This window comes from Leopardus geoffroyi, chromosome E1 (genome assembly GCF_018350155.1).
Source record: "Leopardus geoffroyi isolate Oge1 chromosome E1, O.geoffroyi_Oge1_pat1.0, whole genome shotgun sequence".
NCBI classification, from domain to species: domain Eukaryota; kingdom Metazoa; phylum Chordata; class Mammalia; order Carnivora; family Felidae; genus Leopardus; species Leopardus geoffroyi.
In genome coordinates, this window is record NC_059330.1 from 12,912,123 (window position 1) to 13,056,301 (window position 144,179).

General features: G+C 41.0%; 1 non-coding gene and 1 pseudogene across 1 annotated transcript; one reads left to right on the plus strand and one right to left on the minus strand.

The window, feature by feature from the left end:
* Nucleotides 1-657: 657 nt before the first annotated feature.
* On the plus strand, nt 658-810 carry LOC123604718. The gene has a single exon (XR_006715453.1). It is a non-coding gene; the product is annotated as a 5.8S ribosomal RNA (ribosomal RNA).
* Nucleotides 811-2,656: 1,846 nt separating this feature from the next.
* LOC123604226 lies at nt 2,657-76,075 on the minus strand (annotated as a pseudogene).
* Between the last annotated feature and the right edge of the window lie 68,104 nt (nt 76,076-144,179).

Genomic DNA, 144,179 nt, shown 5'->3' on the forward strand with positions numbered 1-144,179 from the left:
GGGCCGGCAGCGTCGGGGCTCTCGGTTGCCCTTTGTGGATCCGGCCGCGGCCCCGGGGGGGTCGGCGTCGAGGTGGGTTGGCGGTGTTGCGGGCTCCCTCGTCCCCCACCCACCTCGCCCGCCTCCACCCTGTCCAGGTACCTAGCGCGTCCCGGCGCGGAGGTTTAAAGACCCTTGGGGGGTCGCCCGTCCGCCTCGGGTCGGGGGCGGTCGGGCCCGTGGGGAGCCGTGGAGGCTGGTCTTCCCGTGTCTCCCCCAGACTCCGCTGCCCGCCCCCCGCCGCCCCAGGCCGGGGTGCCGCCGCGCTTGCGCCCACGCCACGGCCCTCCCCGGTTGCCGGGAGGGGGCTTGCCCGGCGGGTGCCGGGCGGTGCGTGTGCGTGCGCCCCGTGTCCCTTGGGTGTGTGTGGGGGGAGGGGACAGGCGGGAACCCCCTGGGCGCCTGTGGGGTTGTTCCGAGCTCGCCCCGCGCGTCCGCGTGGCGGACGGCGGGCTGCCGGACTTGCCCTGTCTTTTCCAACCCTTCCGACCTCTCGGAGTCTGGTGTCTGTCGTCTCTCGCTGGCCGGCCGGAGGCACCCTTCGGGGATGTGCTGTGCCAGGTTGGGGGGGCGCCCCTTTTCGGGGTTGGCCCTCCCGGCGATCACAAAAACTCGTACGACTCTTAGCGGTGGATCACTCGGCTCGTGCGTCGATGAAGAACGCAGCTAGCTGCGAGAATTAATGTGAATTGCAGGACACATTGATCATCGACACTTCGAACGCACTTGCGGCCCCGGGTTCCTCCCGGGGCTACGCCTGTCTGAGCGTCGCTTGCCGATCAATCGCCTCCCCCGGGTTGGGTGTCTCTCCCGGGGGTAAGGCGCGGCTGGGGGTTCCCTCGCAGGGCCCGCCCCGCCGGCGCCCGCCCCGCCCGGGGGCGCCCCGCCACGCCCGCCTGCGCGGCGGTACGGTGTGCGGGGTCGTCCGCGGGCCGGGGAGAGGGTCGTCCTGGCCGCGGGGCCCTCCGTCCCCCTAAGTGCAGACGACGGTGGCTGCCGCCCTCCCTCCCTCCTTCCTTCCTTCCTTCCTCCTCCTCCCCGCCCCCTCCCCGGCCCCGTGTGTCCGGTCCCCGCCGCCTCCCTCAGCCCCCCCCCCCCCGCCCCCGCCTTGCCCCGCCGGGTCCGCTCGGCGGTGGCGTGTGTGTGGGACGTGGGAGGGTGTGGGATGGGGGGGGCTTGGGGGCCGGCGCCCGTGGGGCGGTGGCGGGGGGTGGTTGGGGGGGGGAAAGGTAGTGGGGAGGGGGGAGGAGAGGCCGCGGCCGGTCGCCGCCCGCGAGAAAAGGGAAGGGCGAGGAGAGCTCGCGCCTGAGGGCCGCGGCTGCCGCCGCGGTTCCCTCTGGGGGAGATCCCTCGTGCCGCACGCGGTCTTTGGGATCGCCGCCCGGGTCTCGGGAGGGTTTTCGCGGTGCCCCGTGCCGCGCGGTCCCGTTGGGCCGTCGTGGGGGGTTGGAGGCGCGGATCCGGAGCGCCGTCGTCGGTCTCGCCGCCTTGCCCCGGGCGGCGACCGCGGCGGTCCGGCCGCGGCCCCCTCCTCTCCCGGTCCGCGGCTGTGCGTCCGGGGCCCGAGCCGCGGCCCCGCCCCCGCTCCCCGCTGGCGATCCCGGCCCCCCTTTGCCCTGTCGGGGCGGCTCGCGCCGAGGCCGAGTCGCGCGCGGGGCTGCGCCCCGGGGATGCGTGCCCCGGCGGCGGCCCGCGGGACGCCGCGGCGTCGCCCGCCGCTGCGCGCTTCCCCCCGGGTTGCGGCCGCGCCGCACCGCGTGCCCCGAGCCCGCGTTGTCGCGGGGGGGGGGTGTGGTTCTCCGCGGGGGTTTCCGTGGTTGGAGGCGTGCCGCGCCGTCCGCCGGGCCCGGCCCGGGGCCGCGGCGGGAGCGCGGTGCACGTGGGGACGTGTTGGGGGGGGGAAGGCCGGGTGTGTCGCGTCGGGGGGAAAAGGGCCGGCGGTCGGGGGCGACCGCCGCGCTCGGACCCCCCCCCGCGCCCGCGCCCGCCTCCCCCCCCTCGCTCCCCCGACCCCGCGCTGCTCGCCGCGTTTCCCCCTCCGGGGTCGTCGCGAGGCGGCGCGTCCCGCGCCTCGGCCCTGCCCAACCCCCCGTTCCTCCGCCCCCTCCGCCTTCCAACCCCGGCAGGGCTCCCGCCTGTGCCGCCGGCCCGTGCTCCCGCCTGCCCGCCCGCCGTTCCGCCGGTCCGTCCCGCGTGCGCACCCTTACCTTCCCCGTCCCCCCTCCCCACCCGGCTCTCTCCCCTCCCCGCGCGCTCTCGCTCCCTCTCTCCCTCCCTCCCTCCCTCGCGGAGGGTTTGGAGGGGAGGGGGTTGTTTGGGTGCGTTGGGGGTGGTGGGGGGGTCGTCGGTTGGGGGGGGCGGCTCGGGCGTTGCGTTTGGGGTTTTGCGTCGCTGGGTGTCGGCCGGAGAACCGGGCGGGTTGCGGAGCGCGGCCTCTTCCCGGGGCCGGCGTTCCGGTCCTCTCGTCGCCCCTCCGCCCCTGGCCTCGCGGGGCTCCTCCTGGCGTGCGTGCGCGCGCGCGCGCGTCCCTCCGAGACGCGACCTCAGATCAGACGTGGCGACCCGCTGAATTTAAGCATATTAGTCAGCGGAGGAAAAGAAACTAACGAGGATTCCCTCAGTAACGGCGAGTGAACAGGGAAGAGCCCAGCGCCGAATCCCCGCCCCGCGGTGGGGCGCGGGAAATGTGGCGTACGGAAGACCCACTCCCCGGCGCCGCTCGTGGGGGGCCCAAGTCCTTCTGATCGAGGCCCAGCCCGTGGACGGTGTGAGGCCGGTAGCGGCCCCCGGCGCGCCGGGCCCGGGTCTTCCCGGAGTCGGGTTGCTTGGGAATGCAGCCCAAAGCGGGTGGTAAACTCCATCTAAGGCTAAATACCGGCACGAGACCGATAGTCAACAAGTACCGTAAGGGACAGTTGAAAGAAACTTGAAGTTGTATCGCTTTCCTAAATAAAATCGATTCTCCTAGTTTCGAAGGTGGGTAACAACAGTTCAAGACAAGTGTTTATTATGTGTACATTCGTTCAAAACTGGTGTGTGTGGGAATAAAGATGAATATAAAATTCACATTTATTAGAGAAAAGGAGGGAAACATCAAATATGGAAACTTAACTCACTGGCTACCTTTTTTTCCACAACTAAAACAAGTGATCAACTGCTCTAGGGAAGAAGGGGAAGGAATGGTTCTTGGCCATTGCTGTATGCATTAAGATGACTCACACTCGAAGTCTAAAAAAGTGAAGCTTACAATATAGAAGTTGTAGCTGTGATTTTTAAAATGTTATTCCTTATGTCTACAAAATTTGAAGTAGATACTCTAATTCCAGTCTTGTATAAGAAACTCAATTTCTATGACATGAAATGTAAAGTGAGTTTAAGTAATTACAGGTACAATAATGTTCATAGGAACACTTTCTCATAGTTAAGAATTAGGAAAGAACAGATGTTGATCAATAGAGGAACAGGTGTGAGTAAATGTTAGAATATAGTGTAGACATTGAATGGAATGTTGCAATAGATGAACCTAAGCTTATCATGAATCGCTCTTTATGAAAGTTTTAAAAATAAAAATGTTAGAAATTTTTTCATATAATGAGATGTCACTCATGCAAATAAAAATATAAAATTCTAATTCTGGATATTTTGGAGAACGTTAATGTATAAAACAGTGAACTTTGAAATATACCAATTTCCTGGTGGTGTCTGTCGCAATCAATGAAAGGGAGTAAAAATTCCAAAGGAAAAGTTTAGTAAGTAATATCTGAGGTAAATATATTAAAGTATTAAACTAGTGGTGGGTCATGAGTATTCCTTTTAATTTTTACTACTCCAAAATATTTGTAAAAGTTCAGCAGTTTCGCAAAATGTGTTTGGAATGCATAAGTCAGAAATTATTTCAGTTCCTCATAATACGCAAATAATTCACACTCTCCATGTTTATGATAATCATATAGTCTTACTAAAAATAATGTGAATATAAACCTCTCCGAAGATTTCTAGATAACCAGACAGTAGGGAACATTCTACAGGAAGAAAACTGGAAATTTCAAGCTCTCAGGAGGTGAACTTCGTTTTATTTTTGCAAGTTTCATTTGCTCTAAAAATTGCAATTTTGCCTCCTTGTAGGGAATGTTGTTGAGAACGCAATCCTGGTGTTTTCACTTTCAGTGTCCTGGGAAAGGAAAGGCGCACACTCCACACTTGTGGGTTCATAAATCACGTGGTAGGTATCTCATCTCTGCAGATTAGCACAGGCTAAAGCAACTGATCCACAATCTGAAAACCCAGTCTACTGAGATCATTGCCAGGACCTCAGGTGCATTGTCTTTAATGGTATCCAGATTTATATGGATGTCAAAGGTCACTAAGTCCAACTGTTCTTCTGAAGCTTGGGAAGACAAGTTGAAATAGCAAAAGGTTAGGAGCTGCAGTATAGCTAAGCTGTGCTGCCATCAATGAAATTGTGGGTAAGATTACCTGCTTTCAATCAATGGAGTTGCTGCCCCTATGCACCACCTAATCTATTCTCCTTTCCCACCATCATCGTGATTTTTAAAGCATATATCTGGTCAAGTCACTCCTCTGCTTAAAAGTCTTCAATATCTTCCTCACATTTAGGATTAGGCTGAAACCTCTTAACATGATGTAACAGCTTTGTGTTAGTCCACTCCTCCTCTTGCTCTAATAAGGGTCTCTTCACCTCACCACTAGTCTGTTTAAATTACTTTGTTTTCCTCAGGTACATTTATCATTTAGTCTCTGGTCTTGTCCCTCAGGGCAGAGATGATATTTATGCTATTTATCCTTGTAATGTTAGTGCCTGGAATTTAGGAGTTTCTCAACAAATGGTTGTTGAAAGAAAAGGAGGGGGGGGGAAAGAGAAAGTAAAGTTTTTTTTTTGGTAAAATGTAAAAATATTTTGTATAAAGTATTAGTAGAAATGACAGTATTTGGGCCCAATCAGAAAAAGTATCTTTTAGAATCTATCCATATTGGCAGCTCAATGTGTCTGACCATGGCTCCATTGGTTTTCTTTGAGAGGGATGGAGACAGATAATAAAATAAAATGTTTTAGTTGAAATGGTTCAAGCCTGAAGGCCTTATTATTAACCACCAAGGACCGTCACAAACTCCAATGTGAAAAGATTATGATAGAAACAGCATTGAAATACACAGATCCTATATGGCTTGCAAGGTTTCCGTTATTGTTTATGTGTAAGTAAAGCCAGATACATGTATCCAGTCTCAGTTCAGGGCATCAACTCCACAGTTAATTCTTTACATGTCATTTTTTTAACATGGAAAATCGTAAAATAAAGAATTGTGTTAGAAAAAAAAAATGGAAGAAATTTGAAAGAGGTTAAACCCTTATATAAGTACCCCTTAAATGACAGGGAGTTCTTATGCAACTTTCCCTTGAGTTTATATTTGAAATTTGTTTCCTTTCTTACCACCTCAGAAATCTGTGTGTGTGTATCTATCTTATATCTCTATATATATCTTTCATCTAAAAGACTAAGTTCTCTCTCTACAGATGTATCAAAAGGCTGAAAATGTCACCATTTTGTTTACTATCCTCTACATTCACATTTTCTGTCTCAGGTGTTTGCTTTTAGATATAATTTTACAAATCAAGGGAAATTCAGAGAAGATGGCAAAGCAAGAGGATCCTGAGTTCATCTCAGCCCAAAGACGACACACTAAGATAATGGCTACATCTCTATAACTGACTCAGAAAATGACCAGGGAAGGAGGGGCGGAGCTGCAGTTGGGAACGAAACTTCCATTGAGACTAACTATAAATGGAAGGTATGGTATGTCAGAAGCATAGAGGGCAGTTAGAAACTCAGAATATCTGTACTCTGAGAGAACACAGAAACAGCAGTTTAAAAGAGTTTTGAGATATATGTGAATGAGATTTACTACTCTTGGAATGTGTTCTGGAGGGGCAGAGATCTTGAGGAGATTTCTCAAGGAAGAAAAAAGTGCTTGTTGAGTATCATTTTTCTTCCTCTCCCAGACTCAGGTAGGTGGAAACTTGCAGGAACCAATGATAACACTCTCCATCTACTTTGCTACTGTACACTCAGCTTCCACATTCCTTTCTGGCTACGGGTATTCAACCCATTCAATTTAGCAGGCACCCTGTAAGGAGCTCCAGCAGGGACAAGTACCACTCCAAAGTGACTCCTACCCTGGGGAGAGGGGATGAGATAGCTGCACACCACAGTGCCCTCAGTTCCACCATCCTGGTGGCTTAGTGTCTGCAGAGGCTGTAAGCCCCATTCAGCGTTCCAACAGCTGTGGCAGATATGCTAAATGTAGGCCACTAGCCCCATACACCAATAAGAATCTATGAGACTTGCAGGGAGAAAGCCCTTCCCTTTGATGTCAGTTGTTGCAGAAATCTCAATTGAAGACAGTCAGCTGTACTTCTAACCTTGCCCACTAAATGAGCTCAACAGTGAGAACACTAACCCCCCTACCCCCCTACGCCGGAGTACACAACAGCAACCAAAGCTAGTCATTGCAACAGGCTGGGATAGAGACAATCATGGTGCAGCCCACAGAGGGGACATCCCTGGAGCACCTGGTTGTAGTGACCAGGGGGACTACTATAGGACACCACATGCCCTCTTCTACACAAGGCCACTACTTTAAACACCAGGAGATACACCTTACCTAATACATAAAGAGTTAGGCAAAATGAGACACAGGAATGAAAGAACAAGATACAATCACTAAAATAAGCTAGATGAAACAGAGATAAGCAATATCCCTGATAAAGATATTCGCTGGACTTGCGAAGAGTGGATGAAATAAGTGAGAATTTCAACAATAGGAAAATAGAAAAAATAACCTCACAGATAAGGAATCAGTAGCAGATAAGAGGATGCAGAAGAATGGATCAGCAAAAAGAAAAAAAATAACATTAAATGAGGAAAGGTTAAGGGAACTCAACAACATCAAGTGTAATAACATTCACACATAACGAGTCTCCGAAGGGGAAAAACGTAGAAGAAAAATAGCTGAAAGCTTTCTGAATCTGGGGAAGAAAACACACATACATCCAGGTTCAGGAACCACAAAGATACCAGGAGGCCTACAAAATGACAAATAACGATTAAATAGTAGTAATAATAAAGAGAAAATGTTAGCAGATGCAATACAAAAAGAGGTCATACAAGTGAAATTCCCATAAGGCCATCAGCTGCCTTGTCAGCAGAAACTTTGCAGGCCACAAGGGAGTGGCATACTCAGAGTGCTAAAAGAAAAAAAACAAAACACTAAGAATACTGGATCCAGCAAGGCTATCAGAACAGAAAGAGACATAGTTTCCCAAACAGAAGTTAAAGGATTCATCATCTTTAAACCAGCCTTCTACAAAATATTAGAGAATTCCTTAAATGTAAAGGAAAGGACATAATTAGGAATATGACATTCATGAAATGGAAAAATTTCACAGGTAAAGCAAATATATATGGTAAAAATAGATTAATCACTTAAAAAATTTTTTTTAACGCTTATTTATTTTTGAGAGAGAGAAAACAGAGCATGAACGGGGGAGGGGCAGAGAGAGAGGGAGACACAGAATCGGAAGCAGGGGCAGAAGAGAGAGAGGGAGACACAGAATCGGAAGCAGGCTCCAGGCTCTGAGCCATCAGCCCAGAGCCCGACGTGGGGCTCAAACTCACGGACCTCGAGATTGTGGACTGAGCCACCCAGGAGCCCCTAGATTGATTAACCACTTTTAAAGCCAGTATGGAGGTTAAAGCATGAAAGTGATTAAAAATCAATTGTATCTACAAATATTAGTCCAAGAATACACAAATAAAAAGACGTAAAATGTGACATCACATACAAAAAACATGGAGGGTGAGTAAAAATTTAGTGCTATGTGTTTGAACTTAATAGACTGCTAGACACTTCAGAAGTTATTATGAACACAGCAGTGCCTGGGTGGCTCAGGTCATGATCTCATAGTTCATGGGTTAGAGCCTGGAGCCTGCCTTGGATTCTGTGTCTCTCTTTCTCTGAAAAATAAACATAAAAGAACATTGAAAAAAGTTATATATGACAACAATGGTAACCACAGATCAAAAACCTATAATAGTTACACAAAAAAATAGTCAAGTATAACACTAAGCAAAGCCATCTAACCAGAAAAAGTCAAGAGAAGAAACGAACAGAAAACTATGAAAACAAGGAAACAATTAGGGTGTATACCTACTAATCATTACTTTAAATGTAAATGGTCTAAATGCTCCAATCAAAACATTATAGGATGGTTTAATGGATTAAAAAAAAATGTAATACCCATCATATGCTGCCTACAACTGTCTCACTTCAAACCTATAAACATACAGACTAAAGGTGAAGGGATCAAACACACACACCAGGCAAATGAAAGTGCACAAAGGGCCAGTGTAGCAATTCTCATATCAGACAAGATAGGTTTTAAAAAGAAAGATGTAGCAAGAGACAATGAAAGGCACTATATGATGACGATGAATAGAACAATACATCAAGAGGATATAAAAATTACAAATACCTATGCACATAATGTAGGAACATTAAAGTACATAAAACAAATATTAACAGATATAAATAGAAATTGACAGTAATACGATAATAGAAGGGGGTTTTAACACCCCACTTACACATCAGTGAATAAATCATCCACATAGAATATCAACAAGGAAAGAGTGGCTTTGAAACACACATTATATCAGATGAACTTGACAAATGCACAGAACATTCCATCCCCTGACAGTAGAGTACATATTCTTTTTAGGTGCACATGGAACACTTTTGAGGATAAATTACATGATAGGCCATAAAGTAAGTCTCAGTAAATATAAGAATATTTAGTGCATATGAAAAATGTTTTCCAACCACCACAATATGATACTAGAAGTCAATTATAAGAAACAAATCTGGAAGATGCCCACAAATACGTGGTGGAGGTGAAACAACATACTACTCAAAAATGAATGAGTTAACCAAGAAATCAAAGGAGAAATCAACAAACAACATGGAGACAAATGAAAATGAACACACAGCAGTCCAAAATCTTTGGCATGCAGTAAGAGGGAGTTTTATAGCAATCAGGCCTACTTTAAGAAATAAGAAAATTCTCAAAGAACCTAGTTTTACACCTAAGAAAAAGAAAAAAAAAAAAAAAGAACAAACCCAAGGTTAGAAGAAGAAATCATAAACACTAGAGCAGAAATGAGCAAAATAGGGACTGAAAAAACAGACTTGATAACACTTTAGCCAAATTCATTAAGAAAAAAGAAAGAGGTTGAAATAAAATCATAAATGAAGGAGGAGAAATAGCAAGGACTATAAGAGCATATTATGAAAAATTATGTGCCCAAATAGTGGACAATTTAGTCAAATATATAATCTTCCAAAACTGAATCAGGAAGAAAATAGAAAATGTGAATTGAGCAATTAGTAGCATTCGGATTAAATCAGTAGTCAACCAACTTCCTAATCCATCCTACACGGCCAGCATTACTGCAAATAGCAAGAGTGGACCGAAGACATAACAGCAACAAGAAAAATGCAAAACAAACAAACAAGTAACTAGAGGCGAACATAGATGTAAAAATCCTCAAAAGATCGACAAACCCATTTCAGCAATATATTCAAATAATAATTGATCATGACCAAGTGGGTTTTATTCTAGGGATGTAAAGGTATTTTCAGTATGTGCAAGTCAATCAGTGTGATACATGACATTAACAAGAGAAAGGATAAACACCATATGGTCATGTAAAGATATGCAGATGTAGCGTTTGATATTTTCAACATCCTTTTCTGATAAAAACTCTCAGTGAAGTGGGTTTAGAGCAACATATCTCAACATAATAAAGGCCGTACACAGCAAATCCAATGGTGAAAAATTAGGAGCCTTTCCTCTAACATCAGGAACAAAATAAGAGTTCCACTCTTGCCACTTTTATTCAGTGGAGTCCTGGAAGCCACAGAAAAAGAAATGAAAAGCATCCAAATTGCTAAGGAAGCAGTAAAACCAGCACTCTTTGTAGATGACATGTTGCTATATATAAAAAACCCTAAAGGCACTGCAAACATCCATTACAACTGATAAGTGAATTCAGTCAAGTTACAGGATACAAAATCAATACAAAGAATGTGTTGCATTTTTATACAGAAATTCAAAAGTAGCAGAAAGAAAATTCAAGGAAGCAATCCAATTTACAGTTGTACCAAAAGGATATAATACCTAGGAATAAAGTTAATGAAGGAGGTGAAAGACCTAAACGTATAGCATGCGCATGGTTGTGAAGAATTAGTATTGTTAAAATGTCCATATTACCCAAAGCAATATATAGATTAGATGCAATCTCTTTCAAAATACTAACAGCATTTATCACAGAACTAGTAGAACTAGTAAGATTTGTAAAGAACCACAAAGGCTCTCAAACAGCCAATGCCATCTTGAGAAAGAACAAAACCTACAGGTATCACAATCTCAGATTTCAAGACATACTACCGACCTATACCAATAAACACAGGATGGTACTGGCACCAAAAAAAACACATAGGTCAATGGAAGAGGATAGAGAGCCCAGAAATAAACCTATACACATATGGTTGATTAGTCTATAACAGAAGAGTAAGAATATATAATGGGAAAAGACAGTATTTTCAAAAAATGTTTTTGAGGAATCTGGACAGGTACATAAAAATAATGAAACTGGACAATTTTGTACACCATATTCAAAAATAATCTTAAAATGGATTAAAGGACTACATAGGAGACCTGAAACCATAAAACTCCTAGAAGAAAACAGGCAGTAATCTGACATCAGCCTTGGCAATATTTTTCTAGGTATGTCTACTGAAGCAAGGGAAACCAAAGTGAAACTAAACTTCAGAGTACACCAAAATAAAAAGCTTGTGCATAGCAAAGGAAACAGTGAAATGGCAAAATGAAAACAAAGGCAATTTACAGAATAGATGAAAATATTTGCAAATGATCTGATAAAGGGTTAATATCCAAAATATATAAATAACTTATATACAAAAAAACAATCTGATTAAAAATGGGCAGAGGACCTGAATATACATGTACATGGCCAACAGATATATGGAAAGATGCTCAACATTACTGATCATCAAGGAAATGCCAAAAAAAAAAAAAAAACAACAAACCAACCTCAACCCTCCAAAACAACAAAACAAATAATAAGACATCACACCAGTCAGAATTGCTAGTATCAAAAGGACAAGGAAAAAACACATGTTGGAGAAGATGTGGAGAAAAGGAAATCCTGTGCACTGTTGGTGGGTATGTAAAAATGGTGCAGCCACTGTGGAAGAGTGTGGAGTTTCCTAAAAATACTAAAAACAGAAATACCCTAAGATCCAGTAATTCTACTACTGGGTGTTTACCCAAAGCAAAAGAAAAGAGTAATTCAAAACGACATATGCACCCCTATGTTTACTGCAGCATTATTTACAATACCTAATATATGGAAGCAACCTAAAGTGTCCATCAAGAGATGTATGGATAAATACGCTGTGTGTGTGTGTACACACACACCCACAATGGAATTATTCATCCATTAAAAACCAATGTGCTTTTGCCATCTGCAACAACATTAATGGACCTAGAAAGTAGAACACTAAGTGAAATAAGTCAGACAGGGAAGGACAAATACCAGAGGATTTCACTTCTATGTGGAATCTAACAAGCAAACAAAGAAAAAAGACAAACTGATGTCTAAATACAGAGAACAAACTGGTGGTTGCCAGAGGGGAGGTGGGAGGGGGAATAGGTAAAGTAGATAAAGAGAATTAAGAAGGATTAAACTTCCAATATAAAATAAATGACTCACAGAGATGAAAATTTCAGCATAGGGAATATAGCCAAATACTATAAAAACATATTCTGATGACTTATATTGACTACAAATAGAATTTGAAGTTTTACTATGTACCCAGTATGTATTTATCTTTAGAGTTATTATTTATCTTAATTATTCCAAAGAATAAAAGCAGACAAAATGTCTTTTCTATCTCATTCCTTTGACTTTTATAAATGTGGAGGAACATTTTGAAAATGTGAAGACTTCTGTGACGCAGCCCCTTATCATTCACTTCTCAGAAGGACAATGACTGTGGGAAATGACAAAGCTGTTTACCAAGTCAGGCTCTTCATGCACTCGCTCAGGGTGCAAATAAACATTTACGTCACAATTGCTATCTTTCAGACTGGGTGGATCTATTCATATTACCTCAGAGAGTGAAAGGATAAAAAAAACCCCACAGGGTCTCACAAATGACAAATGTCAGCTCAAGGCACTATCAAAGACAGGAGAGGGTGGAGGTCAGAGAACACTTACTGGTAAGTGGTAGGGCTGACGTTGATGCGCTGAGGATGACCTCCTGATTCGAATTTGCTTGCCAGAGCGACATTACTTCCAAACAGGCAATATCACGGCATTCTTACCCTAACAATTCCAGCGAGCACAGAACCCGAGTGCCTATCTTCATCTAAAAGAAAAAGAAAGAAAAATGAAAAGGATATATTTTTGGTGTTTTTTTTTTTTTTTTTTTTTTTTTTTTTTTTTTTGGTATGCAATTCTTTTAATGAGAGGTACTGGTAACTATGTAAACCACTGAATTAGGATCTCCTCAAAGACAGGAAGTTGGTCATTTTTGTGAGCCTGATATCTGGGCCATTATAGTGGCAATGAACATGAATACTGTGGAATAAGTAAATAAATCATAGGAAAAAATTGTATTTAATTTGCTACATAAATCTGGTTATACTACAGGTCAAATCGTTTTTCATTTGAACACGTTCTAATACATAAAAAATTTATTATTCTCCCTCCATTTACTCTCATATACAACCCTATTTTTTCCTTCAAAACATTAAGCACTATTATACATTAAATATTTATATTTTTGTTTATTTTGTTTAAATGTTGGATTGTCCTATAAGAGAAGGATCCATATCTATTTTCTTTTTTTTTTTTTTAACATTTATTTATTTTTGAGAGAGAGAGAGCGCGCGCACATGAGCAGGGGAGGGGCAGAGAGAGAGGGAGTAACTGAACCTGAAGCAGGCTCCAGGCTCCAAGCTATCAGCACTGAGCCTGATGCAGGGCTCGAACTCACAAACTGCAAGATCATGACCTGCCTGAGCTGAAGTCGGACCCTTAACCGACTGAGCCACCCAGGCATCCCTATTTAAATAATTTTTAATTAATTACTTTTTGAGAGAAAGCATGCAAGTGAGTGAGGGGCAGAGAGAAAGAATCCCACAACATGCAGAATGAGAGAGAGAGGGAGAGAGAGTGCAGAGCCCAAGCTCACCTGATGTGGGACTCAAAGTCACAAACTGTGAGATCAGGACCTGAGCCAAAGTCGGATGCTTAACCAACTGAGCCACTCAGGCAACCCTCTTCTGCATTTCTTTTGACAACTTACTGAGATTTCCCAAGAATTGGGAAGGGTAGCAAGAATTGTTTGCCTATGTAAGGAAGTGAATGACTGCATCACTCAGAATATGTCAGGAACATTGAGCAGTTAGACAAAATAGATACATTCAACTCAATGAGGAAATGTAGATTCCTTTCAGTAAGATTTACTGTCATTTAAATAATGTAACCACTCAGAAATATTGGCATCTGTCTGCCCTGTACGTCCTCACTACAGAAGGTCGCTTTGCACTAAACCAGTGGCTGTTAACTAGGGACATTTGTGCCCTTCGGTGAACATCTGGCAATGTCTTGAGACACTTTTTATTTTCACAACTGGGATGGGGAGCTGCTTCTGGCATCTATTCAGTTGAGCTAGAGATGCCCAGGACAGGCTCCCTACAACAGAGAATTTTCCAGTCCAAAGTATCATTGGTGCAGAATGAGAAACTCTGGCCTACACAGGCTTCTGGCACCCTATAGATACTTAGTAGACCAGCACACACACGAAATTATAACTGCTTGAATCAGAGCAAAGCTTTGATGTGTAACACTAGATTTACAGAACTTTTATGAAAAAAATAAGTATTCATCCTAGGGATTTATTGGAAAACACAGTAGCTTTTGGATCTATCCTGAGGTTAGGATACCTGTTACCAAATCTCTTCTATCTATCTGAAATGTGTGAAATACTACAAAGCTCTGGGAAGCATCAGCATCCCCACTTATAAAATGATGTAGTTATTCTCCTAACACTCAACTGATTATTCATGTGCTAAGGCACATAAACAAGCACATTTTAAGATAACATTTCTCCCACGGTGCCTAAAAATAGAAGGCTTATAGGGTTAGACCTCAGCCAAAACTCTCCCTGGTTTCATCAAGAAGGAATCTTTGGGTTGGGAGAGCAGCACGGTTTCATTACTTGAGCTCCCCATTTTATAATAAATAAACGCAAGTCCAGAGGAGCACATTGAAAAGAGCAATTAGCCCACAGGGGGCATTCATGGAAATATGAGTTCCCTTCCCATACCTCATGGCACCCATTGTGCAGCTTCTGTGTCAAGGACAATGCTACTGAACTTTATAAAAGTTCAGTAAATACATAGACTCCCAAATATCTGAATCAAACTGAAACCATGATTAACAGGAGTTAGGAGCTAGCAAGTCATTAAAACCAAACACCAATTTGTGTTGAAATAGTCCTGCTGGAGCCAGACAGAATTTCCAAAATAAAATAGAAGGTCTATAGTACAGAAAAAAAGAAAGACTTCTGTGGAAAGAGCTAGTTATCTATGTACTCGTGTTTACATTTAAATATCATTCTTAGATTAATGTAGTTAAGATTTTAAGCTTTTAAAAATAGTTAATTGGGGCCCCTGGGTGGCTCAGTTGGTTAAGTATCTGACTTTGGCTCAGGTCATCTCGGGTTCATGAGCTGGAGCCCTGCGTCAGGTTCAGTGCTGAAAGCTGACAGTTCAGAGTCTGGAGCCTCCTTTGGATTCTGTGTCTCCCTCTCTCTGTGTTCCTCCCTTGCTTGTGCTCACTCTCTCTCAAAAATAAACATTAAAAAATTATTTAAAAAATAGCTAATCAGCTAATTTTGTTTTTTGTTTTTTTGTTTTTTTTTTTGGTGCTAATTAACTTTTAATAGCCAGGAGACTGAAATCATTACTTTGTTAGGAAACAGGGAAGAAAACAAGTGCTGTATTCTTCTACCACTATTAACATGCATTATAAGTTTCTCATAAAATATTTCTTTCACTAATAAAAGGAAGTAAATGAAATTGATTTTCACATTTTGGTCTTATTTTATTAATGACCAATATTTCCCTTACAAGAAAATATCACTTAATGTTTTAAATTCTAATTTTCAAAGCTCACGATTCTTAGGCATAATACAATCAACGCATATAACCTCTGTAGTTTTTTTTTTTTTAATTTCTCCTTATTTTCCCCAGGGGCAGGAAAACAGGGAGAAATCATCTTTAAATAGGTGGCATTTTTCCTTCTGTCAGGGGACTCAGCCTCCAACTGATGGTGTCAAAATGTCATAGTCTCAAGTAATATGCTTGGACAAATAGCACTTTGGGCAAAATGTCTCCCTGTGTTTACTGTGAACTCCACAGAAGTACCACTCATAGATAAATTTCAATTTACAGAAAATACTTGACAAAAAAATGGTTCTCATAACTGGTATGGTAACATAATTTCGGAGACAAGATACATGGTGACTTTTATAAAATAAAATGGTGACATTTTAAATACTTGGTAGTTTAGAGTTAGGGGAGAAAGTGAGTTTGTAATCTTGTTTATGGTGTTTTTGGTGGGGAAAGGATAGGACCTTAAAAAGATGATTAGGGGGTCGGAGGGAAGATGGCGGTGTAGGAGGACGCTGGGCTCACCGCGCGTCCTGGTGATCACTTAGATTCCACCTACATACACCTGCCTAAATAACCCAGAAAACCGCCAGAGGATTAGCAGAATGGAGTCTCCGGAGCCAAGCGCAGACGAGAGGCCCACGGAAGAGGGTAGGAAGGGCAGCGAGGCAGTGTGCGCTCCACGGACTGGCGGGAGGGAGCTGGGGCGGAGGGGCAGCTCGAGGGGCAGCTCGCCAGCCAAGCAGAGCCCCAGAGTCTGGCTGGCAAAAGTGGAGGGGCCTGACGGACTGTGTTCCGACAGCAAGCACGACTTTGCGTCTGGGAGGTCATAAGTTAACAGCTCTGCTCGGAAAGCGGGAAGGCTGGAGGACAAAGGGAGGGAGAGCTCAGTTTGGTGGGGAACAAAGGCGCATGCCAGCGCCATCTCCCCCGCCCATCCCCCAGCCAAAATCCCAAAGGGAACCAGTTCCTGCCAGGGAACTTGCTCGCTCCGCGCAAACACCCAATTCTGTGCTTCTGCGGAGCCAAACTTCCGGCAGCGGATCTGACTCCCTCCTGCTGCCACAGGGCCCCTCCTGAAGTGGATCACCTAAGGAGAAGCGAGCTAAGCCTGCCCCTCCTGCCCCCATGCACCTTGCCTACCCACCCCAGCTAATACGCCAGATCCCCAGCATCACAAGCCTGGCAGTGTGCAAGTAGCCCAGACGGGCCACGCCACCCCACAGTGAATCCCGCCCCTAGGAGAGGGGAAGAGAAGGCACACACCAGTCTGACTGTGGCCCCAGCGGTGGACCGGGGCAGACATCAGGTCTGACTGCGACTCCACCCACCAACTCCAGTTATACACCACAGCACAGGGGAAGTGCCCTGCAGGTCCTCACCACTCCAGGGACTATCCAAAATGACCAAGCGGAAGAATTCCCCTCAGAAGAATCTCCAGGAAATAACAACAGCTAATGAACTGATCAAAAAGGATTTAAATAATATAACAGAAAGTGAATTTAGAATAATAGTCATAAAATTAATCGCTGGGCTTGAAAACAGTATAGAGGACAGCAGAGAATCTCTTGCTACAGAGATCAAGGGACTCAGGAACAGTCATGAGGAGCTGAAAAGCGCTTTAAACGAAATGCAAAACAAAATGGAAATGACAACAGCTCGGATTGAAGAGGCAGAGGAGAGAATAGGTGAACTAGAAGATAAAGTTATGGAAAAAGAGGTAGCTGAGAGAAAGAGAGATAAAAAAAATCCAGGAGTATGAGGGGAAAATTAGAGAACTAAGTGATACACTAAAAAGAAATAATATACGCATAATTGGTATCCCAGAGGAGGAAGAGAGAGGGAAAGGTGCTGAAGGGGTACTTGAAGAAATTATAGCTGAGAACTTCCCAGAACTGGGGAAGGAAAAAGGCATTGAAATCCAAGAGGCACAGAGAACTCCCTTCAGACGTAACTTGAATCGATCTTCTGCACGACATATCATAGTGAAACTGGCAAAATACAAGGATAAAGAGAAAATTCTGAAAGCAGCAAGGGGTAAACGTGCCCTCACATATAAAGGGAGACCTATAAGACTCGTGACTGATCTCTCTTTTGAAACTTGGCAGGCCAGAAAGAATTGGCACGAGATTTTCAGTGTGCTAGACAGAAAAAATATGCAGCCGAGAATCCTTTATCCAGCAAGTCTGTCATTTAGAATAGAAGGAGAGATAAAGGTCTTCCCAAACAAACAAAAACTGAAGGAATTTGTCACCACTAAACCAGCCCTACAAGAGATCCTAAGGGGGACCCTGTGAGACAAAGTACCAGAGACAACACTACAAGCATAAAACATACAGACATCACAATGACTCTAAACCCGTATCTTTCTATAATAACACTGAATGTAAATGGATTAAATGCGCCAACCAAAAGACATAGGGTATCAGAATGGATAAAAAAACAAGACCCATCTATTTGCTGTCTACAAGAGACTCATTTTAGATCCGAGGACACCTTTAGATTGAGAGTGAGGGGATGGAGAACTATTTATCATGCTACTGGAAGCCACAAGAAAGCTGGAGTAGCCATACTTATATCAGACAAACTAGACTTTAAATTAAAGGCTGTAACAAGAGATGAAGAAGGGCATTATATAATAATTACAGGGTCTATCCATCAGGAAGAGCTAACAATTATAAATGTCTATGTGCCGAATACCGGAGCCCCCAAATATATAAAACAATTACTCATAAACATAAGCAACCTTAATGATAAGAATGTGGTAATTGCAGGGGACTTTAACACCCCACTTACAGAAATGGATAGATCATCTAGACACACGGTCAATAAAGAAACAACGGCTCTGAATGATACATTGGATCAGATGGACTTGACAGATATATTTACAACTCTGCCTCCCAAAGCAACAGAATATACTTTCTTCTCGAGTGCACATGGAACATTCTCCAAGATAGATCATATACTGGGTCACAAAACAGCCCTTCATAAGTTTACAAGAATTGAAATTATACCATGCATACTATCAGACCACAATGCAATGAAGCTTGAAATCAACCACAGGAAAAAGTCTGGAAAACCGCCAAAAGCATGGAGGTTAAAGAACACCCTACTAACTAACGAATGAGTGGGTCAACCAGGCAATTAGAGAAGAAATTAAAAAATATATGGGAACAAACGAAAATGAAAATACAACAATCCAAACGCTTTGGGACGCAGCAAAGGCAGTCCTGAGAGGAAAATACATTGCAATCCAGGCCTATCTCAAGAAACAAGAAAAATCCCAAATACGAAATCTGACAGCACACCTAAAGGAAATAGAAACAGAACAGCAAAGGCAGCCTAAACCCAGCAGAAGAAGAGAAATAATAAAGATCAGAGCAGAAATAAACAATATAGAATCTAAAAAAACTGTAGAGCAGATCAACGAAACCAAGAGTTGGTTTTTTGAAAAAATAAACAAAATTGACAAACCTCTAGCCAGGCTTCTCAAAAAGAAAAGGGAGATGACCCAAATAGATAAAATCATGAATGAAAATGGAATTATTACAACCAATCCCTCAGGGATACAATTATCAGGGAATACTATGAAAAATTATATGCCAACAAATTGGACAACCTGGAAGAAATGGACAAATTCCTAAACACCCACACACTTCCAAAACTCAATCAGGAGGAAACAGAAAGCTTGAACAGACCCATAACCAGCGAAGAAATTGAATCGGTTATCAAAAATCTCCCAACAAATAAGAGTCCAGGACCAGATGGCTTCCCAGGGGAGTTCTTCCAGACGTTTAAAGCAGAGATAATACCTATCCTTCTCAAGCTATTCCAAGAAATAGAAAGGGAAGGAAAACTTCCAGACTCATTCTATGAAGCCAGTATTACTTGGATTCCTAAACCAGACAGAGACCCAGTTAAAAAAAAAAAAGAGAGAGAACTACAGGCCAATATCCCTGATGAATATGGATGCAAAAATTCTCAATAAGATACTAGCAAATCAAATTCAACGGCATATAAAAAGAATTATTCACCATGATCAAGTGGGATTCATTCCTGGGATGCAGGGCTGGTTCAACATTCGCAAATCAATCAATGTGATACATCACATTAACAACAAAAAAAGAGAAGAACCATATGATCCTGTCCATCAATGCAGAAAAGGCCTTTGACAAAATCCAGCACCCTTTCTTAATAAAAACCCTTGAGAAAGTCGGGATAGGAGGAACATACTTAAAGATCATAAAAGCCATTTATGAAAAGCCCACAGCTGACATCATCCTCAAGGGGGAAAAACTGAGAGCTTTTTTCCCTGAGAGCAGGAACATGACAGGGATGCCCACTCTGACCGCTGTTGTTTAACATAGTGCTAGAAGTTCTAGCATCAGCAATCAGACAACAAAAGGAAATCAAAGGCATCAAAATTGGCAAAGATGAAGTCAAGCTTTCGCTTTTTGCAGATGACATGATATTATACATGGAAAATCCGATAGACTCCACCAAAAGTCTGCTAGAACTGATACATAAATTCAGCAAAGTCGCAGGATACAAAATCAATGTACAGAAATCAGTTGCATTCTTATACACTAACAATGGAGCAACAGAAAGACAAATAAAGAAACTGATCCCATTCGCAATTGCACCAAGAAGCATAAAACACCTAGGAATAAATCTAACCAAAGATGTAAAAGATCTGTATGCTGAAAACTATAGAAAGCTTATGAAGGTAATTGAAGAAGATTTAAGGAAATGGAAAGACATTCCCTGCTCATGGATTGGAAGAATAAATACTGTCAAAATGTCAATACTACCCAAAGCTATCTACACATTCAATGCAATCCCAATCAAAATTGCACCAGCATTCTTCTCGAAACTAGAACAAGCAATCCTAAAATTCATATGGAACCACAAAAGGCCCCGAATAGCCAAAGTAATTTTGAAGAAGAAGACCAAAGCGGGAGGCATCACAATCCCAGACTTTAGCCTCTACTACAAAGCTGTAATCATCAAGACAGCATGGTATTGGCACAAAAACAGACACACAGACCAATGGAATAGAATAGAAACCTCAGAACTAGACCCACAAACGTATGGCCAACTCATCTTTGACAAAGCAGGAAAGAACATCCAATGGAAAAAAGACAGTCTCTTTAACAAATGGTGCTGGGAGAACGGGACAACAACATGCAGAAGGTTGAAACTAGACCACTGTCTCACACCATTCACAAAAATAAACTCAAAATGGATAAAGGACCTGAATGTGAGACAGGAAACCATCAAAATCTTAGAGGAGAAAGCAGGACAAAACTTCTCTGACCTCAGCCGTAGCAATCTCTTACTCGACCCGTCCCCAAAGGCAAGGGAATTAAAAGCAAAAGTGAATTACTGGGACCTTATGAAGATAAAAAGCTTCTGCACAGCAAAGGAAACAACCAACAAAACTAAAAGGCAGCCAACGGAATGGGAAAAGATATTTGCAAATGACATATCGGACAAAGGGCTAGTATCCAAAATCTATAAAGAGCTCACCAAACTCCACACCCGAAAAACAAATAACCCCAGTGAAGAAATGGGCAGAAAACATGAATAGACACTTCTCTAAAGAAGACATCCAGATGGCCAACAGGCGCATGAAAAGATGTTCAACGTCGCTCCTCATCAGGGAAATACAAATCAAAACCACACTCAGATATCAACTCACACCAGTCAGAGTGGCCAAAATGAACAAATCGGGAGACTATAGATGCTGGAGAGGATGTGGAGAAACGGGAACCCTCTTGCACTGTTGGTGGGAATGCAAATTGGTGCAGCCGCTCTGGAAAGCAGTGTGGAGGTTCCTCAGAAAATTAAAAATAGACCTACCCTATGACCCAGCAATAGCACTGCTAGGAATGTACCCAAGGGATACAGGAGTGCTGATGCATAGGGGCACTTGTACCCCAATGTTTATAGCAGCACTGTCAACAATAGCCAAATGATGGAAAGAGCCTAAATGTCCATCAACTGATGAATGGATAAAGACATTGTGGTTTATGTACACAATGGAATACTACGTGGCAATGAGAAAGAATGAAATATGGCCTTTTGTAGCAACGTGGATGGAACTGGAGAGTGTGATGCTAAGTGAAAATAAGCCATACAGAGAAAGACAGATACCATATGGTTTCACTCTTATGTGGATCCTAAGAAACTGAACAGAAACCCATGGGGGAAGGGAAGGGAAGGAAAAAAAAAAAGAGGTTCGAGTGGGAGAGAGCCAAAACATAAGAGACTGTTAAAAACTGAGAACAAACCGAGGGTTGATGGGGGGGTGGGAGGGAGGGGAGGGTGGGTGATGGGTATTGAGGAGGGCACCTTTTGGGATGAGCACTGGGTGTTGTATGGAAACCAATTTGACAATAAATTTTATATATTTAAAAAAAAAAGATGATTAGGAAGGCATGCCTGGAATCCTACAAAGGATACCACGGAAATATTGTCAGAGACTGCAAGGGGTTGGGGAGGGTACAGCACTATGGTTCACCTACACCTGCACCTTCTCACAGGGCACTGATAACCATGTACATGATTATTTGAATACATTCAATAGCTAATAAAAGATTTAAATATGACTGAACTCGTAGGATTGTTATTACTAAGGCCTTTAAGTGGAATGTGAAGTTTACCTTTCTCAGAAAAAAACGTGTTAAGAATTGGTTTTGAAAGGAAGAAACTGATTTAAAGCAGTTGATCTACTTGAGTTAAATATGCGTATATTTAGGAATAACCAGCATATATTTTAGCAGTTGAAAAACACAGCATTTTGTGCCAGAAATACGGACATTGATAAATCATTAACATGGTGCTATACTTTAAACACATACAGAACTGCTCATTATAATAAAAATTAATAGTGGAATTAAAAGATTAGAATGTTTTTTAAATTTAAGAAGGTGATTGATACCATTTCCTAAAAGCATTTGAAAATGGCATATATTAAAATGATGTCCATGCTTACCGCTGTTAACTGAATTTCTTCAGGGAAAATTTGGTTCATTTCCCGTCTCAAAAGTTCTATATCTCAGAAAACAATGCACTTGATAGATGTGTAAGCAAAAAAAATTAATGAGTTCAATTATTAAACATTAATAATCACCCTCTTTTATAAGCCATTATCTTTTTTTTTTCTTTGTAAGAATTGTTGGGAAAGTAAAGTAACAAAATTAAATTCTTGAGTTACGATGGAGAACTCTTGGCCACACATCAGAATCAACTAGGGAGATTTAAAATTGGTGTTTTGGTTCTCTCTTCCAGGGATTTTGATTTAATGAGTCTGGAATGAGATGTGGGGCTTTTAACTCTCCCTAGAGTTTCTAATGTGCATCCAAAGGTGAGAACCACCAAGTATAGAACATCATTTTAGTTTCATGGATATATTAACAAAGTATCAATACTGCAGGAGCAAAGTAGTTTAAATAGCCCAACCCTTTCCCAGCAAATGGTTTTAGCCAGCATTGTGTAAATACTTTCATATGCATTCACACATACATAACACCTTTCATTTTTGAGAAGGAAGCACACATATTCCCTCTAGCTCCCAGAAGACAATATTCCTGCACGTCTCTTGAAGACTTTTGAAAACAATGATATATGTTTAATTAAAATACTAGCAAATCGTGTAGAACTGTGAATATTCCTCAGACTTCATGCATTTCACTTGGTTAGAGACAAAGTTTTCTTTGAGACCTCAGCACATCTGTGTTGGGGTGGGTGGCAACCCAGGCTCATATAGCGCTTTATAGAGTCTATATGGCTGGGCCAATAGGACTGTCAAGAGAAACAACCTCATCTGGGAGTGTTTGTCATTAGAGCAACCCTAGGACAAACATGGTGGCTGGGATGGAGGGCGCTGTAGGCTTGTGGATGCTGAAAGGAGTGTTGTCTCTTTGGAAGTTGTCATAGACTAGAATCTGACGCATCACATACTTGCTCAATGATCCTGAGCAAATTACTTCTCTACATCTTGTCATCTATAATCCAGGGATACTGTACCAGCTTAGGTGATACATAATAAGTGTTGGCTAGTATCCAACATGAAACATTAGGGCTATTAACTTGTACTGGGAAAATATTTTTTAATATTCTCATAGTGCAAGGGTTGGGGAATTTTCAGGTTGACAGACCTTATTCCACAGATACAGAAACCTAAACAAAAGGGTAAAATGGCCTGCTAAAGAATGCAGCTAGTAAGGATGAGAGTCCAAATGGAAACATAATTCTTATGGTTTCTACCACATTGGTCCTTGCCTCCTAACGACTTGGTATTTCTCTTTCTTAATTCTTTTTTTCATGACTACAGAGGAAAATGCACAATTATAATTTATATTTCTACAAACCTCCATAAAATCTGCTTTGTTATACAGCATTATCAAGGGAATAAACCAAGGGAAATTGTTTTCTGATAATTCTGCAAACTAACACCTACAATAAAGTTCAAACACAACAACCATCATCATAACTAAGCCTAAGGAGACATGACTATTAAACGCAATGTGCTATCCTTGATGATATCTTGGGGGAAAGGACAGTAGGGGGAAATTAAGGAAATCTGAATAAATTATAGATTTTAGTTAATAATAATGTATCCATGTGGATTTATTAATTATAACAATAGTGCCACACTACTGTTTGGGGAAAAGTTGATGTAGACTATTTGGAAACTCCTTGTACCACTTTGCAACTATTCTGAAAATCGAAAACTATTATAAAATAAAAAGTACATTTTAAAATGTAAGTCATATGATCCTACACCAATAAAAGGACACATTTTCCAAGGTTTTAAAATCTTTACAAGTGTTACATATCGTAGTCATGTTGTGTTATTATTATTGTTTACTAACATTTATTCCATTTGGGCATTAGATGGTGCTCATGTTCATTTTAATGAGCAGGTTGGCTTCGTAATATCACCAATAGATGTCTCAACTGGAGATGTTTCTGGAAGATTTGGTCCAGTATTAATTTCAAAGGTAAATTGTTTGAAAACAAAGTTAACCCCATAACAAAGTTTAAATAAACCTTAGGTAGGGAGGCAAAATTCAAACAATGAAGAAAACTAGAAATTAAGAAATCATTAAGTAGGATTCCCAAATTTCAAGGCCTCCAAAGGCAGATTTCAAGGCATCTACAGATCTCCTGAAGATGTCTGTATATGTTGGATCCATCATATTTATCATATTTTCAAAGGAGCCATGGATACCCCAATATTTGAGAACCATTATTTTAATATACCTTTCAGTTTCAAATCATGTCGCTATCTTCAACATCCACCACTAAATTTTGCATTTAGTACACAATCTTAAAAAGTTTGTTGATTGAATAAATGAACTGATCAGAAAAATGAACAAAAGGAAATTCTATGCTGAGCACAAATGTCACCCCTTCCCTTCCTCTAAATATTTACAGCATTATACATATTTTTACCTCTCAAGTCACTGGATACTTATTTATCTATGTATCTTTCATCAATATTTGCAAACTAAGATTGAAAAGGACCTTTTAAACAAGGGATCTTGAATTGGTGTTTTTATACCCAATCCTGCTTGTCATATTAGCCCAGTAATTGATGAAGGAACATCATCCCAGAACTTTATAAAATTGTAGCTTTAGATCATCCCAAGTCTGGCTAAAAATTAGAAGAAGCTAGTTAATGGCTGCAAAAAGAAAATAAAACGCTTACCAACTGGGTCTAAAATTACAACCAAATCTCAAAATTGTTCTTTTAGTGCTGCTTCAGTCCAGCTGTGATGTTTTTATTTTTTGATGGTATTCTCCAGCACTAAATAAAAGGATAATGGATTCCCAGGAAACAATGAGTCAATGGAATAGAAGAAGTCATCTGATTGAACTAGGGCTCTGTTTTTAACATGGGCTTTGAGAGAAAGCTCTGAAGTTTGAAATGAAAGGCTTTGTACTATTTATTTCTAATTAACACGACACTTGATGATGCCATCCAAGCAAGCAAAAACAAAACAAAACAAAAGCAGGAAACCTTTTTCTTCAAACAGGTAACATGATAAATGAAGAACTTATACAGAGCAGTCATCAAAGACCAATTCTGTGTGTGTGTGTGTGTGTGTGTGTGTGCGTGTGTGTGTGTGTGTGTTGCATACACAATGCTAATTTTAAGGAATCTCTTCACACAGAGAACTCCTAGAAGAGTTAATGTGTACGGATTTGTTTTGACCCCATTTTCTGAGCACTTGAAATGTGGCATAAGAACTCGGTAGCTTTAACCAAACCTTTTTTTTCTATTTAAAAAAGGATTTCTGATTCTTACTTTGCATTTATTAATGTGTGACTTTATAAAACCATTAAAATCTACACAATTCTTTTGACATATTTTATTATGGTGCCAAGTCACCTACAGATTCCTAAAACCACCACACTGCTTTACTTCCTTGGGCCTTTGTTTTGTTTTTTTTTTTTTTATACCTGATTTGACACCCTTCCACCACTTGCCTGGGAGACATTTGCAGAGACCCACCTTGGCCATCATCAGTGCTCTGTGCCTGTGCTTAAGCTGCTCTCTCTACTCTGCCCAATTCCTGACCTATCTGGATGGCCTCTCACCTTTCAGACCACAGTTTATAAATCACTTCTTCCATGTAGCCTTTCATTAGGAGGATAGATGTCTTGGCATGAATTGTAGTCACTGCATTTCCCCTAACAGGCACTACATTTTGTTCATTTGTTTTCATTATCTATCTTCACAGTATGGTGCTAATCTCAGGAAAAACAAGGGAAGCATCTGTTTTGCTCACTGTTATATCTCAGCACCTACCAGAACATTCCCGCACGTAGTAGTGGCTCAGTAAATATTGAAGTGAAATATGAATAAGTCATTTCCTTAAACACCTCAGAATATGACTATGCCTTCTGAATTAGATATTTGAAATGTGTTTTGTTTTCTTCAACTGTTCCTCTTCATAAAAGATATATCCTAAAATACAGATTTAAGTAAAGAATAATTTGCCAGAAATTTGCCTAAGATACTCCTCCATGTCTTTTCATTTTACTTCTTCTACCACCAAGTGAAAAACAACCACATGAACAAACAGAAGAAACTGAGTCAGGTTAAGTTACTGTATCTGAGTAGTGTTACCTGCCCAGTGGAACTCTCTAAGGGTTACCTGTGAGAGCTGTAACCAGGAGCCAGGCACACAGCAAAATGAAGCCGATTCCCACTTTCTTATTGACACTAGTCACCGAAATATCAAGCTGTGATATCTATTTGGCATATGGAGCAGAACATATATATCCTACAATTAGAGGTGTCCCGAGAGAGGCAACCCATCTGGAGAGTTTCCCCGCTGAGAGTTCCCTGAACCAGACTCACGAATCTGGCAAAAAGAATCCAGACACTGGCATTTTCCCATATGTACAAGATGAGAACATGTAACGGAGTACATAAGCTTCTCAATTAGATAACTTCAGTCTCTTGATCTGGGAAGGAAACCACAGACATTCTTAATTTCTTAAACCTCAGAAGAATTTTCAATCTCCTAAATATGGCACTAAGGTCACGGTTTTGAGTTGCTCCTTTGCCCCAGTCATTTAGAAAGAATTCAACAAGAAGAAAAATACTGTGACACTTCTGAAAAAAAATCACAGATCTCTTAAAAAGAAAAACAGCTCGTATTCAGAAACTAGACTTAGTTTAGTAACTGAAATCACTTAGAAAATCTTTAATTGACTTCTCTTCTCCATCCCTATTGTTCCTACCTTAGCTGGGGCTGTCATTCTCTTACCCAGAGTACCACCCTGATCTACCAGCTTGTCTACCTGTGTTGTGTCTAGCTTGGCTCCTCTTCAATCTTCCAATACAAAGCTGCCAGGTGGTACTTTCTAAAATGCTCTAGAACATTCACCTGAAAAGGTTTCTCCCCAATTAAAATCTGTCAATGGTTCCTGACTTCCTCCTGAATACTATCCAGACCCCTTTGCAAGGAATTCATGTTTTTTAATGGCCTGGCTTCTTGCCCATGGCCCCATTTCATCGGACACTCCTTATAATTTCTCCTCTTAAAACACCATATGCTTTCTCATTTTCTAAATTCAAAGAATAATTCCACACTTCTGGGCTTTTGGATATGCTATTTCTTCTGCTTGTACTGTCCTCCCTATCTTAATTACCTGAGAAATTCATACTCAATCTATTAATCTTCAACACTCATCTCAAATTCCCCCCTTTTTTTTTTTCAAAACAAATTTTTTAATGTTTATTTATTTTTGAGACAGAGAGAGACAGAGCATGAACAGGGGAGGGGCAGAGAGAGGGAGACACAGAATCGGAAGCAGGCTCCAGGCTCTGAGCCATCAGCCCAGAGCCGGACGCGGGGCTTGAACTCACGGACCGTGAGATCGTGACCTGAGCTGAAGTCGGAGGCTTAACCGACTGAGCCATCCAGGCGCCCCTCAAATTCCCTCTTAATAAAGACTCTCCTGCTTTCTTGACCTCCCTCTTTCCACCCTTCGCCAGCCATAGTCTATCATCCTATCTCCTCTGCTATCTTGGTTTCTTGTACACTCCTCTACTTTAGCATGTACAAATAATAGTAGACTCTTAAATTTTTTACTGAAGAGATGAAGAGGGCATTTCTTTGGCAATCCAGACAAGTCTTTGGAAATCCCTAAATTCACAATGCCACAGGATCATAAATTTCTCCCAAAAATGTTTTTTTTTAGGAAGGAGACAGAACATAAGCTACGTGAATGTGCAGATGGTGAAAACCCATCTAAGCTCATTGACTAGCTCCCTGCCTAACTCCTATTGCATGGACAATTTAAATAAATATATGTCTAAGTGAAATTACTATTTATGGTGTATAACTACTCTGTACTTACTAGTGAACAATCCAAACTGAGAATGTAAATTTTATAAATACCAAGGATCAAACTGATAGCATTATCTTGTTTAAACATTTGCTACCCCATCTAAATCTACATTCTACGAGAGGAGAGACCATGTCTATTTTTGTGTGAGAAATAGTAAATGTTCAATAAATTTTAAATGAATAAATGACCCAGATACCTGAAATTCAATTGCAATGTTTAAAAAAATCACAAAATGCTCATTCCCTTCTTCCCTGGTTTTGAGAAGAATGCAACCACATCTTCTAATTTCTAAAAAGCATTATTGCTGGAGAAATGATTTACTTCATTCAGTACTGATTTATTTCACTATATATTCATTCACAGACCAAATATTTGTTGGGTTCTTAATATATGTTGCTCACTGTTCTATGTATTAAAGATACAGGAATAAGTACAAAAAGATGAAGTCTCTGCTTTTATGACATCTGCATTCTAATGGAAATACAATAAGCAAATAAATGAAAACCTCATAGTACCACAAATTCATATTTTTAAAAATGCTTTTGTTCTTTTTTAAAGATTTTTTAAATGTTTATTTATTTTTTGAGATAGAGACAGAGTGCAAGAAGGGTAGGGGCAGAGAGAGAGGAAACAGAATCTGAAGCAGGTTCCAGGTCCTGAGCTGTCAGCACAGAGCCCAACGTGGGGCTTAAACTCATGAATTGTGACATCATGACCTAAGCTGAAGTAGGATGCTTAAAAGAGCGAGCCACCCAGGCACCCCACCTCTGTTCTTTTTAAAACCTGTTAAAAAGTTAGATATGGGAGTTGAAGTTAGGAGGAAAGGATTGGTGGGGTTTGCTGTCTACTGTTGCCACTACACAATGCAAACTCTGAGCTTTGCAATTTCAGATTTTGGCTATCTTTCAAATCCTTGTAGTGTTCCTAACTTATTTGTATAAATAGCATTGCCAACTGACTGACTAAGATAAATTTTCATTTCTCTGGGCTGGGTGTGTGGCTTTGCAAACAAGCAACTTTGCCAGGGAACTGAGTAAAAAGGTCTTACTTTTGTCATAGGGAGACACTTACCTCAGGAAACCAAAGGTGGTGGGGGGGAAGGGGAGGCGTGGAATATGCAGTCTTGTAGTGGAAACTGCCCTTTAGAAATTCAGTAAGTTTTAAGTAGAGACTGTTTTCTACAATGACGCAAGCCAGCCAATCATTGTAAAATCAGCAGAGGAAAAAAATGGCTCCTTCAATGATGAAGTAACTCTTTTTGTAAATTTACAGGAAATCATACCAGCCAGAATCATCACAATTGATTAAGGCAGGACTTGAAAGACTGAAAACATGATGGTTTATCACAGCTATTCTTTCCTCTGGAATAAGCTTCCCTCCACATTCCTCCAATATCCAGCTAAAGGAACCAAACTTTTGAACCCTTCTCTCTGAGCTCTATATATTTCAACTAGTTCATTGATCACATTGTACTTTATTTTTATAAGTCTGCTTCATATTCTAGATTGTAATCTTGTTCCCATATACATCTTTAATCCCCATAAGTCATCTTTCTGGAACAGATAGAATGAATAATTATAGTCTATTTTCTACAATGGCTTCACCAAGCATATTATTGTATAGTGGTATGGAAGAAAAGTCACTCCTTCAATGGCTAAGCAACTTCCTTTAATTACAATGATATATTTTTATATTCACATTCTTCAATTTTATGTACACACAGCTTCAAAAGACATTTATCCACCTTTGCTGAATTTGTTTTTGATGACAAATGAAATATTTAATGAATATCTAACCTAAAAATGTTAAATATCAAATATTATAATTGCCTTTCCATACTGCCAACAACATATTTATGCAATAATGATGATGAAACATTTCCTTGAAAGGCATAAGATATGTTATCCCTAACAATGAAATGTTTAATGGGATTAGAGTTAGTGAAAAAGTAATATTGGGAGCAGGAAATTCTTCAAGCTCTGACAAAAGGATGGACAATTTTTCTCATTACAGAAAGTAAGAGATGGTGGCCTCATTTGTGAACAAGGCAAATGGATAAAGAAATCATTTATTAACCAAAGCTCAATAAGAATAAAGCCTAAGATAGGGTAAAAAGAGAGTAGAAAATACAGACTAGATTTGATAAAAAACAATATCCTTACTCTAGGTCATTTATCTGCTACAAAATTATGTATAGAAATTTAGTCCCTGAGAAAAAAATAAGGTAGAAATGGAAAATTCAGAATTTGAATAATCACAGACAGCTGTAATCTAAGATTATCTGTTACATTTTAGCACTGAAATGCTTTCCGAAATGCTTATTTTCCAAAAAAGTAACTTATAGGCCACTGAACATTTTTCTGGTCAAGCTTGCTTAAGGAACTTATCTTTCTAAATCAGTGCTTTTTAAACTGCTGGTTCCAGTCTTTGAGTGAGTTGTAACTTTAAGAGTTGTTTAGGGGTGCCTGGGTGGCTCGTCGGTTAAGCGGCCGACTTGGGCTCAGGTCATGATTTCACGGTCCGTGAGTTCGAGCCCCGCGTCAGGCTCTGTGCTGACAGCTCGGAGCCTGGAGCCTGTTTCAGATTCTGTGTCTCCCTCTCTCTGCCCCTCCCCCGTTCATGCTCTGTCTCTCTCTGTCTCAAAAATAAATAAACGTTTAAAAAAAAAGAGTTGTTTTATTCTTTTTTAAAAAATTATGTGTACCTTACATACACACATGAACATATATGTGTGATGTGGCTCAGGGTGTAAAATGTATTTATTATGAGTTATAGTCAGACCATAAGAAAGCGGTCATCTTAAATAACATGAATACATTAACAATGTTTCATGGAAGTGTTTAAATTTCCTCAGGAAAGATTAACTCAAGATGCAAATGAAGTAAATGAATGCCTATAATATGTCAGTGGAGGACTGTAAGCACTGTTTCCTGAGGAAGTTAATTTCCCAACATTGGTCAAGCACCATTCTCTCTCCACCTCACCTTAAAGCCTCACCATTAGTGCCCCCTGCAGTTTTACTGAGAAACAACTGACAGAACACTGCAAGTTTAAGGTGTACAACACCTTGATTTGATTTACTACCACAGTATTAGCTACCGTCTCCCTCCTGAGACATAGTTGTTGTTTCTTTTCTGTGCTAAGAACATTGAAGACCCATTGTTAGCAACAACTTAAGTATGTGATGCAGGACAGTTAGCTGTAATCCCCATGCTGTGCATTAGATCCCCAAAGTCATCAGTCTTACAACTGAAAGTTTATACTCTTTGAACAGTAGCTCCTCCTTTAAGACTAAAAAAAGGGGGCACCTGGGTGACCCAGTCGGTTGAACGTCCAACTTCGGCTCAGGTCATGATCTCACAGCCCATGGGCTGGAGCCCCATGTGGAAATTTGTGCTGACAGCTCAGAGCCTAGAGCCTGCTTCAGATTCTGTATCTCCCTCTCTCTTTGCCCCTCCCCTGCTCATGCTCTGTCTCTCAAAAAAAAAAAAAAAAAAAAAAAAAAAACATACATTAAAAAAAAATTGAAAAAGACTGAAAAAAGAAACCTACCTCAAGATCATTTCTTAATAATTTTTATTAAAATGAGATGATCTTTAAAGTCTAGTTTATGATTTTAGCTATTTAACAGACAGAAGCCACAGAGAGACTAGCTCTGAGGGAATAAGAGATACCGAGAACAAATACCATGTTTTCCTAATGAGAGAGAGACAAGTGGTGGCAGACCAGCCCAAGGCACACACTATAGAAGAAGGAGAGCTGGGGCAGGGAACCTGGACTCCTCAGTAGCCAGAAGCAAAGAGTGAGGATGCTGAGCCAGGAAGAGGAGGGACCTCGGGATGCCCTAACTTGAGTAGCAGAGGACATCAGGGAGTATCTCTTAGAAATACTATGATTCTTTTCCTGAGGATGAATTCACCAAAACCTCCCACAGGATTATTCCTCCAGCTCCTGGAGACTGAAGCACATGGCTGCATGTACACTCTAGACTGTACCTGGTCAGTCCTAGTGTATGATTGTGGGTGTGAACAGATCACAGTATATGAATCTCCCTCCACCCATGTCCTCTACACAAATAAATCTGAGTTCCTTTTTTTAAATCTGTAAAACAAGAAAAAGGAGGATAACTAATAATTTGGAGTGTTTTTACACTGTGCTTTTTAACAAACCACCTTCTGAAGAACACAAAGCAAGTACACTATTATCGCCAGAGGAAACCCAGAGCTGATATGACCCACACAAGTTCACAAATCCAGCAATTACTGAAGAACTAAAAACCTGAGTCTGCACTCCAAATCCTTTGCCCATTGACTGTACTGACCTGTTTTGCCATTTGAGAAAGAACAAAAGGAACCAAAATCAAAGATATATTTTCTTTACTCCATGGCTTTGCCCTTGGCCTGCCATAGTGTTTGGTCACATTAAGAATATCCAGTAAATCTGAGGAGACGATTTGGGGCTTCATGTGTTTACTTATATTCTCATTCACAATAAATTGAAAACGTACTGTATTTCATAAACTCTAAGACTACATAAACTGTAAGATGCATGATTATTTTATGTACCACAAAGGGAAAAAATACATAAGCAATTAAACCATAACATAATGGTTTCATATCACTTTGAATTTCCTTCAACAAATACTGAAATATTTCTTTAGACTTATTTAGATATAAATTTTTTTTTATCACATTCACTCTGGGCACCCATAAAAACAAGTATGAATAAAATAATTTTGGTGAAACTATTCCTAACAGTTCCTTGTGTTCACACTCTAACTCTTCTGACCCATGTTTCGAACTTCCATGACTGTTGTCTGTGGTTTTCCATCTGCACCATCCTCTGTGACGACAAGTTCATGCTTCAACGAGTTTGAATGATGAAATGTCTGGCTTTTACCAAACTATGAACAAAGGAATGTTTGCAGACAATCACTATGTCTCATAGTCTTTCTTCAAATAGTATTTAGATAGTTTGTGGATTGAAATATCTAGGTTGCATTTTGTGTACACATGCCACCAGAAGTAATGAGTCTACATATACACAGGCAGGAACAACTACTTCAGCCTGGCTGACTTTTTAATCACACGGACCCTGGGTTCAGTGACATTAAATGGGGTGTGTGTGTGTGGGGGGAGACTATGTGTTTTAAAGTTCTTTAAATAAAATGTTTTCCTTGAATTGTCTTTTTACTTTCCCTTTAAAAATAATAGGTCACGGGGTGCCTGGGTGGTTCAGTCAGTTAAGCGTCCAAATCTTGATTTCAGCTCAGGTCATGATTTTGCAGTTTGTGAGCTGGAGCCCCATGTCAGGCTCTGCACTGTCAGTTCAGAGCATGCTTGGGATTCTCTCTCTCTCCCCCCTCCCGCCCCTCCCTTTCTCTCTTTCTCTCAAAATAAGTAAACTTAAAAAAAATTATAGGTCACAGATTTGGATCAGACACTTAACCAGCCCAATTCCTTCCAGGGAGTCAGCCAAAATAAGACCAAATATTCAAAATCAGTTAACCAAGAGTAGTCAAACATAATAGCTGACACTTATTGAATATTACAAGGTACCAGACGCTGTGTTTCATGTTCTAATTCTTACTAGTCTGCATGGAAGGCTTTGTGATACATTTTACAAATCAGGAAACTGAAACTCATGGAGATTAAGCAATTAGCCCACAGTGAAGAGGCAGTGTATGCCAGAGCCTTAATTACAGCTCTCAAAAGATCATTCATTGCCTCATGTATAACCTCCACTTCTCTCTACTCTCCTTATGGGCTCATCTCCATGTACAAAACATTCCTTTTGGAAACTGGTCCCACCCCTACTTCCTTCATTCCTTTCTCTCTTTCTTTTGTTCACTCTCCTCACTCCTGAAATACTTTGCGGTGACCTATAAGATGTCCTAATTCTCACTAGACACACCCCCAGGAATCCTCCTCTTCCCTTCCCATTCCTTAGTGGGGTTTTCCACAGGTGTCAGGTGAGCTACATCTTGATTTCCTCTCTCAGGAGGCACAACCTGAAGCTAGGCCCGCGTGACCCCCACCAACCCGATAGCCCCAGAGGGGCACTGCCTCCCCATCCTCACTGACGGAGCTCATCCTTGCTGGAGGCAGGCAGGGTAGGGGACACACGTGCTGCTGAGGGCCACTGGTAAGGCCTTGAAATACTTTCCTCATAGGTGTTTACCTTCTAGGGTGATGTGATTAAATAACATTTGAGGAGAGGACTTCGGCAACCTCTTTCTCTTCAACAGGACTCTACTGGTGTGGTTTTCTCTACTGATCTGCTAATGTCCTCCTCTTCTGAGGATGGTCCAATATCACTTCTCCTGTGGACCCCTCCTCAGGTGCTCTGTCAGAAATGATGACTCACTCTCCTCTTCACACCCTTCTGTGGATCTTACCATCTATGATATCATAGTTCCCCTCATGTCTAGTTGCAGGAGTGGGAAGCATGACTTCTTTAGGGCCATTTATTGCCATGACATGCAATAGAAATACAATGCAGGCCACATATGAAATTTTGAATTTTCTAGTAATCATATTAAAAATAAGACACAGGCCATCACATATTTTATTTAACCTAATATATCCAAAATGTAACCATTTCAAAGTGTAATTAAACTGAAAATTTAAGATTTTTATATACCTTTATTTTACAGTAAGTATTTGAAATCTAGTATTTTTCTTTTTCAACACATCTCAGTTCAGACTAGCTATGTGTAAAGTGCCCACTGGCTACTGTGGCTCAGGACCAGAATACTGGACAGGGCAGCTCCAGACCTACCTACTGAAGCGTGAATAGGAAGAAGCAGATCTCATGTTTTTACCAAATGAAAAAGGCCGTGCAATGAAAAGATCAGTAAGGTGTGCTGGCATTGTGACTCATGGGAGAAGGAAGAAGGAAAAACAAAGTAATCATAGAAACAGCTTTCAACAATGAGATACGGTGTTTCATTAGTAGAAACAGAGAAATTACTGGAAATGGGAGGATTTGGGGACCAAAATACAAGGTAGAAAGTTTTGTATCATTGGCTAATTATTCTGAAGGGAAGAAAGGTAATGCTTTTAAGCAAAAGTGTGGTACCTCTTCTAGCACCACCCACAAACAGGCATTGAGAGAAAAATTTACAATGGTAATGACAACAAACGCACATGACCTCTCATTGTGCAAACACCATCAATTACAGCAAACATGATGGATTTTACCATTGAATGAAATGTATCAAGTGCACTGAATCCTTTAAGTTCTTAATCTAGATAAGCACTTCATGAATTTCACTAGCATTCATCTCTATATACTGCATATGGCTAAATAGATAAGCCTGAGTACAGTTATGACTTTTGACTATGTAAGAAGCCTGCTCATTTTTCATTCCTCAGGCTAACAGGTTTATTATTTGATAAGAAGAAATGACCCCACTACATCTGCTTAGTCTTACTTACTTAGCAACTGCAGACTTCCAATTGAGTGTCATTTGAGCTGTTTTATCACAGTTCATGCTGTTATCAAAATACATTCAACAAAATCAAATAATAAGTAAAGAAAAAACACCAGGCACCCGTAATTTCAGACAGCTGATGACAGGGAAAGAGATGTTGCCGATGTTCTGAACTTCAGAAGTGCCCTTTCCATGAAGACCCAATTTTGGTTTCCTTTGGTATTTGTCTGCTAACATAAATGTTTTATTCAGGTTTTCATAATAAGTAATAGTAAATAAAAATGGTCTTTCAACCTTTGATAGGTTCCCGCTAATGGGACAGTATCGCACCACTAAGGACCTGCCCTCCAACCAGGATCCTAGGAGCAATCTTCTGTTCCTGAGTGTGCCCTGTCTAATCAAATAGTGATTGCTGTCAATTCAGATTCATAGGTAGTTTTGAACACTTTTTCACCTCCTCCAATACTGTTTCCTTAGTTCAGGCTCACATCATCTCTCACAGGACTGCTACAATAACCTAATTCATCTCTCTGTTCTCCAGTTTGTCTCTTCCTATTCATGAGCCACGGAACTACCAGAGGGGTCCTTTCCCTGCTTGGAAAAAGTCATGCTCTTTAGTCTGATCACAAAGCCCTACGTGATGTGCTGTCTGCCTAGTCTGCCTCACTTCATGTCCTTGATTACCCTTCATTCACTCTCTGTTCACACTGGACATGTGTTTTTCCTGACTCTAGCTAGGGTTTGGGTCCTCCTGATCTTTCATACATTATCCCCATACTAATTTTTCTCTGTCTCTCCCACTAGTTTGTGAGCTCATTGAGATCAGGGAAAGTCATTAATTGTTTTTAATCTTTAGTTCTTCACATCATATCATTTATGCCAGGATATTCTGCATTCAAGAACCTAATTCCTCAGAGGAGTGTTTCACACAGAAGAGGCACCAAGTAGATGTTTGCCAAAATGGATTAAATCTACCAACATGCCCAGAGTTGGATACAAAATTCCAGAGTGTAATAAAATATTCTGAAAACAGGTTACCTTTTTTTTCTTAAAGTCCCTGGTTTAAGAATCCACCCCAATCTTACATAAATCATGTTCTAATTTAGAAACTAGGACAGAAATAAACTACCAAGAAAAATTTGCATGTACAATATACACGGTTATTAAATTATGAGTATACCTAGGCATCATCCATTGCTGCATTAAGTGGAGGGAATACAGTTTGCTTTCATTAAGAACTGAAAAGGGCACTGAAAACAAGGTAGTTGATGAGGGTATAAAAACCTTTGGAAACTATCATTTAGCAAATGTCTTTCTATATGTTCATCAAAAATGAATATATTTTTTAAAATTATCAGATCTGTTACCCTTCCTGAAAAATTTAACTTTATTTTGTACGCGCTTTCCCCACCCTTATCTTTTTGACCCTTACATTTTCTTAGGTGTTTCTGGAAGACACGTTTACAAAAGGTATTGAGTAGAAGAATTTACCTTGTCATGTCATATAATGAGCTTGTATTATGAGCTGTTGGAAGAGCAAGTGAGAATCTGTATCACTGAATGAACACAGAGACTGCTAGGACTTCCCCAACATTTGAAGATTGTAATTTATCATCACAGAATGGAAGGTGGGGGCTGGGGGCAGAGCTCATTTTATGGCCCATGGAAAAGAGGCTAATTACATACTTCATCAAAAACCATATTTTAGTGAGTACTTATGTTGTCAAAAGTGGATAATGGTGGACTTTCCTTTGTCCTTATACCTCCAGATTTTAAATTATTTTTACACTTTGACACTTCCAAAAAGATTGCCTAACCAAATATTTTGTTGTTTTTGTTAAGCTCCTGAGTGTAAACCACTTGGTCTAAAATTATTTAAAATGCTAAAGCACTGTTTCATAAAGGAGAAGAATAAAAATGATTAGATTTATGAGAGAGAAAAACATAAGTTAAATTCACCACGTGTTAACAGAGTATGTACACAGGAGCAGGAGAGGACACATTGCCTTCTTTGGCACAGATTCGCTCATCCTACATAGTTCACAGTAAGTGGGACCAGAAATTACCAGAGCACAATATTCAAATTAAAAATTATTTAGCTCTTGTATTTTTATTTAATGACATGAGAATTTAAAAAAGAGTCTTACTAAACTCCACAACAGTTCTTGGGTAATGTGTAGTGATAACTGTATACACACACACACACACACACACACACACACACACATGCACGCACGCACTTTTTTTTAAATAAATGAGAAGTGTTTTGTCTAATTGTTTTTGCCTACTTCAAAGAATATGTAGTTGAATATTAGCCATTTTATTATATCACTGTGTATTATATTCCCTCATTAAGTTGCATCCCATTTTTAAACAATAAAATTCCATTAAATATTTATTTTAATTACTCCTTGTTGCTACATGTCAGTACTTCAGTGGATTGAGATTTTAATATTAAAATGCTTTTTATGACATGGCATAAATGTTAACCAGTGTTTACTTCATAACAACTTCCTTCTTAATGAGTCACTCATTTGTACACAATAGATACTCGATAAATAATAATTAACCATGCATAAAGACTGTCTTAATATGCAACACAGCTACTCTCAGAACAAACTACATTTGCAACTTTGCCCCTCATGGTCTCTGTGATGTCTTACATTTGGATAACAATTTCTGTCTTTTGCCAGTAAGTTCCACTAGCATTCCTTAAATGCTACCATGGTTCTGCACTAACGACAATCAAAGGGATCTATTTTGAGCCCAGAAAATATGTTTACCATCTAATGTAAATTCAAGTTATACTCCTTTTTAGGCCTTGGTTTTCAAAATTGGATACTTTCAATTATTTTGATAGTCATCATCAACATTTGTTAGAGAAATGCATGGTGAGTTTCCATTTTTAGCCCTGCGGTTAAGATTCAAGAACAACTCCCTCTCTCTCTCTGCCCCTCCCCCGTTCATGCTCTGTCTCTCTCTGTCCCAAAAATAAATAAACGTTGAAAAAAAAAATTAAAAAAAAAAAAAAAAAGGGGCGCCTGGGTGGCGCAGTCGGTTAAGCGTCCGACTTCAGCCAGGTCACGATCTCGCGGCCCCGTGAGTTCGAGCCCCGCGTCGGGCTCTGGGCTGATGGCTCAGAGCCTGGAGCCTGTTTCCGATTCTGTGTCTCCCTCTCTCTCTCTGCCCCTCCCCCGTTCATGCTCTGTCTCTCTCTGTCCCAAAAATAAATAAACGTTGAAAAAAAATTTTTTTACAGATTCAAGAACAAAAGTGTTTTCTTTTTGGATCAAAGTTCAGGCACAGTCCTGGTAAATCAGAACCCTGAGTGGAAGCTACTGAAATCTGGGAGCACATCAGCACCTGGCTTGTAAGAGGAGAGCAATACTGGGGAGCAGTGGTCACAGTGAGGTACAAAAGCTTTGTGATAAAATGACCTACATATGATGTAGGCTCTGCCATTTACTACCCTGTGAGTGGGCAAGTCACTTCATTTATCTGAGCTTACTTGTAAAGTAAGAAAGGCAAGGCATACATTATGGGGTTGCTGAGAGGACTAAAGAAAATTAACATTGACATATGTTCTCACATATGCTTGGCGTAAAGTGAACATTCAACCAACTACTATTCCTCCTACTGAAAAAATGACGATGGTGATATCTGGAGACATGAAGATTGTAACCAGGGAAGTAGACTAATAACCAAATGCACATATATATTCTCTGTTTTCCTTCTCCCAACCAGTGTAGACACTTTACCATTCCAGCACCCAAGTCCAACTCTTTAATGGTGATTCAAAACTGCCAGATGGGCAAAGGAAAGGAGAGAAGGAGTTCACTTCTCTGCATCATGAAAAGCCACACTGATACACCAAGCGAATCAAAGACAAGAGTCAAGAATTGATATGGGGACTTCTTAAATTTGCATATGTGAATAGTCATGATCCTGTAGTTTGAAGCTAATATCACTGAAGGAGACAATGGTGGTACAATAAAGGAATTATCCAGGAGACAAGGGTTTGTTGTTTGAAGGGATGACAAAGTTCTCCAAGAGAATTTAGAAGACTAAAAAAGCATCATAGAAAAAGTAATGGCAAGGTCACCCAGAAAAAAAAACAAAAAAACAAAATGGCACTCGGGCTAGAACCCTGTTTTCCATGCAGAGCTATGCAAATAATCACTGTCTTTCAAGCTATCAAAAGATGTTTTATAAATTAATAGATGTGGGAAATACTGGGTTTGAAAAGTAAAATTCCTTAACCTTGAGACTTGTCAGAATCTTGAAAACGTTAATCTGCTTTGTGAGCACTCACACAGTAGGACAGCACTTCCCAAAGTTACCTTATTACCAAACTTAAGTTTCAAAGGACACTCATATAACATAACACAAAATCAGCTTCAGGACTGTTATTGGAAAAGCTCTACTATAATGTGAAGAAGGCAACAGCTGCCTACAGGTTACTACTAAAGGTGCTTCTTGGAAACAGTTGTGAACCCAGGTATGGAGACATCCAGCGACAGATGGCAAAAGATGCTTCCCTCACCCAGCAGTCCCTGTGTTGTTGTTTTTTCTACCATAATTGGATGATATTCAATTACAACTGGGATTTTGTGAGATCTTAATATTAATGGATAACCTGAAGATTCAGTGGTGTGTGTGTTTGTGTGCGCCCCTGTACATATGTGTTATCTTTCCCATGAGACATATTCATAGGAGTGCTTGGGGGTAGGGGTGGAACTCTTAGAAGGGGCTGTCTACACCAGCAAAAGTGGTGTTCATAATTGCAAAAGACCTTATGGAAAGGTTGTGGCTGATGTGAGGGTTCCTATCCCTCACTTGTTCACTTACCCCCTAACAGTGCCCTTTTATCAGAATGTTTTACAACCGTTATGCTGTGGATTCCCATGGCAATGATATTCTTAAATACAAAAGCTGGCAGTAGAAAGGCATCAGAGCTTGCAGAAACATGGTGGGATTTCCCAGATTCTCAAGATCTCATTTACTCCAAAGAACATGAAGAAATAGGAAAGAACAAAGTAGTTTCTTTTCTTAAAAAAACACCATTTGATTTTGAGGATAAGGTGGGTGGTTGAATTATTATGATACACCTTCAGAGAATAAAAATTACAGGTAACTTTCTTTTTCCTGAAAGGTTATTATGATAATAAAACTCTGCTATTTTTTTTTTATTTTTAAAAGTATTAATTTATTTTTGACACAGAGAGAGACAGCATGAACGGGGGACGGTCGGAGAGAGAGGGAGACACAGAATCCGAAGCAGGCTCCAGGCTCTGAGCTGTCAGCACAGAGCCCGATGTGGGGCTTGAAATCACAGACCGTGAGATTATGACCTGAGCCGAAGTCAGACGCCTAACTGACTGAGCCACCCAGGTGCCCTGATAATAGAGCTCTGCTCTTAAGAGACCATAAGCTCTTCTTCTATGAGAGGAGAAAAGAAGCTTAGAAATGACAACTGTCAAAACAATAACCTTGAAACAGAACATAAAATGCAAAAGGATCCTGAGATACTACACCAGCCATCTCTAAGAATAAGCCACACATAGCTGGCTGTGAATGCATGCATGTATCTGTGCACAAGATGTGCACTATATCTCCTCACTGTCCACACATGAATTGGGACAGCAGGAAACAAAGCAGCCAAGGGAAAAACAGGAGACACAGCACCTCATTATTCAGCCCTTCTGTGTTCCCACTCCATTCATTCTCTTATGGAGCTAGATGTTCTCTACCCATTTATAGATTCTAAAACATTGACAGATGAAATTCAGAACAATGGAACATGAACTTAGGCAATCCTGTTTTCTAATTTCTTAAGAACTCAGTCTACTCTTTTAAGTGACCTTGAGAAAATGACCTTTATGTCTAAAAATTTCCTTGTAGGGGACTCCAGGCCAGTAGATTTTAATTATACTAGTAAGCTATTTTTTAAATTTCTTAATAAATCAGTTTAATTATCTTTTCAGCCAGTGTTTTCCAAACTATGGGTTAATCTAAAAAATAATTTAGAGAGTTATGAATGGCATGTTTTAAATTAAACACAAAATAACAGCATAGTACAGAATAGAAAATATTACATTGCTTTGTACACAGTAAGGATATACTGTTTAATAAACTTTCGTCTCTGTATACCCAGTAGACTCATGATATATATATTTTTTCTTGGGGCGCCTGGGTGGCGCAGTCGGTTAAGCGTCCGACTTCAGCCAGGTCACGATCTCGTGGTCCGTGAGTTCGAGCCCAGCGTCAGGCTCTGGGCTGATGGCTCAGAGCCTGGAGCCTGTTTCGGATTCTGTGTCTCCCTCTCTCTCTGCCCCTCCCTGTTCATGCTCTGTCTCTCTCTGTCCCAAAAATAAATAAACGGTTGAAAAAAAAAAACAAAAAAAAAATAGTTTTTCTTACTGTTGTTTATAAGGAAAAATATTTGAAATCCATTGTTTTAAGTGATATTCGGATGTCAGGTTTTCATTTGTGCTGTGGAAGAAGCTATGTTACATGCCCCATGCTTACCAGGTCCTTCCAGTGCTCCACTTTGCAGCCTTTGGGCCACCATGGAGTTCAGCCATATTTTTTGTGGACAGTTCTAGAAGCTCTTAGACTCGCTCTGAGTTGCTAACTTCTTACCTACCCATGTTTGTGTGTTTGACTTTTTCCCCTACAGCTTCTCTAATGCTGTGGGGTTTACTGGGGTGAGTTAGTAGAGCCTGGAAGTGAGAGGGAGTTAATGACCTTGGGGTAGCCTTCAACCCATATAGGATGGAAGGCTGGTGGATATATGCTTTCTCCTGTCTTCCTCTAGAGTCTGAGATAAGGTCTTAGGTGTAGATGGTTTGTTTGGAAGATGTACCAGGGGTCAGGAGTGGGAATAAGGAATGAAATTGAGAAGAAGGAAAGATTCTTCTAAGGATTAAGGAAAAATTAAGGATTAATTTTTAACTCTGAAATTTAATCATATGCATGGTCCTTAAATGAAAAGATGAAGCCTGGGTAATTCGCTGTATGTGCCACTGAATATTAATTCACACATCTCCTCTTTAAGGATACTGTCCTGATAAGATAATGTTGCCCTGGAAAGTGTTTGAATAGCCATTGGCACATTTTATACTTTTCACTGCAAAGGGTTAATAAAGACTCTCATAATAGTTAATGAGAGAAAGGGCTAATTATTGAATCTTTGGTAACTTCAGTGAATTTCAGAAGTAGCCTCATGATTCTAGACATTAAAATGTACACAAATCAAAAGGAAGAATCTGCTCCATTTCTAGAGTCTTGACAGCTGGGGCAGAAAAGGATGTGAAGTAGAATTGGACATAATCAGTTTAATTAAGCCCAGTTTATGAAACCTTCTTATGAGGTTTTATTCTCCTTAGGTTAGTGACACTCATCTGGTAATTAGATTATGTCACTTTTCTTTTTAAAAATATTTAAAATTTTTATTTTATTTTCTAAAATTTATTTATTCTTTTTGTGCATGTGTGTACAAAACAGAGAGAGCACAAGCTGGGGAGAGGCAGAAAGAAAAGGAGAAAAAGAATCCTAAGCAGGCTCCGTGCTGTCAGCATAAAGTCAGACATGGGGCTCAAACTCATGAACGGTGAGATCGTGACCTGAGCCAAAATCAAGAGTTGGATGTTTAACTGACTGAGCCACCCAGGTGCTCCTCACTTGTCTTTTTAAAAATTTTTTATTTAGGTCTAGTTAGTTAACATACAGTATTACATTATTTTAGGTGTTTGATGCAGTGATTCAGTACTTCCATATATCACTTTCCTAGCCCCTTAGGGATTCCCATCCTCAGAACTGACATAGCGACCTGGTTTCCAATGTATCTGACTACTGACAAGAGTAGTATGATGTTATAACCCAAGGTCCTGAGCTATTGTTATTAATAGATCACATGCAGACATTATACAAATTTTCTGATTTATTTTAAAAAATAAACTTTGAAAAGATGTCTGCACCCCTATGTTTACTGTAGCATTATTTACAGTAGCCAAGGTATGGAAGCTACCAAAGTGTGCATCAATAGATGAATGGATAAGGAACATGGGGTATATATACACAATGGAATATTACTCAGCCATGAAAAAGAATGCGTTTGCCATTTGCAGCAGCATGGATGGACCTGGAGGGTATTATGCTAAGTGAAATAAGATAAAGACAAATACCATATGATTTCACTCATATGTGGAATTTAAGAAACAAAACAGGGGCAGCTGGGTGGCTAGGTTGGTTAAGTGTCTGACTCTTGATTTTGGCTCAGGTCATGATCTCGTGGCTTATGAGTATGAGCCCCACATTGGGCTCTGTGCTGACAGTGTGGAGCCTGCTTAGGATGCGCTCTCTCCTTCTCTCTCTGCCCTTCCTTCACTTATGTTGTCTCTGTCTCTAAATAAATAAACAAATAAGTAAGCAAAATAAAAAATAAAAATAAATGAACAAAGGGAAAAAAAAGAAAACTAAAAAACAGACTCTGAACTATAGAGAAATGGTGGTTTCGAGAGGGAAGGGTGGGTGGGAGATGGATGAAATAGGTGAAAGGTGTTAAGTGTACACTTGTGATGAGCACTGAGTAATGTATAGAATTTTTTATTTTATTATATACCTGAAACTAATGTAATACTTTATGTTAATTATACTTGAATAAAAAATTAAGAGAAAAAAGATGGGGGGAGGAGGAAGAGAGATGTGTAAAAGCATTATTATAATATTCAAGACAAAATTATAAAAGTTCACAAATATATTCAATTAAATGTAGGTCTACAAAAAATAATAAACCTTTGTTTTAATTTAAAATGTAAAGTCATATATGCTCTCCAAATGCAATCATAATGGATTTATTTCTAGAATAAAATTATACAGTAAATTGCAGTTTTTATACCTATTGAGGATCTGGTATCAAGCACACAGTAGTATCTTGATAAATATTTTAGATGGAAAAGTGATGTATGAAAAAATAAAGAATAAGTATAGATTTTCGAAGGTGGAGGAAGATGGCAGTGTAGGAAGACGCTGGGCTCACCGCATCCTGCGGATGGCTTAGATTCCACCCACGTTTGCCTAAATAACTCAGAAAACCGCCAGAAGACTAGCAGAATGGACTCTCTGGAGCCAAGCGTAGACGAGAGGCCCACGGAAGAGGGTAGGAAGGGCAGAGAGGCAGTGCGCACTACATGGACTGGTGGGAGGGAGCCGGGGCGTGGAGGGGCACCCAGCCCACCCAGCAGGGCAGAGCCCCAGAGTCTGGCTTGCAAAAGTGGAGGGGCCAGACAGAGTGTGTTCTGACAGCCAGCAGGACTTAACATCTGGAATGCTATAAAGTCAACAGCTCTGCTTGGAGAGCAGAAGGGCTAAAGGACAATGGGAGGGAGAGTTGTTGAGCCCCAGAGGACAGAGCTCAGCTTGGTGGGGAACAAAGGCACTTGCCAGCGCCATCTCCCTCACCCATTCCCCCAGCCAAAATCCCAAAGGGAACCAGTTCCCATCATGAACTTGCTTGCACCGCCCAAGCACCCAATGCTTTGCTTCTGTGGATACATCCTCCGATGGGTCTGCCTCCCTCCTGGTGCCACAGAGCCCCTCCTGAAGCAGACCACTGAAGGCAAAGTGAGCTAAGCCTGCCCCTCCCGGCCCTGTGCACCTTGCAGATCCACCCCGGCTAATACACCAAATCCCATCAAAGCAGCACCACAAGCCTGGCAGTGTGCATGTAGTCTAGACAGAGGCCACACCACTCCACAGTGAGTTCTGCCCCGGGAGAGGGGGAGATAAGGTACACACCACTCTGACTGTGGCCCCAGCGGTGGGCTGGGGACAGATATCAGGTCTGACTGTGGTCCCACCCACCAATGCAAGTTACTCCAGACAGCACAGGGGAAGAGCCCTGCAGTTCCGCGCCACTCCAGGGACTATCCAAAATGACTAAACAGAAGAATTCTCCTCAAAAGAAACTCCAGGAAGTAGCGACAGCTAACAAACTGATCAAAAACGATTTAAACAATGTAACGGAAAATGAATGTAAAATAATAGTCATAAAATTAATCGCTGGGCTTGAAAAAAGTATAGAGGACAGCAGAGAATCTATTAGCACAGAGATCAAGGGACTAAGAAACAGTCAGGAGGAACTAAAAAATGCTATAAATGAGCTGCAAAATAAAATGGAGGCGACCACAGCTCAGATTGAAGAGGCAGAGGAGAGAATAGGTGAACTAGAAGATAAAATTATGGAAAAAGAGGAAGCTGAGAAAAAGATAAAAAAAAATCCGGAGTATGAGGGGAGACTTAGAGAACTAAGTGACATAATTAAACAAAATAATATACGCATAATTGGAATTCCAGAGGAGGAAGAGAGAGGGAAAGGTGCTGAAGGTGTACTTGAAGAAATCATAGCTGAGAACTTCCCTGATCTGGGGAAGGAAAAAGGCACTGAAATCCAAGAGGCACAGAGAACTCCCTTCAGATGTAACTTGAATTGATCTTCTGCACGACATATCATAGTGAAACTGGCAAAATACAAGGATAAAGAGAAAATTCTGAAAGCAGCTAGGGATAAACGTGCTCTAACATTTAAAGGGAGACCGATAAGTCTCGTGACGGATCTGTCTACTGAAACTTGGCAGGCCAGAAAGGAATGGCAGGAAATCTTCAATGTGATGCACAGGAAAAATATGCAGCTGAGAATCCTTTATCCAGCAAGTCTGTCATTTAGAATAGAAGGACAGATCAATGTCTTCCCACACAACAAAAACTGAAGGAGTTCATCACCGCTAAACCAGCCCTACAAGAGGGGATCCTGTGAGGGGGATCCTGTGAGACAAAGTACCAGAGACATCACTACAAGCTTGAAACCTACAGACATCACTCTAAACCCAAATCTTTCTATAATAACACTGAATGTAAATGGACTAAATGCTCCAACCAAAAGATATGGGGTATCAGAATGGATAAAAAAACAAGACCCATCTATTTGCTGTCTACAAGAGACTCACTTTAGACCTGAGGACACCTTCAGATTGAAAGTGAGGGAATGGAGAACTATCTATCATGCTACTGGAAGTCAAAAGAAAGCTGGAGTAGCCATACTTACATCAGACAAACTAGACTTTAAATTAGAGGCTGTAACAAGAGATAAAGAAGGGCATTACATAATAATTACAGGGTCTATCCATCAGGAAGAGCTAACAATTATAAATGTCTATGCGCCGAATACGGGAACCCCCAAATATATAAAACAATTAGTCACAAACATAATCAACCTTATTGATAATAATGTGGTAATTGCAGGGGACTTTAATACTCCACTTACAACAATGGATAGATCATCTAGACACATGGTCAATAAAGAAACAAGGGCCCTGAATGATACATTGAATCAGGTGGACTTGACACATATATTTAGAACTCTGCCTCCCAAAGCAACAGAATATACTTTCTTCTCGAGTGCACATGGAACATTCTCCAAGATAGATCACATACTGGCTCACAAAACAGCCCTTCATAAGTATACAAGAATTGAGATCATACCATGCATACTTTCAGACCACAATGCGATGAAGCTTGAAATCAACCACAGGAAAAAGTCTGGAAAACCGCCAAAAGCATGGAGGTTAAAGAACACCCTACTAAAGAATGAGTGGGTCAACCAGGCAATTAGAGAAGAAATTAAGAAATATATGGAAACAAATGAAAATGAAAATACAATAATCCAAACGCTTTGGGGTGCAGCGAAGGCAGTCCTGAGAGGAAAATACATTGCAATCCAGGCCTATCTCAAGAAACAAGAAAAATCCCAAATACGAAATCTAACAGCACACCTAAAGGATATAGAAGCAGAACAGCAAAGACACCCAAACCCAGCAGAAGAAGAGAAATAATAAAGATCAGAGCAGAAACAAACAATATAGAATCTAAAAAAACTGTAGAGAAGATCAAGGAAACCAAGAGTTGGTTTTTTTGAAAAATAAAGAAAATTTATAACCCTCTAGCCAGGCTTCTCAAAAAGAAAAGAGAGATTACCCAAATAGATAAAATCATGAATGAAAATGGAATTATTACAACCAATCCCTCAGAAATACAAGCAATTATCAGGGAATACTATGAAAAATTATATGCCAACAAACTGGACAACCTGGAAGAAATGGACAAATTCCTAAACACCCACACACTTCCAAAACTCAATCAGGAGGAAATAGAAGCTTGAACAGACCCATAACCAGCGAATAAATTGAATCAGTTATCAAAAATCTCCCAACAAATAAGAGTCCAGAACCAGATGGCTTCCCAGGGGAATTCTACCAGACATTTAAACCTATCCTTCTCAAGCTATTCCAAAAGATAGAAAGGGAAGGAACACTTCCAGACTCATTCTATGAAGCCAGCAATACTTTGATTCCTAAACCAGACAGAGACCCAGTTAAAAAAAAAAAGAGAGAGAGAACTACAGGCCAATATCCCTGATGAATATGGATGCAAAAATTCTCAATAAGATACTAGCAAATCGAATTCAACAGCATATAAAAAGAATTATTCACCATGATCAAGTAGGATTCATTCCTGGGCTGCAGGGCAGGTTCAACATTCGCAAATCAATGTGATACATCACATTAATAAAAGACAAGATAAGAACCATATGATCCTGTCAATCAATGCAGAAAAAGCATTTTACAAAATTCAGCATCTTTTTTTAATAAAAACCCTTGAGAAATTCGGGATAGAAGGAACATACTTAAATATCATAAAAGCCATGTATGAAAAGCCCACAGCTAATATCATCCTCAAGGGGGAAAAACTGAGAGCTTTCTCCCTGAGATCAGGAACACGACAGGGATGTCCACTCTCACCGCTGTTGTTTAACATAGTGTTGGAAGTTCTAGCATCAGCAATCAGACAACAAAAGGAAATCAAAGGCATCAAAATTAGCAAGTAGAAGTTAAGCTTTCACTTTTTACAGATGACATGATATTATACATGGAAAATCCGATAGACTCCACCAAAAGTCTGCTAGAACTGATACATAAATTCAGCAAAGTCGCAGGATACAAAATCAACGTACAGAAATCAGTTGCATTCTTATACACTAACAATGGAGCAACAGAAAGACAAATAAAGAAACTGATTCCATTCGCAATTGCACCAAGAAGCATAAAACACCTAGGAATAAACCTAACCAAAGATGTAAAAGATCTGTATGCTGAAAACTATAGAAAGCTTATGAAGGAAATTGAAGAAGATACAAAGAAATGGGAAAACATTCCGTGCTCATGGATTGGAAGAATAAATATTGTCAAAATATCAATACTACCCGAAGCTATCTACACATTCAATGCAATCCCAATGAAAATTGCACCAGCATTCTTCTCAAAGCTATAACAAGCAATCCTAAAATTTGTATGGAACCACAAAAGACCCCAAATAGCCAAAGTAACACTGAAGAAGACCAAAACGGGAGGCATCACAATCCCAGACTTTAGCCTCTACTACAAAGCTATAATCATCAAGACAGCATGGTATTGGCACAAAAACAGACACATAGACCAATGGAATAGAGTAGAAACCTCAGAACTAGACCCACACAAGTATGGCCAACTCATCTTTGACAAAGCAGGAAAGAACATCCAATGGAAAAAAGACAGTCTCTTTAACAAATGGTACTGGGATGACTGGACAGCAACATGCAGAAGGATGAAACTAGACCACTTTCTTACACCATTCACAAAAACAAACTCAAAATGGATAAAGGACCTGAATGTGAGACAGGAAACCATCAAAACCCTAGAGAAGAAAGCAGGAAAAAACTTCTCTGACCTCAGCTGCAGCAATTTCTTACTTAACACATCCCCAAAGGCAAGGGAATTAAAAGCAAAAATGAACTATTGGGACCTCATGAAGATAAAAAGCTTCTGCACAGCAAAGGAAACAATCAACAAAACTAAAAGGCAACCAACGGAATGGGAAAACATATTTGCAAATGACATATCGGACAAAGGGCTAGTATCCAAAACTTATAAAGAGCTCACCAAACTCCACACCCAAAAAAAACCCCAAATAATCCAGTGAAGAAATGGGCAGAAGACATGAATAGACACTTCTCTAAGAAGATGTCCAGATGGCTAACAGGCACATGAAAAGATGCTCAACGTCGGTCCTCATCAGGGAAACACAAATCAAAACCACACTCAGATATCACCTCACACCACTCAGAGTGGCTAAAATGAACAAATCATGAGACTGTAGATGCTGGAGAGGATGTGGAGAAACGGGAACCCTCTTGCACTGTTTTTGAGAATGCAAACTGGTGTAGCCACTCTGGAAAACAGTGTGGAGGTTCCTCAAAAAATTAAAAAATAGACCTACCCTATGACCCAGCAATAGCACTGCTAGGAATTTACCCAAGGGATACAGGAGTGCTGAGGCATAGGGGCACTTGTACCCCAATGTTTATAGCAGCACTCTCAACAATAGCCAAATTATGGAAAGAGCCTAAATGTCCATCAACTGACGAATGGATAAAGAAATTGTGGTTTATACACACAATGGAATACTACGTGGCATTGAGAAAGAATGAAATATGGCCTTTTGTAGCAATGTGGATGGAACTGGGGAGTGTTATGCTAAGTGAAATAAGTCATACAGAGAAAGACAGATACCGTATGTTTTCACTCTTATGTGGATCCTGAGAAACTTAACAGAAGTCCATGGGGGAGGGGAAGGAAAAAAAAAGAGGTTAGAGAAGGAGAGAGCCAAAACATAAGAGACTCTTAGAAACAGAACAAACTGAGGGTAGATGGGTGTGAGAGGGTGGGGAGGGTGGGTGATGGGTATTGAGGAAGACACCTTTTGGGATGAGCACTGGGTGTTGTATGGAAACCAATTCGACAATAAATTTGATATTAAAAAAATAAATAAAAAGCATATTGGATGCCCTCTTAACAATTCAATGAAATGGAATGTAGACTGAAATTCTACATCCAGAATACCTGTCAAGAAAAAAAAAAACAAAGACAATCATGGCAATGAATGCTTTATATGTTTTAAAATTTCATTCTAAGTAATTCTAAAATATTTAATATCTGTGGTATTATCTTTCCATTTTTTTTTAAATTTTTTTTTTCAACGTTTATTTATTTTTGGGACAGAGAGAGACAAAGCATGAACGGGGGAGGGGCAGAGAGAGAGGGAGACACAGAATCGGAAACAGGCTCCAGGCTCTGAGCCATCAGCCCAGAGCCCGATGCAGGGCTCGAACTCACGGACCGCGAGATCGTGACCTGGCTGAAGTCGGACGCTTAACCGACTGCGCCACCCAGGCGCCCCTATCTTTCCATTTTTAATGATTTTTATATATTCATTTCATGTTAATGTTCCCATATTTTAACATTTCCTTGTTCCCAATGTCTGTATCAAGTACAGAATATTTTTGCATATCACAGAAATATATAATCTTGTGACACTACATTAATCAATAAAAAATAACCATGCAAAAAATATATAGCTATTTAATAGATATCTACCAAATGAATAAACAAATCAACCATGTTTATCACGATTAAAATAAATCATTTTTAAAAAATTTTTTTTTCAACGTTTATTCATTTTTGGGACAGAGAGAGACAGAGCATGAACGGGGGAGGGTCAGAGAGAGAGGGAGACACAGAATCGGAAACAGGCTCCAGGCTCTGAGTCATCAGCCCAGAGCCTGATGCGGGGCTCGAACCCACGGACCGTGAGATCGTGACCTGGCTGAAGTCGGACGCCCAACCGACTGCACCACCCAGGCGCCCCTAAAATAAATCATTTTAATAGTGTGCTCGTGTTCACTGCTCATTTCATGAGCACCACATAGATGTGTATAGAAAAAAAAAAATTACCTCTGAACGATTGGAGATGCTTCTATCATAAATTACCAAAATTTACAAAGTATACTATTAAGATTTAGTAGACATAATTAGATTTTTGTGTGAATGAATTTTAACAATAGAGCATTTAAAAATGTACTGCATTAAATTCTATTGATGCTTATTTAGGGAATATAATGATAACAGTTAAGATCATGAGATGAGGAACGCCAAAATGATCACTTGATCACCAAAATCTTCTCAGAAAATATGCATCAAAAATTATTCCCAATACCCTCAGACCTATCATGAAGTTCAACATTTTCACCTGTTTTCTTGTGCCAGAAAAATGGAAATAAAATCATATGGTAAGAAAAGAAAGACAATGCATTGTGAGTTGGCAAAGGTTTTACTCCAAGGACTGAAATATACTTCCCCCAAAGAATTCCCACTGAGAAAGACATCCAGTAAATACTGAATGTCTAAAATGTGTCAATTTACCATTTTCCCCTAGAAACACAATGTCCTCTGCTAATCCTCATATTAATTTCCTCTTGTGCTTCTATATACTTTAAAAATTTTATATAAATTCCACTTAAGAAACAGTGTAATATTAATTTCAGGTGTACAATATAATGATTCAACACTTCGATACAACACCCAGTGCTCATCACAAGTGTACTCCTTGGTCCTCATCACCTATTTCACTGATCCCCCCACTCACCCCAGCTTTGGTAACCATCAGTGTATTCCCTGCAGTTAAGAGTATGTTTCTCAGTTTGCCTCTCTCTCTTTTTCCCCTTGGCTTACTTGTTTGTTTCTTAAATCCCACATGAGTGAAATCATATGATTTTTGTCTTTCTCTGACTGGCTTATTTTGCTTAGCGTTATACCCCCTAGCTCCAACCACATCGTTGCAAATGGCAAGATTTCATTCATTTTTATAGCTGACTAATATTCCATTGTATGTATATACTACATGTTGTGAGCTATGAACTTTGAAACTAAATTCTGATTTTCAGATATCAGAACACATAGGCAGTAAATTATTTGTACAAACTGAATTGCTTTACAGTGAACTGTGAACATGCATATTCCTGAAGCATTATCTCTTCTTGAAATCCCTATCCTCCTCTTCTTTATCAGCCATAATCTTCATTATATTTTCAGCTAAAGTTTATTGAGTTCCACTAAATGTGTATTCCTAGAATTTGTACCATAAGAACACAGATTAGTTATATGTTACAATTTTTTTAGAAGTGCGTAATGTAGTATGGATATGGACCAGTCCGTTGCCAATGGATATGACACAGAATTCCATGAAAGTGCAGGATAAATGTACACACAATATAACAAATTCACATGAAAATCTATACGTGATCATGTAAGCTTTTATAGTATTTAGTTTCCAAATATTTGAAGTCTGTTTACCTGTCAGAAACAATAGGATCAAGAATTAGGCAAGGGGCGCCTGGGGTGGCTCAGTTGGTTAGGAATCTGACTCTTTATTTTGGTTCAGGTCATGATCTCATTGCTCATGAGTTCAAGCTCTATGTTGGGCTTTGCACTAATGGCATGGAGCCTGCTTGGGATTCATTCTCTCTCTCTCTCTCTCTCTCTCTCTCCCTCCCTCCCTCCCTCCCTCCCTCCCTGCTTCCTCTCTCTCTGCCCCTCCTTTGCTTGTGTTCTATCTCTCTAAAAATAAATAAATGAACTTAAAAAAAACTAGGCAAGAAATAGACATCAAAAAATAATGGCCTGTATCAAGATGTGCAATTCTCACAATTATTTATAAACACCCAACATATAGAAAAAAAAATCTAAAAGATGTTTTCATCATGCTAGGCTAGATTGTGTTGCAATAACAATATAACTTCAAAATCTGAACGCCCCAAAATAACAAAGCTTGTTTTTGATTCATGCTACAAATTCATGTGGGTTAAGGGATTGGAGGAAAGGGGAGGAACATGTGCTGTGTCTCTCTACACTAGCACAAAGCTAATAGAACCTCCCCACCTGGGGCTGGTTGCCATGGCACAGAAAAAGAAGTTCTGACAAACTGTGCACTAACCATTACAGCTTTGTCCCAGATATGACGCATAGAGCTTCTCAAGATTCATCCACCAAAGCAAGTCACATGACCATGATCAGTGCAAAGCGGATGGGAAAATTCAACCACCCTTCTGCCCAGACACGAGTCAGAAATATTTGGTGAGTAGCACTTGTATGTACATGTATGAATAGGTAATAGCTTAAAAGTTTTCAAAAACTTAGATATCTGGAAAGTGCAGGTAATATATCTGTAAGATGTTTTTTTTTTTTTTTTCCTTACAGATATATTCAGCATCTTAACCTGAAAATCTTGGTCAAAATGCTACCACCTTAGTCATGCATCTTTCCATGGAATTTCTATTCTTCTCTCCCTTCATCTAATTCTTTTCTATGCAAATTTAGCAGAATTAAATATACATGCAAATTTTAATGGGTTCCCTCCAAAAACATTAGTCAATTTTGCTTCGCAGGGAGCAGAACAAGTGAAAACATTATATATCAATTATGTTTGCTCCTAAGGTTGTTTCCTTGAGTTAAACCAGATAAACAAGTGGAAATTGTAAACATTATTAACAAAACTGCCAGAAAAGTTGATTATGTTCTGAATTCCTTTACAATTGCCTTGGTGTTTTTTATATACAATTTTAAGTACAACAAACACTACCTAACGTGGTGCATTTCATTTATTTTTGGCATCTCCAGCCTGTTCTTGAATGATATTAGATAAGAATAAAGATGGCTAAACTAGTCATGGAGATGGAAAAGATAGTGCTTGCATCCTTTTCTGAAGATAGAAGAGGAGGCTTCTGAACTAAAACTATTATGTACGACTATTGCCTCACATTTTATTATAGATGCTTTTATCAAACTAAAACAATTTACCCATCTCTGTATATCATCTTTTCAGTCCTTGCTAGTAAAAACCCTCAGTTTATCCCAGAGACAAAGGAGGTGTAGATAAACTTCTTAGAGCTGTACACTCTTCCTTTTTATTTACATTATTTTAGATTTATTTTTTTTTCAACGTTTATTTATTTTTTTGGGGACAGAGAGAGACAGAGCATGAACGGGGGAGGGGCAGAGAGAGAGGGAGACACAGAATTGGAAACAGGCTCCAGGCTCTGAGCCATCAGCCCAGAGCCTGTCGTGGGGCTCAAACTCACGGACCGCGAGATCGTGACCTGGCTGAAGTCGGACGCTTAACCGACTGCGCCACCCAGGCGCCCCTATTTTAGATTTAAAGTAATCATTTAAAAGAGTGAATTTAATTCCTAATAGAATCTCATTCCTGTAACATTCTTCTCCATCCCCTCCAGGTTAATGCTGAAGAAATATCTACAAGGTTTCTTAGAAATTTGGACACAGTAAGGAGAAAAGAGTGTGCATGTCTTATGGGGAAGGGTAGTTGTGGTGATATTGGGCTAGGATTAGCCTAAAAGAATACTGTGTATAACAGGGCAATGAATAATCCCTGTCCCACAGACTCACACCCACCTCAGTCCTTCAATCCCACAATCCTTTGTCTGTCTTCACTTGAACTTTCTAGGACTTGTAAAAGAAAGCTTGTGAAGTGGTGGTGGGGGGCATAAAAATAGAGGGTCAGAGAGCTCTGGCAGCCTATTTTACTGGACAACCTCCCTCTCTCCTTCTAGATATTATCGAGAAGAGAAGCAAATTGGAGAGTCTGCTTTCTAGTTGTTTTGCTTTCTTGTTTTGGTCCCTAAAGTCATTAAAAACAGAAAGAGGAGAGAAAAGGTGAGAGAGGCACAGAAAGGAGAAGAGAGGTGCTGGAATGAGTTGTAGGCAGACAGATGAAGTCTACAAATAAAATGTGTCTTTTCTCTCCTGACATCTCACAGAGCACTTTGTCATCTGGTCATGATCAGGTAGGCAAAAAGGGGCTGAGAAACACACCAAATTCTCCATGGGCTCATTGGATGTGGCTAAGAACACATGATGCCCAGAAAGGATACCATATTCGCCCTTGTTTAGAGTTATAGAGCCACACCTGCCAGCCTAATCACCTCTCTGACATCAGGTATGGTTCCTGAGTGACAATGAAAGGAGGGTAGGTGGAGGAGCTTTCCAGTGGTTGGTAGGGAGCATGAGTCCACGGGTGGTTCTGAAGGTCCCTGTCACCTAGAAACCAGAAAATGGGGTTGCTGGTGCTCGGTACACGGATTATCCAAAGGCTAATAGGAAAGGTAGAGCATGGCATAGGCCTTCATGAAGACTTATCAGCAGCAAAAAAGCTACTTGAAAAATTTTGGATTTTGGTAGATTTAGAGGTCCCTTACTTTTATCCTTTACCTCATACAAGCTCAGCAGCACTCTACTGCTTATGTCCTTGTTTTTCCAGATACTCAGCAGGGTGGGTGACATGGGCTCCTGGGCAAAGATGAAAATTCAGATGGTGATGGCCAAGCCGAGGTCTTAGGGTCATGACGTTATCCACTGGAAGATGAACAACTTGCCACAGACATTAAACATGAATCTAGTTTTTCAATGTTCTTGTAGTTATGGTGCTTGAAGATACAATGTTCCTCTTCAGTACCTACATCACAAGCAGGTGGGAAGGCCTTGACACAAACAAAGATTCAAGCAATGGAGATGAAGGCAGTGCTGTCTTTACTATCATTTCCTTGGCTTAGACAAATCATCGTCATGTCCACAAAAGCTACATTAGTGATGATGACAGCAATGACAGAGAAGAGAGGCCAGCACATGCACACCACTGTTGGCCAAGCAGAGGTCCAACAACTGCTGGCAGGTAATCTGGGGCAAGAACAATTTCCAAAGGCAGGAGTTAACCACACTAGTACCCAAAGAGCTTGAGTATCTCCATGGGCTGCCCTGCTGAAAGTAGTCTGGTTTCCCTTGACATGGTAGTTACTCCTGTAGGAACTGGACTACAGTTCCCCGTTAGCAATAACATTGGTTCATGCTCTCTTGGGCAGCACATATACTAAAATAGTAATAACAATAGTTTTGTCTTATTCTGGGAGGCTGTGGTCTGAGGCAGTGATGAAGGTAAGAAGCTACAAGTGGTGTCCTGCTCCTGTAGATGAAGGACGGGGGGCATAGGGTCCTGATCCAATGTTTTGAATGGAAAGAAAGGACATCTGTCCAGAAGATCTGACCTCATCACACTCTCTGATCACCTGTTTTTGCAGTAAGAGTTTGTCCAAAAGAAGACCCTCAACTTGTAGCCGTCCTGGGATGTCTGAACTCTTTCATCCCTAACTGGTATACACCTTAGCAAATCTGCATTAGGGTGTTTGTTAGGTGGGGGTTGGTTCAAAAGGTGAGGTCCCACAATGCAGGTATATTTTGGTTGATGAAATTTGTGTCCTCATCCAAGTGCCGCTGCAGTCACCCCAGCTTGGGATTGAGGTGGAGGAAGGCCCTGTCAGCCTGAGCATCCGTGGTCTCTAACTCCACACTCAAAGTCCCTGAAGAGATCACATTCAAGGCTCAGGGCCTCCCCACTTCCTTCACCTCCGCCACTTTAGTCTTCTGCACCATGTCTCATCTGAACATCCCTTCCTCATCTTCTCCTCTACCTCCTCATTCATTTTTTTCTTCTCCAGGATTCTCATCTCTCCACTGGCTCTTCATCCACTAATTCTTTCTGCTGCCACTGAGAAGGTGGCATACTCCTCAGTCATCACATGAGACCTCTATGACACCATGAACCAGATCTCTGTAGGCACTCCACCTGACATTACCAGGGTGTGAAAGTATATCACTCACCAGTACCAGATGTATGGCAGAAAACTGAGGCTTCACAAGTGATGGCTGGCAGAATGCAGCAGCTTGGATATTGCCACACCCTGCCACCCCAACTCTAAAGGAGGGGACACCACTGTCATGCCACTGGGGACAGCAGTTTCTGGGATTAGATAGAACAATAACTACTACTAAGAAGAAGCTCAATCTCCCACAGCAGGGCCAAGAAGCAGCCTCCAACTCCTTAGCACATTCATTTTCATCAGACAGTATGTTGGGAATTCATCTTTATGTATTTATCCCCTTCCTATGCAATGATTACCAGGAAAGCAAAATTATTACCCTGTTTTTTTTTTTTTTTTTAATTTTTTACAGATCATCCTGTAGTCAATCCAATATTAGCACTTTCATTATAGGGTCCTATTTTATGATGTCAAAGTCTGATATTCTGAAATGAATTTTGATGTTTTAATGAGTTAATGTTGCAAAGGCTAGCACTCTGTACTGGTCCTTATGCAGTCACTGGCAATAAGAACGAAGGTGTGATGGGTCATTAAAATAACCTTCTATTACTTCTAACTTTCTATGAATGTTACCTCTTGTCACAAAGGAACTGAAAGTTCTCACTTGGCATTGTCATAAACTGGCACTTCAGAGAGAGGAGTCTCTGTATACAGGCACCGACTCTTTGCACAATCTCGGGAAAATAAAAGTTTGTGCTCCTACAGTCAGCTGTCATTTCTACCCATGGACTGTTTTCCCCACTACAGCTTTAAAATTCACACCTGATTATCCTCAGACATCCTGAATCAGCATATGGGTTGAAAGCAGGTTTATTTACTCTTTTTTTAAGGCCTTGAAAACCACATGACTATGCTCATTATTTTGAAAGGAGGTGTCTCATAAAGAAGAACTATTTCTACCTCACTGGTTACACAGCTTGGAGGGCATGTTCCCAACACTACAAAGTAGACAAAGTCTATCTCAAGAGGAAGCCTTCACTTTCAAGTTTTCTTTCCCCACTTCTGAGTCTGTAATTGGCATACACATACCTAATGGATAAATTTCTCTCTTTAGCATGTATCACGTTGATGTTGGGTGTGTGTGTGCGTGCGCACACATGCATGTGTGTTTATATTCTCCCTCTACTAGCTATGTATTTTACTTTTTATATGCCTGGACCCTAGCACAGTAGCAGGATGGTTTTTATGAGTTTTACTAAATGCTTTAAATTGTGTCTAATTTCTACAGGTTGGAATTGTCAAGTTTTCAAATGCAAAACTCAGGACCACCTACATAAAAATCACTCAGAGGGTACTTGTTAAAAATGAGATCCGCAAGGCTCCACACCTAGATCTACTAAATCAAAATATAGGTATAAGGCCCAGCCATCTACATTTTCACATTCCCAGGTATATTTATGATTTTCAAAGTTCAAAGACTTCTGGTATATGAACTAAAAACACTACAATATTTACCCAGATATTCACCTTTTCTTTAAGACCCAATGAGATCTTGAAAGGAGAAGAAAAAGAAAAAAGAAAAGAAAGAGAAGAAAAGTACTCCTACCCTCGAACTCCAGCCATTTCCTTATACTCCTTCTCTGTCTTCTACCCTATCCATAGGGCAATAAACTCCAAAGATTTCCTTACACATCAGAATTTCAAACTATAAGTCCTAGCCCAGACTCCCCGCCCCCTCAACACAAAATGTTGAGATTCATTTGGCACAATAGGTATTCAATGATCCAAAGAAAGCTCGCTGGGTTCACTTAATGGCTGTATAATGGCTTAGCAATTCAAATGGAAACTACTTGAAGGATTTACTGATAAAGCCACTTAAAAACCCCTCATTCTTAAAAAAAAATTTTGTCTAATTTCACTCATTTTGGCTGATGTTTCTGACCCAAATACTACTTCTTTTAAGGGTGTTTCTACAATGATCAGCTGATACAGCACTGGAAAAGAGGTCATGGATATAAATACAACAGTGATTTGACCTGAGAACTACTCTGAAGTGAGGGAAAATAGATCCCAAATGACTGCCCATCAAAGAAAGCTCTTCTCCTGATAATATGCTCAGTAGATCTATCAGTATAAACTCCAGTTTCTTCCCAGGAATCTCAACCCTGTGGAAAATGCTGCTGTCAGACCCCAGGCTATTTATCATAAAAGTTATTGAATACTGGGTCACTTGAAAAAAGAAAAATATATTGAAACACGCAGTCAAAATTTCTTTCTTCAAGTTAGATGTGGGCAACTGAAAATTTCTTTCCGCTGTCCAGCAGTCTATCCCGTAGGATCGTCAGTGATAGGGCTTCGATTCTCCACATTCATCCCCCCAATATCACTTTTAGTTACTCTATGTTCCAATCAAAATGAAGAACTCAAAGTTCTTTGCCAACTTCCTGTATCTCCCTCTACCATGTTTATACTCAGAGTTACTGCTCTACTTGGAATCATTATCCATTTGCTCTTTGTAAAATAATTACTGAGTCTATCACTTTCAAGAAAAGTTTTCCAGGGATTCCTGATTTGTCAGAACTTTAAACATTGCCCCTAAAAATCAATGAATGTCTGCTGTATTTTCAGTAAACACATAATGAGTGTTAAATAAAGTGAGTCAATGTCACAAAAGTGAATAATTTCAAGACTTACAATAATGCTACAGTAATCAATCAAGACATTGTGATACTGGTGAGGAACCAACAAATATATCAGTGGCACAAAACAGAGAACCCAGATGTAGATTGCCAGAAATACAGTCAACTGATCGTTGACAAATAAGGAAGGGCTGGTTACCTGGGTGGCTCAGTTGGTCAAGTGTCCAATTCTTGACTTCTTAGCTCAGGTCTGACTCTTGATTTTAGCTCAGGTCATGATATCATGGTTTGTGACTTTGAGTCTCACATCAGGCTCTGTACTGACCACTTGGAGCCTATTTTGGATTCTGTCTCTCCCTCCCTTTCTGTCCCTCTCCTGAGCATGCTGTGCTCTCTCTCACACACACAAAACAAACAAACAAACAAACAAACAAGAAGCAAGGGCAACAAAATGGAGCAAAAAAAGTTTCTTTAACAAATGATACTGGAATGAGTAGACATCCACATGAAAAGAATGAATCTAGACACAGACCTTACACCCTTCACAAAAATTAACTAGAAATGGGTCAGAGACCTAAATGGAAAATGGAAAACTATAAAAGTCCTAAAGAAGAAACTCTAGATGACCTTGGGATATGGTGATGCCTTTTTAGATACAATAATGAAGACGAGATCTATGAAAGAAATAACTGATACACTTGACTTCATTAAAATTTGTAGACCTGCTCTACAAAAGATAGTATCAAGAGAATGAAAAGACAAGACAAAGACTGGGAGAAAATACTTGCAAAAGACACATCTGATAAAGGATTCATCCAACATATATAAAGAGCTCTTGAAATTCATCAATAAGAAAACAACCTGATTAAAAATGGGCCAAACACCTTAATAGACATCTCACCAACGATATGCAGATGGCAAATCAGTGTATGAAAAGATGTATCACATCTTATATCATCAGAGAAATGATAAATTAGGTAAATGAAAAAATAAAGTGGTCCATACAAACAATGGAATATTATTCAGCACTAAAATGAAATGAACTATCAAACCGTAAGACATGGAGACTTGAATGCATATTAGTAAGTAAAAGAAGCCAATCTGAAAAGGCACCATACTATATGATTCCAACTATATGACACTCCGGAAGAGATAACACTATGGAGACAGCAAAAAAGACTAGTAATTGACAGTGAATGGTGAGTGAGGAAGGGGATGACTAGGCAGAGCACAAAGAATTTTTAAGGCATTGAAAATACTCTGATATTATAATGATGAACATATGTCATTATATATTTAACCAAATCCATAGAATGTGCAATACAAGAGTGAACCCTAAGGCAAACTATGGACTTGAGGTATTTATAATGTGTTAGTGTGAGTTCACCCTTGGTAAAAATGTACCATTTTGGTGAGTGATGCTGACTGGGTAAAGCTACGGGCCAGGGAGTATATGGGAAATTTCTGTACCTTACTCTCCATTTTACTGTAAACTTAAAACTGCTCTAGAAATATTAAGTCTTCTTTTAAGAAGTGCATAGTGAAGCCCGTGAATCAAATGAAATCAAGTGAATCAAATGAAAATGTTTCATCACAAATATGTTTCTTGAAGATAATCTAACTTCCATAAATCCTAATAGCCTCAGGTATCAATATAATTATTATCTTTTATCCTCCCAGATTAAGTATAGTTTAGAAAACAAGCCTTCCACAACCCCTCTTCCATGAGTTAAATGTGTCACATGCTTCCAAGTCCATTTTCATGCTCTATCTTTGCTAATCCTTTAAATCCTTAGGTAGAATGTGATCTTTGCTTCTTAAAGAAATGCAATACAACTTGGCTGTGGCACATTGTACACCACAGTCACTTGTGTTTGTACTTTGTTATCATCCTATGTACATTACTAGGTCACTTACTTTTGCAAGCAAGGATAATATCTTAGTTATCTTTTTAAGTCCTGCAGGGGCTAATAGAGTGTAGCATAGTAGACGCTTAGAGAATTATGACTGAGTCAAACTGTATTATATACATCTCTATCAAGAGCTAGGTCAACATCGATAAGATATAAACTGCGTTTCAAAATCAAAGTCATTGTAAGAATCAACTCACCATGAGCCTGTGTAATGCCAAATCAAGAACATATTCAGATCAGCAGGTGATTTGTATGAATTATGGAAGTATTTCCATTAAGTAGACAAAATTAACTGCTTTCTTCAGGTTTCCATCATTGACTCAAGTCTCTCATACACACCTCCTAGCCCAGGTAATGCTACTGCCATTTCTCACTTGAAAGATGGCAATAATATCCTTATGTTCTGCTTTTGCACTTCAGATATATGCCCACACAACTGTGAAAGTGATTTTTTAAATTCTTTATTTTTTTAAAGATTTCAGGAATAGAATTTAGTGATTCATTACTTATATAAGACACCCAGTGCTCATCACAAGTACCCTCCTTAATGCCCATCACCCATCTAGCCCACCCCCACCCACCTTCCTCCAGCAACCCTCAGTTCTTTCTACGTAAGAGTCTCTCATGGTTTGCCTCTCTCTCCGTTTTTATTTTTGCTTCCCTTCCCCTATGTTCATCTGTGTTTCTTAAATTCCACATGACTGAAATTACATATTTGTCTTTCTCTGACTTATTTCATTTAACATAACACACTCTAGTTCCATCCACATTGTCACAAAAGGCAAGATTCCATTCTTTTTGATGGCTGAGTAATATTCCATTGAATATATATACCACATCTTTTTTATCCATTCATCAGTCGATGGACATTGGGGCTCCTTCCATATTTTGGCTACTGCCAATACTGCTGCTGTAAATATTGAGGTGCATGTGTCCCTTTGAATCGGCATCTTTATATCCTTTGGATAAGTACCTAGTAGTGCAATTGCTGGGTCATAGGGTAGTTCTATTTCTAATTTTTGAGGAACCTCCACACTGTTTTCCAGAGTAGCTGCACCAGTTTACATTCCCACCAACAGTGCAGGAGTGTTCTCCTTTGTCCATATCCTCACCAACATCAGTTGTTTCTTCTGTTAATTTTATTCTGACAGGTGTGAGGTGGTATCTCAATGTGGTTTTGACTGACATTTCCCTGATGATGAGTGATGTTGAGGATTTTTTCATATGTCTGTCTATTGGACATCTGTATGTGTTCTCTGGAAAAGTATCTATTCATATCTTCTGCCTATTTCTTTGCTGAATTATTTGATAAAGTGATTTTCCTTCCATGACTTCACCTTGCTCCTATGATTAAGACCAAAATCCTTAAAATGGCTAAAACACCAGGTTCTAGCTCCTACCTGTCTTTATCTTGTGCTACTCTTCCATTATTTCAGTTTGACCACAGTGATCTTCATTTACTTGTCCCAATTTCATTATGTTCCTTTCTGACTCAGAGCCTTTACAGATCCTGACCCCACCGCATAAAATCCTCTGCTTCCATCATCCTTCCTACCCAGTTAGCTCTCTCTCATCCCTTAGATCTCTATTTTGAGGTCACCTCCTCATGGATGCCTTCCTGAACTCCTAAAGTGGGTGTTTCTATCACAGGCTATCATAACACTATGTAATTTTCCATCATTTTGTGGTAGTTTATAATTATGTATTTGAGAAGTGATTAACCTCTGTCGTCCTCATTAGTCTGTGAACTCCATGTAGGCAGGTATCATGTCCATTGTGCTGGTGATATGTGGCAAGTGTTCAAGAAACCTTCCTTTAAGGGATAAATGGGTGAAAGGGGTTGGTCAAGTTGTGGACTTCCTTAAGATCATGCAGTCTTGAGACCCCTACAAGCAGTCTTCTGGAAGGGATAAAGCCTGAGCAATGTTAAGTCCACCACCTATTAGCTTTGTGACCTCAGATAATTTCTTAAACCCCTTTCAAGCCTCATTTTATTCTTCTATAAAAGGCAAATAATATTTTACAAGGCTGCTGAAAAGATTAAATAATTTTGTATCTCTCTAGTGATAGCCATGATTTTAATTAATAAAGAATTAACTGTCTGTATATTTGTTTAGTATCTATCCCTAATGCTCAATTTATAAGCACCAAAGAATATGGACCATGCCTGTCTTACATACTACTATGCTCCAATGCCTAGCTTAGTATGTAGAACACAGTAGGTGATAATTATTTGTTGAAGATAAATCAATAAACAGAAAAAGAATTTAGCATGGTACCTAGCTAAATTAAGCATTCAGTGAATATCAATGTCTACCATAGATTGAATGTTTGTGGCCCCCTAAATTCCTATGTTGAAACTTAATCCCCAATGTGATGATATTGGGATATAGGACTTTTAGGAGGTGATTAGGGACCTTTGGGAGGGCTCTACCCTCATGAATGAGATTTGAGTCCTTATAAAAGAGACCACAGGGGCGCCTGGGTGGCGCAGTCGGTTAAGCGTCCGACTTCAGCCAGGTCACGATCTCGCGGTCCGTGAGTTCGAGCCCCGCGTCGGGCTCTGGGCTGATGGCTCAGAGCCTGGAGCCTGTTTCCGATTCTGTGTCTCCCTCTCTCTCTGCCCCTCCCCCGTTCATGCTCTGTCTCTCTCTGTCCCAAAAATAAATAAACGTTGAAAAAAAAATTTAAAAGAGACCACAGAAGGTGAGCATCCTTGTCTCTTCCAGTATGTGAGGACATGGCAAGAAGACAGCCATCTAGGAGCCAGGAAGTGGGTCCTCCCTAGACACTGAATCTGCCAACACCTTGATCTTGGAACTCCCAGCCTCCAAAACTGTGAGGAATAAGTTTCTGTTGTGTATAAGTTACCTGGTCTGTGGTATTTTTGTTATAGCAATCCAAATGGACTCAGACACTCTTCTTCCCTCCCTTCATAGCAAATTCCCCAAGACATTCCCTCTAGCCCTGTTGTTCTTTCATTTGGGTGGAGGTAGAATCAGCTGCTTGCATTGTTCATTAATTCACAAGGTATTTACTGCAGATAGTGTTATTATTTTAAAAATTCAAAATTGAATTTTTAAAATAATAACACTCTCTTTTTTATGGGCAGAAAAAAAAATCCCAACAACAAAGATCTGCTGAGCACAATTTATGTGTCAACTGCAACAAAATGCTCTATCAGTACTACTGTTCCGACTTTGTAGAAGCAGAAGGTAGACACAGATAGGCTACATGACTTAAGTAACAAAGACAGAATTAAAATGAGCTTTCCACGCTTCTGTTCAATACCCTTTCCTCTGCACTTAACTGTCATTGCACATGAGCAAATTCAGCAGTTCTCATCAGGCCTTCTGTGATGGTCAATGAAACTTCTTTCATCAGACAGCTGAAATATGCTCTATTGTTTATGAGACAGTGAAATGAGTAATGAAATTAGGTTAAGTGGGAAAAGGGAGAAGCACAATACTATGCTTAAAGTATTTTTTTTAAACTTCTGCATAAAGATTCTCTTTAGCTTCCTGGAGCCAAAGAGAACTAGTGTTTATGAAGTCCAACACATATTAAAAAATAGTACAGGGGCGCCTGGCTGACTCAGTCGGTTGAGCGTCCAACTTCAGCTCAGGTCATGATTTCACAGTTTGTGAGTTTGAGCCTGCATTGGGCTCGCTGCAGTCAGTGCAGAGTCCACTTTGGATTCTCTGTTCCCCCCTCTCTCTGCTCTTCCCCCACTTGCACTCTCTCTCAAAAAATGAATAAACATTTATTAAAAAATAATAAATATTAAAGATTTGTTGAATGCCTTAAAAAAGGAGACCTAGTTATAGTCTTAACTCTAGGCTAAAATTCAAATTGCAATTTAAAGATTCAAACTCAACCTCCAACTATTATTTCAAGAGCCTTGTGTTCATAATAAAAGGTTTTGGTTATTCTTTCTTTTTGCTCTCTGAACACTCCTGTGATGTACCCATTGTTTTCATTCTAAAGGTATGAAATTTGTCTCATGATTGTCAGTTACTGGATGCAGGATACCAAATTATGAAATATAAATATAAATATATATATATATGTGTTATATATGTGTGTGTGTGCACGCGCGCATGTGTGTGTGTGTGTGTGTATATATATGTATACGCACACACGTATGTATACGTATATATGTATATATATATATGTGTGTGTATATATATAAAGCTAGGACCACCTTTGGTCCTAGTTCTGCATCTAACTAATTAGGAATAGTAGCTAATATATGACTGATCTCAACCACTATTTTCTACAGTATGAGCTTTTAGCCGAATCAAAATCCAATTCAAATAACATCTCTGCCACTTACTAAGCTCATCTTCAAAAGGGACATAAGAACACATATGGCACAGTGTTCTTCTGGAAAATAAATATCACAGTGAAGGCATTCAGCTCTGTGTTAGAACACAGCTTATATTGGGGCGCCTGGGTGGCGCAGTCGGTTGAGCGTCCGACTTCAGCCAGGTCACGATCTCACGGTCCGTGAGTTCGAGCCCCGCGTCAGGCTCTGGCCTGATGGCTCAGAGCCTGGAGCCCGTTTCCGATTCTGTGTCTCCCTCTCTCTGCCCCTCCCCCGTTCATGCTCTGTCTCTCTCTGTCCCAAAAATAAATAAACGTTGAAAAAAAAAAAAAAAAAGAACACAGCTTATATTTAGTACATGTGAAGTCCACTTCTTTAGTTCCTCTTTGCTGTAAGAAATTTTCACTTTTTAAATCACTAGTTTTTTAAGTGGTAAGAAGTAGGAGAATTACATTTCTGCTACATAACAAGGATTAATTAAAGGTTTGTGAGGAAGATATGGAATCAATCCAATTCAATAAGATTTGCAGATTGCACTGAGGCTATCCTATCAGCTAAGTGAGAGGTAGCTGTCCTGTCTAGAAGACCAATTTCCATTTTAGTAAATGCATCCAATGCCCAGGTATTACAAGCCTTGATGGGAATATAACTGACATATTCATATTCTAAAGCTTGCCAGAAATCCTCTTCTAAATGGCCTAAGGGTAACAGAAATGCTTGTAAAAAATCATTGTCATTATACAAAGAAAACTTGATATTTTTAAATGAAAAAAATTAAGTTTATTCATTTATTTTGAAAGAGAGAGAGCATGAGCAGGAGAGGGGCAGAAAAAAGAGAGAGAGAGAGAGAATCCCACGCAGGCTCTGCACTCTCAGTGAGGAGCCTGACACGGGGCTTGAACCTATGAACTGTGAGATCATGACCTGAGCCAAAATCAAGAGTCAGTTGCCCAATGGACTGAGCCATCCAAGCATCACTAAGTGAAATTTTTAAGTAAACATATTGAAGTAACTCACCGACTAGGTGGTAAACTTAAAATTCCAAAGTGTACACAAACTAAAAGCTAGTTTCTCATAATATTCTGATAAAGATGTTAGTGACAAGGGCAAACATGCTGTTGAGCTCAGAGCTTAACTTCTTACAGCTTAATACATAAGAGACAGACACTGTGTAATAACATAGACTCCATAAAGGCTAGTGAAAAATCTTTCACTTGTATCATGAGGTAACATTTACCCTTTTAGATATAGGAAATTCTAGCAACATGGGTTAATATACTAAGAAAACTTGCTAGAGACTAGTTATCATAAATTTCCAGACTGTTTTTACAATTGATAGGCGTTTCCTTTGTGTCTTATTCTACTCAGGCTGCTAACAACAAAACAACATAGGCTAGATGGCTTAAAACACAGGAATTTCTTGGGGCACCAAGGTGTCTCAGTCGGTTGAGCACCTGAATCTTGATTTCGGCTCAGGTCATGATCTCGTGGTTCATGAGTTCTAGCCCCACATCAGACTCTGTGCTGACAGTGTGGACCCTGCTTGGGATTCTCTGTCTCCCTCTCTCTCTGTCCCTTCCCTGCTCGCTGTCTCTCCCTCAAATTAATTAATTAACTAATTAATTGAAAACAAACAAACAGGAATTTCTCACAGTTTTGGTGGCTTGGAAATCCAAGACCAAGGTGCTGGCCGATTCGGTTCACTGGGGAAGGTGGACCTCCTGGCTTGCGGGACTTCTCCCTGTGTCCTCACTTGGCTGAAAGAGAAGGAACTGATCTCTTCCTCTTCTTCTAAGGACACTGATCCCATCACAGGGCCCCATCCTCATCATATCATCTAAACCTGATCACCCTTCCAAAGGGACCACCTCCAAATACCATCACATTGGGGGTTAGGGTTTCAATAAAAGAACTTTGGGAGGATACAAGCATTCAGTCCATGACACCTGATAGTATAAAAATCAAACACATCAATCTCTTAGTGGTGTCCACCACTATTTAGGTGATTAAAAATTAATAGGGGTAAAAAGAACAACCCCTAAACACTTTGATAAATTCAGCAAGACACTTCATCAGTTTTGATTTCTGCTTGTCAATCCACGTTATTTTAGCCTTCTATTTCACGATTTCCCACAACACTAAAAGAAAATGTCATTTGAATATCAAAGGAAAATCATTCAGGATGTCAGATTACAACATAAAAAAAATAAACATTTTAGGTTCCATTTCATAGTGTTGGTAACAGACATTGCACAAGTCAATGTTACTTAGAGAAACACTGTCATCTTCATAAATGCCATATTGTAACTTGGGTTATTTGGAGAAAGAATGCAGACAAACCATGAGCCCATCTGCAGGAATAAGGATTTATGAGGCTCCAGTAAAGGTCATACAAATAATTCATTTCAGGGAGTTTCTCTCTTAGCCCTTATTTTACCTCTCTCCATACCCTTCCTTCATAGACTTTCTCTGGCATACAACGTAATTCTAATAACCTGAGAGAATGAACCCAAGCAAATGAACATTTTATCTATTTCTAATAATCACTGGCCACACAATGTTCTTGTACAAACACATACACATCCAAGCATTTGCCTATCAAACACCCACCCCCCGTACTCACCATATATGCCCAGAAACACCTATGTGAAAAGGACAGTTAACATTTACAGTTAGTATATGGACCATACACTGTAATAAGCATTTTACAGGTATTTCATTAAAATGTTTTTTTAATGTTTATTTATTTTTGAGAGAGAAAACGAGCAAGCAGGGGAGGGGCAGAGCATGAGGGAGACACAGAATCTGAAATAGGCACCGGGATCTTTTTTTTTTTTATGTTTATTTATTTTTGAGAGAGAGAGAGAGACAGAGTGGGAGCAGGTAAGGGGCAGAGAGAGAGGGAGAAAGAGAATCCAAAGCAGGCTCCAGGCTCTGAGCTGTCAACACAGAGCCTGACGTGGGGCTTGAACTCATGAACCATGAGATCATGAACTGAGCCAAAGTTGGTCACTTAACTGACTGAGCCACCCAGGCGCCCCTAGGCACCAGGATCTTGAGCTGTCAGCACAGAGCCTGATGTGGGACTCGAACTTACCAATGCGAGATCATGACCTGAACTGAATCAGATGCCCAACCAACTGAGCCACCCAGGTGCCTCTACATGTATTTCATTTAAAAGCTCATTTAATCCTCAGCTCTGTCTGATGGAAATAATTTCATTCATGACCTCTGCTGAAGAGACCACCATATTTTGCCCATGTAATCCCACCACCCATCAGGTCCAGGATACTGGAGAAGACATCTTCTTGGCTGAGGAGTATCTGTCCCAAACCTGGGATAAAGTCTATCTTTAAGAAATTCATGTTGCCGCTCATGGGAATACAAGTTAAATACAAAGAGTAAGGTAAATGGTAAAGTAAAATGTAAGATAATGAGAAAGCCAAGACACATGGGGGCATAACATTAAGTTGGAGTCCTAGAATGAAAAGCCATCAATCCCAATTCCTGGGGTACTTAAGCCACTGGATCCCAGAACCACCCTCAGGCTCCTACTCTTTTCAGTTTGTTTGGCTCTTTCTGAAGTCCCATGCCTATATACTCATATAACAAGTTCCCTGACTGAGAAAATTTTGAGTTAGCCTCAACTCCTTAAAACTCAATTAGTCTAACCAGTACCACCTACCCTAAATCTTTGAAGATGGATCATATACCAAACATCCTCAAAAGTACTGGGACAATAGTGGGTTTTGCCCCACAAATCATTCCCAGAGAACAAGGTCTGTTTGGTAGTTATCTTCAAGAGCATTAGATCTAATGGAAGTGACTGGTTATTCTCGATTTTCAATGAGAAATGAATGATTTAAAAAGGTAGGGGAGGGTTCCCATTGTAATAGGAGGAATTTCAATGAAATTTCCTTTAAAGTAATGGCTTTTTTTATTTTACACTGGAAAGACAACAGAAGGAGTCCTCTCTGGATGAAAAAAACAACAAATCGTTTTAGAGAAGCAGGAATTTTTAAAAATTGGAATTCAATGCACACGTCCCTCTCTGAGTCTCCCCATGCCATGACGGCTGCACCACAGTAACCAAGAATCACCTCATCAGCTCTGGCACCCCAGGGTCCCACGGAGCCATATGGAAAAGATGGCAGCCTGCAGGTCTTTACTGCACATTGCCAGAGGAAACATCATGAAAAGCCCCAACAGCAGCATTTAGAGTCCAAATACCTCAATTCAAAGTTTAACTCTACCTATTCTAAGTTTCTGTGTTAGGATCTGTAAAGTGGAGAGGAGAATACTTTTATCAGATATTGTGAGGATTAATAACCATTACCATGCAGAAAAGCATCATGGGAGCTGTACATCCCTATAAATTCTTAATATTTGTGATAAGAAGAAATTTCTTACAGAATAATTAGTAGTGAAATTCACTTAGGAGTTAAGAACGTGGACTCTAGGATCACACAGACCTAACTTTGAGAGCTAACCTTCCAGATCACTAACCAGGTAATATCGGACAAGTTATTTCAATTCCAAATCTCAGTTAGCTGTAAAATGGGGTGAAATAGCAACTCACCTCATGAGCTGGTATGATTTTAAGTTACAGGAGATCGTGAGTATAAAGCATCAAGCCCTAAGATTCACACTCATTATGTACTGCAAATGTTAATAGTAGTAGCAGCCGCATTAAGTGGTATTTCCAATACTATTTATAAACAGAGCATCATCCCAGATACAGAAACACCTTGGAATGCCCATTCCCAAGAAGTAACTAAAGAGCAGGAAACCTTGAATGTGATACTCATTTTTTATACCAACCAGCAAGTGGCATCACTTAGGGCGCACCGTGTTCACTTCTCATGCTAATAGCAAAAGGAAATTCAATGTAGCTTCTCCAGCCACAAATATACAGTTGTCCTTTAGGAAGAATTTAGGACTGGTGAACCATAATGAGGAATTATATTCTCCTAACATCAGTGTTCAATTTATTGTTTCAAGTCTTCAGATATAACCTACAGACAAGGCTGAGATCTGGCAGGAAGAAAACACTTTTTGCTGTAATAAGCTAACACATCCTTAGAGCTGTCATTTTGACTCCTACTTAAATATTCTTTCATTTACCCAATCATTTAACATATATTTAATGGCATAGGATCAAACATTGGCTATTTGACAGTAAGCAAGGCACATACGGCCCCTATCTTTTACAGCTCACAGCCCACTGAGTACACAGATGAGATAACCAGCAATTACCATCCTGTGTGTGGAAGTTGTGTTAGGAGAAATCTGCTTTGTGGGTACCTGGAAAGGAAATCCTCCCCTATTCTCAAGGTAACAATTCCATAATAATCAAGACACAGAACTGGTCTCCTCTCCCTATTAAATTATGACTCTCAAAGAGAGAATCCAGCTTACTCGTCTTTATTTTCTCCATAGAACCAGAACTATTACTTTCCACAGGTACTTGCCTAGCATGTGTCCAGCTGACTGGCCCACTCAACATCTATTCCAACCTCCTTGTACTTTTCTGCAAGACTGGAAAGTAAAAACATCCCCCAGCCACCCTTGTTCATCTGGCTATCAGTGTGACTTTGTATTTGCATGTAATTGGCACAACCAAAGAGTTGCTTTAGAAATGTGTTAAATGGAGATAAAAGTAGTCCTAGAACCATCCCTTAGTGGTGTAGACTTCAGCAGACACATGCAGCTGGAGCCAACAAATTCAGCAGTGACTTGCTGGGTTATGGCCGAGATGGAATGAAACTGGGGCCAGAATTTTGAATAGCAGCCCCCTGACCTCCTGGGATTATAACTGTGACAGGGCTAAAGCAATTTTGGCGGGACTCTTATTCTGCAGTCCTCCCCAGAGGCTCAGCCTAACCGCTGTTTCTCCAGCATTTCAAACAATGTTATAGCCAACTAATTCCCTGTATGAAGTCCCTTTCCACCCAAACTAGCTGGAACCATTTCTGTTATCGGTAACGAAACCCCCATCTTCTGAACCAAATGGAATTTGTCAGAAATATATACCAGGCCCCACCGTCAGTAACGTAAAGCACTAGAGCATAAGATGAAGCTACACATGGTGTGTAAGAATAGTAAGAAGGAGCACACCATGGCCAGACCTAACTACTTAAATAATTCTGCTTCAGATGGTTTGTGAATGTGTTGGTCTGTCAGTAATCTGGAGCCAGTCAAGGCCAATCAACGTGGTTCTATTGCAGGCTTAAACTGGCCTGCAACCAAGTGGACAATCTAACAAATTTAAGGATGTGTCGTGGTCTGCACAAAAGGTCTAGAAAGAAGGAAGTCAAGAGCAGGCACACTGTAAAGAAGATGGGGACTTGACCAGCAGACAGGAGAAACTTCCCTTGGAAGGCTTGATTCTGTCGATTATAAAAACAAGGAAACTCACCATGTAGGTTCTCTACCTAATTCCTTTGGGTCTGCTTACAGATTCATTATAGATTTTTAAAAATACCTAGCTAGTTGCCAATCATGTGGTGATTACTTTGCACCCACATATTCATTTTCTTCTCTCACCCACTCTTTCTAGATCCATTTTATAGGCGAAAGCCTGCAGCTCATGAAGGTAATTGATATACCCCAAGTCTTATAGACACTGGTTGGCAAAGTGGGGATTCTCTGGCTCTGTGACACCAAAATCAAATTCCTGAATGACAAGTTACATCATGCTGCCCCCTGCAAAGAAATTCCTTCCAGGGAGAGAATGCAGTGACCAATTGCCATTAGTATTCATGTCCTCTTGCCAAGCATAGTCTCTGCGAAATAAACAATTGTATCTGGTTGTACAACAGTCTCTTTTGAGTTGAGATAACCTGATTTTTCAGACCCCATCGACTCCCTCAAATCTGATACACCAGTGAGGTAAATTGGAGGAACTGACCAACTCAAGAACAGGCTCAGAACATGCTAGACCCATCAAAATGCTGCCATCCTTGGGCTTCCAGCCTGGATAGCCTCTTTTGTAGCTGCACACTGAAGAAAAAGTTCCCACTTAGACTGAGCAGACGTACAGGGCTGCCTCTGCCAGCAAAATAGCGCAGGAGCAAACTGCACATAGTCTTTGTTTCATGTTCACCAGGTATAAATATGAAACAATGTTACAGCATGGGAGGAAAACACAAGGAGCCTCCAGACATAGACCAAACACACATCTGGTGTTTACATGAAAGCATGCAGGGAAGATGTGCAGTTTCAAGGACTGCTAGGCAATGACAGTGGGTCCCTTCCCTCACTGGCTCCTGGGAGATCATGGGGCTCTGGATCTCACAGTGCTATGGCATTCCATAGCCTTGAGACCAGAACATCACTGACGTTTCAGCAGTTACCCCATTCACTTTCCCAAGGCTTACAATACATTCTCTAGAAATAACTCCACACTCTATGTATATCCTTTCTTTTCAAAGGCCATAACCCCTATTTCTCTTTCTCCTCCCTCTGTCCTCAGGAGGCTGCTGTGGTTTAGGGGGAGGCTCTTGGGTGTTCACCATAATGGCATGACACAGATTTCCGAGCTATTTCGGTAGGAGGCTTGTCCCATGTTGTCCTCACATGAAAGATTTTTCAAAGGTTGTAGAATTCCACAGCTCAGTCTTATCTTGACTAGTCCATAAAGTGCAGGTTCCAACAACAACAGGGAGTATTAGCAGCTGTTTTCATGATGTAACTTCAGCATCAACAAGAATGCCTCTCCCACGCTCATAAAATTATATCTCCATCTGGCTAATGAGGCCTAAAAATTCACAGATTTATTCTTTTAAGCTGTGGCTTCCTGCATTTACCACATTTCAAATACCCCTAGGAAACCAGTATATTAACCTTTTTCAGTCATTAACATCCTACTGAGCTTAGTTTCTCATAAGTTCCACCTACAGGAAGGTTTTAAAAAGTAGGACCAGAAAGGGGAGCCTCAGAATATGAGGCTTTAAGACACAGAAGGGATGGGGGTGGGAGGTGGAGAATGGTCTCTGCCTTTCTGGAGCTCAGCTCTAGGAGGGGTGGGGAAGGGAAGAGTCAAATGCATGGTTTACAGTCACTCCCTCCACGACTCCCCCACCTTCCTGGGTTCTATATGCTATCTGAATAACCTATGTTATATTTTTCAAACTAAAATAAGGAGTTCAAGTTGAGCTTCCACTGCCTACTCAGTACTAGAAAAGAAAAAAAAAAAAGATGTGGTATATATCTACAATGGAGTATTACTTGGCCATCAGAGAGAATGAAATCTTGCCATTTGCAAATATGTGGATGGAACTAGAGGGTATTATGCTAGGTGAAATTAGTCAGAGAAAGACAAATATCATATGACTTCACTCATATGAGGACTTGAAGATACAAAACAGATTAACACAAGGGGATGGAAGCAAAAACAATATAGAAACAGGGAGGAGGACAAAATATAAGAGACTCTTAAATATGGAGAACAAACAGAGGGTTACTGGAGGGGGTGTGGGAGGCGCAGTGGGCTGAAACATTAAGGGGCATTAAGGAATCTACTCCTGAAATCATTGTTGCACTACATGCTAACTAATTTGGAGGTAAATTTAAAAATATATAAAAATTAAAAAAAAAAAAAAGAGAGACAGGGTAACTTGATGCTCTGCAAATGTAACAAAGGCAAAGTCCTGGAACAATTTGGGAATTAAGCTGTCTGCTACTTCTCAGTACTGGCAAAAGAACTGCTGCAGCTTATAGGCAGTCACGTCCCTCTGTAAGGCACCCGACAAAGGCCTTCCTGCTTCTCAAAAGCTCATCTGGGCTTTGATGAGATTCAGGAAGTTTGCAGTCACACCATCGTTCCTTGATCGTATGTCTCTACAGATGACATGACTTTCACCTGGGTTTCCTATTCCGTAAAACAAACACAGCCAAACCCCTTTGAAGGACTAGTGTGAATATCTCTCCTGACCTGAACCATAAAACCTCTCCAAAGCCACCAAAATATTCTTTCAGATCCTGTTTGGTTGTTTTCCGTGGGAGACCTAACACTATTAAATCAGACGTTTTCTGGATGGCTCTCTTCACTTTCTCTGCTGAAGAAGCAGGCATCTGTCTCGTCCCTTTTTCTTTGGCTATCGTTGGGATAGTTGACGACAGGTACCAGATTCCCCCAGCCAGCATCAGGGATGTGCAAAATGTCTTTGACCAGCCAGACACCTCTCATACACTGAGACGCTAGATTCCGGTAGTGCAGTCCACGTGCTCTCAACAAACTGGGCTGTCACTGGGGACAGCAGCACTGTCCCATCGTCTTCCGATGGTATTTCAATAGGCTCGTCATTCTCATCTTTGGTCACCCGAGTACATTCAGACACCTGCTCTTATTTCTCCGCTAGGCCGTTGCTAGGAAGCCTGACAGGGAACCCGAAGCAGCGAGGGATCCAGAAGCAGCCCAGCTACTGCTTCGCTCCCACGAAATGGATGCCTTGTAACTTTTTACGGAAGAGGAAAAAACACCACTGTGACGGCCACCATTTAATAACCTTGCTCTAAGTGTTGAGAAAGCAACCACCCGTCCCCAAAAGGAAACTTCGGCAGGCTACACGTATAGGACATATGGAGCCTATACTTGCAAGTGCTTACTTACGTGGGAACATGGAGGGGTCACCTGAGTCCCTGATGGCCCAGATGGGGTTCTTTGGAGGTGTCTGAAGGAGTTTTCTTGTGTGCTCCCTTAGAGAAAGCTGGCCGTGAGACGACGCGGCCAGAAACTAGGAAGCCCTTTGGTTCCATCAGCGAAGCGCCACCTTTTGGGGAGGAACGGACGCTTACGGAGATATCCCGGGCCACATTTGGTTTGTGGGTTGCTGCAGCTTTTGGCTTCTTTGCGCCAAATTGGCTGTGTTCTTATTGGAAATGGAAAACACCTGCGCGATGGGATCCATCCGCGGTAATGCTCTCGTGCGATTGGATTTGTTTTTATAAAAGGGGGAGATTTGACCGTTGGGTCTTTCACGTCCTCTCCACAAATAGGAGTGAAACAAAGGCTGATGTTGGTTTACATCTTGTTTGTGGATCTATGGCCACAGGTGTTATCCATGTGAGATGTTTTCTCTACCTCTGGATGCTATTGCTAACACCAATTTGTAAACGAGCTCCGTTAATGTGTTTCAAGGTAAGCTCTTGTAAACATTGGGCATTCTAACACTCAGGAAGATCAGAACAAACTCAAATGCTTTTCACATTCACGTGAATGGTGTGTGTGTGTGTGTGTGTGTGTGTGTGTGTGTGTGTGTGTGTGAAATTCTCTACAGAGTTTTATGTTACTCCAATAAGAAAGTTGCCTCACAGGAAGGGACACAATTGATGGCCCAGAGAGAGAAGGAGAGATAAAAATTGAACACACCTGCCCCCTCCCACACACCCTTTCCCAATAGTCAGAAGAATGAGGAAGAGGAGGAAGGCAGGCAGATGCTAGTGATTCTAAACCCACCCCTCCCCCTCCCCAAGCACAAGCGCCAGAATTGGTGCCCACCCCATGGCCTGCTCCTTCACCTCTTCCACAGGGCTGAAAAGCAAACAGAAACAAAGCCACTTTAGCAGGAGGGAAAGACAGACGGAGATGGGAGATGGGAGATGGGAGATGGTGAAGGGGAAGAGGAAGAAGAAGAGGAAGAAGAAGAGGAGGAAGAAGAGGAAGAGGAAGAAGAAGAAGAGGAAGGTGGCTGATGCTGACGTGCAAAAAAAAATGATGAAATAAAAAGATAAAAGAAATGGAAAAATGTTATTCCAAAACTTTAAATCTGCCCGGGGCCTTGCCAGTGGCTCCCTTGCTACCTCTCCCTTCCCCTCCCTCTCCCACTCCTCCTGTTTCTGCATCACTTGGTGTGGCTCCAGTGATCTCCTCAGCCATCCCCAGTGGTGGGGCCTCCAGTGAGGGCTACTTTGGGCCACTTCCTGATGAGGTTCAAATTGGAGCACCTACCAAATCAGCAGAAGGGGGCCAAGAGGTCCCCTGGGCTTCAACTGCCCACTTCAGACTTTCCCACAGGAGCCTGATGGAGGGGAAGTGAACCGTTTGACTTTTTAGTGGACACAGATATGACATATTCAGTACTAAATCCCATTCAAGGTTGATTGCTTATTTAAAACAGACATGTTTTTGGAGCTTTCAACATCAAACACAATACAGATAATCAGGCTTTATTCTTTGTTGTTGTTGTTGTTGTTGTTGTTGTTGTTGTAGTAAAATCATCACTTGAATTTGGTACTCTCTGCATTACAAGCCTTTGGGGTGGGCAGTGGAATTGCCTTGCTTCTGTCCCAATACTGAGCCTGTCTGTAATTGTGGTTATCAAAAATTGTGGCCGTTATAAACAAAACAACACGTTTTATCCCTCGTTTTACAAGAGGTATCAAAAAAAAAAAAAAAAAAACCTTAACAAATACACCCTTGTTCTACCCTGACACTCACTTCAGGATCCATCCCTGAGGGAGGAGCCTAATCAGCTTTTATGTGACTTAATTTTATTAGTTAACTAGTACCTGTTGCAGTTTGTCAGGGAAAATTACTTCAAATGATGTTTCATTTTGTCTGTCTCATACAGTGTCCATGGGTGATTGTTGAGAGGATATAGGTTAAATACATAAAAAGGTTTATAGGTAAACTTTTAAAATGGCTTCCCAGATCTTTGATAACCTGGGACTTCAAAGCTTTGCTGAGTTAAGTGATAAATTGGGTTAAATTCATCGGACATCAAAGTCTTTTTCACATAAGATAAAATACTAAAGGGTGAATTACTAAACACAGTGTATTCTGTTTTGTTTTTGTTTTTTTTTTTTGTCTTTTGCCTTATTCAGAAAAACTAAAGACACTTCTGTCTGTTAGTAAACATGTTTCATGCTTTTTTTTTTTAAGATTTGTTTTTAGGTCTATTTCCTTATTTTTGAAAGAGAGAGAGACAGAATAAGCAAGAGAGGGGGAACAGAGGATCCAAAGCGGACTCTGTGCTGACAGCAGAAAGCCCAATGTATGGCTCGAACTCATGAACCAAGCCGTAGATCATGACCAGAGCTGACGTTGGAAGGTTCATTGACTGAGGCACCCAGGTGCTCCCGTAAAGAAAAATTTAAGAACACCTATTTCTGTATGCATTTAAATGCTAATAGACTGACACTTTAGAACAGTGTACATTTAGGCAATTGAGCATAGGGCCATTCCTCAGAAGTGTATGGAGTGATTATCAAACTCTTCTTGTAAAATTTAAATTCAAGTGAGTTAACATATAGTGTAGTATTGGTTTCAGGAGCAGAATTTAGGGATTAATCACTTACATTCAACACCCAGTGGTCCTCCCAACAAGTGTCCTTCTTAATGCCCAACACCTATCCCATGTCCCCTCCAGCAACCCTGACTTTGTTCTCTATATTTAAGGGTCTCTTAGGGTTTGCCTCCCTGTTTTTATTTTTTTAATTTTTTAATGTTTATTTTTGAGAGACACACACACACACACATTGTGAGTGAGGGAGGGGCAAAGAGTGAAGGAGACACAGAATCTGAGGTAGGCTCCATGGTCCGAGCTGTCAGCACAGAGCCCTATGCAGTGCTCAAAACCACTAACTGCGAGTTCATGACTTGAGCTGAAGTCAGATGCCCAATCGACTGAGCCACTGAGGTGCTCTAGTCCCTCTCTGTTTCTATCTTATTTCTCTTTCCTTCCCTTCCCGTTTGTTCATCTGTTTTGTTTCTAAATTCTACATATAACTGAAATCATATGATATTTTCTTTCTCTGACTTATTTTGCTTAGCATAATATACTCTAGTTCCATCCATCCACTTTGTTGCAAATGGCAAGATTTCATTCATTTTGATTGCTGAGTAATATTCCATTGTATATATACACCAATCTTTATCTCTTCATCAGTTGATGGACATTTGGGCTCTTTCCATAATTTGGCTATTATTAATAGTGCTGCTATAAACATTGGGGTGCATGTACCCCTTTGAATCAGCATTTTTATATCCTTTAGTAAATAACTAGTAGTGCAATTGCTGGGTCATATGGTTGTTCTATTTTTAATTTTTTGAGACACCTATATACTGGTTTTATATAGGTTTTTATATACTGTGTATAGGAGCCTATACACAGTGGCTTTACCAGTTTATATTCCCCACAGTGCAAAAGGCTCCCCTTTTTCTACATCCTTGCCAACATCTTTTGTTTCCTGAGCTGTTAATTTTAGCCATTCTGACAGGTGTGAGGTGATATCTCGTCATGGTTTTGACTTGTATTTCCCTGGTGATGAGTGATGTTGAGCATCTTTTCATGTGTGTATTAGACATCTGGATGTCTTAATTTTTTTAATGTTTATCTTATTTTTGAGAGAAACAGAGACAGAGAAGGAGACACAGAATCTGAAGCAGTCTCAAGCTCTGAGCTGTCAGTACAGAGCCTGAGGTGGAGCTCAAACCCAGAAACCATGAGATCATGACTTTAACCAAAGTTGGACACTTAACTGACAGCCATCCAGACACCTGCATTTGGATGTCTTCTTTGGGAAAATGTCTGTTTATGTCCTCTGACCATTTCTTCACTGGATTATTTGCTTTTTTGTTGTTGTTGAGTTTGTTATGTTCTTTATAGATTTTGGATACTCACCGTTTTATCTGACATGTCGTTTGCCAAATGTCTTCTCCCATTCTGTTGCTTGCCTTTTTGTTTTGTTGATTGTTTCCTTCACTATGAGGAAGATTTTTATCTTGAGGAGATTCCAATAGTTCATTTTTTGCTTCTGTTTTCCTTGCCTCTGCAGACATTTCTGGTAAAAACTTCCTGTGGCTGAGGTCAAAGAAGTTGCTGCCTTTTTTCTCCTCTAGGATTTTGATGGTTTCCTGTCTCACATTTAGGTCTTTCATCTATCTTGAATTTATTGTGTGTATGGTGTAAGAAAAGGGCCCAGTTTCATTCTTCTCCATGTCACTGTCCAGTTTTCCCAGCATCACTTGTCGAATCGACAATCTTTTTTCCATTGGATACTCTTTCCTGCTTTGTCGAGTATTAGTTGACCATACATTGTGGGTCCATTTCTTGTTTCTCTATTTGGTTCCATTGATCTATGTATCTGTTTTTGTGCCAGTACCATACTGTCTTGATGATTACAGCTTTGTAATAACCTTTATGTCTGGAATTGTGATGTCTCCAGGTTTTTGTTCTTTTTTCCTTTTTCTTTTTTTATTTTTTCTTTTATTTTATTTTTAATTTTTTTTCAACGTTTATTTATTTTTGGGACAGAGAGAGACAGAGCATGAACGGGGGAGGGGCAGAGAGAGAGGGAGACACAGAATCGGAAACAGGCTCCAGGCTCCGAGCCATCAGCCCAGAGCCTGATGCGGGGCTCGGACTCACGGACCGCAAGATCATGACCTGGGTGAAGTCGGACGCTTAACCGACTGCGCCACCCAGGCGCCCCTCCTTTTTCTTTTTTTGAAAAAATATTTATTTATTTTGAGAGAGAGAGTGTGTGAGTGGAGGAGGATCAGAGACAGACAGACACAGAATTCAAAGCAGTCTCCTGGCTCTGAGCTGTAAGCAGAGTCTGAAGCACGACTTGAACCACAAACCATGAGATCACGACCTGAGCTGCTCAGACACTTAACTGACTGAGCCACCCAGGTGCCCCTGTATTCTTTTTTTCAATATTACTTTGGCAATTTAGGGTTTTTTCTGGCTCTATACAAATTTTATTTATTTTTTTTTCTTTTCTTTTTTTTTTTCAATTTTTTTTTCAACATTTATTTATTTTTGGGACAGAGAGAGACAGAGCATGAACGGGGGAGGGGCAGAGAGAGAGGGAGACACAGAATCGGAAACAGGCTCCAGGCTCTGAGCCATCAGCCCAGAGCCCGACGCGGGGCTCGAACTCCCGGACCGCGAGATCGTGACCTGGCTGAAGTCGGACGCTTAACCGACTGCGCCACCCAGGCGCCCCACAAATTTTAGAATTGTTTGTTCTAGCTCTGTGAAAAATGCTAGTGTTCTGTTGATAATGATTGCATTGGATGTGTAGATTGCTTTCACTAGTACAGATATTTTAAAAATATTTGTTCTTCCAATTCATGAACATGGAATGTTTTTCCATTTTGTGTGTGTATTTCTTCAATTTCTTCACAAGTGTTCTATAGTTTTCAGAGTACAGATGTTTTACCTCTTTGGTTAGGTTTATTCCTAGGAATCTTATGATTTTTTGGTGCAATTGTAAATAGGATGAATCCCTTGAATTCTTTTCTGCTGCTTTATTATTGGTGTATAGAAATGCAGCTGATTTCTGTATGTTCATTTTATATCTTGTGAATTTGCTGAATTCATGTATCAGTTCTAGCAGTTTTTGGTGAAGTATTTTGGATTTTCTACATCCATTTTATGTCGTCTGCAAATAGTGAAAGTTTGACTTCTTCCTTACCAATTTGCATGACTTTTTTTCTTTTTGTTTTTGAATCACTCTGGCTAGGACTTACAGGACTGCGTTGAACAACAGTGGTAAGAGTGGACATTCCTGTTGTGTTCCTGACCTTATGATGAAAGTTCTCAGTTTTTCCTCACTGGGGATGATATTAGTTGTAGGTCTTTCATATGTGACTTTTCTGATGTTGAGATATGTTCCTTCTATTCCTACTTTTTAAAAAGGTATGATCATTTTTTGTATATATATATATATATATATATATATATATATATATATATAATTTTTGTGTAATTTTTTTTTATAATTTACATCCATGTTAGTTAGCACATGGTGCAACAATGATTTCAGGAATAGATTCCTTAAGCCCCTTACCCATTTAGCCTATCCCCCCTCTCACAACCCTTCCAGCAGCCCTCTGTTTATTCTCTATATTTTCTTATGTTTTGTTCCCTCCTTGTTTTTATGGAATAGAATGGAAAGGAAACTTCCAAACTCATTTGATGAAGGCAGCATTACCTTGATTCCAAAACCAAAGATCCCACTAAAAAGGAGAACTACAGACCAATACCCCTGATAAATCTAGATGCAAAAATTCTCAACAAGATACTAGCCAACTGGATCCAACAATACATTAAAAGAATTATTCACCATGATCAAGTAGGATTTATTCTTGGGATGCAGCGCTGATTCAATATCCACAAATCAATCGATATGATACATCACATTAATAAAAGAAAGGATAAGAACCACATAATCCTTTAAATAGATGCAGACACAGCATTTTACAAAATACATAATCCTTTCTTGATAAAAACCCTCAAGAAAGTAGGATAGATCATAAAAGCCATATACAAAAGACCCACTGCTAGTATCATCCTCAACGGGTAAAAACTGAGAGCTTTCCCACTAAGGTCAAGAACATGACAAGGATGTCCACTCTTACCACTGTTATTCAACATGGTGTTGGAAATCATAGCCTCAGCAATCAGACAACACAAAGAAATAAAAGGCATCCATATCAGGAAGGAGGTCGTCAAACTTTCACTCTTCGCAGGTGACATATGATACTCCATGTAAAAAACCCAAAGACTCCACCGGAAAACTACTAGAACTGATCCATGAATTCAGCAAAGTTGCAGGATATAAAATCAATGTACAGAAATCGGTTGCATTTCTATACACCAATAATGAGGCAGCAGAAAGAGAAATCAAGGAATCAACCCATTTACAATTGCACAAACCACCATAAAATACCTAGGAATAAATACCTAACCAAAGATGTGAAAAATCTATACACTGAAGACCATGGAAAGCTTATGAAAGACATTGAAGAAGACACAAAGAAATGGGAAAACACTCCATGCTCATGGATTAGAAAACAAATATTGTTAAAATGCCAATACTACCCAAAGCAGTCTAATATTCATTGTAATCTCTATCAGAATAACACCAGCATTCTTCACAGCCCTAGAACAATCTTAAAATTTGTATGGAACCAGAAAAGACCCTGAATAGCCAAAGAAACCCTGAAAAAGAAAATCAAAGCTGTTTTTGAAGTCCAATTCCTCATTTCAAGCTGTATCACAAAACTGTAATCATTCTGACAGTATGGTACTGACACAAACACCAACATATAGATGGAACCAAATAGAACTGAATAGAGAACCCACAAATGGACCCACAAACATACGGCCAACTAATATTTGACAAACCAGGAAAAAATAGCCAATGGAAGAAAGACAATCTCTTCTGCAAATGGTATTGGGTAAACTGGACAGCGACATGCAGAAGAATGAACCTGGACCACTTTCTTAAACCATACACAAAAATAAACTCAAACTAGATGAAAGACCTAAATGTGAGACAGAAAACCATCAAAACCTTACAGGAGAAAATAGGCAACAACCTCTATGACCTCAGCCACAGCAACTTACTAGACATGTACTCAGAGGCAAGGGAAACAAAAGCAAAAATTTACTGTTGGGACCTCATCAAGATAAAAAGCTTCTACACAGTGGAGGAAATAATCAACGAAACTAAAATGCAACCATTGGAATGGGAGAAGATATATGCAAATGAAATATCAGATAAAGGGTTACTATCCAAAATCTATAAAGAACTTATCAAACTCAACATCCCAAAACCAAATAATCCACTGAAGAATTGGGCAAAAGACATGAATAGACACTTTTCCAAAGACATCCAGATGGCAAACAGCCACATGAAAAAATGCTCAACATCACTCATCATCAGGGAAAAACAAATCGAAACCACATTGAGATACAATCTGACACCTGTCATAATGGCTAACATTAACAACTCAGGCAACCACAGATGTTGGCAAGGATGTGGAGAAAGAGGAACCCTTTTGCACTGCTGGTAGAAGGCAAGCTGGTGGAGCCGCTCTGGTAAACAGTATGGAGGTTCCTCAAAATATTAAAAATAGAACTACCCTACAACCCAGCAATTGCACTACTAAGTATTTATCCAAGGGATACAGGTATGCTGTCTCAAAAGGGCACATGCACCCCAATGTTTATAGCAGCGCTATCAACAACAGCCATATTATGGAAAGAGTCCAATGTCCATCCACTGAAGAATGGATAAAGAAGATATGGTGTGTATACATACATACATACATGCACACACACACAGACACACACACACACACATACATACAATGGAATATTACTGAACGATCAAAAAGAATGAAATTTTGCCATTTGCAACAACATGGATGGAAATAGAGTGTATTATGCCAAGTGAAATAAGTCAGAGAAAGACAATATATGACTTCACTTACATGTGGAATTTAAGTTACAAAACAGATGAACATAAAGGAAGCAAAAAATAGTATAAAGCAGAGAGGGAGAGAAACCATAAGAGACTCTTAAATACAGAGAACAAACTGAGGGTTGTTGGAGGGGTTTTGGGTGGGAGATGGGATAAATGGGTAGTAAGGGGCATTAAGGAAGACACTTGGGATGAGCACTGGGTGTTATATGTAAGTGATGAATCACTAAATTCTATTCCTGAAATCATTATTACACTATATGTTAACTAATTTGAATGTAAATTTTAAAAAATCATTAAAAAAATACCCCGTGCACTTCTGCTCCCTGCTGTCCACCTTGTCCAGGTACTCCCTGTAATGTAACGGACATGTTTCCCCTACAAGAAGCTAAAGTGTCAGAAGGAGAAACACAGGGAGGCACCACCAAGATTACAAGTACCTTTCTCATTGCAAGATTTAAGACAGGTAAAAGAAAATCTAGATAAATTTTCTGATGATCCGGATAAGTATATAGAGGCTTTCCAGAATATTAGGTATGTTTTTGAGTTGACCTGGAAATATATGATGCTTTGGTTGAATCAAACTCTTTTAAAACATTTTTAATCTTTCTTTTTGAGAGTGAGACAGACAGAGTGTGAGTAGGGGAGGGGCAGAGAGAGGAGGGGGGAGACACAGAATCTGAAACAGGCCCCAGGCTCCAAGGTGTCAGCACAGAGCCCAATGTGGGGCTCAAACTCTTGAGCCGTGAGATCATGACCGGAGTCAAAGTTGGACATTCAGCCGACCGAACCACCTAGGCACCCTTCAATCAGGGTCTTAATGAGACAGAGAAGTGTGGTATTCTGTCAGTGGCTGAGAAATATGGGGGTGAGCAACTCATTAATTATCATGGGACTGGGGATCATTTGTAAACTCCCAGTTCCCTACTGGGATTCAGGCAGTTCCACCCCAAGATCCTAATTGGGAGTATGATAATCCCATTGGGGAATGGTATCATTGCCACTTCAAAACTTGTGTTTTGGAAAAACTAAGGAGGTCTACAGTTAAACCCTTAAATTATGCTAAATTAGCCACTATTTTACAGACCCAGGAGGACAGCCTGGTAGCCTTCCTGGAAAGGTTAAGGTTAAATATATGGCTATCTCCCCTGATACTCTCTGAAGCTGAGACAATACTAAAGGACAAATTTGTCACTCAATTGGCCCCAGATATTTGAAGGAAACTGCAAAAATTGGCTATTGGCCCAGAAGGGGTCGTAGAGGAGTTTTTATGAGCTGCCGATTGGGTATATCACAACCAAAATAAAGAGGAGAATAAAGAACAGGAAAGGAATCTTAAAAAAAAAAACAAACAACTAAGGCCTTAGTCATGGCCTTACTTACTATGTCAGACCAGACTTCTGAGGTCCTGGCACCATTTATGAAATGAGATGTTCTCGGAGGGGACAACCGAATTTGAAACCCCATAAGCCATGCATGCCCCTTGTATGGAGATAGTCACTGAAAATCTGAATGACCTTGGGGACCTCAGTGTGCAAGGGCTCAGATAACCATGCCCCCTGAAAAGAACTAATGGGTCCTGGGGCTCTTCATCGTGGCTACCCTGAACCAACTGTCTATTAGAGATACAGAGCCCTGGGTAACTCTAGAAATAGAAGGAAAACCAGTTAATTTCCTCCTTGACATCAGAGCCACCTTTTCTGTCCTCCTTTACACTCCTGTGCAACCATCCAAACACAGCATAACAATTAGTGGTGTCTCCAGAAAAGTTCCTACTAAATTTTTCTCTCAGCCACTGGGGTGCATATGGGGAGACTTTTTTCCACATTCTCTCTCTCTCTCTTTTTTGATAATGCCAGAGAGGCCCCACTCCCTTTCTAGAAAGAGACATTTTGACTGAATTACAGATTATAGTGCTATTAGCTCCAGGACTGTTAAACAATTGTCTAAACTTATAGTAACCTGGATATCTAAGATCAATCTTTTCTTGTAAAATTAAATATGCCTCATGGAATTGTTCCTATGGAAAAATTGATGGCCAAAGGAAGATTTGAGCATTGAGAACCAAAAGCTACTTCAAATGTGTAATTATTCTAAGCAACGATATCACAAGATCCAAATAAATACCAAGAAGAGGGAGGAAAAACTGTAGTTAAAAAAAAAAAAAAAAAGACCAGACATGTCAGGGACTTTTTGGGTGGCTACAATGCATCTTTCCTTTCCATGGTGTGACTTCCTCCCTAGGAGGCATTAGATTGGGAATATTAATGCTTGCTAGTCTAATATTCTTTTGCATGTCATTTGTAGAAGCCATCTCATATGCTGTAAAAATAAGACATCCAAGAAAATTTTGCTAGCCTAGACCTTCCAAACACCCTCTCATTATTTCAGACCTCTGGATTGACCTCTGAACCTGCCCTGACTGCTGTACTCCTGTTGTGGCCCTCTTTCAACAGGAAGCAGTTAAGCTGAGTCATCATCCCAATTCTTTTTTTTTTTTTTTTTTGATGTTTATTTATTTTTGGGACAGAGAGAGACAGAGCATGAACGGGGGAGGGGCAGAGAGAGAGGGAGACACAGAATCGGAAACAGGCTCCAGGCTCTGAGCCATCAGCCCAGAGCCCGATGCGGGGCTCGAACTCACGGACCGCGAGATCGTGACCTGGCTGAAGTCGGACGCTTAACCGACTGCGCCACCCAGGCGCCCCATCATCCCAATTCTTAATGGCAGTTAGGAGTCATGTGTTCAAAGGGGGGAATATGATAGGAAAAGATGGGATTCAGTAGGCAAAGAGGGAAAGGTTAGGACCTGAGGTCCCTGGGTAGAAAAAAAAAACCACATATTTTGAAACGATACTGGGAACATCTGATTACAGCAAACCCCCTTGGGTGTAAGGTTCCTCTTAAGAAACAAATGTCTGTACCTAATGCCCCAAATAACCTGTTATTGGAAGATACACCTGACTGTGAAGAGGAGAGACAACTTTGCTGAACATGATTGAGTGAGGCCTCAAAAAATAAAGGAAATATACATAAAAATGGAATCAACTTAGAAAAGAAGAGAAAGGATTGTGAGAAGTGAGGGAGATGATTCATTTTCAGAAATACCATATAAAACTGTGCTATCTAGTTAACAATAGATTTACAACCTCTTGGAAATATATACAACCTACCCTCTCCCATAATGGAGTCCCAAACCCTTGGACACTTCACTTCTGGTTCTTTTTCCCTTCTCTGTTTCGTGGGCTTATTTTTGTGAGCTTTTCAATGAGCATGTGTCAAAGAACAAAGGGACAGAAAATCTCCGTGTCACCTCAGGAAATGTACATTTGTTCCAGTCAGAGTACTTTTTGGCTTAGAGGGGCATAGGCAATGTCCAGGTAAGGCGGTAACCTCTTGTACTCGGCCAATGAGGAATCGAGAGAGGGACTTGCAGGCTAGGAGATAAATTGTCTGCTGTAACTGTCCTGAGTGTGCCTGTCCATCAGACACCCACTCTTGCAAGAACATTGAGTAAAGCCTCACTTCACTGTGCTCTGAGTCTCTGAGTCCCTTCTTTGATTGGGTCAGTGGGCTTATTTCTCACAGTGCCATTGTGTTGTCTGTAGAGTTGGTGTTTCTTGTGATGTCCCCTGTCCTTTCTAGTCTTTGTTGCTTTTGATCTTGTTTTGTTTTGTTTTCTCCACTCAAAGAGTCTCCTTTAAAATTTCTTGCAGGGCTGGTTTAGCGGTCACAAACTCCATCAGTTTTTTTTTTTTTAATTTTTTTTTCAACGTTTATTTATTTTTTTTGGGACAGAGAGAGACAGAGCATGAACGGGGGAGGAGCAGAGAGAGAGGGAGACACAGAATCAGAAACAGGCTCCAGGCTCTGAGCCATCAGCCCAGAGCCTGACGTGGGGCTCGAACTCACGGACCGCGAGATCGTGACCTGGCTGAAGTCGGACGCTTAACCGACTGCGCCACCCAGGCGCCCCCAAACTCCTTCAGTTATTGTTTGGGAAACTTGTTATCTCTCCTTCTATTCTGAATGAATCCTTGCTGGGTAAAGAATTCTTGGATACATATTTTTCCCATTCTGCATGTTTAATGTATCCTGCCACTCCTTTCTGGACTGCCAAGTTTCTGTGGGCAGATCTGTGAACTTGATCTGTCTTCCCTTGTAGGTTAAGGACTTTTTTTCCCTTGCTGCTTTCAGTATTCTTTCCTTGTCTATGTATTTTGTGAACTTGACTATGATATGCCTTGGTGCTGGTTGGCTTTTGTTGAATATAATGAGTTTTCTCTGTGCTTCTTGATTTTGATGTCCGTGTCCTTCCCCATATTAAGGATTTTTTTCCCATTATAATTTGCTCATATGAAACTTCTGCCTCTTTTTCTCTCTCTTCATCTTCTGGATGCCTGTGATATAAATGCTATTCCTTTCTAATAAGTAACTGAATTACCTAAGTCTGCCTTTGTGATCTTTTACCTTTGTTTTCCTCTTCTTTTAAATGTCACTATTTTCTGTAATTTTATCTTCTATATCACTGATTTGCTCCTCTGCTTCATCCATCCTCACCATCATGGCATCCATTCAAGCTTGCGTGTTGTTTATAGCATTTTTAATTTAGACCTGAGTAGATTTTAGTTCTTTTATCTCTAGATAAAAGAAGAAAGGTATTCTCTGTGTCTTTTATGCTTTTTTAAAGCAGAGCTAGTATCCTTATAATTGCGTTTTTATTTTTATTTTTTATTTTTTTTATTTTTTTTTATTTTTTTTTAAAATTTTTTTTCAACGTTTATTTATTTTTGGGACAGAGAGAGACAGAGCATGAACGGGGGAGGGGCAGAGAGAGAGGGAGACACAGAATCGGAAACAGGCTCCAGGCTCTGAGCCATCAGCCCAGAGCCCGACGCGGGGCTCGAACTCACGGACCGCGAGATCGTGACCTGGCTGAAGTCGGGCGCTTAACCGACTGCGCCACCCAGGCGCCCCTTAAATTCTAGTGCAAACATCTTCTTATATTTGTATTGATTAAATCCCTGATGGTGAATTTTACTGCCTTTTCTTTCTTTTGGGGCATATTTCTCCACCTTGTCATTTTGCCAGAAACAAAAAGAAGAAAGAAAAACAAAACAAGGCAAAGAGAAAAACTCCAAAGAGCAAAACAAAACAAAATAACACTAGATCCTTGGTGTGTTTGGTCTATTTGTTAAAAGAATCTAGATCCAAAAATAAAATATAATGAAAACAGAAAAAATAAAATAAAAAATTAAATAATTAAATAATATGTATGTCTAAAACTATATATATACATATATACATATATGTGTGTATATATATGTATACATATAATAATAAATTTAAAAGAGTGGAAAAAATAAGAAAATAAATGAAAAAAAGATTAAAAGTGAAATGGAAGTTAGATCTTACTTCCCCTAGAGCTGAAACTTTGTAGCACTCTATGATCAGTTGGCTTGGTGCAAGTGTGTTGTTTGTGATGGTCTTCTGGAGGAGGGGCCTGATTTATTAGGCTGACTTGTTTTGGTGGAAATGCTGCTCCAGGGTGCAGTGGGGGTGAGTTTTGGTGTAAGTGACCCCAGCCTCCACTAGGTGGCACTGTGTTTCTCTCTGAAGTCTGACCCTGCTGGTGGGCAGGAAGAGGTGGTGGTGGAAGATGATGTCATCCAATCCTCTCGTACCCTGGGAAGAGAACTCAGGGCCATGACTGTTCAGGAGGTACTGACAGAAAAGTGTCCAAGGATTTAGTCAGAACCCTGTTCTTAACCTCTGTGCCCAGAATTTGGCACGCCCAATACCACAGTTCTGTGTTTTATCTCTGGCCAGTGGCCTGGCAAAATTCATGATAGGGTTTTGGAGTGGTGGTGGGGTCCAGAGTTGACAGTCAAGAAAGAATTCATGTGACATCTTTGGTGCGAAAAAGGTGATTTTTATTAAAGCATAGGGGCAGGGCTTGTAGGCAGAAAGAGCTGCCCTAGGACCATGAAGAGAGTTGGGGGAAGTAAAGTCAAGAGGAAGTTTCAAAAGAGATTTTCGTTTGCTAAAGAAGGCTCACAGCTATTGTCAAGCTAAGGTTGTTTTTCCCTCTAGCAAAGCATTAACATTGAGACAGTAGGGAGTTCCTAGAGAAATGTTATACCATGACTGCCTCAAGTATTTGGCAATGGGCTGCAGGTTATAAGGAAATTTAATTTCATCTTCCATTTCCTTCTGCCTTTGTTTCCCACATAACTTTGACCCACTCCCCTCCTCCTCCAGAGAGGCTTGTGGCACCGTTCTGTACCACAAAATCAGTCACATGGTGTGTGCACAGTGGCTGGAGTCTATTATGGTATATAGTGAAAAGCTGTGACCAGGTTATTTGGTTTCTGCACGTGCCTTTTTCCCTAGCTCCATTCTGTCCCAGAAAGACAGTCACACATTGCGTGCACAGTGACTATAGTCTATTGTGGTGCACAGTGAAAACTTGTGATCAGGTTATCTGATGTCTGTGCACACCTCTGTTCCCTGCTGTTGAATGGCCACTCAAGGGCTCCTGGTGGGCCTTTTGTTCTTGGAGAAGCAAAATACCCTCTTTAAAATGTACTCCATGAAGGGGAGGAATCTATCCCAGTACAACCCAGGGGATCCCCACATGATAGTCTTGTGCTAACACTACACACTGCTCCCTCCACCCTTACGCCACCCCTGTTCTCTCTTTGTCATCCTGATCACTCTTCACAAAGAGGGTTCCCTTCCCTTATTGGCACTGTGGCTTTTCTCCCTTCCAATTCATGGCTCTGAAATTCACATCTGCTGCTTTTTCTTTCTCCAATTGGGCAGATTGTTTTCTTAAGTCGTTCAAGATGATTTGATGTTGATCTAGCTCTGTTCAAGGGATGAGGCAAGCTCAGGGTCTCCCTACTACTCCACCATCTTAACTTCTCCCATGGAACTCTTCTTACTTTATGTGTCTAAGATGTCCAAGAAAGCCATTTGAAGAATAGTTTATGTTTAGAAAGTTAAGCACAAAGCCATTTCCGGATGTTTGTATAGAGCCATTGAAGAACACTTATAATATGTATCTAAGAAATCTATTCAGGGGATTGAAATGCAGTTAGTTCTAGGAAGTTAGCACATGGCAAATCTCAATACCTTATATAGAGTGTTTATGGATAGTTCATACTGAGTATACATTAGGGCTACATGAAGGAGGCTTTAAGCACAGTTTAGATTCAATAAGACAAGCACAGTGTCCTTCCCATGTGTTTATAAATAGAAGTTTAAGGACACTTGTTACTACATGTACTTAGAGATTTTTGAAGGCCTCATTGAGCACAGAGCTGTTTCATGCAGTTCAGCACATGGTCATTTCCTAGTGCTTACACAAAAAGGTTTAAGAAAACTTTCTTCATGTTTCCCAGAGATTCCTTGAAATCCTCTATGAGCTCATTTTGCTTTTCAACCAATTAGAACAAAGCCATTCCTTATTGCTTTTATAGAACGTTCTAACAGAAGTTTCTCTCAGTTGTATGTTAAAGACTGCATGAAGGTCACTTGAAGCACAGTTGAGTTTTAGGCAGCTGAGCACATGACCACTCCCTACTCCTAATATAGAGTGTTTATACAAAAGTTCCTTAGATGTACATTAAAGGTTACAAGAAAGGCCAAGATTGTGGGGAAGTGACAGAGTAGGAAGACCCTAAGAAGTGTTCAAACTTAAGCGACCATCAACTTAATGTAGACTGCTGTATGCAGAAGATGTTATATACAAACTTAATGGTAACCACAAATCCAAAACTAGTCATAGATATACAAAAAATAAAGAGAAAGGAATATAAATATGTCACTAAAGTAAGCCAACTTATCATGAGAGAAGAGAGCAAGGGACAAAAGCAACAGAGAACAACAAAAACAACAATAAACAAGTAATAAAATAGTAATAAATGCACATTTCAATAATTACTTTGAATGTAAATGGGCTAAATTCTCCAATATGAAGATAGAGGGTGATGGGATGGATAAGAAAACAAGACCCATCTATATGCTTCCTACAAGAGACTAATTTCAGACCTAAAGACATATGCAAATTGAAAGTGAGAGATGGAGAAACTTTTATCATGACAATGGATGTGAAAAGAAAGCTTATAGAAAACAGTTAAGAAACACTTCTTATTAAATGTGTAAGAGGTCTGTGAAAGCTGCATGAAAAACAGTATAGTTTTGGCAGTTAAGCACACAGCCCTTGCCTATTGATAATATATAGTGTTTCAACAAAATTTCCTATGAGATAAATATGAAAAGCTACATGAAGAATGCTTGAAGCCCAGTGTAGTTTTAAGCAGTTAAGCATAAGACCCTTCCTTAGTGCTGGTATAAACAAGTTTAAGGATACTTGTTACTACATGTGTTTAAGAGGCATTGGATAGTTTCACTGAGAACACAGGTGTTTCTGGTAGGTAAGCACATAGGTATTCCCTAGTGCTTAACTAAAGGATTTAACCATACTTCTTACTGGGTAAATCTAAGAAGCTAACCCCAAAATGCTTTAAGCACAGTGTTTCATCTACAAATAAGCTCATGAGCACGTAGGGTTTAAACAGAAGTTTATACTAGATGTCAGTTACAAACTATATGAAAGATGTAGTAAGCAATGTAGTTTAGATACTTAAAAACAAGGCCATTTCTTAGTGATTCTACACAAGGGTTTCAGGACACTTATGACTGTATGTATCCCAAACTCTTTTTGAAACATGCTTGAAGCACAGCATACTTAGGCAGATAAGCACTTAGTCATTTCTCATAGTTAGTATGAAATTTTTAAACACAGGTCTTATTAGATGTATGTGAAAGTCTCCATAAAGTTGTTTGAAGCACAGTGCAGTCTTAGGTATTTAAGCATATGGACATTTTACATTGCTAATATAGTGTTTCAACAAAAGTTCCTAGGAGAATTATGTAAAAGACTACATGAAGAATGCATGAGGCACAGTGAAGTTTTAGGCAGTTAAGCACATGGTCATTTTCTATTGCTAACATAGACTGTTTCAACAAAAGTTCCTATGATATTTATGTGAGGGCTTCATAAGTGATGCTATAAGCACAACGTAGTTTCAGACACTTAAGCCCCTCCCTAGTTCTTTGAAGAAAGGTTAAGAACACTTCTTACTATATTTATCTGAAATGCTAATTGATAACTGCTTTAAGCACAGTACCATTTCAGACTGTTTAAGTCATGACCATTCTCCTGAGTCACTTACATTAAACCCTGCCCACCTGCAACCTGGAAGCGCATTTCCAACGAAACAAGTCTGCTTGAGAATCAGCACAGTAGGCCCTGCCCCAAGACCACCAGCACAAATCCCTTCCACCCACTCAGTCTAAGGATCATAGTGTTTTGCAATGTTTCAGCTCTAGGGGAAACTGGATCTAGCTTCATTTGGGTTTCTTTTTGTTTGTTTGATCATTTGTTTCTTTCTTTGCTTCTGTTTTTGTTTATGTTGCTGTTTTTTCCCCTCACTTTTTTTTTTTTCCTGGACCCAGAGCAAATTTTTAATTCTATTTCATTTTATTTATTTAATTATTTAAAATTTTATATTTTTAATTTTTTCTTTTCTCTTTTTGTTCTTTTCTATCAATATTGTCTTAACAAGCAGATCAAAATACACTTAGGATCTAGCTCTTTTATTTGATGTTTTAAATGTTTACTTATGCAAAAAAAATTTTGTATGTTTATTTATTTTTGAGAGAGAGACAGAGGGTGACTGGGGGAGGGGCAGAGAGAGAGAGGGAGACACAGAATCCGAAGCAGGCTCCAGGCTCTGAGCTGTCAGCACAGAGCCTGATGTGGGGCTCGAACCCACGAGCCATGAGATCATGACCTGAGCTGAAGTCAGATGCTTAACCAACTGAGCCACCCAGGCACTCCTAATGTTTATTTATTTTTGAGAGAGAGAGTGGGGGAGAGGGAGAAAGAGAGCGAGCGAGGGAAAGAGAGAACAAGCAAGGTGGGGGAAGGGCGAGAGAGAGAGGGAGAGACAGAATCCTAAGCAGTCTCCAGGCTCTGAGCTGTGAGCACAGGACCTGACACAGGGCTCAAACACATGAATTGTGAGATCATGATCTGAACTGAAGTCGGACACAACTGACTGAGCCAGCCAGGCGCCCCTTGTTTTGTTGTAAATTTTTAAATTTTCATATTTTATTTTATTATTTTTTTCTTCCTCTGAAATGAAAAGATGGAAGAATTCACCACCAAGGAAAGAATGGGAAGAAATGGCAGCCAGTGATTTAATCAGTGCAGATATAAGATGTCTGAACTCGAATTTAAAGCCTTGATTATAAGAATACTAGCTGGGGTTGAAAAAAAATCATAGATGACAGCAGAGAATCATTTCTGCAGAGATAAATGAGATAAATCTAGTCAGGTTGAAGTAAAAAATGCTATAACTAAGATGTAATCTCAAATGTATACCATGATGGTGAGGATGGATGAAGCAGAGAAGTGAATCAATGATACAGAGATAAAATTAAAGAAAATAATGGAACTGAACAGAAGAGGGAAACAAAGGCAAAAGATCACAATACATGGCTTAGAGAATTCAGCAATTTATAAAATAGGAATAACATTCATATTATAGAAGTCCCAAAGTTGAAGACAGAGAAACAGGGACAGCTCATTTCTGTGAGCAAATTATAATGGAAAACTTCTCTAATCTGGGGAAAGACACAGACATCAGAATCCAAGAACAGAGAAATCCTATTAATTTCAATAAAAGCCGACCATCACCAAGGCATATCAGAGTCAAATTCACAAAATACATAGACAAGGAAAGAATCCTGAAAGCAGCAAGGGAAGGGAAAAAGTTCTTAACCTACAATGGAAGACAAATCCAGTTCACAGCAGATCTGTATTAAAGCAGATTCCTTACAGAGGAAATAAAAAAGTACATGGAAGCAAATGAAGATGAAAACACGACAATTCAAAACCTCTGGGATGCAGCAAAGGCAACCATATGAGGGCAGTATAGAGCAATCCAGACCTTCCTAAAGAAGGAAGAAAAGCCTCAAATACACAACCTAACCTTATACCTAGAGAGGCTGGATAAAGAACAGCAAATAAAGCCCAAAACCAGCAGAAGAAGGAAAATAATAAAGACTAGAGCAGAAATCAGTGATATCTAAATTAAAAAAAACCAATAGAACATATCAATGAAACTAGGAGCTGGTTCTTTGAAAGAATTAACAAAATCATTAAGTCCCTACCCAGATTTATCAAAAAGAAAAAGGAAAGGACCCAAATAAAGTCACAAATGAAAGAGGAGAGATCACAACCAACACCACAGAAATACAAACAATAATAAGAGAATATTACGAATAATTATATGCCAACAAATTGGGCAATCTGGAAGAAATGGATAACTTCCCAGAAACATATAAACTACCAAAACTGAAACAGGAAGAACAGAAAAATTTAACAGACCCATAACCAGTAAAGAAATTGAATCGGTAATCAAAAATCTCACAACAAACAAGAATCCAGGACCAGATGGCTTCCCATGGTATTTCTACCAAACACATATAGAAGAATTAGTATCTATTTCTTTGAAACTGTGCCAAGAAATAGAAATTGAAGGAAAACTTCCAAACGCATTCTATGAAGGCAGCATTACCTTGATTCCAAAACCAGACAAGACCCCACTAAAAAGGAGAACCACAGACCAACTTCTCTGATGAACATGGATGCAAAATTCTCAATGAGATACTAGCAAACTGAATCTAACAATACATCAAAGAATTATTGACCACGATCAAGTGGGATTTATTCCTGGACAGAAAGTTTGGTTCAATATCTACAAATCAAACAACGTGATACATCACATTAATAAAAGAAAGGATAAGAACCATACGATCCTCTCAATAGATGTAGAAAAAGCATTTGACAGAACACAGTGTCCTTTCCTGACAAAAACCCTCAAGAAAGTAGGGATGGAAGGAACATACCTCAGGATCATAAAGGCCATATATGAAAGACCCATAGCTAATATCCTCAATGGGGAAAATGTGAGATTTTTCTCTCTAAATTCAGGAACATGGCAGGGATGTCCACTCTCACCACTGCTGTTCAACATAGTGTTGGAAGTCCTAGCCTCAGCAATCAGACAACAAAAAGAAATAAAAGGCATCAAAATTGTCAAGGAAGAAGCCAAACTTTCACTCTTTGCAGACAACATAATACTCTATGTGAAACCCAAAAGACTCCAAAAAAACCAAAACAAAACAAAACAAAAAAAAAAAAAAAAACCCTGCTATAACTGAACCATGAATTCAGGAAAGTCACAGGATATAAAATCAACATACAGAAATCTGTGGCATTTCTATACATCAATAATGAAACAGTAGAAAGAAAAATCAAGGAATTTATCCCATTTATAATTTCACCAAAAACCATTAAATACCTAGGAATAAACTTAACCAAAGAAGTAAAAGATCTGTACACTGAAAACTATAGAAAACTTATAAAAGTAATTGAAGAAGACACAAGGAAATGGAAAAATATTCCATGCTCATGAAATGGAAGAAGAAATATTGTGAAAATGTCTATACTACCCAAACAATTGACACCATCAATGCAATCCGTATCAAAATAACACCAGCATTTTTCACAGTGCTAGAACAAATAATTCTAAAACTTGTGTGGAACCAGGAGGCCTAAATAGCCAAAGTAATATTGAAAAAGAAAACCAAAGGTGGAGGCATAACAATTCCAGACTTCAAGCTATATTACAAAACTGTAATCATCAAGACAGTATGGTACTGCATAAAAACAGAGACACAGACCAATAGAACCGAATAGAGAACCCAGAAATGGACCCATAAATGTATGGCCAACTAATCCTTGATAATGCAGAAAAGAATATCCAATGAAAAAAGACAATCTCTTCATCATGTGGTGTTGGGAAAACTGGACAGCGACATACAGAAGAATGAACCTGGACCACTTTCTTACACCATACACAAAAAACCAAATCAAACTAGATGAAAGACCTAAATGTGAGACAGGAAACCATCAAAATCCTACAGGAGAAAATAGGCAACAACCTCTTTGACCTCACCACTTCTTACTAGATATGTCCCCAGCAACTTCTTACTAGATATGTCCCCAGAGGCAAGGCGAGTAAAAGCAAAAATGAACTATTGGGCCCTCATCAAGATAAAAACCTTCTGCACAGTGAAGGAAACAATCAATAAAACTAACCAGTAATCGATGGAATGGGAAAAGATATTTATAAATGACATATCAGATAAAGGGTTAGTATCCAAACTCTATAAAGAACTTATCAAACTCGAGAGAGGAGGGAAGATGGCGGCGTAGGAGGACGCTGGGCTCACCACGCGTCCTGCTGATCACTTAGATTCCACCTACACCTGCCTAAATAACCCAGAAAACCGCCAGAGGATTAGCAGAATGGAGTCGCCGGAGCCAAGCGCAGACGAGAGGCCCACGGAAGAGGGTAGGAAGGGTGGCAAGGCGGTGCGCGCTCCACGGACTGGCGGGAGGGAGCCAGGGCAGAGGGGCGGCTCACCGGCCAAGCAGAGCCCCTGAGTCTGGCTGGCAAAAGCGGAGGGGCCTGACAGACTGTGTTCCGACAGCAAGCGGGACTTAGCGTCTGGGAGGTCATAAGTTAACAGCTCTGCTTGGAAAGCGGGAAGGCTGGAGGACAAAGGGAGGGAGAGCTGCTGAGCCCCCGGACGACAGAGCTCAGTTTGGTGGGGAACAAAGGCGCTTGCCAGCGCCATCTCCCCTGCCCATCCCCCAGCCAAAATCCCAAAGAGAACCAGTTCCTGCCAGGGAACTTCCTTGCTCCGCGCAAACACCCAACTCTGTGCTTCTGCGGAGGAGCCAAACCTCCGGCAGCGGATCTGACTCCCTCCCGCTGCCACAGGGCCCCTCCTGAAGTGGATCACCTAAGGAGAAGCGAGCTAAGCCTGCCCCTCCTGCCCCCGTGCACCTTGCCTACCCACCCCAGCTAATACGCCAGATCCCCAGCATCACAAGCCTGGCAGTGTGCAAGTAGCCCAGACAGGCCATGCCACCCCACAGTGAATCCCGCCCCTAGGAGAGGGGAAGAGAAGGCACACACCAGTCTGACTGTGGCCCCATCGGTGGGCTGGGGGCAGACATCAGGTCGGACTGTGGCCCCGCCCACCAACTCCAGTTATACACCACAGCACAGGGGAAGTGCCCTGCAGGTCCTCACCACGCCAGGGACTATCCAAAATGACCAAGCAGAAGAATTCCCCTCAGAAGAATCTCCAGGAAATAACAACAGCTAATGAGCTGATCAAAAATGATTTAAATAATATAACAGAAAGTGAATTTAGAATAATAGTCATAAAATTAATCGCTGGGCTTGAAAACAGTATAGAGGACAGCAGAGAATCTCTTGCTACAGAGATCAAGGGACTAAGGAACAGTCACGAGGAGCTGAAAAACGCTTTAAATGAAATGCAAAACAAAATGGAAACCACCACGGCTCGGATTGAAGAGGCAGAGGAGAGAATAGGTGAACTAGAAGATAAAATTATGGAAAAAGAGGAAGCTGAGAAAAAGAGAGATAAAAAAATCCAGGAGTATGAGGGGAAAATTAGAGAACTAAGTGATACACTAAAAAGAAATAATATACGCATAATTGGTATCCCAGAGGAGGAAGAGAGAGGGAAAGGTGCTGAAGGGGTACTTGAAGAAATAATAGCTGAGAACTTCCCTGAACTGGGGAAGGAAAAAGGCATTGAAATCCAAGAGGCACAGAGAACTCCCTTCAGACGTAACTTGAATCGATCTTCTGCACGACATATCATAGTGAAACTGGCAAAATACAAGGATAAAGAGAAAATTCTGAAAGCAGCAAGGGGTAAACGTGCCCTCACATATAAAGGGAGACCTATAAGACTCGTGACTGATCTCTCTTTTGAAACTTGGCAGGCCAGAAAGAATTGGCACGAGATTTTCAGTGTGCTAGACAGAAAAAATATGCAGCCGAGAATCCTTTATCCAGCAAGTCTGTCATTTAGAATAGAAGGAGAGATAAAGGTCTTCCCAAACAAACAAAAACTGAAGGAATTTGTCGCCACTAAACCAGCCCTACAAGAGATCCTAAGGGGGACCCTGTGAGACAAAGTACCAGAGACAACACTACAAGCATAAAACATACAGACATCACAATGACTCTAAACCCGTATCTTTCTATAATAACACTGAATGTAAATGGATTAAATGCGCCAACCAAAAGACATAGGGTATCAGAATGGATAAAAAAACAAGACCCATCTATTTGCTGTCTACAAGAGACTCATTTTAGACCTGAGGACACCTTTAGATTGAGAGTGAGGGGATGGAGAACTATTTATCATGCTACTGGAAGCCAAAAGAAAGCTGGAGTAGCCATACTTATATCAGACAAACTAGACTTTAAATTAAAGGCTGTAACAAGAGATGAAGAAGGACATTATATAATAGTTACAGGGTCTATTCATCAGGAAGAGCTAACAATTTTAAATGTCTATGCGCCGAATACCGGAGCCCCCAAATATATAAAACAACGACTCATAAACATAAGCAACCTTATTGATAAGAACTTATCAAACTCAACACGAAAAATCAAATAATCCACTGAAGAAATGGGCAAAAGACACGAATAGACACTTTTCCAAAGAAGACATCAAGATGGCCAACCGACCCATGAAAAAATGCTCAACATCACTCAACATCAGGGAAATACAAATCAACCACAACAAGATACCACCTCACACCTGTCAGAATGGCTATAATTAACAACTCAGGAAACAATAGATGTTGGCAAGGATGTGGGAAAGGGAAACACTTGCACTGTTTGTGGGAATGCAAATTGGTGCAGTCACTCTGGAAAAAAGTATGGAGGTTCCCTCCCCAAAATTAAAAATAGAACTACCATATGATCCAGCAATTACACTACTAGTATTTAGCCAAATGCTACATAAATGCTGGTTATAAGGAGCATATGTACCCCAATATTTATATCAGCACTATCAACAACAGCCAAATTATGGAAAGAGCTCAAATGTCTATCAACTGATGAATGGTTAAAGAAGATATGGTATAAATATACAATGGAATATTACTCAGCAATCAAAAAGGGTGAAATCTTGCCATTTGCAACAATGTGCATGGAACTTGAGTGTATTATGCTAAGCAAAATAAGTCAGTCAGAGAAAGATAAATATCATATGATTTCACTCATATGTGGAATTTAAGAAACAAAACAAATGAATACAAGGGAAGGAAAACTAAGATAAAAAGAGAAAGGAATGCAAGCCATAAGAGACTCTTATTTTTTTTAAATTTTTTAATGTGTATTTATTTTTGAGAGGGAGACAGAGCATGAGTGGGGGAGGGGCAGAGAGAGAGGAAGACACAGAATCTGAAGCAGGTCCAGGCTCTGAGCTGTCAGCACAGAGCCCAATGCAGGGCTTGAACTTGCAAACTGTGAGAACATGACCTGAGGTGAAGTCAGACGCTTAACCGACTGAGCCACCCAGGCGCCCCCATTAGAGACTCTTAAATACAGTGAACAAACTGAAGGTTTCTTGAGGGGAGGTAGAGGGGGAGATGGGCTAAATGATGGGCAGGCATTAAGGAGGGTATTTGCTGGGATGAGCACTTGGTGGGTTTTTATTAATGTTTGTTTATTTTTGAGAGAGACAAAAAGATACAGCATGATCCACGGAGGGGCAGATAGAGAGGGAGACACAGAATCCAAAGCAGGCTCCAGGCTCTGAGCTGTCAGCACAGAGCCCAACATGGGGCTTGAACTCACAAACTGTAAGATCATGACCTGAGCCAAAGTCGGATGTTTAGCTGACTAAGTCACCTAGGCGCCCCAGCACTTGGAGTTATGTATAAGTGATGAATCACTAAATTCTACTCCTGAAATCATTATTACACTATATGTTAACTAACTTGGATTTAAATAAAATTTACAAATTAAAAAAACACATATAATGATGAAAAGTGTTATTTGAAGAACCCTTTAAACAGAGTCCACTTTCAAGGTTTAAGCACATAGACTTACAAGTGCTTATACTCACAAAATTCTATTTTTTAAGTTTATTTATTTATCTTGAGAGAGACAGCGAAAGTGGGGGAGGGACAGAGAGTGAGAGGGAGAGAGAGAGAATAGCAAGCAGGTTTGGCACTGTCAGCACAGAGAACCATGTGGGGCTTGAGCTTACGAACAGTGAGATCACCTGAGCTGAAATCAAGAGTCGGATGCTTAACTGAGTGAGCCAACCAGGTGTCCCTACACTCATAACATTTTAAAAGCCTCTAATTTCATGAAACTAAGATGTTACTTGTAGGATGCTTTAATTATAAAATATCATATATCTGGTATATGAGAGGTGTGTGTGTGCATTATATGTGTAGGGTATGTGTGTGTTGTGTGTTTTGTGGCATGCATGTTTATGTGATGTGTGTAATGAGTGTGTGTTTTGTTGTGCAGTGTTTGGTGTATGTGTGTTTTTCGTGTATGGTATATGTGCAGTGTTTGTGTGAGATGTGTGGTGTGTATGAGGTAATATGTGAAGTACTGTGGTATGTATTTGGTTTATATGCAGTGTATGGTGCATGTATGGTATATGTGTTGTGTGTGTGTGGTATATGGTGTGCATGGTGTATACATGAAGTATGTTCATGTGGTACACATGTATGTGTTTTGTTGGCATACGTATGTTGTATGTGTGTTGTGTGTGCTAATTGTTTCTGGGGGGTGTATGCATGGTGTTTGTGCAGTGTGTGTGTAGTGTTTTGGTTTGTATAGTATTGTGTGGCATTGTGGTGTGTGTATGGCATATGTATGACATATGTGTGAAGTATGGTGCGGTGTGGTTTTAGTGTATATGTGGTGTATGTACGGTATATGTTTGGTGTGTGTGGTATATATATTGATTGCGTTTGTGTGGTATATGTGTGGTATTTTGTTTGGTATATGTGTGTTGTATGCACGTTGTATGTGGTAAATTTGTGTGAGGGGGTGTAAGTGTGGGTGTATGGTGCATGTGTGATGTTAGACATGTTAGATATTAGACATGTTTGTTGTATATGCATGGTAAGTGTGTGGTGTATATGAGGTATGTGTAATGTACATATGGTGTGTACAATGTATGTGTGATGTGGGTGTGTCTATGGTATTTGTGTGTCAAGTGTGGTGTGTGATATGTGTGGTTTGCATGGAGGGTGTACGTATGTGTTATATGTGTGGTGAGTTTGTTGTACATGTGGTTATGTGTGATGTATGTTTGATATATGTTTTGTGATTGTGTCTTGTGTGTGATGTGTATTTGTATCTGTGTGGTGTTTGTGTGGTATATGTGTGTTGTGTATGGTAGTTGTGTGCGTTATATCTGTGCTGTGTTTTCGGTGTATGTGAAGTGTGTGTGTGGTGTGTATACAGTGTATGTTTGATGTCTGTGTGAGGTATATGTTTGGTGTGTGTTGGTATATCTGTGGTGAGTGTGAACTTGTATTGCAGATGTTTGGTATGAATAGCATGTATATGGTGAATGTATGATGAATATGTGGTCATTGTGGTGTATGTGTGGAGTTTGTGTGTTTTCACTATGTTGTATTGTGCTGTGTCTGTGTTGAATGCATTGTGTGTGTGTGGTGTGTGTGTGTGTATTTGGTATTTGTGTGGTGTGTGTGTGCTGTTTCTCTGGTGTATATGTGGTATTTGTGTAAGTGTTGTTTGGTGCCTGCGGTGTATCTGTGTTGTGTGTGTTGGCAGTATATTTCAGGTGTGTGTGATATGTATGTGTTGCATGCGTGGTGTGTTTGTGGTGTGTGTTTGGTATCTGTTTTCTGTGTGTGATGTGTGCTATATTGTGGTTTACGTGTGTGAGGACTATATGTGATTGTGTGGGTGTATATTAAGAGTGTGGTGATATGTTTGATATCTGTGTGTGGTGAATGTGTGCTCTGAGTGTGGTATATGTGTGGAATTTGTGTTATCTCTGTGATGTATGTGTGTTATGTCTGTATTGTATGCATGTGTGTTGTGTTTGTGTTGTATGCTTATGTGTGCAGTGTATGTGTGGCGTGCATTTGTTATACCTGTGATGTGTGTGTGTGGTTTCTTTGGTGTATGTGTAATTGTCATATGTGTCTGTGGTCATATGTGTCATAGGTGTCTGTGGTGTACCTGTGTTGCATTTGTTAGTGGTATATTTGAGGTGTGTTTGTGATGTGTGTGTTGTATGTGTGTGTGGGGGTGTGGGTGTTGTGTATTTGGTGTATGTGTCTTTGTGTGGTGTGTGACGTGTATGTGTGGTTGTGTGTTATGTATTTTTGGTATATGTGGTGTATGTGTTTGGTATTTTGGTGATGTATATGGTGTGTATGTGGTGTATGTGTGGTACATGTGTTTTTAGTGCTTTGTATACATGTGTTGTGAGATGTGTGTGTGGCAAATGTATGGTTTCTGTGTGGTGTATGTGTTGTGGGTGAGGTATATATAGAGTTTATTATGGTAAATATATATATATATATATATATATATATATATATATACACACACACATATATATATGGTATATATGTGATGTGTGTGCTGCATGTGTGGTATGTGTTATGTGTGTGGTGTGAGTGAGGTGTATTTCTGGTTGTGTGTGTTATATGGGTGGTTTATGTGGTGTATGCATATGTGTGTGGTATATATGTGTTATATGCTATAGTTTGTGGGCATGGTATCTTTGTGGTATATATATGGTGTGTGTTTGGAACATATGTGATGTTTATTTGCATGGAATATGTGTGGTGTATGTGTACTTTATGTGTTTGGTATCTGGGTGTGTATGTGGTGTATATTTCATATATTATGTGGGTTTGGAGTATATGTGGTATGTGTGTTTGTGTATATACACCACATATGATGTATTTTTTGTGTTAGTGTATGGTATGTGTGGTAAGTTTATTGTGTATGTGTGGTCTTTGGGGGGTGTATATGTGAAGATTTTGTGGTGTATCTAAGGTATGTGTGTGTGTGTGTGGTGTGTGTGTGGCTTATGTGTTGAGTGCAAATTGTGTTGTGTGGTGAGTGTTGGTATTATACATGTAGTGGTTGTGTGGTATATGTGTTGAGTATGCGTGCTATGTGTGTGTAGTATATTTGTGGTCTGTGAGCAGTATATATATATATAATGTGTGTGATATATGAATGGTGTGGGAGTAGTGTATGTGTTGTGTAAATATTGCATGTAGTAGGTGTGTATGTGTGTGTGGTATGTGTGGTGTCTGTGGTATACTTGTTGTAGGTAGGTGGTATGTGTGGTTCTTTGTGGTTTATGTATTGCGTACGTGGAGTATGTACAGTGTGTGTTTGTGGTGTTTCCCAGTGTGGTGCCTGTGCAGAGTGTATTTAATATATGTAATATGTGTTTTGTGTGCATGTGATATGCCTTTTAGTGTGCTGTATTTGTGGTTATGTGTGGTATGTGTATTGTGTATGTTTGGTATACGTGTGATGTGTGTGGTGTATGTGGTACGTATGCTATATTTGTGGTGTGTATGTGTTATATGTGTGGTGAGTGTATGGTATATTGTGGAGTATGTGTATGGTGTATGTTTGGTGTGTTTGTGGTGTATGTGTGGTATGAATGTGTGTAATATATGTGTCATGTATACGTGGTATATGTGTGATGTGTGGTGTGTGTGGCATGTATGTATGGTGTATGTGTATGGTATGTATATGTGGTGTGTGTGAAGTATGTGTGGTTAGGGTTTGGTGTTTCTATCTGATATAAGTATGTTTTGGGTAGTGCATATGTGATGTGTATCTGTGGTATATATGGGGTGTTTGTGGTGTGTGGGAGGTATCTTTGTGGTGTGTGTGGTGTGTGTAATACATGTAAGTGTTTGGTGTGCATGTGGTGTATGTGTGTAGATAAGCAACATGGATGTGTGGTGTATGTATGGTTTCAGTGCAGTATATGAGTGGTGTATGTGTTGTGAGTGTGAAGTGTGTATGTTCTATGTGTGGTGTGTGGTACACATGTTTTTGGAGTGGTGAATGTGTGATTATGTGTGATGTTTGTATTGTATGTGCTGTATGTGTGGTTTGGGAGCTAGTGTGGTATTTATGTGGCAGGCATGGTAAGTGCAGGGTGTGTGTGGTATAGGTATGTGATGTATGTGTGGCAAGAGTTTTGTGCATGTATTGTATCTGTTTTATGTATGGTGTTTGGGGGGAGTTGTGGTGTGTGTGTGTGTGTGTGTGATTTGAGTGGTATAAATTTGATGTGTGTATTTGTGTGTGTGGTGTATGTGTATTGTGTTTGTGTGTATGATATATGAGTATGTGTGTAGTATATGTGTTATGTGTGTGGTGTATATGTGGTATGTGTTCATATCTATGGTACTTCTGTTTGTGGTGTATGTCAGGTCTGTGGTGTGGTGTGTGTGTGGGGTATGTGTGTGGTATAATGTGGTGTATGTGTGGTGTGTGTTGTTTGTGGTTTTGTGTGTGTTAGGTGTTTGTTGTGTGTGTTCAGAATGAGTGGTGTGTACACGTGTGTAGTGTATGTGTGGTAATTTTAGTGTATGTATGTTGTGTTTGTGGTGTGTGATGATGTGTGTTTGGCATATGAGTTGTGTTTGTGGTGTGTTCGTGTGGTATGTGTATGGTTTATGTGTGATGTATGAGGTGTGTGTGGTGTAAGTGTGGTGTATATGTTGTATATGAGTGATGCACTTGTGTAGATGTTGAGTGTTTCATATGTGGTATATGTGTGGTGTTTGAATGGTGTATTTGTGTGAATGTTGCATATGCAGTGTATTTTTGTGTGTTGTGTGTGCATTTGTTATGAATGGTTGGTGGTTGGTGTATGTGTGTTATATCTTTGGTGTTTTTGAATTTTTTTTTTCAACGTTTATTTATTTTTGGGACAGAGAGAGACAGAGCATGAACGGGGGAGGGGCAGAGAGAGAGGGAGACACAGAATCGGAAACAGGCTCCAGGCTCTGAGCCACCAGCCCAGAGCCCGACGCGGGGCTCGAACTCACGGGCCGTGAGATCATGACCTGGCTGAAGTCGGACGCTTAACCGACTGCGCCACCCAGGCGCCCCATATCTTTGGTGGTTTTGGTGCATGTGTGATGATATCTGTGTGGTATGTGTGTTCTGTGCGTTGTGTGTATGTAGTGTGTATGGTGTTTGTGTGGATATGTAGTGTGTATGGTGTTTGTGTGGAGTGTTTTCCTGTGTGGTGTATTTGTATTGTGTGTGTGTGGTGTGTGGAATATGTGTGCTATAAGTATATATACTTTCATGTGTGTTTGTGTATGTGGCATATGTGTGGTTTGTGGGTGATGTATATGCAGTAAAAATGAATATTCTTGGGGCGCCTGGGTGGCGCAGTCGGTTAAGCGTCCGACTTCAGCCAGGTCACGATCTCGCAGTCCGTGAGTTCGAGCCCCGCGTCGGGCTTTGGGCTGATGGCTCGGAGCCTGGAGCCTGTTTCCGATTCTGTGTCTCCCTCTCTCTCTGCCCCTCCCCCGTTCATGCTCTGTCTCTCTCTGTCCCAAAAATAAATAAACGTTGAAAAAAAAATTTAAAAAAAAATGAATATTCTTATTTAAAAAAATCAGTCAGAAACTCACGCAAGAAAAGATATAAAATATCATAAATACACCTAAAATGTGAGGAGACAAGAGAAAAGAATGGGTTCAAATATTTTTAAAAATTTTTTTTTTTTAACGTTTATTTTATTTTTGGGACAGAGAGAGACAGAGCATGAACGGGGGAGGGGCAGAGAGAGAGGGAGACACAGAATCAGAAACAGGCTCCAGGCTCCGAGCCATCAGCCCAGAGCCCGACGCGGGGCTCGAACTCACGGACCGCGAGATCGTGACCTGGCTGAAGTCGGGCGCTTAACCGACTGCGCCACCCAGGCGCCCCAAGAATGGGTTCAAATTTAAACAACCATCAACAATATAGCTATATGCAAAAGATGTTATCTACAAACCTGATGGTAAACAAATATCAAAACCACTAATAAATGTGCAAAGAATTATGAAAAAGAAATCCAAATATATCACTAAAGGAAATCAGCAAAACATGCAATAAAGACAGGAAAGGATCAGAGAAAATCTTCAGAAACAACCACAAAACAAATAATAAAATGACAATAATATATATCTATCAATAACTACTTTGAATGTAAAAGGAATAAATGCTCCAATAAAAATATATAGGGTGTCAGAATGGGTTAAAAAACAAGACCATCTATATGCTGCATACAAGAGACTCATTTTAGACCTAAAGACACCTGCAGATTGAAAGTGAGGAGATGGAGAAACATCTATCATACAAATGGATGTCAAAAGAAAGCCAGAGTAGCAACACTTACATAAGGCAAAACAGACTTTTAAAAAAGACTGAAACAAACAAACAAACAAACAAAGACTGTAACAGGAGACAAAGAAGGGCACTATATAATAATAAAGGGGACAACCCAACAAAAAGATATAACTATTGTAAATATTTATGCACCCAACATAGGACAATCCAAATATATGAAATAATTGATAAACACAAAAGAACCAATTGAAAATAATACAATAATAGTAGGAGACTTTGGCACCCCATTTACATCAATGGACAGATCATCTAAATAGAAAATCAACAAGGAAACAATGGCTTTGAATGATACACTGAGACAGATGGACTTAACAAACACATGCAGAACATTCCATCCTAAAACAGAAGAATATTCATTTTAAGTGCACACAGAACATTCTCCAGAAAAGACCGCATATTAGTCTACAAAATAATCCTCAACATATTCAAGAAGACTGAAATCATACCATGCACGTTTTCTGACCACAGTGCTATGAAACTAGAATCAACAACCACAAAACAAAACAAAACTAGAAAACCACAAATACATGGAGCTTAAATAACATGCTACTAAGCAACAAATGGGTCAACCAGGATATCAAAGATCTGAATGCTGAGAGAACAAACTTCAGAATGAGAGGGAGAAAAGAAGCCTACATCATGGAATGTAGGAGCTGCAGAAACAAGATTCTGGGGAAAAAAGAATCGTGGGTGCTGCAGAGGGGAGGGAGTTTTAATCTGAGATAGGAGAAACAGAAAGAGAGAGAAGCAAAGAGAAAGAAGTACACAGGGATTATACAAGAGAAACACTTCCCCAAAACCATTGATTGGGAAAACTAGAGCATCTGATTATCACAAGTTTTTACAAGCAGTGGAGCTGAAAGTTTGAAGTTTTAGAAATCTGTGCCACCACTGGATGGAGGCTGGTGGGCCTAGAGGTGCTCCTGTGGGTAAGGAGGGAAGAGGCCTGTGAGAAGACAGTGTGGTTTGAGGGTTCCCTGGGTCGCACTGGGAGAGACAGTTCCCCTTCTTAGAGTGCATTTTGGAGAGGTGGCACAGTTTGTCAGGGAACAAAAGAACCAGCAGGTGCCAATGTGCTCCCCATTCCTTAGCATAGAAAGAGATACGGGTGCCTGGGTGGCTCAGTCGGTTGAGCATCCAACTGTGGCTCAGGTCGTGCTCTCACGGTCCATGAGTTTGAGCCCCACATCTGGCTCTGTGCTGACAGCTCAGAGCCTGGAGCCTGTTTCTGGTTCTGTGTCTCTCTCTCTCTGACCCTCCCCTGTTCATGCTCTGTCTCTCTCTGTCTCAAAAAAATAAATAAACGTTAAAAAAAAATTTAAAAAGAGAGACAGAGAGAGACACCTGCTGAGGGCAGCAAACCTTGGTGTCAAATTTTATTGCATTTTACCATAAACTCCGAGTACCTGTATGATCATGCAACTGCTTTTCTGGGATAAACTGGCACCAGCCACAGCCTGGCAAGACCATACCCTAGAGGATTAGCAGGGGTCCATGCCACACCAGGTCCCTAAAACATGAGTTTTGAAACCAAGCACCACACCTGAGATAAAACATATGTACTGTGCCACCCACCTGGCAGGCAGACAGCACAGACACAGTCAAGGTGAAGACAAGGATATGACATAAGCCAGAGACACAAGAGGGGAGACTGTTTGCTCTTCTGTGAGGGCTTCCCAACCAGTGGCTGGCCACAAACTCCCTGCTCCAGAGAAGAGAGAACTGGGTGATGGCATTCCCCCTGCCCCCACTCATCAACACTGACAGACCTCAGTGAGCTACACAGCACCCCCAGTGGAGGCTGGAGCCACTTACACCAAGCCTCACACCCCTGTGGCCTGCAGCTGCATCTTTACTAGGGAAAGTCAGCTTGAGAACCAGCGAAGCAGGACCCTCCACCAGAAGACCAGCACAAACCCTTTGGAGGCACCAATTCTACTGATCATAAGCTGCTGCAAAGCTTCAGATCTAGTGGAAATAGGATCAAACTTATTTTAACAAGCAGACCAAAACACACCTAGTTAAAACACCACACACTGGACCAGGTCCAAACACTCTCCACTTCAGGGAAGGAGAAACTCTGCAGAGGACTGACCTGAGGGGAAAAAAAGCTGAAACACGACACAGTGCACACACTGAAACATTTCCTGAAGTGCCAGGCCCTGTACAGTATAGAGCCTATTCTTAATATAGTCGTTACTCCCAGTAGCAGGAAACATAACAGGCTTTCCTAACACACACCAAAATAGAGACCTAGACAAAATGACAAGATGGAGGAATTCACCCCAAAAGAAAGAACAAGAGGAGGTCATGGCCAGGGATTTAATCAAAACAGATACAAGTAATATGCCTGAATCAGAATTTAAAACAACAATCAAAAGGATACTAGTCAGGCTCGAGGAAAGCATTAGACATAAAAGACACTAGACAACCCATTACCACAGAGATAAAAGAACTAAAAACTTGTCAGACCAAAATAAAAAATGTTATAGCCGAGATGCAAAACTGGATATATGACAACAAGGACGGATGAAGCAGAGAAATGATTCAATTATATAGAAGATAAATTATGGAAAATAATGAAGCTGAAAAAGAGGAGAGAAAGAAAGGTATTGGATCACGAATATAGAATTAGGGAACTAAGTGACTCCATAAAGCACAAGATTTGTTTCATAAGAGTCTCAGAAGAAGAAGAGAGGAAAAAGAGGAAAGAAGGTTTACTTAAACAATTTAGAGCTGTAAACTTCCCTAATCTGGAGAAGGAAACAGACATTGAAATCCAAGAGCCACAGAGAATTCCCATGAGAATCACTGAAAGCTAGCCAACACCAACACATATCATAGAAAAATTTACAAAATACAGAGACAAGGAAGGAATCCTGAAAGCAAAAACGGAAAACAGTCCTAAACCAGAAGGGGACACAAATCAGGTTTGCAGCAGATATTACCACAGAAACTTGGCAGGCTAGAAGGGAATGGCATTATCTATTCAATGTGCTGAAGGGAAAAATATGCAGCCAATAATACTTTATCCAGAAAGGCTATTATTCAGAATAGAAGGAGAGATAGTTTTCCAAACCAAAACTAAAGGAGTTTGTAACCACTAAACCAGCCCTGCGAGAAATATTAAAGGGGACTATTTGTGTGGGAAATAAATACCACAAGCAACAAAGACTAGAAAGGAACAGAAAACATCACCAGAAATATCAACTTTACGGGTAAATTCATACCTATCAATAATTACTCAATGTAAATGGGCTAAATGCAATCAAAAGACGTGGGGTATCAGAATGGATTAAAAACACAAACAAAATCCATCTTTATGATGCCTCTAAGAGACTCATTTTAGACCTAAAGACACCTGTAGATTGAAAATGAGGGGATGGAGAACCATCTATCATGCTAATGGACATCAAAAGAAAGCCAGAATAGCCGTACTTTTATCAGACAAACTACATTTTAAAACAAAGAGAGTAACAAGAGATAAAGAAGGGCACTATGTCATAATTAAGGGGTCTATCCATCAAGAAGATCTAACATTTATAAATATTTATGCCCCCAACTTGAACATCCAAATATATAAATCAATTAACAACAAACATAAAGAAACTCCTTGATAATAATACAACAATAGTAAGAAATTTTAACATCCCACTTATGGCAATGGACAAATCATATAAGCAGAAAACCAACAAGGAACCAATGGCTTTGAATGACACACTGGGCCAGATGGACCTAACAGACATTTCAGAACATTTCATCCTAAAGCAGCAGAATACAAATTCTTTTCAAGGGTACATGGAAATTCTTCAGAATAGATCACATACTAGGTCACAAATCTGGCCTCAGCTAGTACAAAAAGATTGAGATCATATCATGCATATTTTTAGACCACAAAACTATGAAACTTGAAGTTAACCACAAGAAAAAATTGAGAAAGACCACAAATACATGGAAATTAAAGAACATCCTACTGAAGAATGAATGGGTTAACCAGGAAATTAAAGAAGAAATAAAAAAATACTTGGAAGCAAAAGAAAATGAAAACACGACAGTCTAAAACCTCTGGGATGCAGCAAAAGTGGTCCTGAGAGGGAAGTATGTAGCAATACAGATGTACATCAAAAAGCAGAAAAAGTCTCCAAATACACAACCTAATCTTACACCTAAAGGAACTAGAAAAATAACAGCAAATAAAGGCTAAAAACAATAGAAGGGAAATAATAAAGATTAGAGAAGAAATAAATGATACAGAAACAAAGCAAAACAAAACAAAAAACAGTGGAACAAATCAATGAAACCAAAAGCTAGTTCTATGAAAGAATTAATAAAATTGATAAACCCCTAACCAGACTTATCAAAAAGAAAAGATAAAGGACCTAAATAAATAAAATTATGAATGAAAGAGGAGAAATCACAGCCAACACCCCAGAAATGCAAACAATTGGAATATTGTGACAAATTATATGCCAACGAACTGGGCAATCTGGATGAAATGGATAAATCCCTAGAAACATACAAACTACCAAAACTGAAACGAAAGAAATAGAGAATTTAACAGACCCATTACCAGCAAAGAAATTGAATCAGTACTCAAAAGTCTCCCAACAAACAAAGGTCCAGGGCTAAATGGCTTCCTAGGGGATTCTACCAGACATTTAAAGAAGAGTTAATACCTATTCGTCTCAAACTGTTCCAAAAAATAAAAATGGAAGGAAAACTTCCAAACTCATTCTCAAGGACAGCATTACCTTAATTCCAAGGCAAAGACCCCACTAAAAAGGAGAATTACAGGCCAATATCCCTGAAGAACCAAGATGCAAAAATCCTCAGCAAGATACTAGCAAATCAAATCCAACAGTACATTAAAAGAATTACTCATCATGAACAAGTGGGATTTATTCCTGGACAGAAAGGGTGGTTCAATATTCACAAATCATACAATATGATAACCCACATTAATAAAAGAAAGGATAAGAACCATATGATCCTCTCAATAGATGCAGAAAAAGCATTTGACAACATACAGCATTCTTTCTTGATAAAAATCCTCAAAAAATTGGAACAGAGAAAACATACATCAACATCATAAATGCCATATGTGATGGCCTCACAGCTAATATCCTCAATGGGGAAAAGCTGAGAGTCTTCCACTACAATCATGAACAAGACAGAGATGTCCACTCTCACCACTGTTATTTAACATCGTAGTGGAAGTCCTAGCCTCAGCAATCAGACAACAAAAATAAATAAAAGGCATCCAAATCAGCAAGGAAAAAGTCAGACTTTCACAATTTGCAGATAACATGATACTCTATGCAGAAAACCTGAGACTCCACCAAAAAATTGCTAGAACCAATACATGAATTCAGCAGTCATAGGATATAAAAATCACTGTACAGAAATCTATTGCATTTCTATACATCAATATTAAAGTATAGAAAGAGAAATCAAGGAATTGATTCCATTTACAATTGCACTAAAACCAATAAGATATCTAGGAATAAACCTAACCAAAGAGGTAAAAGATCTGTATGCTGAAAGCTGTAGAACACTTATGAATGAAATTGAAGAGGATACAAAGAAAAGGAAAGATGTTCCATGTTCATGGGTTGGAAGAACAAATATTGTTAAAATATCTATACTACCCAAAGCAATCTACACATTTAATTCAATCCCCATCAAAATACCAACAGTATTTTTCACAGAACTAGAACAAACAATCCTAAAATTTGTATGAAATCACCAAAGACCCCAAATAGCCAAAGCAATTCTGAAAAAAAAAAAAAAAAAAAAAAAAAAAAAAAAAAAAAAAAGCAAAGCTTGAGACATCACAATTCTAGACTTCATGCTGTATTACAAAGCTGTAATCATCAAGACAGTATGGTCCTGGCACAAATAGATCAATGGAACAGAATAGAGAATCAAAAATGAACCCACAACTATATGGCCAACTAATCTTTGACAAAGCAGGAAAGAATATCTAATGGAAAAAAAAGACAGTCTCTCAACAAATGGTTGTTGGGAAAACTGGAAAGCAAGATGCAGAAGAATGAAATTGGACCTCTTTCTTATAGCATACATAAATATAAATTAAAAATGGATGTAAGGCCTAAATGTGAGACAGGAAACCATCAAAATCCTAGAGAAGAACACAGGCAGAAACTTCTTTGACCTTGGTCTTAGCAACTTCTTACTACACATGTCACTGCCTGCAAGGAAAACAAAAGCAGAAATGAACTATTGAGACTTTATCAAGATAAAAATCTTCTGCACAGTGAAAGAAATAACCAACAAAACTAAAAGGCAACCTACAGAATGGGAGAATATATTTTCAAATGACATGTCTGACAGAATTATTATCCAAAATCTATAAATAACTTATCAAACTTAACACACACACACACACACACACACACACACAAAATAATCCAGCTAAAAAATGGACCGAAGGTATGAACAGCAATTGTTCCAAGGAGGACATACAGATAGCTAACAGACACATGAAAAGATGCTCAACATCAGTCATCATCAGGGAAATACAAATCAAAACCATGATGAGATACCACCTGACACCTGTCAGAACGACTAAAATTAACAACACAGGAAACAACAGATGTTGGCGAGGATGTGGAGAAATGGGCACCCTCTTTCACTGTTGGTGGGAATCCAAACTTGTGTAGCCAGCCACTGTGGAAAACAGTATGGAGATTCCTCAAAAAAGTTAAAAATAGAACTACCCTATGGCCCAGCAATTATTTACCCAAAGGATACAAAAATACAGGTTTGTAGGAGCACATGCACCCCAATGTTTATAACAGCATTATCAACCATAGCCAAACTGTGAAAAGAGCCCAAATGTCTATCAACTGATGAATGGATAAAGAAGATGTGGTAGATATATATACATTCGAATACTACTCAGCCATCAAAAAGAATGAAATCATGCCATTTGCAATGACGTGGTTGGAGCTAGAGTATATTATGCTGAACAAACTAAGTCAGAGAAAGACAAATACCATATGACTTCACTCTTATGTGGAATTTACAAAACAAAACACATGAACATACGGCAAGAGAACAAAAAGAGAGGAAAATAAACCATAAGAGACTCTAACCGATAGAGAACACACTGAGGGTTGAATGGAGGGAGGGACGTGGGTGGGGGATGGGCTAAATGGGTGATGGGAATTAAGGAGGGCACTTGTTGGATTGAGCACTGGGTATTATATGTAAGTGATGAATCACTAAATTCTACACCTGAAACCAATTTTATAATATATGCTACCTAACTAGAATTTAAATTAAAACTTTAAAAAAAAGAAATTTTAAAAGAACATGGAAACGAAAATGAAACACAATGGTCCCAAACCTCCTGGTGCAGCAACAGCGGTTCTCAGAAGGAAGTGTATAGCAATACAGGTCCACCTCAAGAAGCAAAATAATTTCAAATAAACAACCTTAACTTGCACCTTGAAGGAGGTAGAAAAAAGGCAATTAACACAACTAAAAACCAGCAGGAGGAAGGAAATAATAGATTAGAGCAGAAATAAATGATAGAAAAACTAAAAAACAATAGAATAGATCAATAAAACTATGAGCTGGTTCTTTGAAACAATCAATAAATTGATAAACCTCTAGCCACTTTTACCAAGCAAAAAGCAGAAAGGACTCAAATCAGAAATGAGAGAGGAGAAATAACACCACAGAAATACAAACAATTGTAAGAAATTATTAAAAAAACTATATCCCCAAAAATTGGACAACCTAGAAGAAATTGATAAGTTCCTACAAACATAAAATATACCAAAATTGCAACAGGAAAATGTAGAACATTTTAACGAACCAATAGCCAGCAAAGAAATTGAGTCAGTAATAAAAAAACTACCAACAAACAAGAGTCCAGGACCAGAGAGCTTTACAGGTGAGTCTTACCAAACATATACAGAAGAGTTAATACCTATTCTTCTCAAACTATTCCAAAAAATAGAAAAGGGAGGAAAACTTCCAAATTCATCTTATGACACCAGCATTACACTGATGTCAAAACCAGATAAAGGCTCTACTAAAAAGGAGAACTACAGGCCAATATTCCTGAGAAACATAGAGGCAAACATCCTCAACAAAATACTAGCTAACTGAATCCAAAAAAAAAAAAAAATTAAAAAAAATCATTCACCACAATTAAGTGGGATTTGTTCCTGGGTTGCATAGGTGGTCCAATATTCATAAATTATTCAATCTGATACATCATGTCAGTAAGAGAAAGGATAAGAAGCATACTATCATTTCAATAGCTGTAGAAAAAGCATCTGATGAGGGACAGCATCCATCCATGATAAAAACCCTCAGCAAAGTACGTTTAGAGGTAACATATCTCAACATAACAAAGTTCATACGTGAAAAAAACACAGCTAACATAATTCTTAATGGGGAAAAACTGAGATCTTTCCTCCTAAGGTCAGGAACAAGATAAGGATGTTCACTCTCATTTTTATTCAAAATAGTACTGGAAGTCCTAGGCACAGCAATCAGAAAACAAAAGGAAATAAAACTCACCCAAATCAGCGAGGAAGAAAGAAAACTTTCACTATTTGCAGATGACATGATACTGAATGTAGAAAACCTGAAAGACTCCACCAAAAAAAATGCTAGAATAAATACATGAATTCAGTAAAGTCAGGATACAAAATCAAGATACAGAAATCTATTGCATTTCTACACGCCAATTAATGAAACATCAGAAAGAGAAATTAAGAAAACAACCTTTTATTTCTTCATTTTAAATTTTAATCTAAACTCTAGTTAGTTAACATATAGTGCAACATTGGTTTCAGGAGTAGAATTCACTGATTCACCACTTACACACACACCCTGTGCTCATCACAACAGGTGTCCTCTTTAATACCCATCACCCATCTAGCTCATCTCCCACCCACCTCCCTCCATCAACCCTCAGTTTGTCCTCTATCATTAAAAGTCTCTTGTGGTTTGTTTCCCTCTATCTTCTTTTTCCCCTCTCACATGTGTTAATCTTTTTTCTTGCTTAAATTCCACATAAGGAGGAGCCAAGATGACAGAACAGCATGGAAGTTTTTTGTGTGTCTCACATCCATGAAATACAGCGAGACCAACACTAAACCGTCCTACACACCTAGAAAACTGATTTGAGGATTAACACAACAATTTGCACAACCTGAACCACAGAATTCAGCAGGTACGTGGCCTGGAGAGGTTAACTTGGCGAGAGAGAAGCTGGCAGTGGGCAGAGAGATGCTTTTGCAGGCAGAGAGAGGACAGACACTGGGGGAGGGGGGAGAATACGGGAAAAGCACCCCTCCCCAAAAGCAGCTGGAGAGAAAGTGAAAAATTGGAAACTGCCGCAGGGACTAAACTAAAAAGCGAGAAAGGAGAGGGTTTAAATTCCATTAAGACTGTAAACAAGGGGTGCGCAGTCTGCAACTCCGCAGCTCCATACCTGGTGGTGCTCTGGTGGGAAGGGCAAATCCTCAGGAACAGAGTGGGGTCCGGGAGGTTCTCAGCCACACGGGGAAAAGCAGTTCCACTGCTGGAAGGAGATTTGGTAGACACTGTTGAAGCCACCTGGTGCCAATAGACCCCAGAAAACAGCCACATTTGCTGGTGCTGGAACAAGGTCGTAAAGGGTGAAGCCTAGTGGCAGATGTGTGTTGTAATTTTCCACAATCCCTGAAATGCTGCTGCTACACTACCTCGTGAACTTTTTCTGGGCTGGGCTGGCACCTGGCTGCAGTCTCAGGGCGCCGGCAGCAGCAGGGTGCAGCAAGCATTCCTGGGTGCAGCCGGCATTTGGCCATTTCTTGGTGAGACCCTCCTGCAGAGGGGCAAAATGGGTCAAAGCCGCAGTCCTTCAGAAGTAAGGGGCCAGGGAAAACAGCCTCATCTGAGACAAAACTTGGGAGAGAGGTACTGCCTGAGGCCTGATCACGGAGAGTGAAAGAGCGGGGAGTGGACGAAGGCTGAAGACAGAGGACGGGTGCTCGATTGCTGATCCAGGAGAACAGACTGGGTAGCTGGTTGACGCCATTTTCACCGCTCCCACGCATGCGCATACAGCATCTATGAGTGCGGCAACAATCCATTCCAGTAGGCTAGCAGCGCCATCTAATGGAGAACGGAGCCATTACACTGAGCCCCACCCAACTGGGCCAACCTCGCTCTTCAAGGACACAAGTCTCACCGCCTACTTGGTTTATGGACTATAAAGTGCTACATAGTCTGACTTCTGGGGGAAAACGAAGTAATTTCAGTCCTATTTAAATCTGTTAGAAGGTCCATCTATTCAATTTTCTTTCTTTTTTCTTTTTCTCTTTTACACTACTTTTCTTGAATACAGAAAGAGAAAACATTCATTTTTTTGGCTCATAAACACTGCATATTTATTTATTTTTATTTATTTATTTGTTTTTCAATATATGAAGTTTATTGTCAAATTGGTTTCCATACAACACCCAGTGCTCATCCCAAAAGGTGCCCTCCTCAATACCCATCACCCACCCTCCCCACCCTCTCACCCCCCATCAACACTCAGTTTGTTCTCAGTTTTTAAGAGTCTCTTATGCTTTGGCTCTCTTCCTCTCTAACCTCTTTTTTTTTTTCCTTCCCCTCCCCCATGGGTTTCTGTTAAGTTTCTCAGGATCCACATAAGAGTGAAAACATATGATATCTGTCTTTCTCTGTATGGCTTATTTCACTTAGCATCACACTCTCCAGTTCCATCCATGTTGCTACAAAGGGCCATATTTCATTCTTTCTCATTGCCACATAGTACTCCATTGTGTATATAAGCCACAATTTTTTTTATCCATTCATCAGTTGATGGACATTTAGGCTCTTTCCGTAATTTGGCTATTGTTGAGAGTGCTGCTATAAACATAGGGGTACAAGTGCCCCTATGCATCAGTACTCCTGTATCCCTTGGGTAAATTACTAGCAGTGCTATTGCTGGGTCATAGGGTAGGTCTATTTTTTAATTTTTTGAGGAACCTCCACACTGTTTTCCAGAGTGGCTGCACCAATTTGTGTTCCCACCAACAGTGCAAGAGGGTTCCCATTTCTCCACATCCTCTCCAGCATCTATAGTCTCCTGATTTGTTCATTTTGGCCACTCTGACTGGCGTGAGGTGATAGCTGAGTGTGGTTTTGATTTGTATTTCCCTGATGAGGACCGACGTTGAGCATCTTTTCATGTGCCTGTTGGCCATCTGGATGTCTTCTTTAGAGAAGTGTCTATTCATGTTTTCTGCCCATTTCTTCACTGGGTTATTTGTTTTTCGGGTGTGGAGTTTGGTGAGCTCTGTATAGATTTTGGATACTAGCCCTTTGTCCGATATGTCATTTGCAAATATGTTTTCCCATTCCGTTGGTTGCCTTTTAGTTTTGTTGGTTGTTTCCTTTGCTGTGCAGAAGCTTTTTATCTTCACGAGGTCCCAGTAGTTCATTTTTGCTTTTAATTCCCTTGCCTTTGGGGATGTGTCAAGTAAGAAATTGCTATGGCTGAGGTCAGAGAGGTTTTTTCCTGCTTTCTTCTCTAGGGTTTTGATGGTTTCCTGTCTCACATTCAGGTCCTTTATCCATTTTGAGTTTATTTTTGTGAATGGTGTGAGAAAGTGGTCTAGTTTCAATCTTCTGCATGTTGCTGTCCAGTTCTCCCAGCACCATTTGTTAAAGAGACTGTCTTTTTTCCATTGGATATTCTTTCCTGCTTTGTCAAAGATGAGTTGGCCATACGTTTGTGGGTCTAGTTCTGGGGTTTCTATTCCATTCTGTTGGTCTATGTGTCTGTTTTTGTGCCAGTACCATGCTGTCTTGATGATTACAGCTTTGTAGTAGAGGCTAAAGTCTGGGATTGTGATGCCTCCCATTTTGGTCTTCTTCTTCAAAATTACTTTGGCTGTTCGGGGCCTTTTGTGGTTCCATATGAATTTTAGGATTGCTTGTTCTAGTTTCGAGAAGAATGCTGGTGCAATTTTGATTGGGATTGCATTGAATGTGTAGATAGCTTTGGGTAGTATTGATATTTTGACAATATTTATTCCTCCAATCCATGAGCATGGAATGTTTTTCCATTTCTTTATATCTTCTTCAATTTCCTTCATAAGCTTTCTATAGTTTTCAGCATACAGATCTTTTACATCTTTGGTTAGATTTATTCCTAGGTATTTTATGCTTCTTGGTGCAGTTGTGAATGGGATCAGGAAAACATTCATTTTTATCTTCAATTTTCATTAAAAATATTTTTCTTTTTTTTTTACTATATTTTTTACTTTTGTTTAAATTTTTAAAAATTCTATCTTACTTCCATCATTTTATCTTAGTCTACTTCAGTGTATTCACCTTTTCAAATTTTCAAACGATTTCTTTTTTTCTTTTTTATTTCTTTTCTTTTTCTTGAATGCAGAAAGAGGACAACTTCATTTTTACTTTCAGTTTCTATTAAAATATTTTTCTTTTTTACTCTATTTTTTGCTTTTATGTAAATTTTTTCAAATTCTATTTTACTTCCATCATTTTATTTTAGTCTACTACAGTGTATTCACTTTTTCAAATTTTCAAATGATTTTTTCTTTTTTCTCTTTTTTGTTTCTTTTCTTTTTCTTGAACACAGAGAGAGAAAAAAATTCATTTTTATTTTTAATTCTTATTAAAAATATTTTTCTTTAATTTTTTTCTACTATATTCTTTACTTCTGTGTAATTTTTCAACGTCTATTTCTCTCCCATCACCTCATTTAGTCTACTTCAGTGTATTCATTTTTTCAAATTCTCAAACGATTTCCTTTGCCCCACTTTTTTTCCTCTAATCTATCAAACCACTGTCAACACCCAGACACCTAGGATCTAGCATCATTTATTAGATTGTGTGTGTGTGTTTTAATTTTTTAATTTTAATATTTTTTTAATTTTAATTTTTTTAACTAAAATTTTTCTACCTCATTAATTCCTTTTCTCCCTTCAAAATGACATAATGAAGGAATTCACCTCAAAATAAAGAGCATGAAGAAACGACAGCCAGGGATTTAACCAACACAGATACAAGCAAGATGTCTGAATCAGAATTTAGAATCACGATAATAAGAATACTAGCTGGAGTTGAAAATCGATTAGAATCCCTTTCTACAGAGATTAAAGAAGTAAAAAATAGAATGAAATTAAAAATGCTATAACTGAGCTGCAATCACGGATGGATGCAGCGGCGACAAGGAAGGACGAGGCAGAATGGAGAATCAGCGATATGGAGGACAAACTTATAGAGAATAATGAAGCAGAAAAAAGAGGGAGATTAAGGCAAAAGAGCATGATTTAAGAATTAGAGAAATCAGTAACTTATTAAAAAGGAACAACATCAGAATCATAGGGGTCCTAGAAGAGGAATAGAGAGAAATAGGGGTACAAGGGTTATGTGATCAAATCATAGCAGAAAGCTTTCCTAACCTGCGGAAAGACACAGACATCAAAATCCAGGAAGCACAGAGGATCCCCATTAGATCCAACAAAAACCGACCATCAACAGGGCATATCATAGTCAAAATCACAAAATACTTGGGCAAGGAGAGAATCATGAAAGTGGCAAGGGGAAAAAAGTCCCTAACCTACAAGGGAAGACAGATCAGGTTTGCAACGGACCTATCCACAGAAACTTGGCAGGCCAGAAAGGAGTGGCAGGATATATTCAATGTGCTGAATCAGAAAAATATGCAGCCAAGAATTCTTATCCAGCAAGGTGTCATTCAGAATAGAAGGAGAGATAAAAAGCTTCCCAGACAAACAAAAATTAAAGGAGTTTGTGACCACTCAACCAGCCCTGCAAGAAATTTTAAGGGGGACTCTCTGAGGGGAGAAAAGATGGATATATATATATATATATGTCTATATACATATATATATCTAAAGCAACAAATATTAGAAAAGACCAGAGAATACCACCAAAAACTCCATCTACAAGCATCATAACGGCAATAAATTCATATCTTTCAGTACTCACTCTAAACATCAATGGACTCAATGCTCCAATCAAAAGACATAGGGTAACAGAATGGATATGAAAACAAGATCCATCTATATGCTGTTTACAAGAGACCCACTTCAGACCTAAAGACACATTCAGACTGAAAATAAGGGGATGGAGAACCATCTATCATGCTAATGGTCAACAAGAGAAAGCCGGAGTAGCCATACTTATATCAGACAATCTAGACTTTAAAATAAAGACTGTATCAAGAGATGCAGAATGGCATTATATCATAATCAAGGGGTCTATCCACCATGAAGACCTAACAATTGTAAACATTTATGCGCCAAATGTGGAAGCACCCAAATATATAAATCAGTTAATCACAAGCATAAAGAAACTCATCGATAGTAATATCATAATAGTAGGAGACTTCAACACCACACTAACAGCAATGGACAGATCATCTAATCAAAAACTCAACAAGAATAAGGCACCTGGGTGGCTCAGTCAGTTGAGTGTCTGAATTCAGCTCAGGTCACGATCTCAGAGCTTATGGGTTCGAACCCCATGTCAGGCTCTGTGCTAACAGCTCAGAGCCTGAAGCCAGCTTTGGATTCTGTGTCTCCCTCTCTCTCTGCACCCCTGCCCCCTACTCACTCTCCATCTCTCTCCCTCTCTCAAAAATAAACATTAAAATTAAAAAAAAAATTAACAAGGAAACAATAGCTTTGAATGACACACTGGACCAGATGGACTTAACAGATATATTCAGAACATTTCATCCTAAAGGAGCAGAATATACATTCTTCTCCAGTGCACATGGAACGTTCTCCAGAATAGACCATATACTGGGACACAAATCAGCCCTAAGTAAGTACAAAAGGATTGAGATCATACTGTGCATATTTTCAGACCACAACACTATGAAACTCGAAATCAACCAGAAGAAAAAATTTGGAAAGGTAACAAATACTTGGAGACTGAAGAACATCCAACTAAAGAATGAATGGGCTAACCAAGAAGTTAAAGAGGAAATTAAAAAGTATATGGAAGTCAATGAAAATGATGACACCACAACCCAAAACCTCTGGGACACAGCAAAGGCGGTCATAGGAGGAAAGTATATTGCAATCCACGCCTTCCTAAAGAAGGAAGAAAGATCTCAGATACACAACCTAACCTTATGCCTTAAGGAGCTGGAAAAAGAACAGCAAATAAAACCCAAAGCCAGCAGAAGACAGTAAATAATAAAGATTAGAGCAGAAATTAATGCCATCAAAACCAATAAAACAGTAGAACAGATTAATGAAACCAGAAACTGGTTCTTTGAAAGAATTAACACAATTGATAAACCACTAGCCAGTTTGATCAAAAAGAAAAAGGAAAGGATCCAAATAAATAAAATCAAGAATGAAAGAGGAGAAATCACAACCAACACAACAGAAATAAAAACAATAATAAGAAAATATTATGAGCAATTATATGCCAATAAAATGGGCAATCTGGAAGAAATGGACAAATTCCTAGAAACATATACACTACCAAAACTGAAACAGGAAGAAATAGAAAATTTGAACAGACCCATAACCGTAAGGAAATTGAAGTAGTAATCAAAAATCTGCCAAAAAACAAGAGTCCGGGGCCAGATAGCTTTCCAGGGGAATTCTATCAAACATTTAAGGAAGTGTTAACACCTGTTCTCTTGAAGGCGTTCCAAAAAAATAGAAATGGAAGGAAAACTTCAAAACTCTTTCTATGAAGACAGCATTACCTTGATTCCAAAACCAGACAGAGACCCCACTAAAAAGGAGAACTATGGACCAATTTCCCTGATGAACATGGATGCAAAAATCCTCAACAAGATATTAGCCAACTGGATCCAACAATACATTAAAAAAATTATTCACCACGACCACGTGGGATTTATACCTGGGATGCAGGCTGGTTCAATATCCGTGAAAACAATTAACATGATTCATCACATCAATAAAAGAAAGGACATGAACCATATGATCCTCTCAATAGATGCAGAGAAAGCATTTGACAAAATACAGCAACCTTTCTTGATAAAAACCCTCAAGAAAGTAGGGATAGAAGGAGCATACCTCGAGATCATAAAAGCCATATATGAATGACCCAACGCTAATATCATCCTCAATGGGGAAAAATGACAGCTTTCCCCCTAAGGTCAGGAACAGGACAGGGATGTCCACTCTCACCACTGTTATTCAACATAGTATTGGAAGTCTTAGCCTCTGCAATCAGACAACACAAAGAAATAAAAGGCATCAAAATCGGCTAGGAGGAGGTCAAACTTTCACTCTTCTCAGATGACATGATACTCTATATGGAAAACCGAAAAGATTTCACCAGAAAACTGCTGGAATTGATTCATGAATTCAGCAAAGTTGCAGGGTATAAAATCAACGCACAGAAATCAGTTGCATTCCTATACACCAACGATGAAGTGACAGAAAGAGAAATCAAGGAATCGATCCCATTTATAGTTGCACAAAAAAACTATAAAATACCTAGGAATAAATCTAGCCAAAGAGGTGGAAAATCTATACACTGAAAACGATAGATGAAAGAAATTGAAGAAGACACACACAAAAAAGAAAAAAATATTCCATGTTCATGGATAGGAAGAACAAATATTGTTAAAAGGTAGATACTACCCAAAGCAATCTACATATTCAATGCAATCCCTATCAAAATAACACCATCATTCTTCACACAGCTAGAACAAATAATCCTAAAATTCGTATGGAACCAAAAAAGACCCCGAATAGCCAAAGCAATCTTGAAAAAGAAAACCAAAGCTGGAGGCATCACAATGCCAGACTTCAAGCTATACTACAAAACTGTAATCATCAAGACAGTATGGTACTGGCACAAGAACAGACACTCAGATCAATGGAACAGAATAGAGAACCCAGAAATGGACCCACAAACGTATGGCCAACTCATCTTTGACAAAGCAGGAAAGAATATCCAATGGAATAAAGACAGTCTCTTCAGCAAGTGGCGTTGGGAAAACTGGTCAGTGACATGCAGAAGAAAGAACCTCGACCACTTTCTTACACCATACACAAAAATAAACTCAAAATGGATAAAAGACCTCAATGTAAGACAGGAAGCCATCAAAATCCCCAAGGGGAAAGCAGGCAAAAACCTCTTTGATCTTGGCTGCAGCAACTTCTTACTCAACACATCTCCAGAGGCAAGGGAAACAAAAGCAAAAATGAACTACTGGGACCTCATAAAAATGAAAAGCTTCTGCACAGCAAAGGAAACAATCAGCAAAACTAAAAGGCAACTGACAGAATGGGAGAAGATATTTGCAAATGACATATCAGATAAAGGGTTACTATCCAAAATCTATAAAGAACTTATCAAACTCAACACCCCAAAAACAAATAATCTAGTGAAGAAATGGGCAAAGGACATGAATAGACACTTCTCCAAAGAAGACATCCAGGTGGCCAACTGACACATGAAAAAATGCTCAATATCACTCATCATCAGGGAAATACAAATCAAAACCACAATGAGATACCACCTTACACCTGTCAGAATGGCTAACATTAACCACTCAGGCAACAACAGATGTTGGCAAGGATGCAGAGAAAGAGGATCTCTTTTGCACTGCTGGTGGGAATGAAAGCTGGTGGAGCCACTCTGGAAAACAGTATGGAGGTTCCTCAAAAAACTAAAAACAGAACTACCCTACGACCCAGCAGTTGCACTACTAGGCATTTTTCCAAGGGATACAGGTGTGCTGTTTCGAAGGGACACATGCACCCCCATGTTTAGAGCAGCACCATCAACAATAGCCAAAGCATGGAAAAAGCCCAAATGTCCATCAATGGATGAATAGATAAAGAAGGTGTGTGTATACACACACACACACACACACACACACACACACACACACACACACGATGGAGTATTACTCAGCAATCAAAAAGAATGAAATCTTGCCATTTGCAACTACGTGGATGGAACTGGAGGGTATTATGCTAAGTGAAATTAGTCAGAGAAAGACAAAAGTCATATGACTTCCCTCATATGAGGACTTTAAGAGACAAAACAGATGAACATAAGGGAAAGGAAACAAAAATAATATAACAGGGAGGGTAACAAAACAGAAGAGACTCATAAATATGGAGAACAAACAGAGGGTTACGGGAGGGGTTGTGTGAGGGGGGATGGGCTAAATGGGTAAGGGGCACCAAGGAATCTACTCCTGAAATCATTGTTGCACTATATGCTAACTAATTTGGATGTAAATTAAAAAGAAAAAAGAAAAAAGAAAAAAGAAAACAACTTAAAATAAAAAAATAAATAAATTCCACATATGAGTGAAATCATATGGCATTTATCTTTCTCTGACTAATTTATTTCACTTAGCATAATACTCTCTAGCTCCACCCATGTCATTGCAAATCGCAAGATTTCCTTTTTATGATGGCTAAGTAATATTCCATTGTATATATATCTACTACATCTTCTTTATCCATTCATTAGTCGATGGACATTTGGGCTCTCTCCAAAGTTTGGCTATTGTTGATTATGCTGCTATGAATATTGGGGTGTATGTACCTCTTTCAATCTATATTTTTGTATCCTTCGGGTAAATACCTCGTAGTGCAATTGCTGGATCATAGGGTAGTTCAACCGTTTTTAGAATTGCACCAAAAAAAAAAAAAAAAAAGATACCTAGGAATAAACCTATCCAAAGATATGAAGTATCTGTACTCTGAAAACTATAAAACATTGATCAAGAAATTGAAGATGACACAAAGAAATGAAAAGACAGTCCATGCTTGAGTTGAAAGAACAAGTGTTTTTAAAATGCCTATACTATCCAAAGCAATCTACACATTTAATGCAATCTCTATGAAAATATCAACAGCATTTCTCACAGAGCTAGAACAAAGAATCCTAAAATTTGTATGGAACCAGAAAAACCCTGAATAGCCAAAGCAACCTTGAAAAAGAAAAGCAAAGCTGGAGGTATTGCAATCCCAAATTTCTAGATATACTACAAAGCTGTATTAATGAAAACCATAGGGTACTGGCACAAAAATAGACACATATCAGTGGAACAGAAGAGAAAATCCAGAGATAAACCCACAATTATATGGTCAATTGCTCTTTGAAAAAGCTATAAATAATTTCCAGTGGGAAAAAGAATGTCTCTTCAACAAATAGTGTAGGGAAAACTGGACAGCAACATGCAAATGAATGAAACTGAACTTTCTTACACCATACACAAAAATAAATTAAAAATGTATTAAAGATCAAAATATGAGACTTGAAACCATAAAAATCCTAGAAGAGAACACAGGCAGTTAACTTCTTTGATATTGGCCATAAAACTTCTTTCTAAATATGTCTCCTGAGGCAAGGGAAACAAAAGCAAAAGTAAACTATTGGGACTACATCAAAATAAAAAGCTCCTGCACAGAAAAGGAAACAATCAACAAAATTAAATGGCAACCTATGGAATAGAAGATATTGGCAAATGACATATTTGATAAAAGATTAGTATCCAAAATATATAAAGAACTTGTCAAACTCAACACCCAAAAAGTAAATAGTCCAGTTATATATGGGAAAAAGACATAAATAGACATTTTTAAAACTTTTAAAAAATGTGTATTTATTTATTTTGATGGGGGGAGGCACAGAGAGAGAGAGAGGGAGGGAGAGAATCCCAAGCAGGCTCCACACCCAGAGCCTGACACAGGACTTGATCTCATGAACCATGAGATCATGACCTGATCCAAAATCAAGAGTTGGACACTAAACCAGCTGAGCCACCCAGGCACCCCTAAATAGACATTTTTTTCCAGAGAAGACATACAGATGGCCAACATGTACATGAAAATATGCTCATCATAACTTATCATCAGGGAAATGCAACTTAAAACTACAATTAGATATCACCCCACACCTTTCATAATGGCTACAAGCAACAACATAAGAAACAACAGGTGGGGCGCCTGGGTGGCTCAGTCAGTTGAGCAGCCGGCTTCGGCTCAGGTCATGATCTCGCGGTCCGTGAGTTCGAGCCCCGCGTCGGGCTCTGTGCTGACAGCTCAGAGCCTGGAGCCTATTTCAGATTCTGTGTCTCCCTCTCTCTGACCCTCCCGTGTTCATGCTCCATCTCTCCCTGTCTCAAAAATAAATAAAACGTTAAAAAAAATTTAAAAAAGAAACAACAGGTGTTGGCAAGGATGTAGAGAAAGGGTATCCTTCTTGCACTGTTGGTGGGAATGCCAACTGGTGCAGCCACTCTACAACACACTATGGAGATTCCTCAAAAAGTTAAAAATAGAACTACCCTGTGATCCAGCAATTGCACTGCTAGATATTTACCCAAAGAATACAAAAATACCCATTCAAGGGATACATGCACCCCAATGTTTATAGCAGCATTATCAATAATAGCCAGATTATGGTAAGAACCCAAATGTCCATTGACTGATGAACATATAAAGAAGATGTGGGAGATTATATTTATACATAACCGACTGAACCACCCAGGTGCCCCAAGAGACAAACTCTTAACTGTAGAGAAGAAAACTATGGTTACCAGAGGGAAGGGGGGGATGGGTGAAATTGGTTATGGAGTGCGTTTGGTGTGAGGAACAGAAGGTAATGCATGGAAGTATTGACTCACTATATTATACACCATCTGCAGCTAATATTACACTATATGTTAACCAATTGGAATTTTTTTTACTGTTTATTTTTGAGAGAGAGAGACAGACAGACAGACAGACAGACCATGAGTGGGGTGGAGGGGTGGGTAGGGAGAGGGAGTCCTCCAGGTTCTGAGCTGTCAGCACAGAGCCCGACCGACGCAGGGCTTGAACTCATGAACCGTGAGATCATGTCCTGAGCTGAAGTCGGATACTTAACCGACTGAGCCACCCAGGTGCCCCTAGATAAAAACTTAAAAAAAAAATAGGGGTTCCTGGGTGGCTTAGTCGGCTGAGCATCTGACTCTTGATTTTGGTTCAGGTCATGATCCCAGGAATGGAGCCCCATGTTGGAGTCCATACTGAGCATGGAGCCTACCTGGGATTCTGTCTCTCTCCCTCTGCCCCTCTCCCTCTTTCCCTCCCTCTCTCTCTCTAAAAGCAAACAAAAAAGGAAATCAGAAGAGATTAATTGTAAACTAGAAAAAAATTAATAAAACACAAAATGGAAATCAATAAAACTTTTAATTAAAAAACTCCTAGTGCTGTTTCAAAAGTAGAAATTGACTTAAGGCACATTCTTGAGTTGTTTTCGCAGGACTGAAACTATGCCTCAGGGTTAATTAGGTTAAAATGTTCTCCAGGAAGACCCCCACTTACTCCCCATCTTCACAGGAATGTTAACCTTATATTTTAGAGGCAAACAGCAGAAAGAGCTCTGGCAAGCCTAGACCAGTTTGAGCTTGGCCACCAACCCACACCTGTAGGGGTGGATCATGGAGTGTCAGTTACCTGTTATTCATTATAACGTTTAAATCTCTGTCCAAAATTTAACATAACATACAATGTGTGTATAGGCATGTTTCCTTAAGATGCATGTGCGACCTTATGCCTACCTCTATATATGATGACAAGGCCCCCCTTTCTGAATATTCACCATAACCTTAAATAAAAGAAACCCACTTGCCCCTGCTCAGGGAGTCATGGCTTTGGAGGTTATCCCTGGGATGTCTTTTTTTGTTGCAAATAAAGTTTCCTTTGTGTGACAACTTCACCTGGTGTAGTCTCTACCTGTAACTCACCAAGGAACAAACTCATATTAGTTAGAAAACAGTTGGAGTAATTCCCACAGTGAACCAGTGTTAAGGACACTGTTGGCAATGACATAAACAGTCTGAGCATTAGGTGCCCCCCCCCCCAAAACCAGACTTCAGGCAAAATATGTGCATCTGTGTAGGTTAGGCCTTGGATTTAGGCATATGCCAGGTACCCCCAATAGTGTGCTACTATATGCCCGGACCTCATCTAACGTTGCCCTGTTCCAGGTCCCTGGCTACTCTGACCTGTGAAACTGACACCTGTACAGACACACCCTGTCAACTGCCCATGAGCAGCCAGGGCCCTACAAGCCTACGGATATAGGGCCTATCTGCAACTACCCGCATTGCCTTAAGTGTGAAGGGTGCTCACCCCTGAAATTCTCTTTGAGGCAGCCACTGAGATGGGTGGCAGTCAGTTCCCAAACAGTGCTTACTGTTTGCTGAAGTCCCAGGTTTTTGCATCAATGAAGGTTCCCAGATGTCTCTTATTAAGGATACCATGGTCAGCACACTAGAATCAGCACTTGCAGGGCTTCTAAATTCCTCCAGCTCTGCCTTTGGAGGATATGTACATTTATGTGGATTAACACCTGTAAATAGGCATGTGCCATGTGTCCCCACTAGCTCACTCCTTGTGAACCAGCCTCTCCAGAGAGACTCGCCCTATACCACACCCCTGGCTACACTCACCTACATGGCTCATGCATTGGCAAGAAACACCCTATCAACCTGCTGAGAGTATCTAGGAGGCCCTCCAAGCCTGTGGAGCTTAGGCTGGTCCCAAACCACCTGCATAGCCTCCAGGCCAGAGGGAGCTGTCCGCCCAAAAATCTTTCTGAGATGGCACCTTTCAACTGGCCAAGCTCAGTCCCCATTTTGAACGGCTACCTGAGGAGTCCGGGGCTTACCAGTAATCAAGGCTCCCAGGTATCTTTCAGTGAAGGATACGCATGTATCCCAACAAGCTGCATCCTGGCAAGGCAGACCAGACTCATCCATCCACCTGTACCTTTAAAGAGAATATGCACTTTGTGTTGGATAGGGCTTGGAATAGGCAAGTGCCTTGTACCCCCAACAGCCCACTCCCAAGACCCATCTTTTCAGGACACTTGCCCTGTTCAGGTCAGTTCTCCTACCTAGTGCTGACAAGGCAGTGCAGTTGCCTCTAGATTGGCCTGCAGGGGGAATATGTGCATTCGTATCAACCAAAGCTTCAAATGAGGCAGATATCAGGTACCCCCAAAGAACCTGCTCCTGTGACCCAACCTCTTACTACAGCTTCCCTGTTTTAGGTCCCCATCTTCCCTGACCCTAGCCTCCCCGACACAGGTAGTCTGTGCTGTATCAGTTGACCTTTGTCTGCCTGGGTCCTCCAACCTGGTGGAGCATAAACCAGTCCTCAAATTTTGTAGAGCCTCCAGGGCACACCTCCCAAATCTCTCTCTTTTTTTTAATTTGTAAAATATTTGTGTGTGAGAGAGAGAGAGACAGAGTGTGAGTGGGAGCGGGGCAGAGAAAGAGTGAGAGACACCGAATCGGAAGCAGGGTCCAGGTTCTGAGCTGTCAGCACAGAGCCCCATGAGGGGTTCAAACTCAGACTGTGAGATCATGACCTGAGCTGAAGTCAGGTACTTAACTGACTGAGCCACCCAGGCGCCCCCCAAGTAGCTCTTTAAGGCAGCATTTCAAACTGGGTGCCTCTTATGGAACAGGATAAAACTTGCAGTGAGGCAGTTGCCAGGTGCCCCACACAGCTTGCTCCTATATGTCAGCCTCCCCTTCCAGCTGCTCTGCTGCAGGTCCTCTGATGCCCTGATCTGGAGGACCTGGGATAGCCCTTGCCCTGAAGCCAGCCTTGGGCATTTGGGGCCCTCAAGGCCTGTGGAGCTTCAGCCTGTCCTCAACAACTAGGACAGCTTCCTGTGTGGAGAGATTCCACCCCCAAATTTTTTTCTGAGGCTTCAGCTTCAAACTAGCATGAAGTCAGTCCCGATTAGGACTGGTTCTCTGATGGGGTCCTGGGCTTACCGGTCGTTAAGGCTTTCAGGTCCCTTTTAGTGAAGGACACCCCTGTCAGCCTGCCTGGTGCCACCCTAGCAAGATGGCCCAGATGCCTCCATCTCTACCTTCACAGTAAATATGTGCATTTTTTATAGGTTAGGCAGATTCCATGGCCCCCAAGAGCCTGCCCATGAAACCTAGATTCCCTGAGAGGTTGCCAGTTCCAGGTCCATGGTTCCCATGACCTGCACAGACCATGCATGTACGGAGCACACTCTGTCAGATGGGCTTGGCTGGCAGGGGCCCTCCAGGCTTGTGGGGCTCAAGCCAGTCCCCAATTTCTTACAGAACCTCCAGGATGGAAAGAGGACATTCCCAGGAAATCTTTCTGAGCCTAAATTTGAAACAGGACTGTCTCTTTTTGGACTGGCTGCCTGAAGGGGTCTCAGACTTCTCCAACAACTAAGTCTCCCTAAGTGTCTTTTAGTAAAGGCTACCCAGGCCATCCTTCCTGGCCCCAAGCTGACAAGGCAGTCCAGATTCCCCCAGCTCTGCCTTCAGGGGGGCATGTTCATTCATGTAGGCTAAGACTTAGAATTAGGTAGATGCCAGTCACTGCAGAGAGGTTGTGAGACCTGGTCTCTCCCTTCAACTGCCCTGTTCCAGGTTCCCTGGCTTCCCTGGCCTGTGCCACCTTTGCATGCTACCTAGGAACCTGAATTACTGGAAAAGCCTGGACCCCATCAGATAGCTGCCTGAATGGGGAATCAATGGTCCCCTATTTAAAACAAAGCCTCAGATTTTTCTGGGGGTGGGCTCTCTCTACCATAGAGGCCATAAAAGAGTCAGGGACTGGCCTGAGTTAGACTACCTAACTTAAGAGGCCAACACATGCACACATTGTCAGCTATCATTGGGCAGCATGGTCCCACAGGGTCATTGTAGAGAGAGGCTGGGTCACAGTAGCAAACTATATGAAATACCTGGCATATGACTAATTCCAAGAATTCTCATATCCAATAAAAGACGCCCATTTTAAAAAGTAGACTCAGAACGGCATCTGGGTGGCTCATTGAGTTGGGCATCTGACTTCAGCTCAGGTCTTGATCTCATGGTTGGTGAGTTCAAGCCCCACGTCAGGCTCTGTGCTGACAGCTAGGAGCCTAGAGCCTGCCTCGGATTCTATGTGTGTGTGTGTCTCTCTCTCTCACTCTCTCTCTCTCTCTCTCTGCCCTTCCCCCACTCATGCTCTGTCTCACTCTCAAAAACAAAAATAAACATTAAAAAAAAAAAAGTAGACTTAGAAAGATATCTGAGCCCTGAGTCCATTCAAGTGGTTAGGGTCAAGCTAGCACTCCACAGATCTAGAGTGCAACTGCAGCCCAAGGCCAACTGACAGGGTGCTAACTGCACATACATGGGTACCCCAAGTCTAGATAACCATGGATATGGAAAAGGACAAGTGACTGAAGAGGAATAGTCAGAGTAGAAGGTTACTAAGGAAACACTTCAGAGCCTTGAGTACTGGAAAGCCCTCACTCAACTCTTGGCCGACACAGTGAAGTGGCACATGCATGGGCAGATAGGTCAGGGGAGCCAGGGACCTAGAACAGAGCAGCTGTAAGGAGAGACCAGGCCACAGTAGCAGGCAACTGGGTGTAGCTAGCATATGCCTAATTCTAAGACTTAACCTACACAAATGTGCATATTTTCCCTGAAGGCAAAGCTGGCGGAATCTGGATCGCCTTCGCAGGGTGGGACCCCATGAGACAGTTAGGGGTAACCTCCAAGAAGAGACACCTAGGCAGCCTTGATTGCTGGAGAAGCCCTGGGCTCCATAGAGACAGCCAGTCCAAATGAGGCCTCGCAATCCCTGGTGTAAAATAGCCCACAGAAAGTTATTCAGAGTGTGGCTCTTTCTACCCTTGAAGCCGTGCAGGTGGTTAGAAATTGGCTCTGGCTCCACAGGCCTGGAGTGTCCCCCTGCAGCCAGCTCACAGGGTACAGACAGCACATGCACAAGCTGCACAGGTCAAGGAAGCCAGGAACCTGGAACAGGGCAATGTGGGGAGGGACCGGGTAACAGGAGGAAACTATTGGGGGTACCTGACATCTACATTTTTCCAGGACATCACCTATACTATTGGGCCTATTCCCCCTTAGGGCAGATCTGGAGGACTCCAACTGCCCTGTCATGTCAGGGCCTGACCACTGGCCTGGTTAGCAGCCAAAGGAGACACCTGGGAGCCTTGAGTTCTGAAGAAGCTTGCCACCTATCAGGCAACCTGTCTACATGGTGAGTGACAGTCACAAGTGTAAAGCTGTCACGTCAGAATGATTTTGGTAGGTGAGCTCCCTCCAACTCAAGAGCTCTGCAGGTGGTTGGGTCTCAGCTCAAGCCCCACACGTCTGGAGTGCCCTGGCTACCCAAGGTTGACGGACAGGGTCAGAATGAGCAGGCAGGCCCAGTAGGCCAAGGGACCCAGGCACCTAAATCAGGGTAACTGCAGGGAGAGGCAGGGTCACAGGAGCAGACACTCGGAGATACAGGACATCATCCTAATTTGAGTCCAAACCTGCACAAAGGTATATATTGTCCCAGAAGAAAGAGGTGGAGAAATGTGGACTGATAAGGCACAGGTGACACATCTGTTCACTGCGCAGGTCAGAGTAGCTGGGAGACTGGGACAGGACAACTATACAGAGAGGCTGGGTCACAGGAGTAGGCTGTTTGGAGGTACCTGGCATCTGCCTCATTAGAAGCCTTCAGCCTATAAAAATGCACACATTTCCACTGAATGCTAGTCTGGAGGCAACAACACTGCCTTGCAATGACAGGAGGGGGCAGCTGGCCAAGGTATCCCTTTGCAAGAGACTCCTGGGAGTCAACTGCTAGAGAAGCCAGGGACCCCATTAGGCAGGCAGTCCAAATGGGGACTGACTGTCACCACATTCAAGGTGCCACCTCTGAAGATCCTTGGAGATGGGATCCTTCCACCCAGGAGGCTATCCAAATGGTTCAGCCCTGCCAGAGTTCCACAGGCCTGGAGGGCTCCGGCTTCCCCACACAGGGTGGAGGGTGCCTATTGCACATGCTTGAGCTGCACAGGTAGCCAGGGACCCAGAATAGGGCATGTGTGCCCAGAGACCAGGCCACGAGGGCTGGACCTTGGCAGCCTAAGGCCCTTGCCTAATTCCAAACCCTATTGTACACCAACATGCATATTTCTCCCAAGGTAAAGCTGGAGGTGTCTAGACTGCCTTGCCTGGATGGGGCCTATGTGGCTGCTAGGGTATCCTGCACTAAGAGACATCTGGGAGTTTTGATTCCTGGTAAGCCTAAGACCCCATCAGGAAGGCAGCCAGTTCTACTGGGGACTGTCACCTCAGAAAGATTTTTTTTTTAATTTTTTAATGTTTGTTCATATTTGAGAGAGAACAAGTGGCAGAGGGGCAGAGAGAAAGGGAGACAGAAACTGAAGCAGGCTCCAGGCTCCAAGCTGCCAGCACAGAGCCCAATGTGAGGTTCGAACTCACGAGCTGTGAGATCATGACCTGAGCCGAAGTCAGAGACTTAACTGACTGAGCCACTCAGGTACCTCTCAGAAAGATTTTTATGGGGAGGTCTCCTTCTGCCCTGGGCAGGGTGGGGGGTGGTCAGGTGGAGGTGGTTTAGGACCAACTCAAGGCTCCACCAGCTTGGAGGGCTCTGGCTGGCCCCGGCTGCCCTCAGCCTGCTGAAGAGGTACGAACTGTGCACTCCCAGGCTGCACAATTAAGGGGAGTCAGGGAGCTAGGGACAGGGCAGGGGTCTCAGGTAAGTTGTTAGGGGCACAAGGTATCTGCCTCATTCCCATCGTTAACTCACGCAAGTTAACGTGTTCTCCCGGAGGGCAGAGCTGGAGGAATCTGGTCAGCCTCAAGAGGGTGGGACAGTGTGGGATGGTCTAGCATAACCTCTGGCCACAGAACTCTGGGAGCCTTGGCTGTTTGAGAAGACTCTGGGCCCGATCAGGCATCCAGTCCAAAGGGGGAGTGTCTGTCACCAGTTCAAGCTGCACGAATAGATTTACATTGCATTTTTATTGCAAGGGAGATTCTCTACTTCCCCCAATAACCACATGCAGCATATGCATCTGAGGGTATGGGCTGTCCCTCCAGTATGGGCACTGGTCAAGCTGGTGCCAGATCCCAACACTGCCATATGTGAGCAAAAGTGTGTGACTGCTGCCACCCCATGTGCTTCCCGTTCTGTGGCTGTTTTCTTGGTATTTATGACAAAAAAAAAGTCATCACACAAAGTGTGTTGTTTTCATTTGCCCTCATTTATCTTCTTGCTGATAACATTACCTGTTTTCTTCAATACTTGAATTCCTTTCCCCTTTGCCTGGCCTCACTGTTTCACCTTGGGAAAGTCCCTGACCTTTCCAGGCTTCATGTCTCACCTGTGCAAGGCAGAGGTGGGCAGAGATGACTCAGAGGCCCTTTCCAGGTCAGATATCCTGGGTTGTACAGTTTTGTCATATAATATGGGGCAAGGGACAGAGCCACAGCCTCCTTCCCTCCTCCCTAAGGCAGCGATTCATCAGCACACCTTGCAGAGAAGGTGGGGTGCCTAGGACATCCTTCTTTATCTGTGCTCAAAGTGCCTTTTCCTGCATGATGGCAGGGCAACACCACTAACACTTAAGACATCTGGAGCAGTTCTTTATTTTTTTTAATTGAAAAAAAATTTTTTTTTGATTTTTTTTTAATGTTTATTTATTTTTGAGACAGAGAGAGAGCATGAATGGGGGAGGGGCAGAGAGAGAGGGAGACACAGAATTGGAAGCAGGCTCCAGGCTCTGAGCCATCAGCCTAGAGCCTGACGCGGGGCTCGAATTCACGAACTGCGAGATCGTGACCTGAGCTGAAGTCGGACGCTCAACTGACTGAGCCACCCAGGCGCCCCGAAAAAATAATTTTTTAACGTTTATTTATTTTTGAGAGAGAGACAGAGTGCGAGTGGGCGAGGGGCAGACATGGGGAGGAGACACAGAATTCAAAGCAGGGTCCAGGCTCTGAGTTGTCAGCACAAAGCCCGATGAAGGGCTCGAACCCATGAACTGCAAGACCATGAACTGAACCAAAGTCAGACGTTTAACCGACTGAACCCTGCAGGGCCCCTGGTGCAGTTCTTTATGCTGGGCCTTATGCTCAGGGCTGACACCTCACTTCACAGAGCTACATAACACCAGCTGAGATGGTTTTCTAGTATTATTCCCATTTCTCAGACAGAAAAACAGAGAGCAGAGCCTGTGGATTTTTTTTAATGTTTATTTATTTTGAGAGAGAGATTGAGAAGGAGAGCACAGGCAGAGAAAGGGCAGAGAGAGGGGGAGAGAGAGAATCCCAAGCAGGCTTCAAGCTAACAGCACAGAGCCCAACACAGGGCTTGATCTCAGGAACAGTGAGATAATGACCTGAGCCAAAATCAAGAGTCGAGGCTTAACCTACTGAGCTACCCAGGTGCCCCTAGAATCTGTGTTTTTAACCTCTACACTGCACCACCTCCTATTTAAAAAAATAATAACAAAAATAAAAACCTGGGGCACATGGGTGACTCAGTCGGTTAAGTGTCCAATTTCTGCTCAGGTCATGAGCTCACAGTTCTTGAGTTTGAGCGGCTCATCGGACTCTCTGCTGTCAGCATAAAGCCTGCTTCCGATGCTCTTTCCTCCCTGACTCTCTGCCCCTCCCCCGCGTACGCGTGCACTCTCTCTCTCTCTCTCACACACACACACACACACCCACAAATAAATACACATTTAAAAAATAAATAAAATAAATAGAAATAAAAAACCCAGTTTGTAGTATTTACAACCCAGGGAGCTAGCCAGAAAGGTTTGGGGGCCAAGATACCAAATGGGATTTATCTTGCTTGGGTACCACCCATTATCACAAGTCCCAGACCGTCCCCATCGTCACAGAAATTTCATGTGAAAGGAGTCCAGCTCTTGAGATGTCAAATTGTTTCACTCCAAAGCCCGTGTAAACTGGGATGTCACATAAAGTCCCAGGTAGGCCTGTTGTAGGGTACAGCATTCATTCATAAATTAAGACTGTAATTAATCACTTAGGTTCTAAGTGAGCTGTCTTTCTCCCTCTTCCTTTCTTTGTTCTCCCTGGGAAACCTCTGGAGAAGGAGTCAGCTCCTAGGTCTGCTGGCTTCTCTCCAGCTGTTCCATCCGCTGGGGTAACAGGCACCTCCATCAGTTCTGACTCAAAAACAAGGCCACCATTCCAAAGTTGGAGCATAAGGTAAAAACTGAAGATGAGTGAAATTACCCTTGAAACCCTTCTAGAAGGGGTGGGGAGCCAGGTGCCATCACTCATTGGTGATTCCTGCCTGCTAGTTTTCCTGCCAGGCCTGGAATAATCTTGGTTTCTCCAGTGGATCCCACAGCCAAGGCCATCTTTACATCCTGAGGTCCTGAGAGATACTCAGGAGACAGCAGATTCACCCACTGAATGGCAAGGCAAGTGGAGTCACTCACACCATTTACACCCTTCCTTCCTCTTTCCCTCTCTGTCTACAGAGCACATGTAAGTGAATGTGGAATATGCTGTGACTTGTCTGTAAGGTCACAGATAGCATTTATTGAATGCTTACCATGTGCTAAGCTTGGTGCTAAGATCCTGTATCAAAGGGTGCCTCCAGCTGAAAGGAGCAGATAACAGATTTCCCAACTGCTTTATATAAGGGTTTTTAAAATCATCTCTCAAAACAAGAAAGGTAGATGGTTAATCTCAGGCTGTTCTATAGCTTGATAATGCCTCCCCTGCCAATATCCTACTACTTAGCCATCCTCAATATGTGGGCTTCACATCCTCAAGCTAGATGCCTCATGGTCATGGATGCTGCAGTTCCAAGCATCCCAACCCTTCACAGGCAGGAAGCAGGAAAAGCAAAGGCTTCATCCTCTGTATTTTTTCAGGAAGCCCCCTGCCGACTTCCCCTTACACCTCACTGGCCTTAAATGAGTCGCATACCCATCCTCAGCTGCCAGGGAACTGGGAAAACCAGTATCTGGCAAAGAAGAAGGACATCACTGTGATTGGCTTAAACCATTCATGATTCATGCACTACACTGGGCCACTTTGCTACCTGAAATAAAGTCAGGGCTCTGTTAGCAAAAAGGGGACACCTTTGTGGGGTAGCTAACAATGCCATGTGTCTTCTCAATGAAACTCACAGGAGTCCACTGTGGTGGGCCTTTTTTAAGTTCCCATTTTACAAATAGTGTAACTAAGACTCAGTAACTAAGTACCTAAGTACTTAAGTACTTAGGTAACTAAGTAACTAAGACCCATTTAGTAACTTGCCCAAGATCCCATAACTGGTAACTAGCGGGGTTCAACCCCAGGTCTATCTCCTGAAAGCACGCTCTTAACTACTGTATACCCTTAGGTACCTGCTTCTTGGGTATATATCACCCTAGGCCATGACCCTATTGAGGGAAGGGACCATGTCTTCATCTTTGCATTTCTGCAGTGTCTTACGATTGACAGAAGCTTAATTGAATTGATTTAAATACAAAATTATTTTGTTTTGATACTTGCTGCTTTGTCGTGTGTTTTAAAACCAAGAATGCAAACTTGCCAATGCTACCTTTAAAAAATACACCTATCTCTTCTTCTGTATTGTTTTCCATTTACCCATACTGGGTTCCTGAAGTCCCGGGAAGAATTCCAATGTAAATATCACCCATGATGGAAATTTAGGGGAAGGAGAGGAGGGTGAAAGACTAATTGAGGCCCTAAAGAGAGTCAGTTCCTCATTAACTATGAAGCCATGGAAAATTCTTTGTTCCCGCCTGTTGGCCTCTTGCCTCCAGGATCTGGGTGGGTATTGCCCTTGGCCAGCTTCCTGGTCAGGTCACAGACAATTGGATTGGAGGGGTGTGTCTTGGGGAACAGGGCAGAACCAGGCTGGCTCTGGGTCCTTGGGAGTGAATGCAAGAAAAGATGGGCCCCGAGCATCTGCAGTCCAGAAGGACTAGGCTGGCCACTCCACATACACTGGCTCACTTAGCACTCCCGATGACCTGTGGGCTTAGGACTACTATCTTCCCCATTTTACAGCTGAGAAAGCTGGGGCTCAGAGAGGTGAGGTCACTTGCCCAAGGTCACACAGTGGAGCTTGGATTAAAAACTAAAGCCCGTGAACTTCTTAGGTGGGGTCCATTCTGCAGTCAAGAGTGACTACTATCCCAGGCACCCCAGAGAGAGTGCTGTTGGAGGCCAAGGAGGTCCCTGGCCCATCCTCGGAGCTTTCACCAGGCCAGTAGTCAGTAGTCACAAGCAGGGGCTTTGAATAAGAGCCAGGTTAGGACCCCAGCCTTACACTGCCTAGGCACTTTAGGCAGGCGACACACTACCTTTTTCTTTCTGTCCATAGTCCAGTGGTTAAAAGCCTGGGCTCTGGGGCCAGACAGCCTGGGTTCACATTCCTGCTCTCCCAGGTACCAATTTTGTGACCCTCACCCCATTGTGAAATTTTATAAAGAAGAGCATAAAGAACCTGCTCTAAAGGCAGCTTGTAAAGATTAAATGGTGTCCTCAGCTCAGTGCCTGGCACCAAGCCAGTTCTTGTTAGGTAGTTCTTTTATCCCCGCCCCAGTGCAGACAGTGCTGTGAGGGGCCCCAGGCAAAGGTCCCCAGCTAATCCCATCCTTCCCTCTGCCCCAGAAGCTGGCTTTGTGAATGAAAGACCCAGGAAGGCCTGGACTGATTTGGTTGCACAAATGAGGCAGGTGTGACTTCAGGGAATTAAATGCAAATGGAACCCCACTTGCAAATTTGGTCATTTTCATGGAGAATGGTTGTTAGAGGTCAAGAGATGGGGCCCAGCTGAAGCTCCCCTCCCATGCTCCCACTGTCACCGTGCAGAGGGTCAGCCCGAGATCCAGAGAGTATGCCCAGCATACCCAGCCCCTTTGGAAGTAACCGCACTCACCATTCACACAGATTCCCTTAGTCTGCAGGGCCTGGTCTGGGTCTGGGAGGGAGCCCAGAGAAGTAGAGGACATGCCAAGGTCACCTGTAGGGCTGGTGACAGGGCAGCGGGCCTTGCCCATGTGTCTGCCCGGAGGCTGGCCACAGCCCAGGCGTCAGGTGTCTTGGGCACAGTGCCCGGTTCTGCCACATGGGAGATCTGGGTGCCTTTGCCAACTTCCCCAACCTCTCTGGGTTTGTGGTCCCCATCTGGGGATCTGGAAGGAACCCAGAGTACTGGGGCTGACTTGGCAGGATTCAATGCCTAGGCTTGGGGCCACAATGACAGGATATCCCCAGGGAGCTGGGCTGGTTGCCACACAGGGAACACTGGGGTGGAGGCTGGCACTGCCGACAAGAGGCCCAAAAAGCACACCGAGGAGACAAAGCCACGACAGCTGGGCCCTGAGAGGGTAAAGGACAGGCTGGGAGTGCAATGGAAACCACAGCTACAGGCAGTGAGGGGCCCACAGATAAAGCCATAAATTTCTCCTCAGCCCCTAGCCTGGGAACCAAGGGCAGGACCAGTCTCCTGCCACTTTGTCCTGATTTTGGTCCTGGGTAGGCAGTGTGAGCAAGTTCCCACCAGGGTTCCTGTGAGCTCCAGATATCATCTGTCCCACCCCTATTGGGACAAAGACCCAGGGTCCTGAGGGAGAGAGGCCTTTTCAGACTCCTAGGGCCAGGATGATATGAGGAGGGCCCAGCCTTGCCTGAGGACTTGGCTAGCCCCACAGCTCAGCCCCAGGCCTGGGGACACCCTCTGGGAGAGGCTAAACCAGCAGTCCCTGCTCTCTGCACACAAGTAGCAAGGCCGGGACCCCAGATTAAGGGACTGACTAAGACAAGCCTTGCCCCCAGATGCTCTAGGGCCAACGCCCTTTCCCCATACCAGGGAGCAGGTCTCAGCTTCCAAATTCCTTTCCTTTTGTCTTTTTTTTTAACTTTTTAAAAATATTTATTTTTAAGAGACAGAGAGAGAGAGCGCGCGAGCAGGAAAAGGTCAGAGAGAGAGGGAGACACAGAATCTGCAGCAGGCTCCAGGCTCTGAGCCTGTCAGCACAGAACCCAACGCGGAGATGCGGGGCTCAAATCCACGAACTGCAGAGATCATGACCTGAGCTGAAGTCGGATGCTTAACTGAATGAGCCACCCAGGCGCCCCCCCAAATTCTTTTCCAAGTTTGTACCTCAGGCTGATGAGCCTGGTTGAGTATAACAATTTACAAGGCAAATAAGGGTTTTGTGTTTTATCTTCTCACAACCCACTACCAGCTGAGTCCCTGCAGGCAGATTGGTCAGACGTGGCCTGGAACAGCTGGAGCCCCCTCCTTGCCAGGCAGGTCCTCTTGCCTCATTGGCTAAGGTGCTGATAGGCATTGCCAAAGACTAGCTGAGAGACTATGCATTTGTGCCAGACGGTGGAGCAAGGAAGGAAGCATACAGCTAGGTGGGAACCCAAGTCCCCATGTGACCCTGGTGGGCCTTAAACCCCTGTCCATACAATGGGAATGCTAACTCTGATACATCCCACCGTGAGAATATCACAGCTCATGAATGTTTTCTTTTACTTTCAACTTGTTTTGTTTTACATGGATTCATTCTTTTACTTTCCAGTATTTGTACCTCATTAACCTCTTATTGCATTGGCTAGAACCTTGTTCATTTAACTGCCATACATTTTTAAGTCTAGTGGGTACCAAACCAGGTACGAGACACTGAGATGCAATGATGAGTGCCATAGACTCAGCTTAGGCCTCAGGAGATTCTCAATCTAGAGGGCAACTTTATAATGACCTTCATGGACTGGGCCACCCTCTAGAGATCTTGAGATGATTCAGATACAGCGCCTGTTCTGGAGGGATACAGCTGGATGCTGCAGCTGCGAATTCAGGCAAACGTGGAGGGGCACACAAACAGGTCACTCAGCAGGTACAAGGTCACTGACTCCCAAGGGGTCAAGGAGGAGTTCTTGGAGAAGGCATTTGAAGAGTGAGGAGGGTTCAGATAGGTAAGGATGAATGAGCTAGTTTCCCAGAACAGGTAACAGCATGGGCAAATGCAGAAAGAGGGGAATTCTTGGAGCAAGAAAGTCGAAAATAAACCATTGTGATTAGGTTTAAGGTGTTGAGGGGGCAGGAAAACAAGATAAGGTTGGCAGGCTGAAGAGTTGATCTTTTTCTTTCTTTCTTTCTTTCTTTCTTTCTTTTTTTTTTTTTTTTTGAGAGACAGAGAGAGAGAGACAGAGAGAGAGAGAGAGAGAGAGAGAGAGCAGGGGAGGGGCAGACAGAGGATCCCAAGTGGGCTCTGGGCTCACAGCAGCAGGCCCAATGTGGGGCTTGAACTCATGAGCTGCAAGATCACAACCTGACGCAAAGTCCGACACTCAACTGACTGCGTCACCCAGGCGCCGCTGAGGAGTTGATCTTATTCCCCAATAAGACCATAGGAAGCCACGGAAGACACTTGAACAGGAGAGTGTTCGTTAGCATGACTTTTTTAGGAAGAGAAATCTGGTAGCAGCAGCAAAAGGAGGCAGGCATACCCTCACATGATATACTCCCCATTTCCTGAGGTCTGGGGTGTCTCTGCCCACCACTGGGAGAAAGTGGACAACTTCCTCTCCTCAGCCTGGCCAGGGAGATAAGGTGGCAAGGACAGGAAGTTGTCTTAAGGAGCTGAGGAGTTGGCAGCCTGGCCCAAAGCCCCCACCCCCACCCTGTGCAGGGTGTCCTTGTAGAGGTAAATTCAGGGGAAGGAGGCCAGGCCCCTCAGGCCAAAATGCAACGATCCAGGTGTCCTGGGCTGGCTGAGGGGCCCTTGGGTGCCTGCTCTGTCCTGCTGCTGACAGGTCTGCACTTCCCGTGCCCTTGAAGACCAGGTATGCTCCTGTTCCAGGAAGAGGTTCTGGAGTTTTCCTACCTCAACTCTGTCATGCAAACACCCTCCCTGACACCTCCTGGGGACAAAGGTGAGTCAGACCAGATGTCTGTCCTCAAGGGTATCAACAGGCCGGGGAGCAGAGCAGACAATGGACACCACGGTGCTGTGAGCCTGATGGGGTCATGCGGGCTACCAGAGCCCTGTTGGCCTCACCGATGAGAAGTGGCTTCCAAGCCTTAAGAACTAGTAGGGATCAGCACTAAAAGATGGACGGGTGTTCCAAGCAGAGGGGACGACTGAATAAACAAAGATTCAGAAGCAAGAAACTTCCTATTGTGTGCAATGACCTAGATGTGGCCCCCGTGTGGCAACCATGGGAGGCAGGAAGTAGTGCGGCTGAATGGTGGGCTGGGAAATCTAGATACCCTCTTAGAGGCAAGGTTGAGGGAAGATGAGAGAGTGAAGGTCCCCATCTTAGAGCACAGGGAGAGGCTGAAGGGAGAGGTTATACAAGTGGCTCCAGGCCAGGTGGGGCTCCGGCCCAGGAGGACTGGTGGGCGTGCTTACATGGGGTCCCCAAGCCCAAAAGATCAAAATAAAAGAACTTGGCATCAGAGAGAAGATAGCAGACAGG